This window comes from Ranitomeya imitator, chromosome 1, assembly GCF_032444005.1.
Source record: "Ranitomeya imitator isolate aRanImi1 chromosome 1, aRanImi1.pri, whole genome shotgun sequence".
Taxonomy (NCBI): domain Eukaryota; kingdom Metazoa; phylum Chordata; class Amphibia; order Anura; family Dendrobatidae; genus Ranitomeya; species Ranitomeya imitator.
Genome location: NC_091282.1, coordinates 1,220,759,806 through 1,220,903,984, shown reverse-complemented (window position 1 = coordinate 1,220,903,984; position 144,179 = coordinate 1,220,759,806). Strand labels below are relative to the sequence as shown.

The 144,179-nt window shown below is 48.3% G+C and overlaps 2 protein-coding genes across 6 annotated transcripts; one reads left to right on the top strand and one right to left on the bottom strand.

Annotated features, from left to right (window-relative positions):
• Positions 1–40,053: 40,053 nt before the first annotated feature.
• Positions 40,054–48,069, top strand: AP5S1 (adaptor related protein complex 5 subunit sigma 1). Of its 4 annotated transcripts, none has more exons than XM_069745087.1 (4): positions 40,277–40,367; positions 44,950–44,962; positions 46,948–47,132; positions 47,215–48,069. In XM_069745087.1, exons 3-4 carry the CDS (start codon positions 46,957–46,959, stop codon positions 47,624–47,626), a joined length of 588 nt encoding a protein of 195 aa, XP_069601188.1. In that variant the 5' UTR covers positions 40,277–40,367; positions 44,950–44,962; positions 46,948–46,956; the 3' UTR covers positions 47,627–48,069. The 4 variants fall into 4 exon arrangements, with proteins under 4 accessions (XP_069601185.1, XP_069601186.1, XP_069601188.1 ...); XM_069745086.1 differs by lacking the exon at positions 44,950–44,962 and adding an exon at positions 44,495–44,507 and having other exon boundaries at positions 40,288–40,367; XM_069745084.1 differs by lacking the exons at positions 40,277–40,367; positions 44,950–44,962 and adding an exon at positions 40,054–40,234.
• A 281-nt stretch (positions 48,070–48,350) lies between these two features.
• On the bottom strand, positions 48,351–108,889 carry ALMS1 (ALMS1 centrosome and basal body associated protein). 2 transcript variants are annotated; one of them, XM_069745082.1, is made up of 18 exons: positions 108,784–108,889; positions 75,280–75,463; positions 75,083–75,206; positions 72,997–74,884; positions 67,673–67,832; positions 62,760–63,908; positions 62,507–62,625; positions 59,865–61,197; positions 59,252–59,368; positions 57,513–57,668; positions 50,872–52,307; positions 50,662–50,767; positions 50,287–50,457; positions 49,928–50,172; positions 49,692–49,854; positions 49,036–49,099; positions 48,758–48,857; positions 48,351–48,553 (listed from the first exon to the last, which is right to left on the bottom strand). In XM_069745082.1, the coding sequence occupies exons 1-18, from the start codon at positions 108,811–108,813 to the stop codon at positions 48,509–48,511; spliced, it is 7,590 nt and encodes a 2,529-aa protein (XP_069601183.1). In that variant the 5' UTR covers positions 108,814–108,889; the 3' UTR covers positions 48,351–48,508. The 2 variants fall into 2 exon arrangements, with proteins under 2 accessions (XP_069601183.1, XP_069601184.1); XM_069745083.1 differs by having other exon boundaries at positions 62,781–63,908.
• Between the last annotated feature and the right edge of the window lie 35,290 nt (positions 108,890–144,179).

Here is a 144,179-nt window from a genome sequence, read left to right as displayed (position 1 = left end):
TCTCCTGATGCCTGGAGCAAGCCCAGGGAGGGGCCACCCTGGGCGGGGAAGCTCCCCAGGCAAGGCCCAGGCTTCTCGGCCTACACTGGGACAAGGCTCCCAGACCTCTCTGAATGGGAATATTAATCCCAAAGCCACTGTGAGACCGGTGAATGCAGCGGCCAAAGCTGCAGCAGTTCTGTGAAGGAAGAAAAACTTGCTAAGTAAAGTTTTGGGAGGAAAATCTACTCCAAGTCCAGCAAAGAAGCCAGAAGGTAAAGTGTTGGTGAGTGATGTTCCACAGCACAGTGTGAAGCCCTGTAACTCCCCGGTCAGTCAGCAGCCCCTGCCTGAGGCTCAGGTGAGATCGGTCTCAGGTGTGCAGATCACCTCTCCTGCTTCCAGGCAGAGACGGACGTCTTTGGAAAGACAGACCATCCAGGAGAACTTGCAGCAACATGGCAGTGTGGCGCTGTCAGGACGCACCCGGTCACAGTCAGGTGGCAGCGATAAATCTGCTGCGGAGCCGGCATCCAGCCGAGGAGCCACAAAGCCATCTGTGGTGGAACCGCACAAGTCTGTGTTCAAAACTCCTGTACCCGTGGTGAAGACAAAACCTGTGCAGCCGGCGCGTGCACCCGAGCTGCAGCTAGCGGACGAGATACCGGGACTTGTCAGAAAGCTGGGTGAGTTACAGCAGCAAAAAAAAGCCCTGCAAATGGAGGTAGACTTTATCTATAGTCTAAAGACCACTAATCCTGCCAGTAATGATGTGTATGACCTGAGGCTGAACACACTGGGGGTGCAGCTGGCAAGTGTGGTGCAGGACATTGAGTCTGTGCTGGAGGGCATGGGGCCCCTGGCGGAGACCTACAGGAACTGGGAGCGGTTCGCCTCCTATAAGCAGGACTGTGCTGTAGAGACCGGGACCCCCCAGCAGCGGACACGGCCTGTGTTACAGGCTGCCCGCTTCTGCTTCCAAGAAGGAAAAAAACTGCAGCAGCAAGCAGCTGAGTGTGAACAGGAGCATACACTTCAGACTCCAACAGAGGCACCACAGGTCCCAGAATGCCCCATGCAGGAGCCGGACTGTATTTGTGAGACTGTTTGTGCTGCTGAGGCAGCTGAGTGTGAACAGGAGCTTGCACTTCAGACTCCAGCAGAGGCACCACAGGTCCCAGAAGGCCCCATGCAGGAGCTGGACAGTGTTTGTGAGACTATTTGTGCTGCTGAGGCCGAGGCTGAGGCACAGACTGGGGCTGGTGATGTTGTGCCCATGGGAGGGGTTTCACATTCTGTCATGGACGTGGCACTGTCTGATAATGATGCTGCTAATAATAATGTGCATGATATGTGTGACTATCCCCCATTACCATCTAGTCCACAAGGTGTGACAGCCCCCCCTGCTGCAGACCCTCTCCCTGTCAGTCGGCCCAGTGTGACCCGGCAGGTGCCCCCCAGGAATGCCTGGAGCCGCGGCGCCCCATCCTTCACTTCCAGCGCCAGGTATACCGGCCAGACATTTAAGCGTATTAATGTGGTGCGGTTTAAGTACATAGGTGCCAAGGAGGATCTGCCACAGCGCAGGTATGTGGTGAGAGAGCTGCTATGCGGCCAGATGGGGTTTGTGGCAAACGAGATACTGGCGGTGTCCAATCTTCTGGACAGACAGGGCTACGAGGTCAGCTTCAAGCTGCAGTGTGACCTGGACAGGTTCTGGTCCAATTACCCCAGGTTCAGAGACGCTGAAGGCTGGAATAAGTTTATATTGGTTCCTATCTCCAGGCCGGACACTGTCACGGTAAACATCACCTTCTGGAATGAGGCCGTTCCCCCACAGGACATCGAGGTTTGGCTCCGGAGACACTGTGACCTCGCCTCTGGACTCTCCAAGGTCAGAGATGAGGATGGTATCTGGACAATGGGGTGGAAAGCTGTGGTTAAACTGCGGCAATTTAATAACATTACTGCCCATTTACCCAACTCCTTCTTCATTGGGAGGGAGAAGGGAAGATGTTATTACCCTGGGCAGCCCAGGAAATGCTTCAAATGTGGTGAGAAAGGTCATCTGGCCAACGCCTGTACTGTGGTGAAGTGCAGCCTGTGCGGGGATATCGGCCATGTTGCTGTGGATTGCCGGGATGTTAGATGTAACCTCTGCGGTAAGATGGGCCACCCTCACAGGGACTGTCCAGACGCCTGGCATAATATCTGCAGGGTCTTCCCTGATGAGGCTGTACTGGCAGGGGCAGAGGCTCAGGAGGATGAGGATGTGGTGGCAGGGGCGCATGAGGGGGAGGATTTAATGTCAGGAGAGATGGTGACCAGCCCAGATGCCCAGCAGGAGTCCACTCATAAGCAGGGTATAGAGGGTGCAGAGGGGAACATGGAGGTCGCTCCTCAGGTCCAGCGGCCTCAGGTAGCCCCCCCTTCAGCATCACTGTCTGAATCTGATGACTGGAGCGTTAATCACAATAAAAGGAAGAAAAAGAGCACGTCCTCCCGTAAACCTGAGGCAGAATATGACACCGGTCAGAGCGCTACTAAGAAGGTTCAGAATTGTGCAGGAGTGATGGTTGTGTCCAACAAGTATGGAGTTTTATCGGAGTCTAATGATGATGATTATGAGACAGAGTTGAGGAAAGTTGATGCAGAGTGTGACAGGGACATAGAGGACCACCCTCCGTCAAAGCGGAAGCCTTTATCTGTGGACCCTCAGGTAGAGTCTGACATGGACACCGGTGGTGGACAGAACATCCCTGACTCATGATGATGGCAGTTACTGTGCTCCTTCTCTATTGTGTTGTGATGGCGGGGTTCTCATTAACACTAACCTCAAGTAATGTCAACAGTATTAAGGCAAGGAGGACGAGACATGTGGTGTATGAACATCTCACACATCTGGACACCGATGTCATTTTCCTGCAGGAGACACGACTGACATCTCAGGGGCTTATGAGAGAGGCTGAGAGGGAATGGCGGTGCGGTCCTTCTTTCTGGTCACTGGCTGTGGAGCCTTACGCCGGAGTCGCTGTCCTGTTTAACACCAATGATGTGACTGTGCATAGGATGACGGAGGTGGTCATGGGAAGATGTTTGGTCCTGGAAGTCACTATTCATGGTAGGCGACTCCGGCTTATTAACATCTATGGGCCACAGACAGTGACTGACAGGATTCAGCTATTTAATAACGTTAAGCCATACCTCTTCACTTCTCTTCCGGTGGTGATGGCAGGGGATTTTAATGCCATACTGACATCGGGTGACAGTTCCTCGGGCAGGACAGTGACCAGGGACGGTAAGGTCCTACATAACATTATAATGCAGGCTGGACTGACTGACTGATGTTTTCGCACGGGGAGGTCGACAGCCAAAATTCACATATTCATGTTCCAACAGGAGCAGTAGGATAGATTTTGCTTTTGTGAGTCCTACTGAGGCTGTTGACACCCTGAGTGAGAAGGTCGTCCCTTACTCTGATCACCTCGCCTTGTGTTTCTGTCTGGGGACCTCTAACCGTCCCGACATCGGTAGAGGGTTGTGGAAGCTCAATTCCAGTCTCCTGGATGATGCTTATGTTCAGAGTCGTGTCTACTCCCTTATCCAGCTTCATCTAGATAGGGTTGACTTCTATGATAACATGACCGACTGGTGGGAGGACGTCAAGGAGGATATCAGATCCCTCTTAAAGAGACTGTCAGTTAATAAAGGGAGGAATAAGTACAGCCAGTACCTAAAGCTGCGTAAAGAATTGGAGTCACTATATTCGGCGGGCGGGGATGACAAAGTGAAGATCGACCAACTGAAATCTGAGATAAGGCAGTATCAGTATAGTAGGTATACCTCCCTGGTTCTTGAACGGGATTATGGGTCCTTGGGGGCCCCTGATCCCTTTGAGAATTGCAGGGAGAGGGTAGTCAAAAAAATGGTCACGGGTCTCACTGACTTCCAGGGTGTATTGCAGGATTCACGGGAGGGTATCCTGGAGGTGGTGAGATCTTACTATGCTGACTTGTTTCAGAGGAAAGTTTTGGATAAAGATAAGATGGCTCAATTCTTGGAGGCAACTCCTGCGCCTGATACTAATGATCTAGACTTTTCTCCTTTGACAGCGGAGTTAACGGTGGAGGAAGTTAAGGAGGCTATTGATAAATTACATCTGAAGAAGGTACCAGGTCCAGATGGCATAACAGCAGAATTTTATAGGAAATTCAGAGACCTCCTGGCTCCAATCCTCGTGGATGTGTATAGAAGTTGTCTAGAAAATCACCTGATGCCTCCATCCATGAGAGTGTCCTCGTTGATTCTGCTGTCTAAAGGTAAAGAGCCGAGCGACATCAAGAACTGGAGGCCGATTGCCCTCTTGAATGTGGACAGGAAGATTCTAGCAAAGATCCTGTTTTCTAGATTAGTCTGTTTGTCCCCAGCACTGTTGGCAGGCTCTCAGTTTGTCACAGTAAAAGGGCGGAACATCTCTGGAGCAGTCATCTCGATACGGGAGATGTTTGAGAGATGTAAAGCTCTGCGGTGTGGGAAATATATTGTTAGTCTGGACCAAGCTAAAGCCTTTGACAGGGTTGATCATGACTATCTGTGGGCCACTTTGTCAAAGTACGGTATTCCGGGACAATTTGTGGATTGGCTGAAGACATTGTACAGAGAGGCAGTGAGCTTTCCTCTGATTAATGGTTGGCAGGGTGACAGTTTTGGAGTTGGGGCAGGGGTGAGACAGGGTTGCCCACTGAGTCCCCTCCTGTACGTTTTTGCCCTAGACCCGTTTCTGAGGTCACTGCAGGAGTGTGATTTTCAGGGGGTGCCGGTCCCCCATTGCCTGCCTCTGAATGTTGTTGCCTATGCGGATGATGTGACGTTGGTGATCTCTAATCCTCGAGAGGTGCAGATGTTATCTGCGTCTATCAGAAGTTACTCAGAGGCCTCCGGGTCTCTGGTCAACCTTGAGAAGAGTCAAGCTCTGTGGACATTAGATACTGATCCCAGCTATGATCTGCGGCAGTTTGCCAAAGCCTCCACCCATATTAAGATCCTCGGGGTTAAATTTGGGAGGGATGATAATGCCACGCTAAATTGGGAGGAGAAATTGGAAGCCGGAAATGCAAAGGTTCAGCGATGGAAGAACTGGAGGCTGACCTACAGAGAAAGGGTCGCAATGTTGAAGACTTACCTGGTCCCTGTTTTCTTGTATGTCTCTGTCATTTTCCCTTTGCCAGAATCTTTCTCAGCGAGGCTCTTCAGCCTGTTCTTCCAGCTCTTGTGGGGGAATAGGTTGAACCTAATAAAGAGGGGAATAACCTACCTACGGCGGAGAGAGGGTGGGCTGGATATGTTGAATCCAAGGGTTTTCTTTGACTCCTTGTTTCTAAAGGTAAATTTTGGGAACATGGACTCAAACAGTAGCTCTCTGTGGGTAAATAGTATCAGGTACTGGATATTGCCTTTTGCAGAATCTTGGGTGCGAGGCGGCAGTCTCAAGAGGAGGAGATGGACAGGTGACCACCTCCCCCAGTATCTGGACTATGGTCTGAAGTGTGTTAGGAGGTGGGGACTGGAGAAGTCTTACATTGAGAGCAGTACGAGAAGAGACCTGTATGCTCATGTATGTAGGACTTTCTTTTACTCTCCACTGGCCCTGAGAGATTGTGTCACCACCACCCTGCAGGAAAGCCTTAGGTTCCTAAACGGGAAAAGACTTCCTCCTAAACTGTTTGACATCACTTGGCTTTCGCTGCATAGTCGACTCTTTGTCAGGGGGAACCTGAAACACTTGAGTGTCTCCGATCGGAATTGTCCCCTTGGTTGTCAGCAGGAGGAGACTATGGAGCACTTTATATGTGATTGCTGGGGAGGGAGGAAGATCTGGGAGGAAGTGTCTGATAATCTAAAAATCCCCAGACTGCGGACTCTAAAGTATCCTGACATTATCTATGGTGTCCCCTCCACTGTTAGTAACATCGACAGAGAGACGATGTACATTATAATAAGCGTCATTAAATACTATCATTGGCACATGAGAACCCGGGTGTCACTGCACAATGAGCTGTTCGATCACACCGCTGCGGCTGGTCAGGTTATGTCAGAACTACGGTGGATAAAATCACTAGAAGTTGGAAGGAGTCCGAGAAATATTAAGTTATGGAGCAATGTAAAATTCAGTTAAAAAATATGATATGACTTTTTTTTTTTTTTAATTTTCTTCTACCTCCAGGTATGGACACTTTAATTTATGTATCAATATGATCTGATTATTTAGTACTTGTGTATATATGACCAAAGTGAATTGTGTTTTGTAATTCTTGTAATTCTGGGTGATTTTTTGTTTTTATTATAATTGTATTTATGTTTGGTTTTTATAATAAAAATTGCCCCTATGTACAAGAATATAACTACTATAATACTGCTCCTATGTACAAGAATATAACTACTATAATACTGCTCCTATGTACAAGAATATAACTACTATAATACTGCTCCTATGTACAAGAATATAACTACTATAATACTGCCCCTATGTACAAGAATATAACTACTATAATACTGCTCCTATGTACAAGAATATAACTACTATAATACTGCTCCTATGTACAAGAATATAACTACTATAATACTGCCCCTATGTACAAGAATATAACTACTATAATACTGCCCCCTATGTACAAGAATATAACTACTATAATACTGCTCCTATGTACAAGAATATAACTACTATAATACTGCTCCCTATGTACAAGAATATAACTACTATAATACTGCCCCTATGTACAACAATATAACTACTATAATACTGCTCCTATGTACAAGAATATAACTACTATAATACTGCCCCTATGTACAAGAATATAACTACTATAATACTGCTCCTATGTACAAGAATATAACTACTATAATACTGCTCCTATGTACAAGAATATAACTACTATAATACTGCCCCTATGTACAAGAATATAACTACTATAATACTGCTCCTATGTACAAGAATATAACTACTATAATACTGCCCCTATGTACAAGAATATAACTACTATAATACTGCCCCCTATGTACAAGAATATAACTACTATAATACTGCTCCTATGTACAAGAATATAACTACTATAATACTGCCCCTATGTACAAGAATATAACTACTATTATACTGCTCCTATGTACAAGAATATAACTACTATAATACTGCTCCTATGTACAAGAATATAACTACTATAATACTGCCCCTATGTACAAGAATATAACTACTATAATACTGCTCCTATGTACAAGAATATAACTACTATAATACTGCCCCTATGTACAAGAATATAACTACTATAATACTGCCCCCTATGTACAAGAATATAACTACTATAATACTGCTCCTATGTACAAGAATATAACTACTATAATACTGCTCCTATGTACAAGAATATAACTACTATAATACTGTCCCTATGTACAAGAATATAACTACTATAATACTGCCCCCTATGTACAAGAATATAACTACTATAATACTGCTCCTATGTACAAGAATATAACTACTATAATACTGCTCCTATTTACAAGAATATAACTACTATAATACTGCCCCTATGTACAAGAATATAACTACTATAATACTGCTCCTATGTACAAGAATATAACTACTATAATACTGCTCCTATGTACAAGAATATAACTACTATAATACTGCCCCTATGTACAAGAATATAACTACTATAATACTGCCCCCTATGTACAAGAATATAACTACTATAATACTGCTCCCTATGTACAAGAATATAACTACTATAATACTGCCCCTATGTTCAAGAATATAACTACTATAATACTGCTCCTATGTACAAGAATATAACTACTATAATACTGCTCCTATGTACAAGAATATAACTACTATAATACTGCTCCTATGTACAAGAATATAACTACTATAATACTGCTCCTATGTACAAGAATATAACTACTATAATACTGCCCCTATGTACAAGAATATAACTACTATAATACTGCCCCCTATGTACAAGAATATAACTACTATAATACTGCCCCTATGTACAAGAATATAACTACTATAATACTGCTCCTATGTACAAGAATATAACTACTATAATACTGCTCCTATGTACAAGAATATAACTACTATAATACTGCCCCTATGTACAAGAATATAACTACTATAATACTGCTCCTATGTACAAGAATATAACTACTATAATACTGCTCCTATGTACAAGAATATAACTACTATAATACTGCCCCTATGTACCAGAATATAACTACTATAATACTGCCCCCTATGTACAAGAATATAACTACTATAATACTGCTCCTATGTACAAGAATATAACTACTATAATACTGCTCCCTATGTACAAGAATATAACTACTATAATACTGCCCCTATGTACAAGAATATAACTACTATAATACTGCTCCTATGTACAAGAATATAACTACTATAATACTGCTCCTATGTACAAGAATATAACTACTATAATACTGCCCCTATGTACAAGAATATAACTACTATAATACTGCCCCCTATGTACAAGAATATAACTACTATAATACTGCTCCCTATGTACAAGAATATAACTACTATAATACTGCCCCTATGTACAAGAATATAACTACTATAATACTGCCCCTATGTACAAGAATATAACTACTATAATACTGCCCCTATGTACAAGAATATAACTACTATAATACTGCCCCCTATGTACAAGAATATAACTACTATAATACTGCTCCTATGTACAAGAATATAACTACTATAATACTGCTCCTATGTACAAGAATATAACTACTATAATACTGCTCCCTATGTACAAGAATATAACTACTATAATACTGCCCCTATGTACAAGAATATAACTACTATAATACTGCTCCTATGTACAAGAATATAACTACTATAATACTGCCCCTATGTACAAGAATATAACTACTATAATACAGCCCCTATATACAAGAATATAACTAATATAATACTGCTCCTATGTACAAGAATATAACTACTATAATACTGTCCCTATGTACAAGAATATAACTACTATAATACTGCTCCTATGTACAAGAATATAACTACTATAATACTGCCCCTATGTACAAGAATATAACTACTATAATACTGCTCCTATGTACAAGAATATAACTACTATAATACTGCCTCCTAGCTGTGAGGTTGTGTGTCTGTAGTTCTCCTGATGTCTGGAGCAAGCCCAGGGAGGGGCCACCCTGGGCGGGGAAGCTCTCCAGGCAAGGCCCAGGCTTCTCGGCCTACACTGGGACAAGGCTCCCAGACCTCTCTGAATGGGAATGTTAATCCCAAAGCCACTGTGAGACCGGTGAATGCAGCGGCCAAAGCTGCAGCATTTCTGTGAAGGAAGAAAAACCAGCAAGTAAAGTTTTGGGAGGAAAATCTACTCCAAGTCCAGCAAAGAAGCCAGAAGGTAAAGTGTTGGTGAGTGATGTTCCACAGCACAGTATGAAGCCCTGTAACTCCCCGGTCAGTCAGCAGCCCCTGCCTGAGGCACAGGTGAAATCACTCTCATGTGTGCAGATCACCTCTCCTGCATCCAGGCAGAGACGGACGTCTTTGGAAAGACAGACCATCCAGGAGAACTTGCAGCAACATGGCAGTGTGGCGCTGTCAGGACGCACCCGGTCACAGTCAGGTGGCAGCGATAAATCTGCTGCGGAGCCGGCATCCAGCCGAGGAGCCACAAAGCCATCTGTGGTGGAACCGCACAAGTCTGTGTTCAAAACTCCTGTACCCGTGGTGAAGGCAAAACCTGTGCAGCCGGCGCGTGCACCCGAGCTGCAGCTAGCGGACGAGATACCGGGACTTGTCAGAAAACTGGGTGAGTTACAGCAGCAAAAAAAAGCGCTGCAAATGGAGGTAGACTTCATCTATAGTCTAAAGACCACTAATCCTGCCAGTAATGATGTGTATAACCTGAGGCTGAACACACTGGGGGTGCAGCTGGCAAGTGTGGTGCAGGACATTGAATCTGTGCTGGAGGGCATGGGGCCCCTGGCGGAGACCTACAGGAACCGGGAGCGGTTCGCCTCCTATAAGCAGGACTGTGCTGTAGAGACCGGGACCCCCCAGCAGCGGACACGGCCTGTGTTACAGGCTGCCCGCTTCTGCTTCCAAGAAGGAAAAAAACTGCAGCAGCAAGCAGCTGAGTGTGAACAGGAGCATGCACTTCAGACTCCAACAGAGGCACCACAGGTCCCAGAATGCCCCATGCAGGAGCCGGACTGTATTTGTGAGACTGTTTGTGCTGCTGAGGCAGCTGAGTGTGAACAGGAGCTTGCACTTCAGACTCCAGCAGAGGCACCACAGGTCCCAGAAGGCCCCATGCAGGAGCTGGACAGTGTTTGTGAGACTGTTTGTGCTGCTGAGGCAGCTGAGTGTGAACAGGAGCTTGCACTTCAGACTCCAACAGAGGCACCACAGGTCCCAGAATGTCCTACGCAGGAGCCGGACTGTATTTGTGAGACTGTGCTGCTGAGGCAGCTGAGTGTGAACAGGAGCTTGCACTTCAGACTCCAGCAGAGGCACCACAGGTCCCAGAAGGCCCCATGCAGGAGCTGGACAGTGTTTGTGAGACTGTTTGTGCTGATGAGGCCGAGGCTGAGGCACAGACTGGGGCTGGTGATGTTGTGCCCATGGGGTCGGGGGTTGGGGAGGTTTCACATTCTGTCATGAACGTGGCACTGTCTGATAATGATGCTGCTAATAATAATGTGCATGATATGTGTGACTATCCCCCATTACCATCTAGTCCACAAGGTGTGGCAGCCCCCCCTGCTGCAGACCCTCTCCCTGTCAGTCGGCCCAGTGTGACCCGGCAGGTGCCCCCCAGGAATGCCTGGAGCCGCGGCGCCCCATCCTTCACTTCCAGCGCCAGGTATACCGGCCAGACATTTAAGCGCATTAATGTGGTGCGGTTTAAGTACATAGGTGCCAAGGAGGATCTGCCACAGCGCAGGTATGTGGTGAGAGAGCTGCTATGCGGCCAGATGGGGTTTGTGGCAAATGAGATACTGGCGGTGTCCAATCTTCTGGACAGACAGGGCTATGAGGTCAGCTTCAAGCTGCAGTGTGACCTGGACAGGTTCTGGTCCAATTACCCCAGGTTCAGAGACTCTGAAGGCTGGAATAAGTTTATATTGGTTCCTATCTCCAGGCCGGACACTGTCACAGTGAATATCACCTTCTGGAATGAGGCCGTTCCCTGTTCTGGCTGGCAATCAGGCAACACAGCGTGCAGTAATCAGCGCACATACAGAGATCTGGCAATAACCAAAAACAATAGGACGAGCTCTGAGACGTGGAATCTCTGTAGACTGCAGTACCTGATCTATCCTCACACAACTATAAGCAGCAGTGGATTGCGCCTATAACTACCTATGCAACTCGGCACTGCCTGAGGAGCTGACTAGCCTGAAGATAGAAATACAAGCCTGACTTACCTCAGAGAAATACCCCAAAGGAATAGGCAGCCCCCCACATATAATGACTGTTAGCAAGATGAAAAGACAAACGTAGGAATGAAATAGATTCAGCAAAGTGAGGCCCGATATTCTAGACAGAGCGAGGATAGCAAAGAGAACTATGCAGTCTACAAAAACCCTAAAACGAAAACCACGCAAAGGGGCAAAAAGACCCACCGTGCCGAACTAACAGCACGGCGGTGCACCCCTTTGCTTCTCAGAGCTTCCAGCAAAAGTTAATAGCAAGCTGGACAGAAAAAACAGAAAACAAACTAGAAGCACTTATCTAGCAGAGCAGCAGGCCCAAGGAAAGATGCAGTAGCTCAGATCCAACACTGGAACATTGACAAGGAGCAAGGAAGACAGACTCAGGTGGAGCTAAATAGCAAGGCAGCCAACGAGCTCACCAAAACACCTGAGGGAGGAAGCCCAGAGACTGCAATACCACTTGTGACCACAGAAGTGAACTCAGCCACAGAATTCACAACAGTACCCCCCCCTTGAGGAGGGGTCACCGAACCCTCACCAGAACCCCCAGGCCGACCAGGATGAGCCACATGAAAGGCACGAACAAGATCTGGGGCATGGACATCAGAGGCAAAAACCCAGGAATTATCTTCCTGAGCATAACCCTTCCATTTGACCAGATACTGGAGTTTCCGTCTAGAGACACGAGAATCCAAAATCTTCTCCACAATATACTCCAATTCCCCCTCCACCAAAACAGGGGCAGGAGGCTCCACAGATGGAACCATAGGTGCCACGTATCTCCTCAACAACGACCTATGGAATACATTATGTATGGAAAAGGAGTCTGGGAGGGTCAGACGAAAAGACACCGGATTGAGAATCTCAGAAATCCTATACGGACCAATAAAACGAGGTTTAAATTTAGGAGAGGAAACCTTCATAGGAATATGACGAGAAGATAACCAAACCAGATCCCCAACACGAAGTCGGGGTCCCACACGGCGTCTGCGATTAGCGAAAAGCTGAGCCTTCTCCTGGGACAAGGTCAAATTGTCCACCACCTGAGTCCAGATCTGCTGCAACCTGTCCACCACAGAATCCACACCAGGACAGTCCGAAGACTCAACCTGTCCTGAAGAGAAACGAGGATGGAACCCAGAATTGCAGAAAAATGGAGAGACCAAGGTAGCCGAGCTGGCCCGATTATTAAGGGCGAACTCAGCCAACGGCAAGAATGACACCCAATCATCCTGGTCAGCGGAAACAAAACATCTCAGATATGTTTCCAAGGTCTGATTGGCTCGTTCGGTCTGGCCATTAGTCTGAGGATGGAAGGCCGAGGAGAAAGATAGGTCAATGCCCATCCTACCACAAAAGGCTCGCCAGAACCTCGAGACAAACTGGGAACCTCTGTCAGAAACAATATTCTCAGGAATGCCATGTAAACGAACCACATGCTGGAAGAACAAAGGCACCAAATCAGAGGAGGAAGGCAATTTAACCAAGGGCACCAGATGGACCATTTTAGAAAAGCGATCACAGACCACCCAAATGACCGACATTTTTTGAGAAACGGGAAGGTCAGAAATGAAATCCATCGAAATATGTGTCCAAGGCCTCTTCGGGACCGGCAAGGGCAAAAGCAACCCACTGGCACGTGAACAGCAGGGCTTAGCCCTAGCACAAATTCCACAGGACTGCACAAAAGCACGCACATCCCGTGACAGAGATGGCCACCAGAAGGATCTAGCAACCAACTCCCTGGTACCAAAGATTCCTGGATGACCGGCCAGCACCGAACAATGAAGTTCAGAGATAACTTTACTAGTCCACCTATCAGGGACGAACAGTTTCTCGGCCGGACAACGATCAGGTTTATTAGCCTGAAATTTCTGCAACACTCTCCGCAAATCAGGGGAGATGGCAGACACAATGACTCCTTCCTTGAGGATACTCGCCGGCTCAGATAACCCCGGAGAGTCGGGCACAAAACTCCTAGACAGAGCATCCGCCTTCACATTTTTAGAGCCCGGAAGGTATGAAATCACAAAATCAAAACGAGCAAAAAATAACGACCAACGGGCCTGTCTAGGATTCAAGCGCTTGGCAGACTCAAGATAAGTAAGGTTCTTATGATCAGTCAAAACCACCACGCGATGCTTAGCACCCTCAAGCCAATGACGCCACTCCTCGAATGCCCACTTCATGGCCAGCAACTCTCGGTTGCCCACATCATAATTACGCTCAGCAGCAGAAAATTTCCTGGAAAAGAAAGCACATGGTTTGAACACTGAGCAACCAGAACCTCTCTGTGACAAAACCGCCCCTGCACCAATCTCAGAAGCATCAACCTCGACCTGGAACGGAAGAGAAACATCAGGTTGACACAACACAGGGGCACAGCAAAAACGACGCTTCAACTCCTGAAAAGCTTCCACGGCAGCAGAAGACCAATTAACCAAATCAGCACCCTTCTTGGTCAAATCGGTCAATGGTCTGGCAATGCTAGAAAAATTACAGATGAAGCGACGATAAAAATTAGCAAAGCCCAGGAATTTCTGCAGACTTTTTAGAGATGTCGGCTGAGTCCAATCCTGGATGGCCTGAACCTTAACCGGATCCATCTCGATAGTAGAAGGGGAAAAGATGAACCCCAAAAATGAAACTTTCTGCACACCGAAGAGACACTTTGATCCCTTCACGAACAAGGAATTAGCACGCAGTACCTGGAAAACCATTCTGACTTGCTTCACATGAGACTCCCAATCATCTGAGAAGATCAAAATGTCATCCAAGTAAACAATCAAGAATTTATCCAGATACTCACGGAAAATGTCATGCATAAAAGACTGAAAAACAGATGGAGCATTGGCAAGTCCGAACGGCATCACCAGATACTCAAAATGACCCTCGGGCGTATTAAATGCCGTTTTCCATTCATCTCCCTGCCTGATTCTCACCAGATTATACGCACCACGAAGATCTATCTTGGTGAACCAACTAGCCCCCTTAATCCGAGCAAACAAGTCAGAAATCAATGGCAAGGGATACTGAAACTTAACAGTGATCTTATTAAGAAGGCGGTAATCAATACACGGTCTTAGCGAACCATCCTTCTTGGCTACAAAAAAGAACCCTGCTCCCAATGGTGACGACGATGGGCGAATATGTCCCTTCTCCAGGGACTCCTTCACATAACTGCGCATAGCGGTGTGTTCAGGTACGGACAAATTAAATAAACGACCCTTAGGGAATTTACTACCAGGAATCAAATCGATAGCACAATCACAATTCCTATGCGGAGGTAGGGCATCAGACTTGGACTCTTCAAATACATCCTGAAAGTCCGACAAGAACTCTGGGATGTCAGAAGGAATGGATGACGAAATAGACAAAAATGGAACATCACCATGTACTCCCTGACAACCCCAGCTGGTTACCGACATAGAGTTCCAATCCAATACTGGATTATGGGTTTGTAGCCATGGCAACCCCAACACGACCACATCATGCAAATTATGCAGTACCAGAAAGCGAATAACTTCCTGATGTGCAGGAGCCATGCACATGGTCAGCTGGGCCCAGTACTGAGGCTTATTCTTGGCCAAAGGTGTAGCATCAATACCTCTCAACGGAATAGGACACCGCAAAGGCTCCAAGAAAAATCCACAACGTTTAGCATAATCCAAATCCATCAGATTCAGGGCAGCGCCTGAATCCACAAACGCCATGACAGAATACGATGACAAAGAGCACATTAAGGTAATGGACAAAAGGAATTTGGACTGTACAGTACCAATAACGGCAGAGCTATCGAACCGCCTAGTGCGTTTAGGACAATTAGAAATAGCATGAGTAGAATCACCACAATAGAAACACAGTCTGTTCAGACGTCTGTGTTCTTGCCGTTCTACTTTAGTCATAGTCCTGTCGCACTGCATAGGCTCAGGTTTACTCTCAGACAATACCGCCAGATGGTGCACAGATTTACGCTCGCGCAAGCGACGACCGATCTGAATGGCCAAGGACATAGACTCATTCAAACCAGCAGGCATAGGAAATCCCACCATTACATCCTTAAGAGCTTCAGAGAGACCCTTTCTGAACAAAGCCGCTAGTGCAGATTCATTCCACAGAGTGAGTACTGACCACTTTCTAAATTTCTGACAACATACCTCTACATCATCCTGACCCTGGCATAAAGCCAGCAGATTTTTCTCAGCCTGATCCACTGAATTAGGCTCATCGTAAAGCAATCCCAGCGCCTGGAAAAATGCATCAACATTACTCAATGCAGAATCTCCTGGTGCAAGAGAAAACGCCCAGTCCTGTGGGTCGCCGCGCAAAAAAGAAATAATAATCAAAACCTGTTGAATAGGATTACCAGAAGAATGAGGTTTCAAGGCCAAAAATAGCTTACAATTATTTCTGAAGCTCAGGAACTTAGTTCTGTCACCAAAAAACAAATCAGGAATCGGAATTCTTGGTTCAAGCATCGATTTCTGATCAATAGTATCTTGAATCTTTTGTACATTTACAACGAGATTATCCATTGAGGAGCACAGAGCCTGAATATCCATGTCCACAGCTGTGTCCTGAAGCACTCTAATGTCTAGGGGAAAAAAAATACTGAAGACAGAGCTAAGAAAAAAAAATGATGTCAGGATTTCTTTTTTCCCTCTATTGGGAATCATTGGTGTGGCTCCTTGTACTGTTCTGGCTGGCAATCAGGCAACACAGCGTGCAGTAATCAGCGCACATACAGAGATCTGGCAATAACCAAAAACAATAGGACGAGCTCTGAGACGTGGAATCTCTGTAGACTGCAGTACTTGATCTATCCTCACACAACTATAAGCAGCAGTGGATTGCGCCTATAACTACCTATGCAACTCGGCACTGCCTGAGGAGCTGACTAGCCTGAAGATAGAAATACAAGCCTGACTTACCTCAGAGAAATACCCCAAAGGAATAGGCAGCCCCCCACATATAATGACTGTTAGCAAGATGAAAAGACAAACGTAGGAATGAAATAGATTCAGCAAAGTGAGGCCCGATATTCTAGACAGAGCGAGGATAGCAAAGAGAACTATGCAGTCTACAAAAACCCTAAAACGAAAACCACGCAAAGGGGCAAAAAGACCCACCGTGCCGAACTAACAGCACGGCGGTGCACCCCTTTGCTTCTCAGAGCTTCCAGCAAAAGTTAATAGCAAGCTGGACAGAAAAAAACAGAAAACAAACTAGAAGCACTTATCTAGCAGAGCAGCAGGCCCAAGGAAAGATGCAGTAGCTCAGATCCAACACTGGAACATTGACAAGGAGCAAGGAAGACAGACTCAGGTGGAGCTAAATAGCAAGGCAGCCAACGAGCTCACCAAAACACCTGAGGGAGGAAGCCCAGAGACTGCAATACCACTTGTGACCACAGAAGTGAACTCAGCCACAGAATTCACAACAGGGGACAGGACATCGAGGTTTGGCTCCGGAGACACTGTGACCTCGCCTCTGGACTCTCCAAGGTCAGAGATGAGGATGGTATCTGGACAATGGGGTGGAAAGCTGTGGTGAAACTGCGCCAACTCAATAACATTACTGCCCATTTACCCAACTCCTTCTTCATTGGGAGGGAGAAGGGAAGATGTTATTACCCCGGGCAGCCCAGAAAGTGCTTCAAATATGGTGGGAAAGGTCATCTGGCCAACGCCTGTACTGTGGTGAAGTGCAGCCTGTGCGGGGATATCGGCCATGTCGCTGTGGATTGCCGGAATGTTAGATGTAACCTCTGCGGTAAGATGGGCCACCCTCACAGGGACTGTCCAGACGCCTGGCATAATATCTGCAGAGTCTTCCCTGATGAGGCTGTACTGGCAGGGGCAGAGGCTCAGGAGGATGAGGATGTGGTGGCATGGGCGCATGAGGGGGAGGATTTAATTTCAGGAGAGATGGTGACCAGCCCAGATGCCCAGCAGGAGTCCACTCATAAGCAGGGTATAGAGGGTGCAGAGGGGAACTTGGAGGTCTCTCCTCAGGTCCAGCGGCCTCAGGTAGCCCCCCCTTCAGCATCACTGTCTGAATCTGATGACTGGAGCGTTAATCACAATAAAAGGAAGAAAAAGAGCACGTCCTCCCGTAAACCTGAGGCAGAATATGACACCGGTCAGAGCGCTACTAAGAAGGTTCAGAATTGTGCAGGAGTGATGGTTGTGTCCAACAAGTATGGAGTTTTATCGGAGTCTAATGATGACGATTATGAGACAGAGTTGAGGAAAGTTGATGCAGAGTGTGACAGGGACATAGAGGACCACCCTCCGTCAAAGCGGAAGCCTTTATCTGTGGACCCTCAGGTAGAGTCTGACATGGACACCGGTGGTGGACAGAACATCCCTGACTCATGATGATGGCAGTTACTGTGCTCCTTCTCTATTGTGTTGTGATGGCGGGGTTCTCATTAACACTAACATCAAGTAATGTTAACAGTATTAAGGCAAGGAGGACGAGACATGTGGTGTATGAACATCTCACACATCTGGACACCGATGTCATTTTCCTGCAGGAGACACGACTGACATCTCTGGGGCTTATGAGAGAGGCTGAGAGGGAATGGCGGTGCGGTCCTTCTTTCTGGTCACTGGCTGTGGAGCCTTACGCCGGAGTCGCTGTCCTGTTTAACACCAATGATGTGACTGTGCATAGGATGACGGAGGTGGTCATGGGAAGATGTTTGGTCCTGGAAGTCACTATTCATGGGAGGCGACTCCGGCTTATTAACATCTATGGGTCACAGACAGTGACTGACAGGATTCAGCTATTTAATAACGTTAAGCCATACCTCTTCACTTCTCTTCCGGTGGTGATGGCAGGGGATTTTAATGCCATACTGACATCGGGTGACAGTTCCTCGGGCAGGACAGTGACCAGGGACGGTAAGGTCCTACATAACATTATAATGCAGGCTGGACTGACTGACTGATGTTTTCGCACGGGGAGGTCGACAGCCAAAATTCACATATTCATGTTCCAACAGGAGCAGTAGGATAGATTTTGCTTTTGTGAGTCCTACTGAGGCTGTTGACACCCTGAGTGAGAAGGTCGTCCCTTACTCTGATCACCTCGCCTTGTGTTTCTGTCTGGGGACCTCTAACCGTCCCGACATCGGTAGAGGGTTGTGGAAGCTCAATTCCAGTCTCCTGGATGATGCTTATGTTCAGAGTCGTGTCTACTCCCTTATCCAGCTTCATCTAGATAGGGTTGACTTCTATGATAAAATGACCGACTGGTGGGAGGACGTCAAGGAGGATATCAGATCCCTCTTAAAGAGACTGTCAGTTAATAAAGGGAGGAATAAGTACAGCCAGTACCTAAAGCTGCGTAAAGAATTGGAGTCACTATATTCGGCGGGCGGGGATGACAAAGTGAAGATCGACCAACTGAAATCTGAGATAAGGCAGTATCAGTATAGTAGGTATACCTCCCTGGTTCTTGAACGGGATTATGGGTCCTTGGGGGCCCCTGATCCCTTTGAGAATTGCAGGGAGAGGGTAGTCAAAAAAATGGTCACGGGTCTCACTGACTTCCAGGGTGTATTGCAGGATTCACGGGAGGGTATCCTGGAGGTGGTGAGATCTTACTATGCTGACTTGTTTCAGAGGAAAGTTTTGGATAAAGATAAGATGGCTCAATTCTTGGAGGCAACTCCTGCGCCTGATACTAATGATCTGGACTTTTCTCCTTTGACAGCGGAGTTAACGGTGGAGGAAGTTAAGGAGGCTATTGATAAATTACATCTGAAGAAGGCACCAGGTCCAGATGGCATAACAGCAGAATTTTATAGGAAATTCAGAGACCTCCTGGCTCCAATCCTCGTGGATGTGTATAGAAGTTGTCTAGAAAATCACCTGATGCCTCCATCCATGAGAGTGTCCTCGTTGATTCTGCTGTCTAAAGGTAAAGAGCCGAGCGACATCAAGAACTGGAGGCCGATTGCCCTCTTGAATGTGGACAGGAAGATTCTAGCAAAGATCCTGTTTTCTAGATTAGTCTGTTTGTCCCCAGCACTGTTGGCAGGCTCTCAGTTTGGCACAGTAAAAGGGCGGAACATCTCTGGAGCAGTCATCTCGATACGGGAGATGTTTGAGAGATGTAAAGCTCTGCGGTGTGGGAAATATATTGTTAGTCTGGACCAAGCTAAAGCCTTTGACAGGGTTGATCATGACTATCTGTGGGCCACTTTGTCAAAGTACGGTATTCCGGGACAATTTGTGGATTGGCTGAAGACATTGTACAGAGAGGCGGTGAGCTTTCCTCTGATTAATGGTTGGCAGGGTGACACTTTTGGAGTTGAGGCAGGGGTGAGACAGGGTTGCCCACTGAGTCCCCCCCTGTACGTTTTTGCCCTAGACCCGTTTCTGAGGTCACTGCAGGAGTGTGATTTTCAGGGGGTGCCGGTCCCCCATTGCCTGCCTCTGAATGTTGTTGCCTATGCGGATGATGTGACGTTGGTGATCTCTAATCCTCGAGAGGTGCAGATGTTATCTGCGTCTATCAGAAGTTACTCAGAGGCCTCCGGGTCTCTGGTCAACCTTGAGAAGAGTCAAGCTCTGTGGACATTAGATACTGATCCCAGCTATGATCTGCGGCAGTTTGCCAAAGCCTCCACCCATATTAAGATCCTCGGGGTTAAATTTGGGAGGGATGATAATGCCACGCTAAATTGGGAGGAGAAATTGGAAGCCGGAAATGCAAAGGTTCAGCGATGGAAGAACTGGAGGCTGACCTACAGAGAAAGGGTCGCAATGTTGAAGACTTACCTGGTCCCTGTTTTCTTGTATGTCTCTGTCATTTTCCCTTTGCCAGAATCTTTCTCAGCGAGGCTCTTCAGCCTGTTCTTCCAGCTCTTGTGGGGGAATAGGTTGAACCTAATAAAGAGGGGAATAACCTACCTACGGCGGAGAGAGGGTGGGCTGGATATGTTGAATCCAAGGGATTTCTTTGACTCCTTGTTTCTAAAGGTAAATTTTGGGAACATGGACTCAAACAGTAGCTCTCTGTGGGTAAATAGTATAAGGTACTGGATATTGCCTTTTGCAGAATCTTGGGTGCGAGGCGGCAGTCTCAAGAGGAGGAGATGGACAGGTGACCACCTCCCCCAGTATCTGGACTATGGTCTGAAGTGTGTTAGGAGGTGGGGACTGGAGAAGTCTTACATTGAGAGCAGTACGAGAAGAGACCTGTATGCTCATGTATGTAGGACTTTCTTTTACTCTCCACTGGCCCTGAGAGATTGTGTCACCACCACCCTGCAGGAAAGCCTTAGGTTCCTAAACGGGAAAAGACTTCCTCCTAAACTGTTTGACATCACTTGGCTTTCGCTGCATAGTCGGCTCTTTGTCAGGGGGAACCTGAAACACTTGAGTGTCTCCGATCGGAATTGTCCCCTTGGTTGTCAGCAGGAGGAGACTATGGAGCACTTTATATGTGATTGCTGGGGAGGGAGGAAGATCTGGGAGGAAGTGTCTGATAATCTAAAAATCCCCAGACTGCGGACTCTAAAGTATCCTGACATTATCTATGGTGTCCCCTCCACTGTTAGTAACATCGACAGAGAGACGATGTACATTATAATAAGCGTCATTAAATACTATCATTGGCACATGAGAACCCGGGTGTCACTGCACAATGAGCTGTTCGATCACACCGCTGCGGCTGGTCAGGTTATGTCAGAACTACGGTGGATAAAATCACTAGAAGTTGGAAGGAGTCCGAGAAATATTAAGTTATGGAGCAATGTAAAATTCAGTTAAAAAATATGATATGACTTTTTTTTTTTTTTAATTTTCTTCTACCTCCAGGTATGGACACTTTAATTTATGTATCAATATGATCTGATTATTTAGTACTTGTGTATATATGACCAAAGTGAATTGTGTTTTGTAATTCTTGTAATTCTGGGTGATTTTTTGTTTTTATTATAATTGTATTTATGTTTGGTTTTTATAATAAAAATTGCCCCCTATGTACAAGAATATAACTACTATAATACTGCTCCTATGTACAAGAATATAACTACTATAATACTGCTCCTATGTACAAGAATATAACTACTATAATACTGCCCCTATGTACAAGAATATAACTACTATAATACTGCCCCCTATGTACAAGAATATAACTACTATAATACTGCTCCCTATGTACAAGAATATAACTACTATAATACTGCTCCCTATGTACAAGAATATAACTACTATAATACTGCCCCTATGTTCAAGAATATAACTACTATAATACTGCTCCTATGTACAAGAATATAACTACTATAATACTGCCCCTATGTACAAGAATATAACTACTATAATACTGCCCCCTATGTACAAGAATATAACTACTATAATACTGCCCCTATGTACAAGAATATAACTACTATAATACTGCTCCTATGTACAAGAATATAACTACTATAATACTGCTCCTATGTACAAGAATATAACTACTATAATACTGCCCCTATGTACAAGAATATAACTACTATAATACTGCTCCTATGTACAAGAATATAACTACTATAATACTGCTCCTATGTACAAGAATATAACTACTATAATACTGCCCCTATGTACCAGAATATAACTACTATAATACTGCCCCCTATGTACAAGAATATAACTACTATAATACTGCTCCTATGTACAAGAATATAACTACTATAATACTGCTCCCTATGTACAAGAATATAACTACTATAATACTGCCCCTATGTACAAGAATATAACTACTATAATACTGCTCCTATGTACAAGAATATAACTACTATAATACTGCCCCTATGTACAAGAATATAACTACTATAATACTGCTCCTATGTACAAGAATATAACTACTATAATACTGCTCCTATGTACAAGAATATAACTACTATAATACTGCCCCTATGTACAAGAATATAACTACTATAATACTGCTCCTATGTACAAGAATATAACTACTATAATACTGCTCCTATGTACAAGAATATAACTACTATAATACTGCTCCTATGTACAAGAATATAACTACTATAATACTGCCCCTATGTACAAGAATATAGCTACTATAATACTGCTCCTATGTACAAGAATATAACTACTATAATACTGCCCCTATGTACAAGAATATAACTACTATAATACTGCCCCCTATGTACAAGAATATAACTACTATAATACTGCTCCTATGTACAAGAATACAACTACTATAATACTGCTCCTATGTACAAGAATATAACTACTATAATACTGCTCCTATGTACAAGAATATAACTACTATAATACTGCCCCTATGTACAAGAATATAACTACTATAATACTGCCCCCTATGTACAAGAATATAACTACTATAATACTGCTCCTATGTACAAGAATATAACTACTATAATACTGCTCCTATGTACAAGAATATAACTACTATAATACTGCTCCTATGTACAAGAATATAACTACTATAATACTGCCCCTATGTACAAGAATATAACTACTATAATACTGCCCCCTATGTACAAGAATATAACTACTATAATACTGCTCCTATGTACAAGAATATAACTACTATAATACTGACCCTATGTACAAGAATATAACTACTATAATACTGCTCCTATGTACAAGAATATAACTACTATAATACTGCTCCTATGTACAAGAATATAACTACTATAATACTGCCCCTATGTACAAGAATATAACTACTATAATACTGCTCCTATGTACAAGAATATAACTACTATAATACTGCCCCTATGTACAAGAATATAACTACTATAATACTGCCCCTATGTACAAGAATATAACTACTATAGTACTGCTCCTATATACAAGAATATAACTACTATAATACTGCCCCTATGTACAAGAATATAACTACTATAATACTGCTCCTATGTACAAGAATATAACTACTATAATACTGCTCCTATGTCCAAGAATATAACTACTATAATACTGCTCCTATGTTCTGGAATATAACTACTATAATACTGCTCCCTATGTAAAAGAATATAACGACTATAATACTGCTCCTATGTACAAAAATATAAGTACTATAATACTGCCCCATGTACAAGAATATAACTACTATAATACTGCTCCTATGTACAAGAATATAACTACTATAATACTGCCCCTATGTACAAGAATATAACTACTATAATACTGCTCCTATGTACAAGAATATAACTACTATAATACTGCCCCTATGTACAAGAATATAACTACTATAATACTGCTCCTATGTAAAAGAATATAACTACTATAATACTGCTCCTATGTACAAGAATATAACTACTATAATACTGCCCCTATGTACAAGAATATAACTACTATAATACTGCTCCTATGTACAAGAATATAACTACTATAATACTGCTCCTATGTACAAGAATATAACTACTATAATACTGCCCCCTATGTACAAGAATATAACTACTATAATACTGCTCCTATGTACAAGAATATAACTACTATAATACTGCTCCCTATGTACAAGAATATAACTACTATAATACTGCCCCTATGTAGAAGAATATAACTACTATAATACTGCTCCTATGTACAAGAATATAACTACTATAATACTGCTCCTATGTCCAAGAATATAACTACTATAATACTGCTCCTATGTTCTGGAATATAACTACTATAATACTGCTCCCTATGTAAAAGAATATAACGACTATAATACTGCTCCTATATACAAAAATATAAGTACTATAATACTGCCCCATGTACAAGAATATAACTACTATAATACTGCTCCTATGTACAAGAATATAACTACTATAATACTGCCCCTATGTACAAGAATATAACTACTATAATACTGCTCCTATGTACAAGAATATAACTACTATAATACTGCTCCTATGTACAAGAATATAACTACTATAATACTCCTATGTACAAGAATATAACTACTATAATACTGCCCCTATGTACAATAATATAACTACTATAATACTGCTCCTATGTACAAGAATATAACTACTATAATACTGCTCCCTATGTACAAGAATATAACTACTATAATAATGCTCCTATGTGCAAGAATATAACTACTATAATACTGCTCCTATGTACAAGAATATAACTACTAGAATACCGCCCCCTATGTACAAGAATATAACTACTATAATACTGCTCCTATGTACAAGAATATAACTACTATAATACTGCTCCCTATGTACAAGAATATAACTACTATAATAATGCTCCTATGTGCAAGAATATAACTACTATAATACTGCCCCTATGTACAAGAATATAACTACTATAATACTGCCCCTATGTACAAGAATATAACTACTATAATACTGCTCCCTACTTACAAGAATATAACTACTATAATACTGCCCCTATGTACAAGAATATAACTACTATAATACTGCTCCCTACTTACAAGAATATAACTACTATAATAATGCTCCTATGTACAAGAATATAACTACTATAATACTGTCCCTATGTACAAGAATATAACTACTATAATACTGTCCCTATGTACAAGAATATAACTACTATAATACTGCTCCTATGTACAAGAATATAACTACTATAATAATGCTCCTATGTGCAAGAATATAACTACTATAATACTGCTCCTATGTGCAAGAATATAACTACTATAATACTGCTCCTATGTACAAGAATATAACTACTATAATACTGTCCCTATGTACAAGAATATAACTACTATAATACTGTCCCTATGTACAAGAATATAACTACTATAATACTGCCCCTATGTACAATGATATAACTACTATAATACTGCTCCTATGTACAAGAATATAACTACTATAATACTGCCCCTATGTACAATGATATAACTACTATAATAATGCTCCTATGTGCAAGAATATAACTACTATAATACTGCTCCTATGTACAAGAATATAACTACTAGAATACCGCCCCCTATGTACAAGAATATAACTACTATAATACTGCTCCTATGTACAAGAATATAACTACTATAATACTGCTCCCTATGTACAAGAATATAACTACTATAATAATGCTCCTATGTGCAAGAATATAACTACTATAATACTGCTCCTATGTGCAAGAATATAACTACTATAATAATGCTCCTATGTACAAGAATATAACTACTATAATACTGTCCCTATGTACAAGAATATAACTACTATAATACTGTCCCTATGTACAAGAATATAACTACTATAATACTGCTCCTATGTACAAGAATATAACTACTATAATACTGTCCCTATATACAAGAATATAACTACTATAATACTGCTCCTATGTACAAGAATATAACTACTATAATACTGCTCCTATGTGCAAGACTATAACTACTATAATATTGCCCCTATGTACAAGACTATAACTACTATAATACTGCTCCTATGTACAAGAATATAACTACTATAATACTGCTCCTATGTACAAGAATATAACTACTATAATACTGCTCCTACGTACAAGAATATAACTACAATAATACTGCTCCTATGTACAAGAATATAACTACTATAATACTGCTCCTACGTACAAGAATATAACTACTATAATACTGCTCCTATGTACAAGAATTACAAGAATATAACTACTATAATACTGCTCCTACGTACAAGAATATAACTACAATAATACTGCTCCTATGTACAATAATATAACTACTATAATACTGCTCCTATGTACAAGAATATAACTACTATAATACTGCTCCTATGTACAAGAATATAACTACTATAATACCGCCCCTATGTACAAGAATATAACTACTATAATACTGCCCCCTATGTACAAGAATATAACTACTATAATACTGCTCCTATGTGCAAGAATATAACTGCTATAATACTGCTCGTATGTACAAGAATATAACTACTATAATACTGCTCCTATGTACAAGAATATAACTGCTATAATACTGCCCCTATGTACAAGAATATAACTACTATAATACTGCCCCTATGTACAAGAATATAACTACTATAATACTGCCCCCTATGTACAAGAATATAAATACTATAATACTGCCCCTATGTACAATGATATAACTACTATAATACTGCTCCTATGTACAAGAATATAACTACTATAATACTGCCCCTATGTACAATAATGTAACTACTATAATACTGCCCCTATGTACAAGAATTACTATAATATAACTACTATAATACTGCCCCTATGTACAATAATATAACTACTATAATACTGCTCCTATGAACAAGAATATAACTACTATAATACTGCCCCTATGTACAATAATATAACTACTATAATACTGCCCCTATGTACAAGAATTACAATAATATAACTACTATAATACTGCCCCTATGTACAATAATATAACTACTATAATACTGCTCCTATGTACAAGAATATAACTACTATAATACTGCTCCTATGTACAAGAATATAACTACTATAATACTGCCCCTATATACAAGAATATAACTGCTATAATAATGCTCCTATGTACAAGAATATCACTACTATAATAATGCTCCTATGTGCAAGAATATAACTACTATAATACTGCTCCTATGTACAAGAATATAACTACTATAATACTGCTCCTATGTACAAGAGTATAACTACTATAATACTGCTCCCTATGTACAAGAATATAACTACTATAATAATGCTCCTATGTGCAAGAATATAACTACTATAATAATGCTCCTATGTACAAGAATATAACTACTATAATACTGCTCCTATGTACAAGAATATAACTACTATAATACTGCCCCTATGTACAGAATATAACTACTATAATACTGCCCCTATATACAAGAATATAACTGCTATAATAATGCTCCTATGTACAAGAATATCACTACTATAATAATGCTCCTATGTGCAAGAATATAACTACTATAATACTGCTCCTATGTACAAGAATATAACTACTATAATACTGCTCCTATGTACAAGAATATAACTACTATAATACTGCTCCTATGTACAAGAGTATAACTACTATAATACTGCTCCTATGTACAAGAATATAACTACTATAATACTGCTCCTATGTACAAGAATATAACTACTATAATACTGCTCCCTATGTACAAAAATATAACTACTATAATAATGCTCCTATGTGCAAGAATATAACTACTATAATACTGCTCTTGTATACAAGAATATAACTACTATAATACTACCCCTATGTACAGGACTATAACTACTATAATACTGCTCCTATGTACAAGACTATAACTACTATAATACTGCTCCTATGTACAAGAATATAACTACCATAATACTGCTCCTACGTACAAGAATATAACTACAATAATACTGCTCCTATGTACAAGAATATAACTACTATAATACTGCTCCTATGTACAAGAATATAACTACTATAATACTGCTCCTATGTACAAGAATTACAAGAATATAACTACTATAATACTGCCCCTATGTACAATAATATAACTACTATAATACTGCTCCTATGTACAAGAATATAACTACTATAATACTGCTCCTATGTACAAGAATATAACTACTATAATACCGCCCCTATGTACAAGAATATAACTACTATAATACTGCCCCCTATGTACAAGAATATAACTACTATAATACTGCCCCTATGTACAATAATATAACTACTATAATACTGCTCCTATGTACAAGAATATAACTACTATAAAACTGCTCCTATGTACAAGAATATAACTGCTATAATACTGCTCGTATGTACAAGAATATAACTACTATAATACTGCCCCTATGTACAAGAATATAACTACTATAATACTGCTCCTATGTACAAGAATATAACTACTATAATACTGCTCATATGTACAAGAATATAACTACTATAATACTGCTCCTATGTACAAGAATATAACTACTATAATACTGCTCCTATGTACAAGAATTACAAGAATATAACTACTATAATACTGCCCCTATGTACAATAATATAACTACTATAATACTGCTCCTATGTACAAGAATATAACTACTATAATACCGCCCCTATGTACAAGAATATAACTACTATAATACTGCCCCCTATGTACAAGAATATAACTACTATAATACTGCCCCTATGTACAATAATATAACTACTATAATACTGCTCATATGTACAAAAATATAACTGCTATAATACTGCTCGTATGTACAAGAATATAACTACTATAATACTGCCCCTATGTACAAGAATATAACTACTATAATACTGCTCCTATGTACAAGAATTACAAGAATATAACTACTATAATACCACCCCTATGTACAAGAATATAACTACTATAATACTGCCCCTATGTAAAAGAATATAACTACTATAATACTGCTCCTATGTAAAAGAATATAACTACTATAATACTGCCCCTATGTAAAAGAATATAACTACTATAATACTGCCCCTATGTAGAAGAATATAAATACTATAATACTGCCCATATGTACAAGAATATAACTACTATAATACTGTTCCTATGTATAAGAATATAACTACTATAATACTGCCCCTATGTACAAGACTTTAACTACTATAATACTGCCCCTATGTACAAGAATATAACTACTATAATACTGCTCCTATGTACAAGACTATAACTACTATAATACTGCTCCTATGTACAAGAATATAACTACTATAATACTGCCCCTATGTACAAGAATATAACTACTATAATACTGCCCCCTATGTACAAGAATATAACTACTATAATACTGCCCCCTATGTACAAGAATATAACTACTATAATACTGCCCCTATGTACAAGAATATAACTACTATAATACTGCTCCTATGTACAAGAATATAAATACTATAATACTGCCCCTATGTACAAGAATATAACTACTATAATACTGTCCCCTATGTACAAGAATATAACTACTATAATACTGCCCCTATGTATAAGAATATAACTACTATAATACTGCCCCTATGTACAAGAATATAACTACTATAATACTGTCCCCTATGTACAAGAATATAACTACTATAATACTGCCTCCTATGTACAAGAATATAACTACTATAATACTGCTCCCTATGTAAAAGAATATAACTACTATAATACTGCTCCTATGTGCAAGAATATAACTACTATAATACTGCCCCTATGTACAAGACTATAACTACTATAATACTGCTCCTATGTACAAGACTATAACTACTATAATACTGCTCCTATGTACAAGAATATAACTACTATAATACTGCCCCTATGTACAAGAATATAACTACTATAGTACTGCCCCCTATGTACAAGAATATAACTACTATAATACTGCCCCCTATGTACAAGAATATAACTACTATAATACTGCCCCTATGTACAAGAATATAACTACTATAATACTGCTCCTATGTACAAGAATATAAATACTATAATACTGCCCCTATGTACAAGAATATAACTACTATAATACTGTCCCCTATGTACAAGAATATAACTACTATAATACTGCCCCTATGTATAAGAATATAACTACTATAATACTGCCCCTATGTACAAGAATATAACTACTATAATACTGCCCCTATGTACAAGAAAATAACTACTATAATACTGCCGCTATGTACAAGACTATAACTACTATAATACTGCCCCTATGTACAAGAACATAACTACTATAATACTGTCCCCTATGTACAAGAATATAAATACTATAATACTGCCCCTATGTACAAGAATATAAATAATATAATACTGTCCCTTATGTACAAGAATATAACTACTATAATACTGCCCCTATGTACAAGAATATAACTACTATAATACTGCTCCTATATACAAAAACATAACTACTATAATACTGCCCCTATGTACAATAATATAACTACTATAATACTGTCCCTATGTACAAGAATATAACAACTATAATACTGCTCCCTATGTACAAGAATATAGCTACTATAATACTGCCTCCTATGTACAAGAATATAACTACTATAATACTGCTCCCTATGTAAAAGAATATAACGACTATAATACTGCTCTTATGTACAAGAATATAACTACTATAATACTGCTCCTCTGTACAAGAATATAACTACTATAATACTGCTCCTATGTACAAGAATATAACTACTATAATACTGCTCCTACGTACAAGAATATAACTACAATAATACTGCTCCTATGTACAAGAATATAACTACTATAATACTGCTCCTATGTACAAGAATATAACTACTATAATACTGCTCCTATGTACAAGAATTACAAGAATATAACTACTATAATACTGCCCCTATGTACAATAATATAACTACTATAATACTGCTCCTATGTACAAGAATATAACTACTATAATACCGCCCCTATGTACAAGAATATAACTACTATAATACTGCCCCCTATGTACAAGAATATAACTACTATAATACTGCCCCTATGTACAATAATATAACTACTATAATACTGCTCATATGTACAAAAATATAACTGCTATAATACTGCTCGTATGTACAAGAATATAACTACTATAATACTGCCCCTATGTACAAGAATATAACTACTATAATACTGCTCCTATGTACAAGAATTACAAGAATATAACTACTATAATACCACCCCTATGTACAAGAATATAACTACTATAATACTGCCCCTATGTAAAAGAATATAACTACTATAATACTGCTCCTATGTAAAAGAATATAACTACTATAATACTGCCCCTATGTACAAGAATATAACTACTATAATACTGCCCCTATGTAGAAGAATATAAATACTATAATACTGCCCATATGTACAAGAATATAACTACTATAATACTGTTCCTATGTATAAGAATATAACTACTATAATACTGCCCCTATGTACAAGACTTTAACTACTATAATACTGCCCCTATGTACAAGACTATAACTACTATAATACTGCTCCTATGTACAAGACTATAACTACTATAATACTGCTCCTATGTACAAGAATATAACTACTATAATACTGCCCCTATGTACAAGAATATAACTACTATAATACTGCCCCCTATGTACAAGAATATAACTACTATAATACTGCCCCCTATGTACAAGAATATAACTACTATAATACTGCCCCTATGTACAAGAATATAACTACTATAATACTGCTCCTATGTACAAGAATATAAATACTATAATACTGCCCCTATGTACAAGAATATAACTACTATAATACTGTCCCCTATGTACAAGAATATAACTACTATAATACTGCCCCTATGTATAAGAATATAACTACTATAATACTGCCCCTATGTACAAGAATATAGCTACTATAATACTGCCTCCTATGTACAAGAATATAACTACTATAATACTGCTCCCTATGTAAAAGAATATAACTACTATAATACTGCTCCTATGTGCAAGAATATAACTACTATAATACTGCCCCTATGTCCAAGACTATAACTACTATAATACTGCTCCTATGTACAAGACTATAACTACTATAATACTGCTCCTATGTACAAGAATATAACTACTATAATACTGCCCCTATGTACAAGAATATAACTACTATAGTACTGCCCCCTATGTACAAGAATATAACTACTATAATACTGCCCCCTATGTACAAGAATATAACTACTATAATACTGCCCCTATGTACAAGAATATAACTACTATAATACTGCTCCTATGTACAAGAATATAAATACTATAATACTGCCCCTATGTACAAGAATATAACTACTATAATACTGTCCCCTATGTACAAGAATATAACTACTATAATACTGCCCCTATGTATAAGAATATAACTACTATAATACTGCCCCTATGTACAAGAATATAACTACTATAATACTGCCCCTATGTACAAGAAAATAACTACTATAATACTGCCGCTATGTACAAGACTATAACTACTATAATACTGCCCCTATGTACAAGAACATAACTACTATAATACTGTCCCCTATGTACAAGAATATAAATACTATAATACTGCCCCTATGTACAAGAATATAAATAATATAATACTGTCCCTTATGTACAAGAATATAACTACTATAATACTGCCCCTATGTACAAGAATATAACTACTATAATACTGCTCCTATATACAAAAACATAACTACTATAATACTGCCCCTATGTACAATAATATAACTACTATAATACTGTCCCTATGTACAAGAATATAACAACTATAATACTGCTCCCTATGTACAAGAATATAGCTACTATAATACTGCCTCCTATGTACAAGAATATAACTACTATAATACTGCCCCCTATGTAAAAGAATATAACGACTATAATACTGCTCTTATGTACAAGAATATAACTACTATAATACTGCTCCTCTGTACAAGAATATAACTACTATAATACTGCTCCTATGTACAAGAATATAACTACTATAATAGTGCCCCTATGTACAAGAATATAAGTACTATAATACTGTCCCATGTACAAGAATATAACTACTATAATACTGCCCCTATGTATAAGAATATAACTACTATAATACTGCCCCTATGTACAAGAATATAACTACTATAATACTGCCCCTATGTAAAAAAATATAACTACTATAATACTGCTCCTATGTAAAAGAATATAACTACTATAATACTGCCCCTATGTACAACAATATAACTGCTATAATACTGCTCCTATGTACAAGAATATAACTAATATAATACTGCCCCTATGTACAAGAATATAACTACTATAATACTGCTCCTATGTACAAGAACATAACTACTATAATACTGTCCCCTATGTACAAGAATATAAATACTATAATACTGCCCTTATGTACAAGAATATAACTACTATAATACTGTCCCCTATGTACAAGAATATAAATAATATAATTCTGTCCTTTATGTACAAGAATATAACTACTATAATACTGCCCCTATGTACAAGAATATAACTACTATAATACTGCTCTTATATACAAAAATATAACTACTATAATACTGCCCCTATGTACAATAATATAACTACTATAATACTGTCCGTATGTACAAGAATATAGCTACTATAATACTGCCTCCTATGTACAAGAATATAACTACTATAATACTGCTCCCTATGTAAAAGAGTATAACGACTATAATACTGCTCCTATGTACAAGAATATAGCTACTATAATACTGCCCCTATGTAAAAGAATATAACGACTATAATACTGCTCCTATGTACAAGAATATAACTAATATAATACTGCCCCTATGTACAAGAATATAACTACTATAATACTGCTCCTATGTACAAGAATATAACTACTATAATACTGCCCCTATGTAAAAGAATATAACTACTATAATACTGCCCCTATGTACAAGAATATAACTACTATAATATTGCTCCCTATGTACAAGAATATAACTACTATAATACTGCCCCTATGTAAAAGAATACAACTACTATAATACTGCCCCTATGTAAAAGAATATAACTACTATAATAGTGCCCCTATGTAAGAGAACATAACTACTATAATACTGCTCCTATGTAAAAGAATATAACTACTATAATACTGCCCCTATGTACAAGAATATAACTACTATAATACTGCTCCTATGTACAAGAATATAACTAGTATAATACTGCCCCTTATGAACAAGAATATAACTACTATAATACTGCCCCTATGTACAAGAATATAACTACTATAATACTGCCCTTATGTACAATAATATAACTACTATAATACTGCCCCTATGTACAAGACTATAACTACTATAATACTGCCCCTATATACGAGAATATAACTACTATAATACTGCTCCTATGTACAAGAATATAACTACTATAATACTGCCCCTATATACAAGAATATAACTACTATAATACTGCTCCTATGTACAAGAATATAACTACTATAATACTGCCCCTATGTACCAGAATATAACTACTATAATACTGCCCCTATATACAAGAATATAACTACTATAATACTGCTCCTATGTACAAGAATATAACTACTATAATACTGCTCCTATGTACAAGAATATAACTACTATAATACTGCCTCCTATGTGCAAGAATATAACTACTATAATACTGCCCCTATGTACCAGAATATAACTACTATAATACTGCCCCCTATGAACAAGAATATAACTACTATAATACTGCTCCTATGTACAAGAATATAACTACTATAATACTGCTCCTATGTGCAAGAATATAACTACTATAATACTGCCCCTATGTACAAGAATATAACTACTATAATATTGCCGCTATGTACAAGAATATAACTACTATAATACTGCCCCTATGTACAAGAATATAACTACTATAATACTGCTCCTATGTACAAGAATATAACTACTATAATACTGCTCCTATGTACAAGAATATAACTACTATAATACTGCCCCTATGTACAAGAATATAAGTACTATAATACTGCTCCTATGTACAAGAATATAACTACTATAATACTGCCCCTATGTACAAGAATATAACTACTATAATACTGCTCCTATGTACAAGAATATAACTACTATAATACTGCCCCTATGTACAAGAATATAACTACTATAATACTGCCCCTATGTACAAGAATATAACTACTATAATACTGCCCCTATGTACAAGAATATAACTACTATAATACTGCTCCTATGTACAAGAATATAACTACTATAATACTGCCCCTATGTACAAGAATATAAGTACTATAATACTGCTCCTATGTACAAGAATATAACTACTATAATACTGCCCCTATGTACAAGAATATAAGTACTATAATACTGCTCCTATGTACAAGAATATAACTACTATAATACTGCCCCTATGTACAAGAATATAACTACTATAATACTGCTCCTATGTACAAGAATATAACTACTATAATACTGCCCCTATGTACAAGAATATAACTACTATAATACTGCTCCTATGTACAAGAATATAACTACTATAATACTGCCCCTATGTACAAGAATATAACTACTATAATACTGCCCCTATGTACAAGAATATAAGTAGTATAATACTGCTCCTATGTACAAGAATATAACTACTATAATACTGCCCCTATGTACAAGAATATAAGTACTATAATACTGCTCCTATGTACAAGAATATAACTACTATAATACTGCCCCTATGTACAAGAATATAACTACTATAATACTGCTCCTATGTACAAGAATATAACTACTATAATACTGCCCCTATGTACAAGAATATAACTACTATAATACTGCCCCTATGTACAAGAATATAACTACTATAATACTGCCCCTATGTACAAGAATATAACTACTATAATACTGCTCCTATGTACAAGAATATAACTACTATAATACTGCCCCTATGTACAAGAATATAAGTACTATAATACTGCTCCTATGTACAAGAATATAACTACTATAATACTGCCCCTATGTACAAGAATATAACTACTATAATACTGCCCCTATGTACAAGAATATAACTACTATAATACTGCCCCTATGTACAAGAATATAACTACTATAATACTGCCCCTATGTACAAGAATATAACTACTATAATACTGCCCCTATGTGCAAGAATATAACTACTATAATACTGCCCCTATGTGCAAGAATATAACTACTATAATACTGCCCCTATGTACAAGAATATAACTACTATAATACTGCCCCTATGTACAAGAATATAAGTACTATAATACTGCTCCTATGTACAAGAATATAACTACTATAATACTGCCCCTATGTACAAGAATATAACTACTATAATACTGCTCCTATGTACAAGAATATAACTACTATAATACTGCCCCTATGTACAAGAATATAACTACTATAATACTGCTCCTATGTACAAGAATATAACTACTATAATACTGCCCCTATGTACAAGAATATAACTACTATAATACTGCCCCTATGTACAAGAATATAACTACTATAATACTGCCCCTATGTACAAGAATATAACTACTATAATACTGCTCCTATGTACAAGAATATAACTACTATAATACTGCCCCTATGTACAAGAATATAAGTACTATAATACTGCTCCTATGTACAAGAATATAACTACTATAATACTGCCCCTATGTACAAGAATATAACTACTATAATACTGCTCCTATGTACAAGAATATAACTACTATAATACTGCCCCTATGTACAAGAATATAACTACTATAATACTGCTCCTATGTACAAGAATATAACTACTATAATACTGCCCCTATGTACAAGAATATAACTACTATAATACTGCCCCTATGTACAAGAATATAACTACTATAATACTGCCCCTATGTACAAGAATATAACTACTATAATACTGCTCCTATGTACAAGAATATAACTACTATAATACTGCCCCTATGTACAAGAATATAACTACTATAATACTGCCCCTATGTACAAGAATATAACTACTATAATACTGCTCCTATGTACAAGAATATAACTACTATAATACTGCCCCTATGTACAAGAATATAACTACTATAATACTGCCCCTATGTACAAGAATATAACTACTATAATACTGCCCCTATGTACAAGAATATAACTACTATAATACTGCCCCTATGTACAAGAATATAACTACTATAATACTGCCCCTATGTACAAGAATATAACTACTATAATACTGTCCTCTATGTACAAGAATATAACTACTATAATACTGCCTCTATGTACAAGAATATAACTACTATAATACTGCTCCTATGTACAAGAATATAACTACTATAATACTGCCCCTATGTACAAGAATATAACTACTATAATACTGCCCCTATATACAAGAATATAACTACTATAATACTGCCCCCTATGTACAAGAATATAACTACTATAATACTGCCCCTATGTACAAGAATATAACTACTATAATATTGCCGCTATGTACAAGAATATATATATATAATTGTCTAAGAGGTACTTCCGTCTTTATGTCCTCAACTTCCATAACGGAAATCCCGCGTTGCTGATTGGTCTCGGCAGCTGCCTGTCATGGCTACCGCGACCAATCAGCGACGGGCACAGTCCGATTAGTCCCTCCCCTACAGTCACAGCGCCCGCCACCCGCTCCATACTCTCCGCAGTCAGCACGCACACAGGGTTCATGCCAGCGGTAACGGACCGCGTTATGCCGCGGGTAACTCACTCCGTATCCGCTGCTATTAACCCTGTGTGACCAAGTTTTTACTATTGATGCTGCCTATGCGGCATCAATAGTAAAAAGATGTAATGTTAAAATAATTTAAAAAAACAAAAAACCTGCTATACTCACCTTCCGTCGTCGGACGATGCGCTCGCACCGGCTTCCATCTTCTGTTCCCAGAGATGCATTGCGAACTTACCCAGAAGACTTAGCGGTTTAAAAGGGATATGGTGCACACACTGCTAAATACTGCGTGGGCAGTGTTATATACCTACGTGTCTGAGCAATATACTACATGACTGGGCAATATACTACGTGACTGGGCAATATACTACATGACTGGGCAATATACTACATGACTGGGCAATATACTACGTGACTGGGCAATATACTACGTGACTGGGCAATATACTACGTGACTGGGCAATATACTACGTGGCTGGGCAATATACTACGTGACAGGGCGATATACTACGTGACAGGGCGATATACTACGTGACTGGGCAATATACTACGTGGCTGGGCAATATAATACGTGGCTGGACAATATACCACGTGGCTGGGCAATATACTACGTGACTGCAATATACTACGTGACTGGGCAATATACTACGTGACTGGGCAATATACTACGTGGCTGGGCAATATACTACGTGGCTGGGCAATATAGTACGTGGCTGGGCAATATACTACGTGACTGGGCAATATACTACGTGACTGGGCAATATACTACGTGACTGCAATATACTACGTGGCTGGGCAATATACTACGTGACAGGGCAATATACTACGTGACTGGGCAATATACTACGTAACTGGGCAATATACTACGTGGCTGGACAATATACTACATGGCTGGGCAATATACTATGTGACTGGGCAATATACTACATGGCTGGGCAATATACTATGTGGCTGGGCAATATACTACGTGGCTGGGCACTATACTACGTGGGCTGGGCAATATACTACATGGCTGTGCTATATACTACGTGGCTGGGCAATATACTACGTAACTGGGCAATATACTACGTGGCTGGGCAATATACTACGTGACTGCAATATACTACATGCCTGGGCAATATACTACGTGACTGGGCACTATACTACGTGGCTGGGCACTATACTACGTGGGCTGGGCAATATACTACATGGCTGTGCTATATACTACGTGGCTGGGCAATATACTACGTAACTGGGCAATATACTACGTGGCTGGGCAATATACTACGTGGCTGGGCAATATACTACGTGACTGCAATATACTACGTGACTGGGCAATATACTACGTAGCTGGGCAATATACTACGTGACTGGGCAATATACTACGTAGCTGGGCAATATACTGCGTGGCTGGTCAATATACTACATGGCTGGGCAATATACTACGTGGCTGGGCAATATACTACGTAACTGGGCAATATACTACGTGGCTGGGCAATATACTACGTGGCTGGGCAATATACTACGTGACTGGGCAATATACTACATGGCTGGGCAATATACTACGTGACTGCAATATACTACGTAACTGGGCAATATACTGCGTGGCTGGTCAATATACTACATGGCTGGGCAATATACTACGTAACTGGGCAATATACTACGTGGCTGGGCAATATACTACGTCGCTGGGCAATATACTACGTGACTGCAATATACTACGTAACTGGGCAATATACTACGTAGCTGGGCAATATACTGCGTGGCTGGGCAATATACTACGTGGCTGGGCAATATACTACATGGCTGGGCAATATACTACGTGACTGGGCAATATACTACATGGCTGGGCAATATACTACGTGGCTGGGCAATATACTACGTGACTGGGCAATATACTACGTGGCTGGGCAATATACTACGTGGCTGGGCAATATACTACATGGCTGGGCAATATACTACGTGGCTGGGCAATATACTACGTGACAGGGCAATATACTACGTGACTGGGCAATATACTACGTGGCTGGGCAATATACTACGTGACTGCAATACACTACGTGGCTGGGCAATATACTACATGACTGGGCAATATACTACGTGACTGGGCAATATACTACGTGGGCTGGGCAATATACTACGTGACAGGGCAATATACTACGTGACTGCAATACACTACGTGGCTGGGCAATATACTACATGACTGGGCAATATACTACGTCACTGGGCAATATACTACGTGGGCTGGGCAATATACTACGTCACTGGGCAATATACTACGTGACTGGGCAATATACTACGTGGCTGGGCAATATACTACGTGGCTGGGCAATATACTACGTGACTGGGCAATATACTACGTGGCTGGGCAATATACTACGTGACTGGGCAATATACTACGTGACTGGGCAATATACTACATGGCCATGCATATTGTAGAATCGGGCCACCGTCTAGTAACTGCTATAATACTGCCTGGCAGCCAATCGAAGCACGGAGCTGCACAGCCAATGAGCAGCTGCAGTTCCCAGAGAAGGCCACTCCCCTGACACGCCCACTAGACTCGCCGCCCAGCCCCTCAGTCCACGCAGATCTGCAGCGGCTGTAACCACAACTTCCGGCTCTTGTCCTACCTTATAAGGTGTTAGGACCCTCTCTTTCCGGTGACGCCATTTCCTTGGAGACACGGTCATATGACCAGGACTCCGCTATCATGGCCGCCGCCTGCACCGGGGTCAGTGCGCTGTGAGGACCGGGACAGGTGAGTTCTGCACCTCTGTATACCGCGGTCCTGTGACGTCACTACCTGTAATTACCGCTTTACGTTATATTTACGTCCTGTGTGATGTAGAAATCTCCGCACTCAGAGATCGGACGCTGAGGAAACTGCCGGATCCTGTCTGTCTCAGGTGATGGCTGGTCCTGGGGGCTTCTGGTCCTTGTTGGGGGCAGTGGTCGGACCCTGTCTCTCAGGTGATATCTGGTCCTGGGGGCTTCTGGTCCTTGTTGGGGGCAGTGGTCGGACCCTGTCTGTCTCAGGTGATATCTGGTCCTGGGGGCTTCTGGTCCTTGTTGGGGGCGGTGGTCGGACCCTGTCTCTCAGGTGATATCTGGTCCTGGGGGCTTCTGGGTCTTGTTGGGGGCAATGGTCGGACCCTGTCTGTCTCAGGTGGTATCTGGTCCTGGGGGCTTCTGGGTCTTGTTGGGGGCAGTGGTCGGACCCGGTCTCTCAGGTGATATCTGGTCCTGGGGGCTTCTGGTCCTTGTTGGGGGCAGTGGTCGGACCCTGTCTGTCTCAGGTGATATCTGGTCCTGGGGGCTTCTGGTCCTTGTTGGGGGCAATGGTCGGACCCTGTCTCTCAGGTGATATCTGGTCCTGGGGGCTTCTGGGTCTTGTTGGGGGCAATGGTCGGACCCTGTCTGTCTCAGGTGGTATCTGGTCCTGGGGGCTTCTGGTTCTTGTTGGGGGCAGTGGTCGGACCCTGTCTCTCAGGTGATATCTGGTCCTGGGGGCTTCTGGTCCTTGTTGGGGGCAGTGGTCGGACCCTGTCTGTCTCAGGTGGTATCTGGTCCTGGGGGCTTCTGGTTCTTGTTGGGGGCAGTGGTCGGACCCGGTCTCTCAGGTGATATCTGGTCCTGGGGGCTTCTGGGTCTTGTTGGGGGCAGTGGTCGGACCCGGTCTCTCAGGTGATATCTGGTCCTGGGGGCTTCTGGTCCTTGTTGGGGGCAGTGGTCGGACCCTGTCTGTCTCAGGTGATATCTGGTCCTGGGGGCTTCTGGTTCTTGTTGGGGGCAGTGGTCGGACCCTGTCTCTCAGGTGATATCTGGTCCTGGGGGCTTCTGGTTCTTGTTGGGGGCAGTGTTCGGACCCTGTCTGTCTCAGGTGATATCTGGTCCTGGGGGCTTCTGGTCCTTGTTGGGGGCAGTGGTCGGACCCTGTCTGTCTCAGGTGATATCTGGTCCTGGGGGCTTCTGGTCCTTGTTGGGGGCAGTGGTCGGACCCTGTCTGTCTCAGGTGATATCTGGTCCTGGGGGCTTCTGGTCCTTGTTGGGGGCAGTGGCCGGACCCTGTCTGTCTCAGGTGATATCTGGTCCTGGGGGCTTCTGGTCCTTGTTGGGGGCAGTGGTCGGACCCTGTCTGTCTCAGGTGGTATCTGGTCCTGGGGGCTTCTGGTCCTTGTTGGGGGCAGTGGTCGGACCCTGTCTGTCTCAGGTGATATCTGGTCCTGGGGGCTTCTGGTCCTTGTTGGGGGCAGTGGCCGGACCCTGTCTGTCTCAGGTGATATCTGGTCCTGGGGGCTTCTGGTCCTTGTTGGGGGCAGTGGTCGGACCCTGTCTGTCTCAGGTGATATCTGGTCCTGGGGGCTTCTGGTTCTTGTTGGGGGCAGTGGTCGGACCCTGTGTCTCTCAGGTGATATCTGGTCCTGGGGGCTTCTGGTCCTTGTTGGGGGCAGTGGCCGGACCCTGTCTGTCTCAGGTGATATCTGGTCCTGGGGGCTTCTGGTCCTTGTTGGGGGCAGTGGTCGGACCCTGTCTGTCTCAGGTGGTATCTGGTCCTGGGGGCTTCTGGTCCTTGTTGGGGGCAGTGGTCGGACCCTGTCTGTCTCAGGTGATATCTGGTCCTGGGGGCTTCTGGTCCTTGTTGGGGGCAGTGGCCGGACCCTGTCTGTCTCAGGTGATATCTGGTCCTGGGGGCTTCTGGTCCTTGTTGGGGGCAGTGGTCGGACCCTGTCTGTCTCAGGTGATATCTGGTCCTGGGGGCTTCTGGTTCTTGTTGGGGGCAGTGGTCGGACCCTGTGTCTCTCAGGTGATATCTGGTCCTGGGGGCTTCTGGTCCTTGTTGGGGGCAGTGGCCGGACCCTGTCTCTCAGGTGATATCTGGTCCTGGGGGCTTCTGGTCCTTGTTGGGGGCAGTGGCCGGACCCTGTCTCTCAGGTGATATCTGGTCCTGGGGGCTTCTGGTCCTTGTTGGGGGCAGTGGTCGGGCCCTGTCTGTCTCAGGTGATGGGTGGTCCTGGGGGCTTCTGGTCCTTGTTGGGGGCAGTGGTCGGACCCTGTCTGTCTCAGGTGGTATCTGGTCCTGGGGGCTTCTGGTCCTTGTTGGGGGCAGTGGTCGGACCCTGTCTGTCTCAGGTGATATCTGGTCCTGGGGGCTTCTGGTCCTTGTTGGGGGCAGTGGTCGGACCCTGTCTGTCTCAGGTGATATCTGGTCCTGGGGGCTTCTGGGTCTTGTTGGGGGCAGTGGTCGGACCCTGTCTGTCTCTCAGGTGATATCTGGTCCTGGGGGCTTCTGGTTCTTGTTGGGGGCAGTGGTCGGACCCTGTCTGTCTCAGGTGATATCTGGTCCTGGGGGCTTCTGGTCCTTGTTGGGGGCAGTGGTCGGACCCTGTCTGTCTCAGGTGGTATCTGGTCCTGGGGGCTTCTGGTCCTTGTTGGGGGCAATGGTCGGACCCTGTCTGTCTCAGGTGGTATCTGGTCCTGGGGGCTTCTGGTCCTTGTTGGGGGCGGTGGTCGGACCCTGTCTGTCTCAGGTGGTATCTGGTCCTGGGGCTTCTGGTCCTTGTTGGGGGCAGTGGTCGGACCCTGTCTGTCTCAGGTGGTATCTGGTCCTGGGGGCTTCTGGTCCTTGTTGGGGGCAGTGGTCGGACCCTGTCTCTCAGGTGATATCTGGTCCTGGGGGCTTCTGGTCCTTGTTGGGGGCAGTGGTCGGACCCTGTCTGTCTCTCAGGTGATATCTGGTCCTGGGGGCTTCTGGTCCTTGTTGGGGGCAGTGGTCGGACCCTGTCTCTCAGGTGATATCTGGTCCTGGGGGCTTCTGGTCCTTGTTGGGGGCAATGGTCGGACCCTGTCTGTCTCAGGTGATATCTGGTCCTGGGGGCTTCTGGTTCTTGTTGGGGGCAGTGGTCGGACCCTGTCTGTCTCAGGTGATATCTGGTCCTGGGGGCTTCTGGGTCTTGTTGGGGGCAGTGGTCGGACCCTGTCTGTCTCTCAGGTGATATCTGGTCCTGGGGGCTTCTGGTTCTTGTTGGGGGCAGTGGTCGGACCCTGTCTGTCTCAGGTGATATCTGGTCCTGGGGGCTTCTGGTCCTTGTTGGGGGCAGTGGTCGGACCCTGTCTGTCTCAGGTGGTATCTGGTCCTGGGGGCTTCTGGTCCTTGTTGGGGGCGGTGGTCGGACCCTGTCTCTCAGGTGATATCTGGTCCTGGGGGCTTCTGGGTCTTGTTGGGGGCAATGGTCGGACCCTGTCTGTCTCAGGTGGTATCTGGTCCTGGGGGCTTCTGGGTCTTGTTGGGGGCAGTGGTCGGACCCGGTCTCTCAGGTGGTATCTGGTCCTGGGGGCTTCTGGTCCTTGTTGGGGGCAGTGGTCGGACCCTGTCTGTCTCAGGTGATATCTGGTCCTGGGGGCTTCTGGTCCTTGTTGGGGGCGGTGGTCGGACCCTGTCTCTCAGGTGATATCTGGTCCTGGGGGCTTCTGGGTCTTGTTGGGGGCAGTGGTCGGACCCTGTCTGTCTCAGGTGATATCTGGTCCTGGGGGCTTCTGGTCCTTGTTGGGGGCAGTGGTCGGACCCTGTCTCTCAGGTGGTATCTGGTCCTGGGGGCTTCTGGTCCTTGTTGGGGGCAATGGTCGGACCCTGTCTGTCTCAGGTGATATCTGGTCCTGGGGGCTTCTGGTCCTTGTTGGGGGCAGTGGTCGGACCCTGTCTGTCTCAGGTGATATCTGGTCCTGGGGGCTTCTGGTCCTTGTTGGGGGCAGTGGTCGGACCCTGTCTCTCAGGTGGTATCTGGTCCTGGGGGCTTCTGGTCCTTGTTGGGGGCAATGGTCGGACCCTGTCTGTCTCAGGTGATATCTGGTCCTGGGGGCTTCTGGTCCTTGTTGGGGGCGGTGGTCGGACCCTGTCTGTCTCAGGTGATATCTGGTCCTGGGGGCTTCTGGTCCTTGTTGGGGGCGGTGGTCGGACCCTGTCTCTCAGGTGATATCTGGTCCTGGGGGCTTCTGGTCCTTGTTGGGGGCGGTGGTCGGACCCGGTCTCTCAGGTGATATCTGGTCCTGGGGGCTTCTGGTCCTTGTTGGGGGCAATGGTCGGACCCTGTCTGTCTCAGGTGATATCTGGTCCTGGGGCTTCTGGTCCTTGTTGGGGGCAGTGGTCGGACCCTGTCTGTCTCAGGTGATATCTGGTCCTGGGGGCTTCTGGTCCTTGTTGGGGGCAGTGGTCGGACCCTGTCTGTCTCAGGTGATATCTGGTCCTGGGGGCTTCTGGTCCTTGTTGGGGGCAGTGGTCGGACCCTGTCTCTCAGGTGATATCTGGTCCTGGGGGCTTCTGGTCCTTGTTGGGGGCAGTGGTCGGACCCTGTCTGTCTCAGGTGATATCTGGTCCTGGGGGCTTCTGGTCCTTGTTGGGGGCAGTGGTCGGACCCGGTCTCTCAGGTGATATCTGGTCCTGGGGGCTTCTGGTCCTTGTTGGGGGCGGTGGTCGGACCCGGTCTCTCAGGTGATATCTGGTCCTGGGAGCTTCTGGTCCTTGTTGGGGGCAGTGGTCGGACCCTGTCTGTCTCAGGTGATATCTGGTCCTGGGGGCTTCTGGTCCTTGTTGGGGGCAGTGGTCGGACCCTGTCTGTCTCTCAGGTGGTATCTGGTCCTGGGGGCTTCTGGTCCTTGTTGGGGGCAGTGGTCGGACCCTGTCTGTCTCTCAGGTGATATCTGGTCCTGGGGGCTTCTGGTCCTTGTTGGGGGCAGTGGTCGGACCCTGTCTGTCTCAGGTGATATCTGGTCCTGGGGGCTTCTGGTCCTTGTTGGGGGCAGTGGTCGGACCCTGTCTGTCTCTCAGGTGATATCTGGTCCTGGGGGCTTCTGGTCCTTGTTGGGGGCAGTGGTCGGACCCTGTCTGTCTCAGGTGATATCTGGTCCTGGGGGCTTCTGGTCCTTGTTGGGGGCAATGGCCGGACCCTGTCTGTCTCAGGTGATATCTGGTCCTGGGGGCTTCTGGTCCTTGTTGGGGGCAGTGGTCGGACCCTGTCTGTCTCAGGTGATATCTGGTCCTGGGGGCTTCTGGTCCTTGTTGGGGGCAGTGGTCGGACGCTGTCTGTCTCAGGTGATATCTGGTCCTGGGGGCTTCTGGTCCTTGTTGGGGGCAGTGGTCGGAACCTGTCTGTCTCAGGTGGTTTCTGGTCCTTGTTGGGGGCAATGGTCGGACCCTGTCTGTCTCAGGTGATATCTGGTCCTGGGGGCTTCTGGTCCTTGTTGGGGGCAGTGGTCGGACCCTGTCTGTCTCAGGTGATGGGTGGTCTTGGGGGCTTCTGGTCCTTGTTGGGGGCAGTGGTCGGACCCTGTCTCTCAGGTGATATCTGGTCCTGGGGGCTTCTGGTCCTTGTTGGGGGCAGTGGTCGGACCCTGTCTGTCTCAGGTGATATCTGGTCCTGGGGGCTTCTGGTCCTTGTTGGGGGCAGTGGTCGGACCCTGTCTGTCTCAGGTGATATCTGGTCCTGGGGGCTTCTGGTCCTTGTTGGGGGCAGTGGTCGGACCCTGTCTGTCTCAGGTGATATCTGGTCCTGGGGGCTTCTGGTCCTTGTTGGGGGCAGTGGTCGGACCCTGTCTGTCTCAGGTGGTATCTGGTCCTGGGGGCTTCTGGTCCTTGTTGGGGGCAGTGGTCGGACCCTGTCTGTCTCAGGTGATATCTGGTCCTGGGGGCTTCTGGTCCTTGTTGGGGGCAGTGGTCGGACCCTGTCTGTCTCTCAGGTGATATCTGGTCCTGGGGGCTTCTGGGTCTTGTTGGGGGCAGTGGTCGGACCCTGTCTGTCTCAGGTGATGGGTGGTCCTGGGGGCTTCTGGTCCTTGTTGGGGGCAGTGGTCGGACCCTGTCTGTCTCAGGTGATATCTGGTCCTGGGGGCTTCTGGTCCTTGTTGGGGGCAGTGGTCGGACCCTGTCTGTCTCAGGTGATATCTGGTCTTGGGGGCTTCTGGTCCTTGTTGGGGGCAGTGGTCGGACCCTGTCTGTCTCAGGTGATATCTGGTCCTGGGGGTTTCTGGTCCTTGTTGGGGGCAGTGTTCGGACCTTGTCTGTCTCAGGTGATATCTGGTCCTGGGGGCTTCTGGTCCTTGTTGGGGGCAGTGGCCGGACCCTGTCTGTCTCAGGTGGTATCTGGTCCTGGGGGCTTCTGGTCCTTGTTGGGGGCAGTGGTCGGACCCTGTCTGTCTCAGGTGATATCTGGTCCTGGGGGCTTCTGGGTCTTGTTGGGGGCAGTGGTCGGACCCTGTCTGTCTCAGGTGATGGGTGGTCCTGGGGGCTTCTGGTCCTTGTTGGGGGCAGTGTTCGGACCCTGTCTGTCTGAGGTGATATCTGGTCCTGGGGGCTTCTGGTCCTTGTTGGGGGCAGTGGTCGGACCCTGTCTCTCAGGTGATATCTGGTCCCGGGGGCTTCTGGGTCTTGTTGGGGGCAGCGGAGGTGTTAATTTCAGACTGTTGCATTATATGTTGCAGAGCTGCGCCATGGTCTATGGTTTCGTTATCCACACGGTGGGCCCTGCTCCTGGGGGTCCGCCCTGCAGGGTCCTGTATCAGCGAGTTTTCACCTGCGGAGTCTTAGACGATCAGCAGCGGACGGATGATGAATTTCTAGAGAAGGAGAATGTGAGGAGGAAGCAGCAGATGGCGGCTGTGGCTCGGTAATGTCCCCCCGCTGCACGGACAGATCCCCCACAAGATGCTCACATCTCCCATGATGCATTGCTCCACTCTCTTCCTCAGGCAGGTGGAGTCGCGGTGTCTGCTGAGACGTCAGGTCTCCGCTCGTCCGGCTGCTGATTCGGAGGAGCCGGTTGTTCTCCATGAGGAGGATGTTGGGGTCCTGGGGTTATCGGCGGGGGCGCTCTTTCCCCAGGAGATGGTCGTGCTCTGGGTCGGAGTTCACCTCTTCGGCTTCACTATGATCTGTGACCCCCAGGAGAACCTGACGCTGGCGGAGATGACGCTGCGGATGATGGTGAAGTATCTGCTGGAGACGCTGCGCCTCCTCACCCACAGCAGTCACGCCGTCCTCCGCGCCGACAAGATGGAGCTGATCCTGGACGCCTTCATACCGCAGGGGACGCTGCTGTTCCTCAGTCACGCGGCCGTGCAGGCCCTAGAGAAGGAGCTGAGCGGGTGCTTGACCGCCTGAGGAACGACGGTTCCATGTGACGGGGTGACGGCGGTCTGAGGAATGGCGGCCCTGGCTTACGGGGCGACTGCGGCCTGAGGAATGACTGTTCCATGTTATGGGGCAGCGGTGGTCTCAGGAATGGTGTTCCATCTTATGGGGCAGCAGTCTGAGGAACGGCGGTTCCATGTGACGGGGGCCTGAGGAATGGCGGTTGTGGCTTATGGGGTGACGGCAGCCTGAGCAACGACTGTTCCGTGTTACGGGGTCGCGGTCTGAGGAATGGCAGCCCTGGCTTATGGGGAACGGGGATTCCATGTTACTGGGCAGCGGTCTGAAGAACGGTAGCCCTGGCTTAAGGGGCGACAGCCGCCTGGGGAACAGCTGCCCCACCACATCATATGGGATGACGACCGCCATGTTGACCATCAATCCTGCATAAATAAATATTTTTTTTTTCAAGATCTCTGCTTGTTGTCAATGACTGGAAATCCTCTATTACGAGGCTGCACTTACTTTTGCAGCTGGTCTAATTATTGTGGGCTTGAATTACTGACTGTTTTTGGAGTAACATGACCGTTTATGGGGTCCGACCATATCCTCCTAACACAACCGGAGCTGCAGTTACAGTATCACAACACCTCCACGTTACGCTGCCCTCTGCTGGAGGGAGATGCCTGAGAAGGAAAGCTGAAGTACAGCTGCAGCTCTGGCTGTGACTGGAGACGGATGACAAACACTAAAGTCAAATATATTATTTTTATTTAAATTATAAAACCACGAAAATATAAAATTTCTGTCTGCTAAAAAAATAATAATACCAAACTCTAGAAAAAAATGCAGGGAGGGGTCGGCGCTGCCACATGTGCGGGGAAGAAGGCATTTCCTGGTGCTGGGAAGGGGTCAGTTCCAGGGGGTCTTCCTGCCCAGAAGGCGATTGGTCACTTTCTGCAAGAGAGGAAAATCAACCGATGAAGACCGAGTCCTCCCAGCAGCACAGAGGAATCAGCCGCGCACACAGAACTGAGCGGTGTATGTATGCGCCAGGAGGTGCTGCCATCTTGTGGCGCTGCTGTAGTATTACATTGCTCGTCTGCCGCGGGAAGCTGCTGCTGCCATTGTGTGGTGACGTTGTAGTACTGGGACACTAACCTTCCGGAAGAGCTGGGCCTTCAGACGATAGGTCTCGTACTCCGATCTTCGCTTTTCTTCTTCCTTTCTCTTCCTGATTTCTGGGAGCTGCTCATAAATCCTGGAATAAACACGATGAATACAATAAATACCGGAGCTTCCACCCAGCGCTGTGTCCTCAGCTTGTAGATACCTATGGAAACCCCGCAGTCTCCTCCCTACACTCCTCGCCTGTCCGGTATTATTATTATAACACCAGGGCACAGATGTCATCACCCCCGAGCAGCGCTCCGTCTCACCTCTTGGACCTTTGTATCATCTCTTTTTTCGGGATGGTTCGGTTCTGCTGCAATAATCTGGAATCTATGAGGGGAAACGTATGAGATGAACTGGTGACGGGTTATAACCAGCGCCCATCATTACACAGATCCAGAGCCGACAGGAACCAGAAGAGGCCCAGCAAAGATGGAGAGAATGTCAGGGGGGCTGGAGGAAGAAGAGGGACAGAGGAGGGCCTGGAGAAACAAGAGAAGGAGGAAAAGGGGGCCTGGAGAAAAGGAGGAGGGACAGAATAATCTGCAGGAGGAAAAGAGACAGAGTGGGACTCGGAAGGAAGAAGAGGAAGAGTGACAGGGTGGGACATGGAAGGAAGTGGAAGAGTGACGGTGGGACATGGAAGGAAGTGGAAGAGTGAGAGGGTGGGACATGGAAGGAAGAAGAGGAAGAGTGACAGGGTGGGACGTGGAAGAGTGACAGGGTGTGACATGGAAGGAAGTGGAAGAGTGACAGACTGAGGACGAGGGACAGGTTGGTGCCTGCAGGAAGATGAGGGACAGAAGAGTCTGCAGGAGGAAAAGTTACAGAGTGGCCTATTAGACTGGAGGAATGGGAAAGCGGAGGATAAAAGTGAAGAGAGCTGGATCCGGTCATCATTCTGGTTTGCCCTAGAACCCACCTTTGTATTTGGGGGCCGCGATCCTAGACGGCTGGTTGAAGAGCTGGTCTCTCTCATCCTGGAACATGCTCTGTAATTTGCGCTCCTCCGCGAGGATCTGCAGCCTTTTCACCCTCTCTCCGGAGTGGAAGATAAAGTCTGGCCGGTGAGACCTCAGAGCCTCCTGAGACACAACACGGAGAATTACCCAGGACCCCGAGGACCGCGCTCAGGACTCCACACCCGCCCGCCCTCACCTGCAGGGACACTTTGATGAAGGGCTTGTCCAGTGTGGTGGGGACGACCCTGGTGCTGGGGATCGGGCCGTCTGCTCTCCACGTGACCTGGTCCTGTTCATTCTTCTCCCGCAGGGGTTCTCTCCAGGGTTTGGTGCTGGTCACTGGCTCGTACCAAGCCAGCACCGGACTTCTCCTCATCCGCGGCTCATTCTCCTTCCGAGACTCGGATTTCAGGTTTTCAGCCGGCACAAACCAGCTCAGCCCTGCAATTACAGCGAGAAGAGCCCGATTATGACAGACATCAGATGGTTAATAGGCACCATAGCACCAACACAGCAGCAGTCTGCCAGTATGGCACAGCTGGAGAGGTCGCCCACCTGGCGGGATGTACGGAGCTGCTATGGTCACTTTGCGTTTTGATGCTCTTGTGTTCGCCTCCATGTTCACAGCAGTCGCTGTCATCAGCCGCTCACCTCCTGGAGATGGGAAGGTGGTCCCCACATCTCTTGTGTTCTTCTTGGTGCCGCTCATCACAATCTCCAGCTCTCCTAGAGGAACCAGAGACCCTCGGTATAAGAACTGGACTGGGGGGCTACATCCAAAAAGGCCACTCCGAGAGACCAAAGGCGGCCCAACAGTCAGACACCAGAGGCGGCCTGACAGCCGGAAGCCAGAGGCGGCCTGACAGCCGGAAGCCAGAGGCAGCCCACCCGAACGCAAAGGCAGCCCACCCAGATGCAGAGGCAACCTACCAGCTTGGACACCCTTGTTCTGCCTGCAGCTGCTCTTCTTCTGTCGTAGCGCTGGACTTGGTTCCCATAAACAGTTGGACAAGGCAACAGATTCAGCATCTGCCATCTTAAGGAGAGAAGGAGACACAATGAGCGACATGAGTGGCACCATGAGCCATGGATCTGTATAATGCGGCCACATTCCCCCGGCCATAATCTTGCGTTCTCTACCTTGGACCGACTCTTTAGCAGCTCCTGCATCTCTGTCCTGGAGGTCCCCCGGCCCGCTGACGCTCGCTTCGATCCCCTCACCGTCTCCTCGGTGTGTTTCTTCTGCAGGCTGATGGTGCTATATAGACGGCCGAGTCTTGATGATGGGAGAACCCTCCCGGGTCCAAAAGCGTTAATCAGTCTGATGGTGTCTATGGTGGACACAGAGGTGCTGCCAACAGTCATGGATGAGGCATCGCTGCCCACCTGTGACTCTGTGCTGGTGGTGGTCACCGTACTTCTCACCTCAGACATGGGGTCTGACTGCAGCGAGCCGTGGTCAGGACTGTCCTCGTAGGATTTATCCATTGAGCCATCATCCGGCTCAGGGTCCTCGCCCAGTTTCCTCCTGTACCACTGCTCCCGGGCGGCTTTCTTTGTTTCTCTCTTCTGACGGCTCTCCTCGTCTTTATATGACCTCCGTGAGCGAAGCGGGGGGTTCTGCAGCAGCCTGGCCAGCCGCTCGAGACTCTCCACAAGGGACACCTCCACATCTCTGCTGGACTCGGTCGGCTGCCTTCTGCTTCCCGTGTATCGCGCCCACAGATCGTCCAGGCTCTGATGGGAAACGTCGCTCCGAGTTCTGGAGAAGTTCTGGTCCAGGCTGCTGCTGGGATAACTGCTCCGTCCTTCGGGGGTCTGCACGCTCTTGTGACTCAGTCCTCCGGGGGTCTGCGCGCTCTTGTGACTCAGTCCTTCGGGGGTCTGTGCGCTCTTGTGACTCAGTCCTCCGGTGGTCTGGGCGCTCTCGTGACTCAGTCCTCCGGGGGTCTGCGCGCTCTTGTGACTCAGTCCTTCAGAAGTCTGGGCGCTCTCGTGACTCAGTCCTCCGGGGGTCTGTGCGCTCTTATGACTCAGTCCTCCAGGGGTCTCCGCGCTCTTGTGACTCAGTCCTCCAGGGATCTGTGCGCTCTTATGACTCAGTCCATCAGAGGTCTGGGCGCTCTTGTGACTCAGTCCTCCGGAGGTCTGTGCCCTCTTGTGACTCAGTCCTTCAGGGGTCAGCGCGCTCTTGTGTTTCAGTCCTCCAGAAGTCTGTGTGCTCTCGTGACTCAGTCCTCTGGGGGTCTGTGCGGGGGTCCGTGCAGCAGTGTCTGTGATAGTCTCCTTCCGCATTCTCACCATGGAGACCCCAGACCCTGATCGTATGTCACTATCAGACTGTTCTTGGGGATAATCAATTTCTGGTTGTAAAGGGAGGAACTGGTTATCCTCCGTGGAGGAGGCTGGATACAGCTGCCACCCCCTGGGGTCCGACATCTCTCTGGACTCAGATCTCCTAGGATGGCGGGGACTGTAGGACATTTTATTTAAGTTCCCAGAATCGTGTTCTGCCAGGGATGACAGTGGAGCGGGAGCTGATGGATGCCAGGATGACTGTACGTCGTCAGCTGGACCTAAAAAAGAAGAAAATACTTAATGTGTCTCCTTCAAAGACGACATGAGACATCACATCCCGAGTCCTGGGATCCATGCACCTACTCCAGTCACATCCAGAGCTGCAGCCTCTCTGGGTCATTATGCCAGATTCCTGCCTGTCAGGAAATAGGAAGAAGTTCTGATTACTTCAATTTACACATACAAAGCTCTCAGCTGCAGTTTCCTCTGCCTGCCAGCACAGGCTGGAAGTCTAAGCCACTCTTCCTCCCTCCCCCCTGCTATATAGCTGCAATGTGAGACCAGCATGCCAGCAACATTCACTGAGGAATTTTTATGGCTTTGAGCTGGGAAAGCCAGTGTTCTGTCTAAACCCCTCATCCCCCCTCCCGCCTGATACCAGCTAAAACTGGTACAGCAACTTTCAAACCGCATGGGACTCTTTTGTTCTTGGAAAGTTATGCATAATGGCACCGATCAGGGATAGCGATATAAAAGTTACATATTCCGGATGTCCACTGAGAAATCTATAACTCACTGAAATCGCTAGGATCTAAACCCAATGAAATGCAAGGAACGGATTTCTCTATAAACGGGTCATGAATCTATGCCGTGTATATACTTAAAAGAACCCCCATGATGTGGTGAGCATCATGATCATTGTGTCGTTCTTCTACAAGGTTCATACAGCGCGTTACAGTACCGTTCAAAAGTTTAGGGTCACCCAGACAATTTTGTGTTTTCCACGATAAATCATACTTTTATTAATCCAATGAGTTGCCAAATGAATTGTAAATCTAGTCCAGACATTGACAAGGTTTGAAAAAAAGATTTTTATTTGAAATAATAATTTTCTCCTTAAATCTTTGCTCCTTTGCAGCAATTCCAGCATTGCAGACCTTTGGCATTGTAGCAGTTGATTTTCAGAGGTAATCTGAAGACATTTCCCCCCATGCTTCCAGAAGCCCCTCCACAAGTTGGTTTTGCTTGATGGGCACTTTTTGTACCATACGGTCAAGCTGCTCCCACAACAGCTCAATGGTGCTGAGATCTGGTGACTGCGCTGGCCACTCCATTACAGATAGAATACCAGCTGCTTCTTCTTCCCTAAATAGTTCTTGCATAATTTGGAGGTGGCTTTGGGTCATTGTCCTGTTGTAGGATGAAATTGGCTCCAATCAAGCGCTGTCCACAGGGTATGGCATGGCGATGCAAAATGGAGTGATAGCCTTCCTTATTCAAAATCCCTTTTACCTTGTACAAATCTCCCACTTTACCAGCACCAAAGCAACCCCAGACCATCACATTACCTCCACCATGCTTGACAGGTGGCGTCACACTCTTCGAGCATCTTTTCAGTTGTTCTGATTCTCACAAATGTTCTTCTGTGTGATCCAAACACCTCAAACTTGGATTCGTCTGTCAATAACACTTTTTTCCAATCTTCCTCTGTCCAATGTCTGCTCTTTTGCCCATATTAATGTTTTCCTTTTATTAGCCAGTCTCAGATATGGCTCTTTCTTTGCCACTCTGCATCCTGGAGTCGCCTCTTCACTATAGACGTTGACACTGGCGTTTTGCGTGTACTATTTAATGAAGCTGCCGGTTGAGGACCTGTGAGGCGTTGATTTCTCAAACTGCAGACTCTAATGTACTTGTCTTGTTGCTCAGTTGTGCAGCGCGGCCTCCCACTTCTCTTTCTACTCTGGTTAGAGCCTGTTTGTGCTCTCCTCTGAAGGGAGTAGTACACACCGTTGTAGGAAATCTTCAGTTTCTTGGCCTTCATTTCTAAGAACAAGTATAGACTGTCGAGTTTCACATTAAAGTTCTTTTTTTCTGGCCATTTGAGAGTTTAACGGAACCAACTAATGTAATGCTCCAGATTCTCAACTAGCTCAAAGGAAGGTCAGGTTTATACATTCTCTAATCAGCCAAACTGTTTTCAGCTGTGCTAACATACTTGCACAAGGGTTTTCAAGGGTATTCTAACCATCCATTAGCTTTCTTACACAGTTAGCAAACACAAAGTACCATAATAACACTGGAGTGATGGATGTTGGAAATGGGCCTCTATACACCTATGAAGATATTGCATTACAAACCAGACGTTTGCAGCTAGAATAGTCATTTACCACATTAACAATGTATAGAGTGTATTTCTGAATCATTTGTTAACTTCATTGGAAAAAAATGTACTTTTCTTTCAAAAATAAGGAAATTTCTAAGTGACCCTAAATTTTTGAACGGTAGTGTATGTATAGAAATGGCTTGTCATGACTCTAAGAAAGTGGAGTATTCAACCTCTGAGTGAGGTCACCACAGGGGGAGTGCCTTGATTTTGGGCACGGAGATAAGTGAGACATCATTCTTCATTAGTCTTTTGTCTAGGGTCTAGCTGCGAGACCCAACTGTAATGCATCTTGATGTGTCACCCTTCCCCCGAGCCACCTGGTCTGCCCTGAGATGAAATGACATACACTGTGTGCAGAATTATTAGGCAAGTTGTATTTTGACCACATGATACTTTTTATACATGTTGTCCTACTCCAAGCTGTTCAGGCTGAGAGCAAACTACCACTTCAGTAAATCAGGTGATGTGCATCTCTGTAATGAGGAGGGGTGTTGTGTAATGACCTAAACCCTATATAAGGTGTGCTTAATTATTAGGCAACTTCCTTTCCTTTGGCAAAATGGGTCAGAAGAGAGATTTGACGGGCTCTGAAAAGTCCACAATTGTGAGATGTCTTGCAGAGGGATGCAGCAGTCTTGAAATTGCCAAACTTTTGAAACGTGATCACCGAACAATCAAGCGTTTCATGGCAAATAGCCAACAGGGTCGCAAGGAGCGTGTTGGGCAAAAAAGGCGCAGAGTAACTGTCCATGAATTGAGGAAAATCAAGAGTGAAGCTGCCAAGATGCCATTTGCCACCAGTTTTGCCATATTTCAGAGCTGCAACGTTACTGGAGTAACAAAAAGCACAAGGTGTGCGATATTCAGGGACATGGCCAAGGTAAGGAAGGCTGAAAAACGACCACCTCTGAATAAGAAACATAAAACGTCAAGACTGGGCCAAGAAATATCTGAAGAATTTTCAAAGGTTTTATGGACTGATGAAATGAGAGTGACTCTTGATGGGCCGGATGGACGGGCCGGAGGCCGGATGGACGGGCTGGAGGCTGGATCAGTAAAGGGCAGAGAGCTCCACTCCGACTCAGACCCAGCAAGGTGGAGGTGGGACTGGTATGGGCTGGGATCATCAAAGATGGACTTGTGGGACCTTTTCGGATTGAGGATGGAGTGAAGCTCAACTCCCAGACCTACTGCCAGTTTCTGGAAGACTTCATCAAGCAGTGGTACAGGAAGAAGTCGGTATCGTTCAAGAAAAACATGATTTTCCTGCAGGACAATGCTCCATCACATGCCCCCAAATACTCCACAGCGTGGCTGGCCAGGAAAGGTCTCAGAGAAGAAAAAATAATGACATGGCCCCTTGTTCACCTGATCTGAATCCCATAGAGAACCTGTGGTCCCTCATAAAATGTGAGATCTACAGGGAGGGAGAACAGTCCACCTCTCGGAACAGTGTCTGGAGGCTGTGGTGGCCGCTGCACCAATGTTGGCCGTAAACAGATCAAGCAACTGACAGAATCTATGGATGGAGGCTGCTGGGTGTCATCATAAAGAAAGGGGCTATATTGGGCACTCATTTATGAGGTTTGGTTTTGCATGTCAGAAATGTTTATTTCTCCATTTTGTGCAGTGATATTGGTTTACCTGGTGAAAATAAACAAGTGAGATGGGAATAGATTTGGTTTTTATTAAGTTGCCTAATAATTCTGCACAGTAATAGTTACCTGCACAAACAGATATCCTCCTAAGATAGCCAAATCTAAAAAAAAACACTGCAACGTCCAAAAATATTAAGCTTTGATATTTATGAGTCTTTTGGGTTGATTGAGAACATAGTTGTTGATCAATAATAAAAATAATCCTCTAAAATACAACTTGCCTAATAATTCTGCACACAGTGTAAGGAACTGTAAAGCTGTGCGCACACGTTCGGATGTTTTCCGTTTTTTCGCTATAAAAACGCATACATTATGCATCCCATCATTTAGAATGCATTTCGCAATTTTTATGCACATGATGCGTTTTGTTTCCACAAAAAAACGCATTGCGGTAAAAAACGCAGCATGTTCATTAATTTTGCGGATTTTTTGCATTTTTCCCGCTATTTAATGCATTGGGAGGCTCCGGAAAAAAACGCACAAAAAACACGCAAAAAAGTGTACAAAAACGCATGCTGATTTCTTGCAGAAAATGTCCGGTTTTGTTCAGGAAATTTCTGCAAGAAATCCTGAACGTGTGCACATAGCCTAAGTGTTCTTTTTCAACGTTAACCCCATTTTATTTGTAATTGTACTGTAGATACGATAGTTGTCTTTTTATACTTTTGTAAACACTGCCTACCTTTTAGGAGTAACATATATAAAATTACTAGCTTGTGTCTCATGACTCTATAACGTACTCTCACGTCCTCTGAAGCGAATTACGCTACTAATCTGGGTTGGCTCTGGACCCGTTAATAATTAAGAAATCGGAGCTGGTGGCAGCGGATTTGTCCTGTGCGTTTGGGAGGCTTTGTAGCGATTAGCGGCGTTGATAATTATTGTTCCCACCTGAGTGGGAGTAGTTATATCGCCATCGCTGCAGTGTGCCCATTAGCCAGTACATAGCAGGCAGCCTTTCTGGCGACTAATTATCCTAGGTGCAGTACCTGGTCTGACCTAACGGTAAGAGGGGCGCCAGAGAGATGCAAGTTCTAAACCGAAACTGGGAAGTGGGATATAGCTCAATCCCCATCAGAAAAGAACCAGGGGCAACCAAACAACCCTGGTTCATGGCATATTAGAGTGAGCGGCAGGGATGAGAACGATATCCTCCCTGGGATCCCTGACACTGCCGTCACGCGGCCAACTGTCGTCATTCCATGCGGCTGACTCTTGGCTTTTCCGGGCAGATTCTGCAGGTCAGCGCTGTCGCTTTTCTCTGTAGGAAATTTTCTGTTACATGTGAACACAGTGGTGAAGACGCCACGCACATGCGCAGGATGAGACTTGTCGATGTGACAGTGCAGCTGACAGAACTATGACTGCTGCTCTGGATGTGAGTGGTACGGAACCATACTGGTCGATCTGGCGGCCATGTTATTGCTGCGGCTCACCTCGTGCCGACTTCTGCTTCCAGTCTGCCATCTTCAGGCTCGGTTCTTTACTGTAGATACCCTCTCGGTGTTTGGGTATATAGGGGTCTGGTAACTTTTCTGTAGCGGACCCCAAAATGTCGGGGGGAAACTTTGGGGAAATGGCGTCATTGGAGCCTGTAAGAAATAAGGAAGAGGAGCAACTGTTATTATTGAGTTCAAACAACCACTGCAAGGAGGGCACAGGGATGTCGCTGCGGGGAGGGCTTGAGTGCAAGGACAGCGCTGGGACATCACTGTGAGGAGGGAGTGGGTGCAAGGAGGGCACGGGGACGTTGATGTGGGGAGACTAAACAGCTGCGATAGGAGGGTTTGTGTGCAAGGACGAGCGGCGAGAGGAGGGCACGGGGACGAGCGGCAAGCGCGGGGACGAGCGTCGAGAGGAGGGCGTGGGGACGAGAGTCGAGAGGAGGGCTCGGGAACGAGCGTCGAGAGGAGGGCGCGGGGACGAGCGGCGAGAGGAGGGCCAGGGGACGAGGATCGAGAGGAGGGCGCGGGGACGAGCGTCGAAAGGAGGGCAGGGCGCGGGGACGAGCGTCGAAAGGAGGGCGCGGGGACGAGCGTCGAGAGGAGGGCGCGGGGACGAGCGTCGAGAGGAGGGCGCGGGGAAGAGAGTTGAGAGGAGGGCTCGGGAACGAACGGCGAGAGGGCGTGGGAACGAGTGGCAAGAGGAGGGCGCGGGTACAAGCGGCGAGAGGAGGGCCAGGGACAAGCTGCGAGAGGAGGGCCCAGGGACGAGGATCGAGAGGAGGGCGCGGGGACGAGCGGCAAGCGCGGTGACGAGCGTCAAGAGGAGGGCGCGGGGAAGAGCGTCGAGAGGAGGGCGCGAGGACGAGAGCCGAGAGGAGGGCTCGGGAACGAGCGGCGAGAGGAGGGCGCGGGGTGAGCGGCGAGAGGAGGGCCCGGGGACGAGCGGCGAGAGGAGGGCGCGGGGAGGAGGATCGAGAGGAGGGCGCGGGGACGAGAGGAGGGCGCGGGGACGAGCGTCGAGGAGACGTCAGCGAGAGGAGGGCTCATGTGGGAGAACGTCGACAAGAGCAGGGATGGCGGCGACAGGAAGGCTTGGGTTCCAGACGGGTGCGAAGAGTGTGTGGAGACGTTGATGTGAGGGCAGCACTGCCGGGAGGGAGAGGATGTTGCTGCGGGGAGGGCGTGCGTGCAAGGACAGCACGGGGATGTCATTGTGGGATAATAAGAATAGACTTAATATATTGGCAGTATTATAAAATGCTGCAGAAGTAACATTGTGTGCACATCACAGGACAGCGGCCCCTATAGTGCGGAGCAGACTGCTGACCAGTGAGAGAAGTGTTAACGCTGCGCACCTCCATATACAGCAGAGGAAAGGGGCCCAGATCCAGGACCCATTATAGAGACTTTACAGAAACACACTGAGGGCCGTTATATGTCAGCGCCATAAAGCAATGAACCAGCGACAATACTGCAGCATCAGCAACACCTGCACTGAATACTAATTAACTGAAATGACTGCACGCAGAGGTGTAAAGCATGGTGGACTAGGAAGGATGTAGGTGTAACTGCACAGTACATGACACCCCCTGACACCGGGGAGTTTCAGGTTCTTCTCAGAATTACAACAATGAAACACCAGAACGGAGGAAAGTTCTGTACGTATCCGTGAAGGGAAGTCATTGTAATGGTGAACAGCGAGGTTATGGAGTGACAGAGGCCTCCATTACCTGGGTGGGAGCTCTCGACGGTGCTGACGGGGGACATCCTGGATCCTCCCTCCATGAAGTGCACATAGAAGAGTTCTGGGCTCCCCGGGGGTCGGTACGGCAGCAGCAGAGGTTGATCTGTAACACGGGAAACAGAGATGATCACAATGTTACCCTGTGTGATCTACGGGGGAGCTAGATCTAGGGGGCAGCCAGATCTAGGGGGTCAAACAGATCTGGGGGGCAGATAGATATAGGAGGCAGCCAGATCTAAGGAGCCGCCAGATCTATAGGGTTAAACAGATCTAGGGGGCAGCCAGATCTAGGGGTCAGCCAGATCCTGCTGTGGGGAACAATGGCCTCTACCACCAGTATTAAACACAGATTATAGAGGCCGGACCCTCACTATAGAGTCTACATTGAGGCCACAAGTCATCTCTCTGTTAGTGCAGTCATTCTGCCCACCCTACTGTAATAGGGCAAACCCCCTCCCACCTACATGTGATGGCGCCCCGGTAGTGTGGGGTAAGACGTGGCCGTCCGCCATGAGGATGAGAAGGTTACAATAAGCTGCTGAATAGGAGAGAATGATTAGATCTGGATCTGACGACAACATAGAAGATTCAGCGCTCACCAGTAGCTCGGGACAGGCATGACAGCGGAGTACGAGATGTCAGCTGTCGTTCTGGGGTCTGGCTGACTTTTCGGATTGATGACCTTGAGGCCTCTCTTACTGACCCCTCCACGAAGATCTCGGCAGAGAAGGTTGTCTTCTCTGGACTTTCGGTGGTTATCTGGGTAGTGGCGTCAAATAATGGTGAGCGTTTTCTGTCGGATGGCATAGATCTTTCGGGAATGTTTTCTTTCTCCATAAATTGGACACCACCTTCATGAATGGCTTTGTTGTCCCCCGTAGGGGTTATGATCGGACGGCTGAGTGGCGCTGGTCCAGCAGAGCGGTCCCTATGGCTCAGGTCATTCCAGGACAGGTCTGCAGATGACGACCGGGATGTATCGTCATTTGTTTTTGGGTCATAAGGCAAAGACCCAATATCTGATGTCACCAGGACCCGGGACACGTCAAGAACTTTCATGTCGTCCTTCGGAGAGATCGTCAAGTGGATACAAGAAAGGGCTTTCAGAGTCGGAGACGATATTGTTGGTTTGGGTTGGAATTCCTGAGAAAATGATGAATGTGACCCATCTCCTCCAGCTTCCAGCCCACTGGTCATTATTCGATGGTTGCCGCCAACATTACTCGTTGGAAGATCATGATAAATGACTGAAGAACCTTCCGGATTTGCAGGAACAATATTTTCCTTTTGAGGACATGGGAATGGACTGAACCTCTCAGCAGATGGAACAGACGTCCGTTGTGTGGACGCAGCAGTGGGATATTCTGTGGTCCAGGAACGTGTCGAGGATTCACTGGGCCGACATAGTTTGGGATCCACAGCAGCCGGGAGAGACAGTGACGGGTCTTTATAATGTGATGGCGCAGGATGCGGATGGATCTCTGAGCTTTGGGGGGCTGGCGACTTATCAAGGACAGAGAGATGAAGCGGCGGAGACCCTCCATCCGGAGAAGTGGAGAGAGGTGAGGAGCGTTTTCGGGAGGAGAATGTGATAGAAGATATTGGTTTCGTGGCCTCTTCGGTGGATTTCATTGGCAGTACGTCATGTTTCTCGGGCTTGCCAACATTTCTTCTTGACGCTTCTTCACTATGATGCTCGGATATTGGATCTTGGTATGATGTTGGCGGAGGCTGATCGGCCTCCATAGAGGACATGTCCTTAGTCATTGCCCCATGTGTTACATTGGGCTGAGCCTCGGAAGTTGTGATTTCCATGTTGTCCACGGGGTCACCAGCGCTAGTGTTGGGTATCAGGGAAGGGGACGGCGTCAGTCGTAAGCTGAACGCTCCCGCGTCTCCTGAAGACATCGGCTTGTTGGGATGGGAATAACCCTAGAATGACAGAACAATGAGAGGAGTGTAGGTGCGAGGAATAAGCTGGCGAGACCCCCACCCCATAACACGTCCCTGCACGGCTCTGGGATCGCAGGGACTGGCAATGACATGTGAAGGGTTAACATCAGCTATTCACGGCGCGGAGTGCAGAGCTCACTGAATATGGCCGCCTACGCTTCCTTTCTTTGTGCGAGGACAGAATCTCACGTTCTGAGCTTTTACCGTGGTTATAAATATCTCTCGAGGGATAAAAAAAAAAAAAAAAAACATTTTCTATAAGGACAAAATAATCTGAGAAAATGGAGATAAAAGAGCGAACAAAGCTAGAAATGAAGCTTCCGGTGCCGGGGTCACGGCTGGCGGCATCACGGCAGGACGAGCGGCTTTGTAATCTCCGCGGGCAGCCTTCACTAACTGCGGCTCCTAGAAATCCCCCCGACGTATGACGAGACCCTCAGGGTACACGTCAGACGATGGAGAACCTCCGGGCAACTCACAGAACATGAGGCCAAACAATGGCGGCATCACATGGAGAGGACACTGCGGGAGCCGAGGGAAGAGCTGCTGCCCGCTGTTATCAGCCAGGAGTCTGCTGAACGCACGGCCCGGATCATTAATCTTGGGTTTGCAGCACACAGGTTGTCAGGGCATGCTGAGACTTGTAGTTTCACACCAGATCACACACTACAGACACAGCACGCAGGAATCACACCCCGAGCAGACGGCGGCATCACACCACATATAATGAATGTTTCATCCTCTCAGCAGCGTAAGATCTCCGCTTGTAGTCATAAACTGCAGCTTGCTCCATCCTGTCACATGAAGGCGTTTTACCTGCACCGGTACATTGTAGCGAATCTTCAGATCAGTGCCGGCCGGAGGACTGCCCTGCATGATACATGTGAACGTCCCTGTTCACTGACAGCAAGCACGGTGATGAATGGAAACACCGAGGCTGAGAAACGGCCGCAGGAGTGGCCCCTATAAAAGGCAGGTGGACTTGCAAAGACCCCTGAACTAGAAGGTGTCCCCTGGTGGCCAGATGAGGTAATTTGCAGCTGGTCGCCCCCCTCGGCACGGTGTGGTACGAGCAATGGTGGCATCATGCAGAAACGCACGGCACGCATGCACTTACCTGCGATCCTCCGCGGCCGCTGCGTCACAAGCAGAGAAGCGTTACTGGAGGAGCTGATTACCGCGATCTCCCCCCAGCCCACGATGCTATATCACACTGTCCCCCCTTATCCCGCTCACTGTCGCCCTCTTATACACTGGCTGGTTATTGTCCTACATCGGTGGTAGTCACCTTCTCCGCGGCTCTGCCCAGCAGTTCTCTCTTGATTTCCTCGATTCGTCTTCTGTCCTCCTCGCTCAGCTCGGTGTCGGGCGTCATTGACTGACTCGTCAGCTTCAGCTTCACCGACCCTACAAGAAACAGTGGCGGGACGTTCAGTGTGAGAGGCCGGGAGTCTGGACCCGCCACCCTGTAATACCCGCCACCCTGTAATACCCGCCGCCGTAGGACAATCCCGCTCCGCTGATGGCCGAGCCGTACTTACGTGGTCCAGGACCAGCCTCACCTCGAGCCTTCCTTTCCTCCTCCTCGGCACTCTGCATGGCTCGCGACGTAGGAGTGAAAGGTGCATTGCTCTTCAGGAGGCTCGTAACCCGCGCGGCCAGGGAGTCTCCACTACTTTCATCGCTTTCCGCTTCCCTCCCGGTAAGGTAACCCGTCCCGGTTAGAGCCAAGGTGTTCCTCAGGGCTCCCACGGAGCTCGAAACGTTGCTCAGAAGCTGTTCACTGCGCTGCACCCTTTCAGTTATGTCCACCCTTACATTAGATGGCATTGCCTTATTTGCGGGGGCTTTACTGCAGCCTTCTGGCTCTGACCTTCCCCACTGTCGCTGTTGGCTGAAGGGCGCAGGGTGGGCGCTTCTGCTGCCTACGAGTTCCCCTAAATACGAGTTGTCCCTAGCAGAACTATGGAGAGAGTCGCTCCTCCAAGTCACCGATGAATCCTTGAACTGGTCTCCTGTAGAGCCACTCTTAAAGGAAGAATCCCAGGACATGTCCTTCACTTGGAGATCCTGAGAGCTTGCTGATCGGCTATTGAGAGACTCCTCTAGATTGAGGCTTCTTGGATCCTTGGTGTACGGATCCCCGACTGGAGACGCTCGGTGTGAAGTAGACATCGTTCTATCAACACCAACATCTGCTTCAGCCAACAGTTTCTGGATCTCCTTCAAGGTGTTGGATCCCACAAATGAATCGTTGACAGGATTCATGGTGGGAAGATTCATGGGGTAACCAGGAAAGGATGTGGCCTGTTCATTATCCCGTGTGGAGGTCTCATCGATGCCATCAGACTTAAACTGCTGGGTCAGCTGCTTCACCTGTGTGGACCCCACACTGTCATCGATGAGGACATGTTGGGCGGTCATACTGCTGCAGGTAAGATCATCCATGGGTTGGACCATCTCTACATACGGAGAGAGCACCTCTAAATCGCGGCCAACACCCCGCACCATCATATCATCCTGGCTGATTGGTCTGTCGTTACCGGATCCAGAGCCGAACGGTGGAGACGTGTCAGTGGGTAATGGTGACTCCTGGCCAACTTCTGATCCCATCGGTATAGACACACTGGTGGTGGAGGTCGAGGAATACAGGCTGGACTGGGAGACATTCACTGCGCTCTGAGAGCCCCCTGACCAAGAAGAAAGAAGGAAATCATTGTAGGCAGTGACTGGATGTGAAGAAAAGCACTATTACTAGTGATACATGGGGAGGCTGTACGGGGCACTACTACTACTACTAGTGATACAAGAGGAGGCTGTACGGGGCACTACTACTACTACTAGTGATACAAGAAGAGGCTGTACGGGGCACTACTACTACTAGTGATGCAAGAGGAGGATGAACAGGGCACTATTATTACTACTAGTGATACAAGAGGAGGCTGTACGGGGCACTACTACTACTAGTGATACAAGAGGAGGTTGAGCGGGGCACTACTACTACTAGTGATACATGGGGAGGCTGTACGGGGAACTACTACTACTAGTGATACAAGAGGAGGCTGTACGGGGAACTACTACTACTAGTGATACATGGGGAGGCTATACGGGGAACTACTACTACTAGTGATACAAGAGGAGGCTGTACGGGGAACTACTACTACTAGTGATACATGGGGAGGCTATACGGGGAACTACTACTACTAGTGATACAAGAGGAGGCTGTACGGGGAACTACTACTACTAGTGATACAAGAGGAGCCTGTACGGGACACTACTACTACTAGTGATAAAAGAGGAGGCTGTACGGGACACTACTACTACTAGTGATACAAGAAGAGGCTGTACGGGGCACTACTACTACTAGTGATACAAGAAGAGGATGAACGGGGCACTACTACTACTAGTGATACAAGAGGAGGATGAACAGGGCACTACTACTACTAGTGATACAAGAGGAGGCTGTACGGGACACTACTACTACTAGTGATACAAGAAGAGGATGAACAGGGCACTACTACTACTAGTGATACAAGAGGAGGCTGTACGGGGCACTACTACTACTAGTGATACAAGAAGAGGCTGTACGGGGCACTACTACTACTAGTGATACAAGAAGAGGATGAACGGGGCACTACTACTACTAGTGATACAAGAGGAGGATGAACAGGGCACTACTACTACTAGTGATACAAGAGGAGGCTGTACGGGACACTACTACTACTAGTGATACAAGAAGAGGATGAACAGGGCACTACTACTACTAGTGATACAAGAGGAGGATGAACAGGGCACTACTACTACTACTAGTGATACAAGAGAAGCCTGTACGGGACACTACTACTACTACTAGTGATACAAGAGGAGGCTGTACGGGGCACTATTACTACTACTAGTGATACAAGAAGAGGCTGTACGGGGAACTACTACTACTAGTGATGCAAGAGGAGGCTGTACAGGGCACTACTACTACTAGTGATACAACAGGAGGCTGCACGGGGCACTACTACTACTAGTGATACAACAGGAGGCTGCACGGGGCACTACTACTACTAGTGATGCAAAAGGAGGCTGTATGGGGCACTACTACTACTAGTGATACAAGAGGAGGCTGTACGGGGCACTACTACTAGTGATACAAGAGGAGGCTGTACGGGACACTACTACTACTAGTGATGCAAGAGGAGGATGAACAGGGCACTACTACTACTAGTGATACCAGAGGAGGCTGTACGGGACACTACTACTACTAGTGATACAAGAGGAGGCTGTACGGGGCACTACTACTACTAGTGATACAAGAGGAGGCTGTACGGGGCACTACTACTACTAGTGATACAAGAGGAGGCTGTACGGGACACTACTACTACTAGTGATACAAGAGGAGCCTGTACGGGACACTACTACTACTACTAGTGATACAAGAAGAGGCTGTACGGGGAACTACTACTACTAGTGATGCAAGAGGAGGCTGTACAGGGCACTACTACTACTAGTGATACAACAGGAGGCTGCACGGGGCACTACTACTACTAGTGATACAAGAGGAGGCTGTACGGGGCACTACTACTACTAGTGATACAAGAGGAGGCTGTACGGGACACTACTACTACTAGTGATACAAGAGGAGGCTGTACGGGACACTACTACTACTACTAGTGATACAAGAAGAGGCTGTACGGGGAACTACTACTACTAGTGATGCAAGAGGAGGCTGTACAGGGCACTACTACTATTAGTGATACAACAGGAGGCTGCACGGGGCACTACTACTACTAGTGATACAACAGGAGGCTGCACGGGGCACTACTACTACTAGTGATGCAAAAGGAGGCTGTATGGGGCACTACTACTACTAGTGATACAAGAGGAGGCTGTACGGGGCACTACTACTACTAGTGATGCAAGAGGAGGCTGTATGGGGCACTACTACTACTAGTGATACAAAAGGAGGATGAACAGGGCACTACTACTACTAGTGATACCAGAGGAGGCTGTACGGGACACTACTACTACTAGTGATACAAGAGGAGGCTGTACGGGGCACTACTACTACTAGTGATACAAGAGGAGGCTGTACGGGGCACTACTACTACTAGTGATACAAGAGGAGGCTGTACGGGACACTACTACTACTAGTGATACAAGAGGAGCCTGTACGGGACACTACTACTACTACTAGTGATACCAGAGGAGGCTGTACGGGGCACTACTACTACTAGTGATACAAGAGGAGGATGTACGGGGTATTACTACTACTAGTGATACAAGAGGAGGCTGTACGGGGCACTACTACTAATACTAGTGATACAAGAGGAGGCTGTACGGGGCACCACTACTACTACTAGTGATACCAGAGGAGGCTGTACGGGGCACTACTACTACTAGTGATACCAGAGGAGGCTGTACGGGGCACCACTACTACTACTAGTGATACAAGAGGAGGCTGTACGGGGCACTACTACTAGTGATACAAGAGGAGGCTGTACGGGGCACCACTACTACTACTAGTGATACAAGAGGAGGATGTACGGGGCACTACTACTACTAGTGATACAAGAGGAGGCTGTACGGGGCACTACTACTACTAGTGATACAAGAGGAGGCTGTACGGGGCACTACTACTAGTGATACAAGAGGAGGCTGTACGGGGCACTACTACTAGTGATACAAGAGGAGGCTGTACGGGGCACCACTACTACTACTAGTGATACAAGAGGAGGATGTACGGGGCACTACTACTACTAGTGATACAAGAGGAGGCTGTACGGGACACTACTACTACTAGTGATACAAGAGGAGCCTGTACGGGACACTACTACTACTACTAGTGATACAAGAAGAGGCTGTACGGGGCACTACTACTACTAGTGATACAAGAGGAGGATGTACGGGGCACTACTACTACTAGTGATACAAGAGGAGGCTGTACGGGGCACTACTACTAATACTAGTGATACAAGAGGAGGCTGTACGGGGCACCACTACTACTACTAGTGATACCAGAGGAGGCTGTACGGGGCACTACTACTACTAGTGATACCAGAGGAGGCTGTACGGGGCACCACTACTACTACTAGTGATACAAGAGGAGGCTGTACGGGGCACTACTACTAGTGATACAAGAGGAGGCTGTACGGGGCACCACTACTACTACTAGTGATACAAGAGGAGGATGTACGGGGCACTACTACTACTAGTGATACAAGAGGAGGCTGTACGGGGCACTACTACTACTAGTGATACAAGAGGAGGCTGTACGGGGCACTACTACTAGTGATACAAGAGGAGGCTGTACGGGGCACTACTACTAGTGATACAAGAGGAGGCTGTACGGGGCACCACTACTACTACTAGTGATACCAGAGGAGGCTGTACGGGGCACTACTACTACTAGTGATACCAGAGGAGGCTGTACGGGGCACTATTATTACTCCGGCCCTCAGACATTTACCTTCAGACAGTCTCATACTCCGGCTCGGTGTTGCGGTGGATCCCTTGATTGTTCTCAGATCTGTTGGGGAAAACTCTGGTTCCCGAATGGGGCCCTTTGGAATAAAAGGTGTGAGGATAGTGGTGGGGGACTGATCAATCCCGAGGTTCCTGAGATAAGTCTGGAAAACAAGAGCATCCTGTGTATAAGCAGCATCTCCACAAAGGCCTGAAGTGAAAAACTTACTATCATAGTGACCCCACCAGCAGAATAGTGAGTGCAGCTCTGGAGTATAATACAGGATGTAACTCAGGATCAGTAATGTAATGTATGTACACAGTGACTGCACCAGCAGAATAGTGAGTGCAGCTCTGGGGTATAATACAGGAGGTAACTCACGATCAGTAATGTAATGTATGTACACAGTGACTGCACCAGCAGAATAGTGAGTGCAGCTCTGGGGTATAATACAGGAGGTAACTCAGGATCAGTAATGTAATGTATGTACACAGTGACTGCACCAGCAGAATGGTGAGTGCAGCTCTGGGGTATAATACAGGATGTAACTCAGGATCAGTAATGTAATGTATGTACACAGTGACTGCACCAGCAGAATAGTGAGTGTAGATCTGGGTTATAATACAGGATGTAACTCAGGATCAGTAATGTAATGTATGTACACAGTGACTGCACCAGCAGAATAGTGAGTGTAGCTCTGGGGTATAATACAGGATGTAACTCAGGATCAGTAATGTAATGTATGTACACAGTGACTGCACCAGCAGAATAGTGAGTGCAGCTCTGGGGTATAATACAGGATGTAACTCAGGATCAGTAATGTAATGTATGTACACCGTGACTGCAGCAGCAGAATAGTGAGTGCAGCTCTGGGGTATAATACAGGATGTAACTCAGGATCAGTAATGTAATGTATGTACACAGTGACTGCACCAGCAGAATAGTGCGTGCAGCTCTGGGGTATAATACAGGAGGTAACTCACGATCAGTAATGTAACGTATGTACACAGTGACTGCACCAGCAGAATAGTGAGTGCAGCTCTGGGGTATAATACAGGATGTAACTCAGGATCAGTAATGTAATGTATGTACACAGTGACTGCACCAGCAGAATAGTGAGTGCAGCTCTGGAGTATAATACAGGAGGTAACTCAGGATCAGTAATGTAATGTATGTACACAGGGACTGCACCAGCAGAATAGTGAGTGCAGCTCTGGGGTATAATACAGGAGGTAACTCAGGATCAGTAATGTAATGTATGTACACAGTGACTGCACCAGCAGAATAGTGAGTGTAGCTCTGGGGTATAATACAGGATGTAACTCAGGATCAGTAATGTAATGTATGTACACAGTGACTGCACCAGCAGAATAGTGAGTGTAGCTCTGGGGTATAATACAGGATGTAACTCAGGATCAGTAATGTAATGTATGTACACAGTGACTGCACCAGCAGAATAGTGAGTGCAGCTCTGGGGTATAATACAGGATGTAACTCAGGATCAGTAATGTAATGTATGTACACAGTGACTGCAGCAGCAGAATAGTGAGTGCAGCTCTGGGGTATAATACAGGATGTAACTCAGGATCAGTAATGTAATGTATGTACACAGTGACTGCACCAGCAGAATAGTGCGTGCAGCTCTGGGGTATAATACAGGAGGTAACTCACGATCAGTAATGTAACGTATGTACACAGTGACTGCACCAGCAGAATAGTGAGTGCAGCTCTGGGGTATAATACAGGATGTAACTCAGGATCAGTAATGTAATGTATGTACACAGTGACTGCACCAGCAGAATAGTGAGTGCAGCTCTGGAGTATAATACAGGAGGTAACTCAGGATCAGTAATGTAATGTATGTACACAGGGACTGCACCAGCAGAATAGTGAGTGCAGCTCTGGGGTATAATACAGGAGGTAACTCAGGATCAGTAATGTAATGTATGTACACAGTGACTGCACCAGCAGAATGGTGAGTGCAGCTCTGGGGTATAATACAGGATGTAACTCAGGATCAGTAATGTAATGTATGTACACAGTGACTGCACCAGCAGAATAGTGAGTGCAGCTCTGGGGTATAATACAGGAGGTAACTCAGAATCAGTAATGTAATGTATGTACACAGTGACTGCACCAGCAGAATAGTGAGTGCAGCTCTGGGGTATAATACAGGAGGTAACTCACGATCAGTAATGTAACGTATGTACACAGTGACTGCACCAGCAGAATAGTGAGTGCAGCTCTGGGGTATAATACAGGATGTAACTCAGGATCAGTAATGTATGTACACAGTGACTGCACCAGCAGAATAGTGAGTGCAGCTCTGGAGTATAATACAGGATCTCTACAGGATTAGTAATGTAATGTATGTACAAAGTGACTGCACCAGCAGAATAGTGAGTGCAGCTCTGGAGTATAATACAGGATGTAACTCAGGATCAGTAATGTAATGTATGTACACAGTGACTGCACCAGCAGAATAGTGAGTGCAACTCTGGGGGATAATACAGGATGTAACTCAGGATCAGTAATGTATGTACACAGTGACTGCACCAGCAGAATAGTGAGTGCAGCTCTGGTGTACAATACAGGGTGTAACTCAGGATCAGTAATGTAATGTATGTACACAGTGACTGCACCAGCAGAATAGTGAGTGCAGCTCTGGGGTATAATACAGGATGTAACTCAGGATCAGTAATGTATGTACACAGTGACTGCACCAGCAGAATAGTGAGTGCAGCTCTGGAGTATAATACAGGATCTGTACAGGATTAGTAATGTATGTACAAAGTGACTGCACCAGCAGAATAGTGAGTGCAGCTCTGGAGTATAATACAGGATGTAACTCAGGATCAGTAATGTAATGTATGTACACAGTGACTGCACCAGCAGAATAGTGAGTGCAACTCTGGGGGATAATACAGGATGTAACTCAGGATCAGTAATGTATGTACACAGTGACTGCACCAGCAGAATAGTGAGTGCAGCTCTGGTGTATAATACAGGGTGTAACTCAGGATCAGTAATGTAATGTATGTACACAGTGACTGCACCAGCAGAATAGTGAGTGCAGCTCTGGAGTATAATACAGGATGTAACTCAGGATCAGTAATGTAATGTATGTACACAGTGACTGCACCAGCAGAATAGTGAGTGCAGCTCTGGAGAGTAATACAGGATGTAACTCAGGATCAGTAATGTAATGTATGGACACAGTGACTGCACCAGCAGAATAGTGAGTGCAGCTCTGGAGTATAATACAGGATGTAACTCAGGATCAGTAATGTAATGTATGTACCCAGTGACTGCACCAGCAGAATAGTGAGTGCAGCTCTGGAGTATAATACAGGAGGTAACTCAGGATAAGTAATGTAATGTATGGACACAGTGACTGCACCAGCAGAATAGTGAGTGCAGCTCTGGAGTATAATACAGGAGGTAACTCAGGATAAGTAATGTAATGTATGTACACAGTGACTGCACCAGCAGAATAGTGAGTGCAGATCTGGGTTATAATACAGGAGGTAACTCAGGATCAGTAATGTAACGTATGTACACAGTGACTGCACCAGCAGAATAGTGAGTGCAGCTCTGGAGTATAATACAGGATGTAACTCAGGATCAGTAATGTAATGTATGTACACAGTGACTGCACCAGCAGAATAGTGAGTGCAGCTCTGGAGTATAATACAGGATGTAACTCAGGATCAGTAATGTAATGTATGTACACAGTGACTGCACCAGCAGAATAGTGAGTGCAGATCTGGGTTATAATACAGGATGTAACTCAGGATCAGTAATGTAATGTATGTACACAGTGACTGCACCAGCAGAATAGTGAGTGTAGCTCTGGGGTATAATACAGGATGTAACTCAGGATCAGTAATGTAATGTATGTACACAGTGACTGCACCAGCAGAATAGTGAGTGCAGCTCTGGGGTATAATACAGGATGTAACTCAGGATCAGTAATGTAATGTATGTACACAGTGACTGCACCAGCAGAATAGTGAGTGCAGCTCTGGGGTATAATACAGGATGTAACTCAGGATCAGTAATGTAATGTATGTACACAGTGACTGCAGCAGCAGAATAGTGAGTGCAGCTCTGGGGTATAATACAGGATGTAACTCAGGATCAGTAATGTAATGTATGTACACAGTGACTGCACCAGCAGAATAGTGCGTGCAGCTCTGGGGTATAATACAGGAGGTAACTCACGATCAGTAATGTAACGTATGTACACAGTGACTGCACCAGCAGAATAGTGAGTGCAGCTCTGGGGTATAATACAGGATTTAACTCAGGATCAGTAATGTAATGTATGTACACAGTGACTGCACCAGCAGAATAGTGAGTGCAGCTCTGGAGTATAATACAGGAGGTAACTCAGGATCAGTAATGTAATGTATGTACACAGTGACTGCACCAGCAGAATAGTGAGTGCAGCTCTGGAGTATAATACAGGATGTAACTCAGGATCAGTAATGTAATGTATGTACACAGTGACTGCACCAGCAGAATAGTGAGTGCAGATCTGGGGTATAATACAGGATGTAACTCAGGATCAGTAATGTAATGTATGTACACAGTGACTGCACCAGCAGAATAGTGAGTGTAGCTCTGGGGTATAATACAGGATGTAACTCAGGATCAGTAATGTAATGTATGTACACAGTGACTGCAGCAGCAGAATAGTGAGTGCAGCTCTGGGGTATAAGACAGGATGTAACTCAGGATCAGTAATGTAATGTATGTACAGTGACTGCACCAACAGAATAGTGAGTGCAGCTCTAGGGTATAATACAGGAGGAAACTCAGGATCAGTAATGTAATGTATGTACAGTGACTGCACCAGCAGAATAGTGAGTGCAGCTCTGGAGTATATTACAGGATGTAGTCCCCAGTTTACATTAATAGAAACTTGTCATGTTGTCTGAACCATGAGCAGCATGTATAAGCTCTTGGGTGATTGCAACCAGGTGTTACTCTGACAATCAGGGGTCATATGAATGGACACCTTTCTGGTCTACCGCTTCCCCCGGTAGGCTTCTCCCTGCACCCCCTCCAGCTGACAGGTCTCTCCCTAGTGTGTACATAGTAAGCAAATGGAGGGATGTGGGAAGAATCCGGCCCTGGACCAGTCGTGTCTCTCCCTATTGTCCCCGGCAGGCTTTCAAACGTTACTCTGCAACGCCGCTGCAATACCTGGCTGAAATCGAGGAGCTGTGCTCTGGTTCTGGGTCCTGCTGCCCATGGTTCGGTCAGTATGAATATAGTGACAGATTCCCTTTGACACCTCTAAACATGAACATGTTACTTACAGGTATTCTCTCTTCTATGTCGAGCTCCTCTTTCTCAGACGTTTCTTCAGCAGGAGACCAATCGTTCCCTCCTCTGGCCAGGTCACGCTCTGCAGAAGTCAGAGACCTCAGGAGCTTCTCCTTCTCGTGGTGACTAGAATGAGAGCTATTGGCGTAATCTTGATCCAATGAGACATCACTGAACTGATCCATTGTTACATGTCTCCGAGTCATTGATGTCTCGTCTTCTCTTCCACGTGAATTGTCCTTAAGTACTGATGACATTTGTTCGGCAGGAATATCATGGCCTCCACCACTTGATCCTCTTAAGTTATTTTCCACCCACTTACCGGAGGCTGAAGAGGAACCTCTATGTGGGATGCGTGATTGCGATACTTCAGACATGCCCTTCTCTTGAGCTTCTTCTACGGGTTGTCTACCTGTGTGCTGATGATCTCTACCAGGTAAGACAGAGTTGTAAGACTGAGATCTGGTAATGGTGGAGGACGACTCTTTTTCCGTCGCACTCAGGTTGGTCATAGAGGATGTGGCCTTGAACGAGGCGGAGAGGCCTTTCTTTGGTGCGGTGGTACTCATTTGTTTGGAGAGCATGTGGTTCAAGGTATCGGCCACGGCGTTATAAGCCAACTTTTTCGGTGACACTCCAGTTAAGCCACGGAGAACCAAAGCATCGAATGACTGGTTTGTATTTGTATTCCAGGCTCCAACCTTCTCGATATAATTTAGACTTGGCAGAGACTGAATTCTCCTTCTTTGTGGAGATAATGACCTCTGAGAGTCGCTGCTCTCAGGATATCCTTGGCTGCTCTGTACAGATTGGGGCATAGCCGAAGGAGCTACATTATGGCGAGAAGTCTGAGTGGAAGGCTCCTCATGTAATGACATGTCAGAACCGGTCAGCTTGGCTTTGATTTGCTGTATTCTACCCGAGAGCAGTTTCCGATTCATTGTGAAGATCCCAGGTGTCGACTGGGAGATGGGATGGGATATTCTGCCAAGGAAGGAGGCCTCGTCCACCGGAGTGTGTCCTGCATGTGACATCTCTGTGTCTTTATGCCCCCGTTCTATACTACCACGAGAGGACATGCTTAGCTCATCCCTCAGGTGGGCTTGTACTGCAGTGTCTTCTACCTTGCCGCTCGCTTCAGTTTGGCTTTGCTTGAGGGCTGGAATGCTTTCTAGTCCAACGGCCTCGTTCCCGCTTGTGGTAGCGGCTGACGTCTCTCTCTCCTGGTATCTCTGCTGGATTTCAGAGCAGAGCTGCTGGTGGAGATCTGCCCTCAATGGCCGGAGCGTCACCCCAGACTGGTGTCGCTGGCTAGATTCATAGGGATCTTCTATTTCTCTCTCGGTCTCAAAATCGATTTCACTGGAGTCTCTAAATGACTCTTCTGTTAATTGTTGAGAAGTTGTCCTGAGATCAATGGTGCTAAGGTTCTGGTGTCCTGGTCCAGGCTCCTGTTTCATAACATTGATGTCTTCTGACTCCCCAGCGGAGGATGACTTGGAGGAACGTCTGGAGGATCTCCCACTGCAGCTCGACATTCCCACCTCTTTCTCCAACAGCCCCAACAAAACAGTTGCTGGAACAGTGCAACCCAAAAATGAGCCGTCTTCATCCCCCAAACCTCTGTCTGGTTCAATGATCGCATCGGGTGAGGCAAGTGTCAGGGCTGACGATTCCATCTCCTTGTCCCCACGGGTTACAGGGTGAGAGCCACCATCATCAACACCACCACCCTGGATGGTCCTAAAGTAATTCTGGACCACGGAAATGTCTCCCTCCCCATGGTCCATCGTTATCTCTTTACTGGCCAGCTCCACCGCGTCACTCATCTGCAACGACTTTGATGGCGGTCCAGGGAACTCGGACATGTCTAGTGAAGCTCTGCAGAGATACAAAGCACAGGGAACATGACAGGTCTGAAGTTGTTGTGTTTGGTCGCCCTCCATTACCGGGACGACATAAGACTGTGTGCCCACCCTCTGGGTGTAAGTATAGATTTCTCACGAGGTTAATGCACAAGCAGATGCCGGTTTTTTGAAGCCCAAATAATTTCTTTATTGTCCCACCTCCTCATTTTACCTCAAAGGAGAAAAGTCGTCCATCTGGGTCTTCTGGAACAAGGTGTCTTCAAAGAACCTGTGTTCTGTAGATGCGTCCTCGGTTAGAAGGGGCAGGCAGGGAGACAGGCGGCTGTCCTGGACCTCTGTCAGATAAAAACAAACAGCCATCACTGCCTGCATCTACTGAGGAGAGAGCCGCATGTAACTGCTCCATACCCAGCTGTAGAGAGTGCGTCCGGCCCAGAGAGAAGCTGCTCCGCGGCTCAGTGTCCGACAGCAAAGTTCCCTCCTCCAAGCTTGGGAAGTCAGTGTGCTCCCCGCGGGCGACAATCTCACTAAGTGTCGGGAAGGCAACGCTGGCATCCTCCTCTGCCGGGAGCTGGTACCACGAATCGGCCGCCTGCGTGACATTCAACAAAACAGAGATCAGTTAATATGGCGGTGCGCAGCACAGACTGCGGGGGGATCAGTCAGCATAACCCATGAAGTATAGAGGGTCCGGCACAGACTGCGGGGGGATCAGTCAGCATACAACATGAAGTATAGAGGGTCCGGCACAGATTGCAGGGGGATCAGTCAGCATAACACATGAAGTATAGAGGGTCCGGCACAGACTGCAGGAGGATCAGTGAGCATACATGAAGTATAGAGGGTCCGGCACAGACTACAGGAGGATCAGTGAGCATACAACATGAAGTATAGAGGGTCCGGCAGACTGCAGGGGGATCAGTCAGCATACAACATGAAGTATAGAGGGTCCGACACAGACTGGAGGGGGATCAGTCAGCATGACCCATGAAGTATAGAGGGTCCGGCACAGACTGCGGGGGGATCAGTCAGCATACAACATGAAGTATAGAGGGTCCGGCACAGACTGCAGAGGGATCAGTCAGCATAACACATGAAGTATAGAGGGTCCAAGACAGACTACAGGAGGATCAGTGAGCATACATGAAGTATAGAGGGTCCGGCACAGACTACAGGAGGATCAGTGAGCATACAACATGAAGTATAGAGGGTCCGGCACAGACTGCAGGGGGATCAGTCAGCATACAACATGAAGTATAGAGGGTCTGGCACAGACTGCAGGGGGATCAGTCAGCATACAACATGAAGTATAGAGGATCCGGCACAGACTGCAGGAGGATCAGTCAGCATACAACATGAAGTATAGAGGGTCTGGCACAGACTGCAGGGGGATCAGTCAGCATAACCCATGAAGTATAGAGGGTCCGGCACAGACTGCAGGAGGATCAGTGAGCATACATGAAGTATAGAGGGTCCGGCACAGACTACAGGAGGATCAGTGAGCATACAACATGAAATATAGAGGGTCCGGCACAGACTGCAGGGGGATCAGTCAGCATACAACATGAAGTATAGAGGGTCCGGCACAGACTGCAGGGGGATCAGTCAGCATACAACATGAAGTATAGAGGGTCCGGCACAGACTGCAGGGGGATCAGTCAGCATACAACATGAAGTATAGAGGGTCTGGCACAGACTGCAGGGGGATCAGTCAGCATACAACATGAAGTATAGAGGGTCCGGCACAGACTGCAGGAGGATCAGTCAGCATACAACATGAAGTATAGAGGGTCTGGCACAGATTGCGGGGGGATCAGTCAGCATACAACATGAAGTATAGAGGGTCCGGCACAGACTGCAGGAGGATCAGTCAGCATATAACATGAAGTATAGAGGGTCCGGCACAGACTGCAGGAGGATCAGTCAGCATACAACATGAAGTATAGAGGGTCCGGCACAGACTGCAGGAGGATCAGTCAGCATACAACATGAAGTATAGAGGGTCTGGCACAGACTGCAGGGGGATCAGTCAGCATACAACATGAAGTATAGAGGGTCCGGCACAGACTGCAGGAGGATCAGTCAGCATACAACATGAAGTATAGAGGGTCCGGCACAGATTGCGGGGGGATCAGTCAGCATACAACATGAAGTATAGAGGGTCTGGCACAGACTGCAGGGGGATCAGTCAGCATAACCCATGAAGTATAGAGGGTCCGGCACAGACTGCAGGAGGATCAGTCAGCATACAACATGAAGTATAGAGGGTCCGGCACAGACTGCAGGGGGATCAGTCAGCATACATGAAGTATAGAGGGTCCGGCACAGACTGCAGGGGGATCAGTCAGCATAACCCATGAAGTATAGAGGGTCCGGCACAGATTACAGGGGGATCAGTCAGCATACAACATGAAGTATAAAGGGTCCGGCACAGATTGCGGGGGGATCAGTCAGCATACAACATGAAGTATAGAGGGTCCGGCACAGACTGCAGGGGGATCAGTCAGCATACAACATGAAGTATAGAGGGTCCGGCACAGACTGCAGGGGGATCAGTCAGCATAATACATGAAGTATAGAGGGTCCGGCACAGACTGCGAGGGGATCAATCAGCATACAGCATGAGGTACAGAGGGTCCGGCACAGACTGCAGGGGGATCAGTCAGCATACAACATGAAGTATAGAGGATCCGGCACAGACTGCAGGGGGATCAGTCAGCATACAACATGAAGTATAGAGGGTCCTGCACAGACTGCGGGGGGATCAGTCAGCATACAACATGAAGTATAGAGGGTCCGGCACAGACTACTGGAGGATCAGTCAGCATACAACATGAAGTATAGAGGGTTCGGCACAGACTGCGGGGGGATCAGTCAGCATACAACATGAAGTATAGAGGGTCCGGCACAGACAGCAGGGGGATCAGTCAGCATACAACATGAAGTATAAAGGGTCCTGCACAGACTGCAGAGGGATCAGTCAGCATACAACATGAAGTATAGAGGGTCCGGCACAGACTGCAGGGGGATCAGTCAGCATACAACATGAAGTATAGAGGGTTCGGCACAGACTACAGGGGGATCAGTCAGCATACAACATGAAGTATAGAGGGTCCGGCACAGACTACAGGGGGATCAGTCAGCATACAACATGAAGTATAGAGGGTCCGACACAGACTGGAGGGGGATCAGTCAGCATACAGCATGAAGTGTAGAGGGTTCGGCACAGACTGCGGGGGGATCAGTCACAATACAACATGAAGTATAGAGGGTCCGGCACAGACTGCGGGGGGATCAGTCAGCATACAACATGAAGTATAGAGGGTTCGGCACAGACTACAGGGGGATCAGTCAGCATACAACATGAAGTATAGAGGGTCCGACACAGACTGGAGGGGGATCAGTCAGCATACAGCATGAAGTGTAGAGGGTTCGGCACAGACTGCGGGGGGATCAGTCAGCATACAACATGAAGTATAGAGGGTCCGGCACAGACTGCGGGGGGATCAGTCAGCATACAACATGAAGTATAGAGGGTCCGGCACAGACTGCAGAGTGATCAGTCAGCATACAACATGAAGTATAGAGGGTCCGGCACAGACTGCAGAGTGATCAGTCAGCATACAACATGAAGTATAGAGGGTCTGGCACAGACTGCAGGGGGATCAGTCAGCATACAGCATGAAGTATAGAGGGTCCCGCACAGACTGCAGGGGGATCAGTCACCATACAACATGAAGTATAGAGGGTCCGGCACAGACTACAGGGGCATCAGTCAGCATACAACATGAAGTATAGAGGGTCCGACACAGACTGGAGGGGGATCAGTCAGCATACAGCATGAAGTGTAGAGGGTTCGGCACAGACTGCAGGGGGATCAGTCAGCATATAACATGAAGTATAGAGGGTCCGGCACAGACTGCAGGAGGATCAGTGAGCATACATGAAGTATAGAGGGTCCGGCACAGAATGGAGGGGGATCAGTCAGCATACAACATGAAGTATAGAGGGTCCAGCACAGACTGCAGAGTGATCAGTCAGCATACAACATGAAGTATAGAGGGTCCGGCACAGACTGCAGGAGGATCAGTCAGCATACAACATGAAGTATAGAGGGTCCGACACAGACTGCAGAGTGATCAGTCAGCATACAACATGAAGTATAGAGGGTCCGACACAGACTGCAGAGTGATCAGTCAGCATACAGCATGAAGTGTAGAGGGTTCGGCACAGACTGCGGGGGGATCAGTCAGCATACAACATGAAGTATAGAGGGTCCGGCACAGACTGCGGGGGGATCAGTCAGCATACAACATGAAGTATAGAGGGTCCCGCACAGACTGCAGAGTGATCAGTCAGCATACAACATGAAGTATAGAGGGTCCGGCACAGACTGCAGGGGGATCAGTCAGCATACAGCATGAAGTATAGAGGGTCCCGCACAGACTGCAGGGGGATCAGTCACCATACAACATGAAGTATAGAGGGTCCTCCACAGACTGCAGAGTGATCAGTCAGCATACAACATGAAGTATAGAGGGTCCGGCACAGACTGCAGAGTGATCAGTCAGCATACAGCATGAAGTGTAGAGGGTTCGGCACAGACTGCGGGGGATCAGCCAGCATACAACATGAAGTATAGAGGGTCCGGCACAGACTGCGGGGGGATCAGTCAGCATACAACATGAAGTATAGAGGGTCCCGCACAGACTGCAGAGTGATCAGTCAGCATACAACATGAAGTATAGAGGGTCCGGCACAGACTGCAGGGGGATCAGTCAGCATACAACATGAAGTATAGAGGGTCCGGCACAGACTGCAGGGGGATCAGTCAGCATACAACATGAAGTATAGAGGGTCCGGCACAGACTACAGGGGGATCAGTCAGCATACAACATGAAGTATAGAGGGTCCGACACAGACTGGAGGGGGATCAGTCAGCATACAGCATGAAGTATAGAGGGTCCCGCACAGACTGCAGGGGGATCAGTCACCATACAACATGAAGTATAGAGGGTCCGACACAGACTGGAGGGGGATCAGTCAGCATACAGCATGAAGTGTAGAGGGTTCGGCACAGACTGCAGGGGGATCAGTCAGCATACAACATGAAGTATAGAGGGTCCGGCACAGACTACAGGGGGATCAGTCAGCATACAACATAAAGTATAGAGGGTCCGGCACAGACTGCAGGAGGATCAGTGAGCATACATGAAGTATAGAGGGTCCGGCACAGATTGTGGGGAGGATCAGTCAGCATACAACATGAAGTATAGAGGGTCCGGCACAGACTGCGGGGGGATCAGTCAGCATACAACATGAAGTATAGAGGGTCCGGCACAGACTGCGAGGGGATCAGTCAGCATACAACATGAAGTATAGAGGGTCCTGCACAGACTGCAGGGGGATCAGTCAGCATACAACATGAAGTATAGAGGGTCTGGCACAGACTACAGGAGGATCAGTCACCATACAACATGAAGTATAGAGGGTCCGGCACAGACTGCAGGGGGATCAGTCAGCATACAACATGAAGTGTAGAGGGTCCGGCACAGACTACAGGAGGATCAGTCAGCATACAACATGAAGTATAGAGGGTCCGACACAGACTACAGGGGGATCAGTCAGCATACAACATAAAGTATAGAGGGTCCGGCACAGACTGCAGGAGGATCAGTGAGCATACATGAAGTATAGAGGGTCCGGCACAGATTGTGGGGAGGATCAGTCAGCATACAACATGAAGTATAGAGGGTCCGGCACAGACTGCGGGGGGATCAGTCAGCATACAACATGAAGTATAGAGGGTCCTGCACAGACTGCAGGGGGATCAGTCAGCATACAACATGAAGTATAGAGGGTCTGGCACAGACTACAGGAGGATCAGTCACCATACAACATGAAGTGTAGAGGGTCCGGCACAGATTGCGGGGGGATCAGTCAGCATAACACATGAAGTATAGAGGGTCCGGCACAGACTGCAGGGGGATCAGTCAGCATACAACATGAAGTGTAGAGGGTCCGGCACAGACTACAGGGGGATCAGTCAGCATACAACATGAAGTATAGAGGGTCCTGCACAGACTGCGGGGGGATCAGTCAGCATACAACATGAAGTATAGAGGATCCTGCACAGACTGCAGGGGGATCAGTCAGCATACAACATGAAGTATAGAGGGTCTGGCACAGACTGCAGGGGGATCAGTCAGCATACAACATGAAGTATAGAGGGTCCTGCACAGACTGCAGGGGGATCAGTCAGCATACAACATGAAGTATAGAGGGTCCGGCACAGACTGCGGGGGGATCACTCAGTATACAACATGAAGTATAGAGGGTCCGGCACAGACTGCAGGGGGATCAGTCAGCATTCAACATGAAGTATAGAGGGTCCGGCACAGACTGCAGGGGGATCAGTCAGCATACAACATGAAGTATAGAGGGTTCGGCACAGACTGCAGGGGGATCAGTCAGCATACAACATGAAGTATAGAGGGTCCGGCACAGACTACAGGAGGATCAGTCAGCATTCAACATGAAGTATAGAGGGTCCGGCACAGACTGCAGGGGGATCAGTCAGCATACAACATGAAGTATAGAGGGTCCAGCACAGACTACAGGAGGATCAGTCAGCATTCAACATGAAGTGTAGAGGGTCCGGCACAGATTGCGGGGGGATCAGTCAGCATACAACATGAAGTATAGAGGGTCCGGCACAGACTGCGAGGGGATCAGTCAGCATACAACATGAAGTATAGAGGGTCCTGCACAGACTGCAGGGGGATCAGTCAGCATACAACATGAAGTGTAGAGGGTCCGGCACAGATTGCGGGGGGACCAGTCAGCATACAGCATGAAGTATAGAGGGTCCTGCACAGACTGCAGGGGGATCAGTCAGCATACAACATGAAGTATAGAGGGTCCAGCACAGACTGCAGAGTGATCAGTCAGCATACAACATGAAGTATAGAGGGTCCGGCACAGACTGCAGAGTGATCAGTCAGCATACAGCATGAAGTATAGAGGGTCCGGCACAGACTGCGGGGGGATCAGTCAGCATACAGCATGAAGTATAGAGGGTCCGGCACAGACTGCGGGGGGGATCAGTCAGCATACAACATGAAGTGTAGAGGGTCCGGCAAAGACTGCGGGGGGATCAGTCAGCATACAGCATGAAGTATAGAGGGTCCAGCACAGACTACAGGAGGATCAGTCAGCATACAACATGAAGTATAGAGGGTCCGGCACAGACTGCAGGGGGATCAGTCAGCATACAACATGAAGTATAGAGGGTACGGCACAGATTGCGGGGGGATCAGTCAGCATACAACATGAAGTGTAGAGGGTCCGGCACAGACTGCAGGGGGATCAGTCAGCATACAACATGAAGTATAGAGGGTCCGGCACAGACTGCAGGGGGATCAGTCAGCATACAACATGAAGCATAGAGGGTCCGGCACAGACTGCGGGGGGATCAGTCAGCATACAACATGAAGTATAGAGGGTCCGGCACAGACTGCGGGGGGATCAGTCAGCATACAACATGAAGTATAGAGGGTTCGGCACAGACTACAGGGGGATCAGTCAGCATACAACATGAAGTATAGAGGGTCCGACACAGACTGGAGGGGGATCAGTCAGCATACAACATGAAGTATAGAGGGTTCGGCACAGACTGCAGGGGGATCAGTCACCATACAACATGAAGTATAGAGGGTCCTCCACAGACTGCAGAGTGATCAGTCAGCATACAACATGAAGTATAGAGGGTCCGGCACAGACTGCGGGGGGGGGGATCAGTCAGCATACAACATTAAGTATAGAGGGTCCGGCACAGACTGCAGAGTGATCAGTCAGCATACAGCATGAAGTATAGAGGGTCCGGCACAGACTGCGGGGGGATCAGTCAGCATACAGCATGAAATATAGAGGGTCCGGCACAGACTGCGGGGGGGATCAGTCAGCATACAACATGAAGTGTAGAGGGTCCGGCACAGATTGCGGGGGGATCAGTCAGCATACAACATGAAGTATAGAGGGTCCGGCACAGACTGCAGAGTTATCAGTCACCATACAACATGAAGTATAGAGGGTCCGGCACAGACTGCAGGGGGATCAGTCAGCATACAACATGAAGTGTAGAGGGTCTGGCACAGACTGCAGGGGGATCAGTCAGCATACAACATGAAGTATAGAGGGTCCGACACAGACTGGAGGGGGATCAGTCAGCATACAGCATGAAGTGTAGAGGGTTCGGCACAGACTGCGGGGGGATCAGTCAGCATACAACATGAAGTATAGAGGGTCCGGCACAGACTGCGGGGGGATCAGTCAGCATACAACATGAAGTATAGAGGGTCCCGCACAGACTGCAGAGTGATCAGTCAGCATACAACATGAAGTATAGAGGGTCCGGCACAGACTGCAGGGGGATCAGTCAGCATACAGCATGAAGTATAGAGGGTCCCGCACAGACTGCAGGGGGATCAGTCACCATACAACATGAAGTATAGAGGGTCCGGCACAGACTACAGGGGGATCAGTCAGCATACAACATGAAGTATAGAGGGTCCGACACAGACTGGAGGGGGATCAGTCAGCATACAGCATGAAGTATAGAGGGTCCGGCACAGAATGGAGGGGGATCAGTCAGCACACAACATGAAGTATAGAGGGTCCGGCACAAACTGCAGGGGGATCAGTCAGCATACAACATGAAGTATAGAGGGTCCGGCACAGACTACAGGAGGATCAGTCAGCATACAACATGAAGTGTAGAGGGTCCGGCACAGACTGCAGGGGGATCAGTCAGCATACAACTTGAAGTATAGAGGGTCCAGCACAGACTGCAGGGGGATCAGTCAGCATACAACATGAAGTATAGAGGGTCCTGCACAGACTGCAGGGGGATCAGTCAGCATACAACATGAAGTGTAGAGGGTCCGGCACAGATTGCAGGGGGGATCAGTCAGCATAGAACATGAAGTATAGAGGGTCCGGCACAGACTGCAGGGGGATCAGTCAGCATACAACATGAAGTGTAGAGGGTCCGGCACAGACTGCAGGGGGATCAGTCAGCATACAACATGAAGTATAGAGGGTCCGGCACAGACTTCGGGGGGATCAGTCAGCATACAACATGAAGTATAGAGGGTCCGGCACAGACTGCGAGGGGATCAGTCAGCATACAACATGAAGTATAGAGGGTCCTGCACAGACTGCAGGGGGATCAGTCAGCATACAACATGAAGTATAGAGGGTCCGGCACAGACTACAGGAGGATCACTCACCATACAACATGAAGTATAGAGGGTCCGGCACAGACTGCGGGGGGATCAGTCAGCATACAACATGAAGTATAAAGGGTCCGGCACAGACTGCAAGGGGATCAGTCAGCATACAACATGAAGTGTAGAGGGTCCGGCACAGATTGCGGGGGATCAGTCAGCATACAACATGAAGTATAGAGGGTCCTGCACAGACTGCGGGGGGATCAGTCAGCATAACACATGAAGTATAGAGGGTCCGGCACAGACTGCAGGGGGATCAGTCAGCATACAACATGAAGTGTAGAGGGTCCGGCACAGACTACAGGGGGATCAGTCAGCATACAACATGAAGTATAGAGGGTCCTGCACAGACTGCAGGGGGATCAGTCAGCATACAACATGAAGTATAGAGGGTCCGGCACAGACTGCGGGGGGATCAGTCAGCATACAACATGAAGTATAGAGGATCCTGCAGAGACTGCAGGGGGATCAGTCAGCATACAACATGAAGTATAGAGGGTCCGGCACAGACTGCAGGGGGATCAGTCAGCATACAACATGAAGTATAGAGGGTCCGGCACAGACTGCAGGGGGATCAGTCAGCATACAACATGAAGTATAGAGGATCCTGAACAGACTGCAGGGGGATCAGTCAGCATACAACATGAAGTATAAAGGGTCCGGCACAGACTGGAGGGGGATCAGTCAGCATACAACATGAAGTATAGAGGGTCTGGCACAGACTACAGGAGGATCAGTCAGCATACAACATGAAGTATAGAGGGTCCGGCACAGACTGCAGGGGGATCAGTCAGCATACAACATGAAGTATAGAGGGTCCGGCACAGACTGCAGAGTGATCAGTCAGCATACAACATGAAGTGTAGAGGGTCCGGCACAGATTGCGGGGGGATCAGTCAGCATACAACATGAAGTATAGAGGATCCTGCACAGACTGCAGGGGGATCAGTCAGCATACAACATGGGGATCAGTCAGCATACAACATGAAGTGTAGAGGGTCCGGCACAGACTACAGGAGGATCAGTCAGCATACAACATGAAGTGTAGAGGGTCCGGCAAAGACTGCGGGGGGATCAGTCAGCATACAGCATGAAGTATAGAGGGTCCAGCACAGACTACAGGAGGATCAGTCAGCATACAACATGAAGTGTAGAGGGTCCGGCACAGACTGCAGCGGGATCAGTCAGCATACAACATGAAGTATAGAGGGTCCGGCACAGACTGCAGGGGGATCAGTCAGCATACAACATGAAGTATAGAGGGTACGGCACAGATTGCGGGGGGATCAGTCAGCATACAACATGAAGTATAGAGGGTCCGGCACAGACTGCAGGGGGATCAGTCAGCATACAACATGAAGCATAGAGGGTCCGGCACAGACTGCAGGGGGATCAGTCAGCATACAACATGAAGTGTAGAGGGTCCCGCACAGACTGCAGGGGGATCAGTCAGCATACAACATGAAGCATAGAGGGTCCGGCACAGACTGCAGGGGGATCAGTCAGCATACAACATGAAGTATAGAGGGTCCGGCACAAACTGCAGAGTGATCAGTCAGCATACAACATGAAGTGTAGAGGGTCCGGCACAGATTGCAGGGGGATCAGTCAGCATACAACATGAAGTATAGAGGGTCCTGCACAGACTGCAGGGGGATCAGTCAGCATACAACTTGAAGTATAGAGGGTCCTGCACAGACTGCAGGGGGATCAGTCAGCATACAACATGAAGTATAGAGGGTCCTGCACAGACTGCAGGGGGATCAGTCAGCATACAACATGAAGTATAGAGGGTCCGGCACAGACTGCGGGGGGATCAGTCAGCATACAACATGAAGTATAGAGGATCCTGCAGAGACTGCAGGGGGATCAGTCAGCATACAACATGAAGTATAGAGGGTCCGGCACAGACTGCAGGGGGATCAGTCAGCATACAACATGAAGTATAGAGGGTCCGGCACAGACTGCAGGGGGATCAGTCAGCATACAACATGAAGTATAGAGGGTCCGGCACAGACTGCAGGGGGATCAGTCAGCATACAACATGAAGTATAGAGGATCCTGAACAGACTGCAGGGGGATCAGTCAGCATACAACATGAAGTATAAAGGGTCCGGCACAGACTGGAGGGGGATCAGTCAGCATACAACATGAAGTATAGAGGGTCTGGCACAGACTACAGGAGGATCAGTCAGCATACAACATGAAGTATAGAGGGTCCGGCACAGACTGCAGGGGGATCAGTCAGCATACAACATGAAGTATAGAGGGTCCGGCACAGACTGCAGAGTGATCAGTCAGCATACAACATGAAGTGTAGAGGGTCCGGCACAGATTGCGGGGGGATCAGTCAGCATACAACATGAAGTATAGAGGATCCTGCACAGACTGCAGGGGGATCAGTCAGCATACAACATGGGGATCAGTCAGCATACAACATGAAGTGTAGAGGGTCCGGCACAGACTACAGGAGGATCAGTCAGCATACAACATGAAGTGTAGAGGGTCCGGCAAAGACTGCGGGGGGATCAGTCAGCATACAGCATGAAGTATAGAGGGTCCAGCACAGACTACAGGAGGATCAGTCAGCATACAACATGAAGTGTAGAGGGTCCGGCACAGACTGCAGCGGGATCAGTCAGCATACAACATGAAGTATAGAGGGTCCGGCACAGACTGCAGGGGGATCAGTCAGCATACAACATGAAGTATAGAGGGTACGGCACAGATTGCGGGGGGATCAGTCAGCATACAACATGAAGTATAGAGGGTCCGGCACAGACTGCAGGGGGATCAGTCAGCATACAACATGAAGCATAGAGGGTCCGGCACAGACTGCAGGGGGATCAGTCAGCATACAACATGAAGTGTAGAGGGTCCCGCACAGACTGCAGGGGGATCAGTCAGCATACAACATGAAGCATAGAGGGTCCGGCACAGACTGCAGGGGGATCAGTCAGCATACAACATGAAGTATAGAGGGTCCGGCACAGACTGCAGAGTGATCAGTCAGCATACAACATGAAGTGTAGAGGGTCCGGCACAGATTGCGGGGGGATCAGTCAGCATACAACATGAAGTATAGAGGATCCTGCACAGACTGCAGGGGGATCAGTCAGCATACAACATGAAGTATAGAGGGTCCTGCACAGACTGCAGGGGGATCAGTCAGCATACAACATGGGGATCAGTCAGCATACAACATGAAGTGTAGAGGGTCCGGCACAGACTACAGGAGGATCAGTCAGCATACAACATGAAGTGTAGAGGGTCCGGCAAAGACTGCGGGGGGATCAGTCAGCATACAGCATGAAGTATAGAGGGTCCAGCACAGACTACAGGAGGATCAGTCAGCATACAACATGAAGTGTAGAGGGTCCGGCACAGACTGCAGCGGGATCAGTCAGCATACAACATGAAGTATAGAGGGTCCGGCACAGACTGCAGGGGGATCAGTCAGCATACAACATGAAGTATAGAGGGTACGGCACAGATTGCGGGGGGATCAGTCAGCATACAACATGAAGTATAGAGGGTCCGGCACAGACTGCAGGGGGATCAGTCAGCATACAACATGAAGCATAGAGGGTCCGGCACAGACTGCAGGGGGATCAGTCAGCATACAACATGAAGTGTAGAGGGTCCCGCACAGACTGCAGGGGGATCAGTCAGCATACAACATGAAGCATAGAGGGTCCGGCACAGACTGCAGGGGGATCAGTCAGCATACAACATGAAGTATAGAGGGTCCGGCACAGACTGCAGGAGGATCAGTCAGCATACAACATGAAGTATAAAGGGTCCGGCACAGACTACAGGAGGATCAGTCAGCATACAACATGAAGTATAAAGGGTCCGGCACAGACTGCGAGGGGATCAGTCAGCATACAACATGAAGTATAGAGGGTCCTGCACAGACTGCACGGGGATCAGTCAGCATACAACATGAAGTATAGAGGGTCCGGCACAGACTGCAGAGTGATCAGTCAGCATACAACATGAAGTATAGAGGGTCCGGCACAGACTACAGGAGGATCAGTCTGCATACAACATGAAGTATAGAGGGTCCGGCACAGACTGCGGGGGGATCAGTCAGCATACAACATGAAGTATAGAGGGTCCAGCACAGACTGCAGAGTGATCAGTCAGCATACAACATGAAGTGTAGAGGGTCCGGCACAGATTGCGGGGGGATCAGTCAGCATACAACATGAAGTGTAGAGGGTCCGGCACAGATTGCGGGGGGATCAGTCAGCATACAACATGAAGTATAGAGGGTCCTGCACAGACTGCAGGGGGATCAGTCAGCATACAACATGAAGTGTAGAGGGTCCGGCACAGATTGCGGGGGGATCAGTCAGCATACAGCATGAAGTATAGAGGGTCCTGCACAGACTACAGGAGGATCAGTCAGCATACAACATGAAGTATAGAGGGTCCTGCACAGACTACAGGAGGATCAGTCAGCATACAACATGAAGTGTAGAGGGTCCGGCAAAGACTACAGGAGGATCAGTCAGCATACAACATGAAGTATAGAGGGTCCTCCACAGACTGCAGAGTGATCAGTCAGCATACATGAAGTATAGAGGGTCCTGCACAGACTGCAGGGGGATCAGTCAGCATACAGCATGAAGTATAGAGGGTCCAGCACAGACTACAGGAGGATCAGTCAGCATACAACATGAAGTATAGAGGGTCCTGCACAGACTGCAGGGGGATCAGTCAGCATACAACATGAAGTATAGAGGGTCCGGCACAGACTACAGGAGGATCAGTCACCATACAACATGAAGTGTAGAGGGTCCGGCAAAGACTGAGGGGGGATCAGTCAGCATACAGCATGAAGTATAGAGGGTCCAGCACAGACTACAGGAGGATCAGTCAGCATTCAACATGAAGTATAGAGGGTCCGGCACAGACTGCAGGGGGATCAGTCAGCATACAACATGAAGTATAGAGGGTACGGCACAGATTGCGGGGGGATCAGTCAGCATACAACATGAAGTATAGAGGGTCCGGCACAGACTGCAGGGGGATCAGTCAGCATACAACATGAAGCATAGAGGGTCTAGCACAGACTGCAGGGGGATCAGTCAGCATAGAACATGAAGTATAGAGGGTCCGGCACAGACTGCAGAGTGATCAGTCAGCATACAACATGAAGTATAGAGGGTCCGGCACAGACTGCGAGGGGATCAGTCAGCATACAACATGAAGTGTAGAGGGTCCAGCACAGACTGCAGAGTGATCAGTCAGCATACAGCATGAAGTGTAGAGGGTCCGGCACAGACTACAGGAGGATCAGTCTGCATACAACATGAAGTATAGAGGGTCCGGCACAGACTGCGGGGGGATCAGTCAGCATACAACATCAAGTATAGAGGGTCCTGCACAGACTGCAGGGGGATCAGTCAGCATACAACATGAAGTATAGAGGGTCCTGCACAGACTGCAGGGGGATCAGTCAGCATACAACATGAAGTGTAGAGGGTTCGGCACAGACTGCGAGGGGATCAGTCAGCATACAACATGAAGTATAGAGGGTCCTGCACAGACTGCAGGGGGATCAGTCAGCATACAACTTGAAGTATAGAGGGTCCGGCACAGACTGCGAGGGGATCAGTCAGCATACAACATGAAGTGTAGGGGGTCCAGCACAGACTGCAGAGTGATCAGTCAGCATACAACATGAAGTATAGAGGGTCCGGCACAGACTGCAGGGGGATCAGTCAGCATACAGCATGAAGTGTAGAGGGTCCGGCACAGACTACAGGAGGATCAGTCAGCATACAACATGAAGTATAGAGGGTCCGGCACAGACTGCGGGGGGATCAGTCAGCATACAACATGAAGTATAGAGGGTCCGGCACAGACTGCGGGGGGATCAGTCAGCATACAACATGAAGTATAGAGGATCCGGCACAGACTACAGGAGGATCAGTCAGCATACAACATGAAGTGTAGAGGGTTCGGCACAGACTGCGGGGGGATCAGTCAGCATACAACTTGAAGTATAGAGGGTCCGGCACAGACTGCGGGGGGATCAGTCAGCATACAACATGAAGTATAGAGGGTCCGGCACAGACTGCGGGGGGATCAGTCAGCATACAACATGAAGTATAGAGGATCCGGCACAGACTACAGGAGGATCAGTCAGCATACAACATGAAGTATAAAGGGTCCGGCACAGACTGGAGGGGGATCAGTCAGCATACAACATGAAGTATAGAGGGTCCGGCACAGACTGGAGGGGGATCAGTCAGCATACAACATGAAGTGTAGAGGGTTCGGCACAGACTGCAGGGGGATCAGTCAGCATACAACATGAAGTATAGAGGGTCCGGCACAGACTGCAGAGTGATCAGTCAGCATACAGCATGAAGTGTAGAGGGTCCGGCACAGACTACAGGAGGATCAGTCTGCATACAACATGAAGTATAGAGGGTCCGGCACAGACTGCGGGGGGATCAGTCAGCGTACAGCGTGTAGTGTAGAGGGTCCGGCACAGACTACAGGAGGATCAGTCTGCATACAACATGAAGTATAGAGGGTCCGGCAGAGACTGCAGGGGGATCAGTCAGCATACAACCTGAAGTATAGAGGGTCCAGCACAGACTGCAGGGGGATCAGTCAGCATACAACATGAAGTGTAGAGGATCCGGCACAAACTACAGGAGGATCAGTCAGCATACAACATGAAGTATAGAGGATCCGGCACAGACTACAGGAGGATCAGTCAGCATACAACATGAAGTGTAGAGGGTTCGGCACAGACTGCAGGGGGATCAGTCAGCATACAACATGAAGTGTAGAGGGTTCGGCACAGACTGCAGGGGGATCAGTCAGCATACAACATGAAGTATAGAGGGTCCGGCACAGACTGGAGGGGGATCAGTCAGCATACAACATGAAGTATAGAGGGTCCGGCACAGACTGCAGGAGGATCAGTCAGCATACAACATGAAGTGTAGAGGGTTCGGCACAGACTGCAGGGGGATCAGTCAGCATACAACATGAAGTATAGAGGGTCCGGCACAGACTGGAGGGGGATCAGTCAGCATACAACATGAAGTATAGAGGGTCCGGCACAGACTGCAGGGGGATCAGTCAGCATACAGCATGAAGTATAGAGGGTCTGCCACAGACTGCAGAGTGATCAGTCAGCATACAACATGAAGTATAGAGGGTCCGGCACAGACTGCAGGGGGATCAGTCAGCATACAACATGAAGTATAGAGGGTCCGGCACAGATTGCAGGGGGGATCAGTCAGCATACAACATGAAGTATAGAGGGTCCGGCACAGACTGCAGGGGGATCAGTCAGCATACAACATGAAGTATAGAGGGTCCGGCACAGACTGCGAGGGGATCAGTCAGCATACAACATGAAGTATAGAGGGTCCAGCACAGACTGCAGAGTGATCAGTCAGCATACAACATGAAGTATAGAGGGTCCGGCACAGAATACAGGAGGATCAGTCTGCATACAGCATGAAGTGTAGAGGGTCCGGCACACACTACAGGAGGATCAGTCTGCATACAATATGAAGTATAGAGGGTCCGGCACAGACTGCGGGGGGATCAGTCAGCATACAGCATGAAGTGTAGAGGGTCCGGCACAGACTACAGGAGGATCAGTCTGCATACAACATGAAGTATAGAGGGTCCGGCACAGACTGGAGGGGGATCAGTCAGCATACAACATGAAGTATAGAGGGTCCGGCACAGACTGGAGGGGGATCAGTCAGCATACAACATGAAGTGTAGAGGGTTCGGCACAGACTGCAGGGGGATCAGTCAGCATACAACATGAAGTATAGAGGGTCCGGCACAGACTGCAGAGTGATCAGTCAGCATACAGCATGAAGTGTAGAGGGTCCGGCACAGACTACAGGAGGATCAGTCTGCATACAACATGAAGTATAGAGGGTCCGGCACAGACTGCGGGGGGATCAGTCAGCGTACAGCGTGAAGTGTAGAGGGTCCGGCACAGACTACAGGAGGATCAGTCTGCATACAACATGAAGTATAGAGGGTCCGGCAGAGACTGCAGGGGGATCAGTCAGCATACAACCTGAAGTATAGAGGGTCCAGCACAGACTGCAGGGGGATCAGTCAGCATACAACATGAAGTGTAGAGGATCCGGCACAAACTACAGGAGGATCAGTCAGCATACAACATGAAGTATAGAGGATCCGGCACAGACTACAGGAGGATCAGTCAGCATACAACATGAAGTGTAGAGGGTTCGGCACAGACTGCAGGGGGATCAGTCAGCATACAACATGAAGTATAGAGGGTCCGGCACAGACTGGAGGGGGATCAGTCAGCATACAACATGAAGTATAGAGGGTCCGGCACAGACTGCAGGAGGATCAGTCAGCATACAACATGAAGTGTAGAGGGTTCGGCACAGACTGCAGGGGGATCAGTCAGCATACAACATGAAGTATAGAGGGTCCGGCACAGACTGGAGGGGGATCAGTCAGCATACAACATGAAGTATAGAGGGTCCGGCACAGACTGCAGGGGGATCAGTCAGCATACAGCATGAAGTATAGAGGGTCTGCCACAGACTGCAGAGTGATCAGTCAGCATACAACATGAAGTGTAGAGGGTCCGGCACAGACTACAGGAGGATCAGTCAGCATACAACATGAAGTGTAGAGGGTCCGGCACAGACTGCAGAGTGATCAGTCAGCATACAACATGAAGTGTAGAGGGTCCGGCACAGACTGCAGGGGGATCAGTCAGCATACAACATGAAGTATAGAGGGTCCGGCACAGACTGCGGGGGGATCAGTCAGCATACAACATGAAGTATAGAGGGTCCGGCACAGACTGCGGGGGGATCAGTCAGCATACAACATGAAGTATAGAGGGTCCGGCACAGACTGCGGGGGGATCAGTCAGCATACAACATGAAGTATAGAGGGTCCGGCACAGACTGCGGGGGGATCAGTCAGCATACAACATGAAGTATAGAGGATCCGGCACAGACTACAGGAGGATCAGTCAGCATACAACATGAAGTATAAAGGGTCCGGCACAGACTGGAGGGGGATCAGTCAGCATACAACATGAAGTATAGAGGGTCCGGCACAGACTGCGGGGGGATCAGTCAGCATACAACATGAAGTATAGAGGATCCGGCACAGACTACAGGAGGATCAGTCAGCATACAACATGAAGTGTAGAGGGTTCGGCACAGACTGCGGGGGGATCAGTCAGCATACAACATGAAGTATAGAGGGTCCGGCACAGACTGCGGGGGGATCAGTCAGCATACAACATGAAGTATAGAGGGTCCTGCACAGACTGCAGGGGGATCAGTCAGCATACAACTTGAAGTATAGAGGGTCCGGCACAGACTGCGAGGGGATCAGTCAGCATACAACATGAAGTGTAGGGGGTCCAGCACAGACTGCAGAGTGATCAGTCAGCATACAACATGAAGTATAGAGGGTCCGGCACAGACTGCAGGGGGATCAGTCAGCATACAGCATGAAGTGTAGAGGGTCCGGCACAGACTACAGGAGGATCAGTCAGCATACAACATGAAGTATAGAGGGTCCGGCACAGACTGCGGGGGGATCAGTCAGCATACAACATGAAGTATAGAGGGTCCGGCACAGACTGCGGGGGGATCAGTCAGCATACAACATGAAGTATAGAGGATCCGGCACAGACTACAGGAGGATCAGTCAGCATACAACATGAAGTGTAGAGGGTTCGGCACAGACTGCGGGGGGATCAGTCAGCATACAACATGAAGTATAGAGGGTCCGGCACAGACTGCGGGGGGATCAGTCAGCATACAACATGAAGTATAGAGGGTCCGGCACAGACTGCGGGGGGATCAGTCAGCATACAACATGAAGTATAGAGGATCCGGCACAGACTACAGGAGGATCAGTCAGCATACAACATGAAGTATAAAGGGTCCGGCACAGACTGGAGGGGGATCAGTCAGCATACAACATGAAGTATAGAGGGTCCGGCACAGACTGGAGGGGGATCAGTCAGCATACAACATGAAGTGTAGAGGGTTCGGCACAGACTGCAGGGGGATCAGTCAGCATACAACATGAAGTATAGAGGGTCCGGCACAGACTGCAGAGTGATCAGTCAGCATACAGCATGAAGTGTAGAGGGTCCGGCACAGACTACAGGAGGATCAGTCTGCATACAACATGAAGTATAGAGGGTCCGGCACAGACTGCGGGGGGATCAGTCAGCGTACAGCGTGTAGTGTAGAGGGTCCGGCACAGACTACAGGAGGATCAGTCTGCATACAACATGAAGTATAGAGGGTCCGGCAGAGACTGCAGGGGGATCAGTCAGCATACAACCTGAAGTATAGAGGGTCCAGCACAGACTGCAGGGGGATCAGTCAGCATACAACATGAAGTGTAGAGGATCCGGCACAAACTACAGGAGGATCAGTCAGCATACAACATGAAGTATAGAGGATCCGGCACAGACTACAGGAGGATCAGTCAGCATACAACATGAAGTGTAGAGGGTTCGGCACAGACTGCAGGGGGATCAGTCAGCATACAACATGAAGTATAGAGGGTCCGGCACAGACTGGAGGGGGATCAGTCAGCATACAACATGAAGTATAGAGGGTCCGGCACAGACTGCAGGAGGATCAGTCAGCATACAACATGAAGTGTAGAGGGTTCGGCACAGACTGCAGGGGGATCAGTCAGCATACAACATGAAGTATAGAGGGTCCGGCACAGACTGGAGGGGGATCAGTCAGCATACAACATGAAGTATAGAGGGTCCGGCACAGACTGCAGGGGGATCAGTCAGCATACAGCATGAAGTATAGAGGGTCTGCCACAGACTGCAGAGTGATCAGTCAGCATACAACATGAAGTATAGAGGGTCCGGCACAGACTGCAGGGGGATCAGTCAGCATACAACATGAAGTATAGAGGGTCCGGCACAGATTGCAGGGGGGATCAGTCAGCATACAACATGAAGTATAGAGGGTCCGGCACAGACTGCAGGGGGATCAGTCAGCATACAACATGAAGTATAGAGGGTCCGGCACAGACTGCGAGGGGATCAGTCAGCATACAACATGAAGTATAGAGGGTCCAGCACAGACTGCAGAGTGATCAGTCAGCATACAACATGAAGTATAGAGGGTCCGGCACAGAATACAGGAGGATCAGTCTGCATACAGCATGAAGTGTAGAGGGTCCGGCACACACTACAGGAGGATCAGTCTGCATACAACATGAAGTATAGAGGGTCCGGCACAGACTGCGGGGGGATCAGTCAGCATACAGCATGAAGTGTAGAGGGTCCGGCACAGACTACAGGAGGATCAGTCTGCATACAACATGAAGTATAGAGGGTCCGGCACAGACTGGAGGGGGATCAGTCAGCATACAACATGAAGTATAGAGGGTCCGGCACAGACTGGAGGGGGATCAGTCAGCATACAACATGAAGTGTAGAGGGTTCGGCACAGACTGCAGGGGGATCAGTCAGCATACAACATGAAGTATAGAGGGTCCGGCACAGACTGCAGAGTGATCAGTCAGCATACAGCATGAAGTGTAGAGGGTCCGGCACAGACTACAGGAGGATCAGTCTGCATACAACATGAAGTATAGAGGGTCCGGCACAGACTGCGGGGGGATCAGTCAGCGTACAGCGTGAAGTGTAGAGGGTCCGGCACAGACTACAGGAGGATCAGTCTGCATACAACATGAAGTATAGAGGGTCCGGCAGAGACTGCAGGGGGATCAGTCAGCATACAACCTGAAGTATAGAGGGTCCAGCACAGACTGCAGGGGGATCAGTCAGCATACAACATGAAGTGTAGAGGATCCGGCACAAACTACAGGAGGATCAGTCAGCATACAACATGAAGTATAGAGGATCCGGCACAGACTACAGGAGGATCAGTCAGCATACAACATGAAGTGTAGAGGGTTCGGCACAGACTGCAGGGGGATCAGTCAGCATACAACATGAAGTATAGAGGGTCCGGCACAGACTGGAGGGGGATCAGTCAGCATACAACATGAAGTATAGAGGGTCCGGCACAGACTGCAGGAGGATCAGTCAGCATACAACATGAAGTGTAGAGGGTTCGGCACAGACTGCAGGGGGATCAGTCAGCATACAACATGAAGTATAGAGGGTCCGGCACAGACTGGAGGGGGATCAGTCAGCATACAACATGAAGTATAGAGGGTCCGGCACAGACTGCAGGGGGATCAGTCAGCATACAGCATGAAGTATAGAGGGTCTGCCACAGACTGCAGAGTGATCAGTCAGCATACAACATGAAGTGTAGAGGGTCCGGCACAGACTACAGGAGGATCAGTCAGCATACAACATGAAGTGTAGAGGGTCCGGCACAGACTGCAGAGTGATCAGTCAGCATACAACATGAAGTGTAGAGGGTCCGGCACAGACTGCAGGGGGATCAGTCAGCATACAACATGAAGTATAGAGGGTCCGGCACAGATTGCAGGGGGGATCAGTCAGCATACAACATGAAGTATAGAGGGTCCGGCACAGACTGCAGGGGGATCAGTCAGCATACAACATGAAGTATAGAGGGTCCGGCACAGACTGCGAGGGGATCAGTCAGCATACAACATGAAGTATAGAGGGTCCAGCACAGACTGCAGAGTGATCAGTCAGCATACAACATGAAGTATAGAGGGTCCGGCACAGAATACAGGAGGATCAGTCTGCATACAGCATGAAGTGTAGAGGGTCCGGCACACACTACAGGAGGATCAGTCTGCATACAACATGAAGTATAGAGGGTCCGGCACAGACTGCGGGGGGATCAGTCAGCATACAGCATGAAGTGTAGAGGGTCCGGCACAGACTACAGGAGGATCAGTCTGCATACAACATGAAGTATAGAGGGTCCGGCAGAGACTGCAGGGGGATCAGTCAGCATACAACATGAAGTATAGAGGGTCCGGCACAGACTACAGGAGGATCAGTCTGCATACAACATGAAGTATAGAGGGTCCGGCACAGACTGCAGGGGGATCAGTCAGCATACAACATGAAGTATAGAGGATCCGGCACAGACTACAGGAGGATCAGTCAGCATACAACATGAAGTATAGAGGGTCCAGCACAGACTGCAGGGGGATCAGTCAGCATACAACATGAAGTATAGAGGATCCGGCACAGACTGCAGGGGGATCAGTCAGCATACAACATGAAGTGTAGAGGGTCCGGCACAGACTACAGGAGGATCAGTCAGCATACAACATGAAGTGTAGAGGGTCCGGCACAGACTGCAGAGTGATCAGTCAGCATACAACATGAAGTGTAGAGGGTCCGGCACAGACTGCAGGGGGATCAGTCAGCATACAACATGAAGTATAGAGGGTCCGGCACAGATTGCAGGGGGGATCAGTCAGCATACAACATGAAGTATAGAGGGTCCGGCACAGACTGCAGGGGGATCAGTCAGCATACAACATGAAGTATAGAGGGTCCGGCACAGACTGCGAGGGGATCAGTCAGCATACAACATGAAGTATAGAGGGTCCAGCACAGACTGCAGAGTGATAAGTCAGCATACAACATGAAGTATAGAGGGTCCGGCACAGAATACAGGAGGATCAGTCTGCATACAGCATGAAGTGTAGAGGGTCCGGCACACACTACAGGAGGATCAGTCTGCATACAACATGAAGTATAGAGGGTCCGGCACAGACTGCGGGGGGATCAGTCAGCATACAGCATGAAGTGTAGAGGGTCCGGCACAGACTACAGGAGGATCAGTCTGCATACAACATGAAGTATAGAGGATCCGGCACAAACTACAGGAGGATCAGTCAGCATACAACATGAAGTGTAGAGGGTCCGGCACAGACTACAGGAAGATCAGTCAGCATACAACATGAAGTATAGAGGGTCTGGCACAGACTGCAGAGTGATCAGTCAGCATACAACATGAAGTGTAGAGGGTCCGGCACAGACTGCAGGGGGATCAGTCAGCATACAACATGAAGTATAGAGGGTCCGGCACAGACTACAGGAGGATCAGTCTCCATACAACATGAAGTATAGAGGATCCGGCACAAACTACAGGGGGATCAGTCAGCATACAACATGAAGTATAGAGGGTCCGGCACAGACTGCAGAGTGATCAGTCAGCATACAGCATGAAGTGTAGAGGGTCCGGCACAGACTACAGGAGGATCAGTCTGCATACAACATGAAGTATAGAGGGTCCGGCACAGACTGCGGGGGGATCAGTCAGCGTACAGCGTGAAGTGTAGAGGGTCCGGCACAGACTACAGGAGGATCAGTCTGCATACAACATGAAGTATAGAGGGTCCGGCAGAGACTGCAGGGGGATCAGTCAGCATACAACCTGAAGTATAGAGGGTCCAGCACAGACTGCAGGGGGATCAGTCAGCATACAACATGAAGTGTAGAGGATCCGGCACAAACTACAGGAGGATCAGTCAGCATACAACATGAAGTATAGAGGATCCGGCACAGACTACAGGAGGATCAGTCAGCATACAACATGAAGTGTAGAGGGTTCGGCACAGACTGCAGGGGGATCAGTCAGCATACAACATGAAGTATAGAGGGTCCGGCACAGACTGGAGGGGGATCAGTCAGCATACAACATGAAGTATAGAGGGTCCGGCACAGACTGCAGGAGGATCAGTCAGCATACAACATGAAGTGTAGAGGGTTCGGCACAGACTGCAGGGGGATCAGTCAGCATACAACATGAAGTATAGAGGGTCCGGCACAGACTGGAGGGGGATCAGTCAGCATACAACATGAAGTATAGAGGGTCCGGCACAGACTGCAGGGGGATCAGTCAGCATACAGCATGAAGTATAGAGGGTCTGCCACAGACTGCAGAGTGATCAGTCAGCATACAACATGAAGTGTAGAGGGTCCGGCACAGACTACAGGAGGATCAGTCAGCATACAACATGAAGTGTAGAGGGTCCGGCACAGACTGCAGAGTGATCAGTCAGCATACAACATGAAGTGTAGAGGGTCCGGCACAGACTGCAGGGGGATCAGTCAGCATACAACATGAAGTATAGAGGGTCCGGCACAGATTGCAGGGGGGATCAGTCAGCATACAACATGAAGTATAGAGGGTCCGGCACAGACTGCAGGGGGATCAGTCAGCATACAACATGAAGTATAGAGGGTCCGGCACAGACTGCGAGGGGATCAGTCAGCATACAACATGAAGTATAGAGGGTCCAGCACAGACTGCAGAGTGATCAGTCAGCATACAACATGAAGTATAGAGGGTCCGGCACAGAATACAGGAGGATCAGTCTGCATACAGCATGAAGTGTAGAGGGTCCGGCACACACTACAGGAGGATCAGTCTGCATACAACATGAAGTATAGAGGGTCCGGCACAGACTGCGGGGGGATCAGTCAGCATACAGCATGAAGTGTAGAGGGTCCGGCACAGACTACAGGAGGATCAGTCTGCATACAACATGAAGTATAGAGGGTCCGGCAGAGACTGCAGGGGGATCAGTCAGCATACAACATGAAGTATAGAGGGTCCGGCACAGACTACAGGAGGATCAGTCTGCATACAACATGAAGTATAGAGGGTCCGGCACAGACTGCAGGGGGATCAGTCAGCATACAACATGAAGTATAGAGGATCCGGCACAGACTACAGGAGGATCAGTCAGCATACAACATGAAGTATAGAGGGTCCAGCACAGACTGCAGGGGGATCAGTCAGCATACAACATGAAGTATAGAGGATCCGGCACAGACTGCAGGGGGATCAGTCAGCATACAACATGAAGTGTAGAGGGTCCGGCACAGACTACAGGAGGATCAGTCAGCATACAACATGAAGTGTAGAGGGTCCGGCACAGACTGCAGAGTGATCAGTCAGCATACAACATGAAGTGTAGAGGGTCCGGCACAGACTGCAGGGGGATCAGTCAGCATACAACATGAAGTATAGAGGGTCCGGCACAGATTGCAGGGGGGATCAGTCAGCATACAACATGAAGTATAGAGGGTCCGGCACAGACTGCAGGGGGATCAGTCAGCATACAACATGAAGTATAGAGGGTCCGGCACAGACTGCGAGGGGATCAGTCAGCATACAACATGAAGTATAGAGGGTCCAGCACAGACTGCAGAGTGATAAGTCAGCATACAACATGAAGTATAGAGGGTCCGGCACAGAATACAGGAGGATCAGTCTGCATACAGCATGAAGTGTAGAGGGTCCGGCACACACTACAGGAGGATCAGTCTGCATACAACATGAAGTATAGAGGGTCCGGCACAGACTGCGGGGGGATCAGTCAGCATACAGCATGAAGTGTAGAGGGTCCGGCACAGACTACAGGAGGATCAGTCTGCATACAACATGAAGTATAGAGGATCCGGCACAAACTACAGGAGGATCAGTCAGCATACAACATGAAGTGTAGAGGGTCCGGCACAGACTACAGGAAGATCAGTCAGCATACAACATGAAGTATAGAGGGTCTGGCACAGACTGCAGAGTGATCAGTCAGCATACAACATGAAGTGTAGAGGGTCCGGCACAGACTGCAGGGGGATCAGTCAGCATACAACATGAAGTATAGAGGGTCCGGCACAGACTACAGGAGGATCAGTCTCCATACAACATGAAGTATAGAGGATCCGGCACAAACTACAGGGGGATCAGTCAGCATACAACATGAAGTGTAGAGGGTCCGGCACAGACTACAGGAGGATCAGTCAGCATACAACATGAAGTATAGAGGGTCTGGCACAGACTGCAGAGTGATCAGTCAGCATACAACATGAAGTGTAGAGGGTCCGGCACAGACTGCAGGGGGATCAGTCAGCATACAACATGAAGTATAGAGGGTCCGGCACAGACTACAGGAGGACCAGTCAGCATACAACATGAAGTATAGAGGATCCGGCACAGACTGCAGGGGGATCAGTCAGCATACAACATGAAGTATAGAGGATCCGGCACAGACTACAGGAGGATCAGTCAGCATACAACATGAAGTGTAGAGGGTTCGGCACAGACTGCAGGGGGATCAGTCAGCATACAACATGAAGTATAGAGGGTCCGGCACAGACTGGAGGGGGATCAGTCAGCATACAACATGAAGTATAGAGGGTCCGGCACAGACTGCAGGGGGATCAGTCAGCATACAGCATGAAGTATAGAGGGTCTGGCACAGACTGCAGAGTGATCAGTCAGCATACAACATGAAGTGTAGAGGGTCTGGCACAGATTGCGGGGGGATCAGTCAGCATACAACATGAAGTGTAGAGGGTCTGGCACAGATTGCGGGGGGATCAGTCAGCATACAACATGAAGTATAGAGGGTCTGGCACAGATTGCGGGGGGATCAGTCAGCATACAACATGAAGTATAGAGGGTCTGGCACAGACTACAGGAGGATCAGTCAGCATACAACATGAAGTATAGAGGGTCTGGCACAGATTGCGGGGGGATCAGTCAGCATACAACATGAAGTATAGAGGGTCTGGCACAGACTGCAGAGTGATCAGTCAGCATACAACATGAAGTATAGAGGGTCCGGCACAGACTACAGGAGGATCAGTGAGCATACAACATGAAGTGTAGAGGGTCCGGCACAGACTACAGGAGGATCAGTTAGCATACAACATGAAGTGTAGAGGGTCCGGCACAGACTGCAGAGTGATCAGTCAGCATACAACATAAAGTGTAGAGGGTCCGGCACAGACTGCAGGGGGATCAGTCAGCATACAACATGAAGTATAGAGGGTCCGGCACAGACTGCAGAGTGATCAGTCAGCATACAACATGAAGTGTAGAGGATCCGGCACAGACTACATGGGGATCAGTCAGCATACAACATGAAGTGTAGAGGATCCGGCACAGACTGCATGGGGATCAGTCAGCATACAACATGAAGTATAGAGGGTCCGGCACAGACTGCAGGAGGATCAGTCAGCATACAACATGAAGTATAGAGGGTCCGGCACAGACTGCAGGGGGGATCAGTCAGCATACAACATGAAGTATAGAGGGTCCGGCACAGACTGCAGGGGGATCAGTCAGCATACAACATGAAGTATAGAGGGTCCGGCACAGACTGCAGGGGGGATCAGTCAGGATACAATATGAAGTATAGAGGGTCCGGCACAGACTGCAGGGTGATCAGTCAGCATACAACATGAAGTATAGAGGGTCCGGCACAGACTGCGGGGGGATCAGTCAGCATACAACATGAAGTATAGAGGGTCCGGCACAGACTGCGGGGGGATCAGTCAGCATACAACATGAAGTATAGAGGGTCCGGCACAGACTGCAGGGTGATCAGTCAGCATACAACATGAAGTATAGAGGGTCCGGCACAGACTGCAGGGGGATCAGTCAGCATACAACATGAAGTATAGAGGGTCCGGCACAGACTGCAGGGGGGATCAGTCAGCATACAACATGAAGTATAGAGGGTCCGGCACAGACTGTAGGGGGATCAGTCAGCATACAACATGAAGTATAGAGGGTCCGGCACAGACTGCAGGGGGGATCAGTCAGCATACAACATGAAGTATAGAGGGTCCGGCACAGACTGCAGGGTGATCAGTCAGCATACAACATGAAGTATAGAGGGTCCGGCACAGACTGCGGGGGGATCAGTCAGCATACAACATGAAGTATAGAGGGTCCGGCACAGACTGCGGGGGGATCAGTCAGCATACAACATGAAGTATAGAGGGTCCGGCACAGACTGCAGGGTGATCAGTCAGCATACAACATGAAGTATAGAGGGTCCGGCACAGACTGCAGGGGGATCAGTCAGCATACAACATGAAGTATAGAGGGTCCGGCACAGACTGCAGGAGGATCAGTCAGCATACAACATGAAGTATAGAGGGTCCCGCACAGACTGCAGGGGGATCAGTCACCATACAACATGAAGTATAGAGGGTCCGGCACAGACTGCGGGGGGATCAGTCAGCATACAACATGAAGTATAGAGGGTCCGGCACAGACTGCAGGGGGATCAGTCAGTATACAACATGAAGTATAGAGGGTCCGGCACAGACTGCAGGGGGATCAGTCAGCATACAACATGAAGTATAGAGGGTCCGGCACAGACTGCGGGGGGATCAGTCAGCATACAACATGAAGTATAGAGGGTCCGGCACAGACTGTGGGGGGATCAGTCAGCATACAGAGGGCGCCACATCTGTATCGTTTTTCTTTCCCTACAGGACACCGGTATTAGTAATATATCAGTTCTACGCGGGGTCATAATCACCGATCACTGACCGCAGGACGTCTCCTGAATATCTGTAATCTGAGGTGATTCTATGAGACAGATCACCAGATCTATTGCCCCCATTGCACAGATCCGTGCTGAGGGTCTTCACGTCACCTGTCCCCAGACGAAAACCACATAACTGGCCTCTGTCATACACAGCAACCAATCAGATATCAGCTTTCATTAGTTTTATTTTTCAGTGCAAATCAGAAATTAAAAGCTGCTCTGATTGGTCAAAGACCCAATAGGCCTCAGCTGTGAGAGAATGGCCGAGGCATAGAGGATCAGCTACCCATATGAGCCAATCAGATGCCAGCGTTCATGTTGTGACTTGACAGTTGTGCTCTGATTGGTTGCCAGGGGTCGTGTTCTCCCCTATGATCAGTTGCACATGTGGCCGTGCTTTAGGCCGGATGTTCCCCTGCCGCACACAGAGCAACGACGCAACCTGCCGATAATTAGTGCACAACACGTGACACCGAGGAGAGGAGCCGCCATGTCTGATGTAACCACCGAAAGACAAAAGAGGCCCCGGCGCCCCCCGACCCTCTCAGATCAGGCGGCTCTATAGTGAGGATTCATAATAAACTAATTCATTAGCAAACATTCGCTTGTTTTGTTTCCATCGATGCGGAGCCGCAGGTGTCAGAGCCGCTAATTATAGAAACTCGTTACCGGCGAGCGCCGCGACACCTGACAACCTACGCTCAGAACAATCAACGCATGCAAAGAGGAGGGCCAGAAACACGGAGGGTGAAACGGGGACAGGATCCGGAGAGGATGGAGGCCGCGGCGGAGGGGATCGGAGGACGGAGGCGGGGAACGGAGAGGACGGAGGCCACAGCGGAGGGGAACGGAGAGGACGGAGGCCGCGGCGGAGGGGAACGGAGAGGACGGAGGCCGCGGCGGAGGGGAACAGAGGGGACGGAGGCCGCGGCGGAGGGGAACGGAGTGGACGGAGGGGAACGGAGAGGACGGAGGCCGCAGTGGAGGGGAACGGAGGACGGAGGCCGCGGCGGAGGGGAACAGAGGGGACGGAGGCCGCGGCGGAGGGGAACGGAGTGGACGGAGGGGAACGGAGAGGACGGAGGCCGCAGTGGAGGGGAACGGAGGACGGAGGCCGCGGCGGACGGGAACGGAGAGGACGGAGGCCGCGGCGGAGGGGAACGGAGAGGACGGAGGCTGCGGCGGAGGGAACGGAGTGGACCGGAGAGGACGGAGGGGAACGAAGAGGACGGAGGCCGCGGCAGAGGGGAACTGAGAGGACGGAGGCCGCGGCGGAGGGGAACGGAGGATGGAGGCCGCGGCGAAGGGAAACGGAGAGGAAGGAGGCCGCGGCGGAGGGGAACGGAGAGGACGGAGGCTGCGGCGGAGGGAACGGAGTGGACGGAGGGGAACGGAGAGGACGGAGGCCGCGGCGGAGGGGAACGGAGAGGACGGAGGCCGCGGCGGAGGGGAACAGAGAGGACGGAGGCCGTGGCGGAGGGGAAAGGAGTGGACGGAGGGGAACGGAGAGGACGGAGGCCGTGCTGGAGAGGAACGGAGAGGATGGAGGCCGCTGTGGAGGGAAATGGAGAGGACGGAGGCCGCGGCGGAGGGGAACGGAGATTATGGAGGCCGAGGTGAAGGGGGACGCAGAGGCAAAGGGAGAGGGGAACGGAGAGGACGGAGGCCGCGGCAGAGGGGAACAGAGATTATGGAGGCCGCGGCAGAGGGGGACGCAGAGGCCGAGGGGGAGGGGAACGGAGAGGACGGAGGCCGCGGAGGAAACTAAACAGACCGTGTACTACACTTCAGCTGAAAATTAGCCTGTATATGTGAGGTTATCGGCCCCGCCCCCGGTGATGACATCACTGATATAATAATGAGACCACACCCCTTATACTCCAGTCTTGTCATGGTTTCACCTAAATCAGAGACTCACTATAAAATTCCAGTTCCGCCTCATCCTCTGATTCCAGGACCCTCCCGACGCTGCCTGATGAAGGGATTCTCGACCCGAAGCGTTGCAGGTAATTGCTGTAGAATCTGATAATCCGCCTCTGGTTGCGGTCCGGCCTGCCTCTCGGATGACGGGTGACCACCCCACACTATGGTGCTTCTCTGCTGCCTGGTACAAGCACTCCGATCAATCCTCGCCCCTCACGTGTCACCAGTGTTCCTGGCCGCACGCGCTGCTGAGGTACAGGCCATACAGGTGGCGCCCCCGGTGGGAGCTCCCGCAGGCACAGGGCTCATCATTAGGGAATCTCTGCAGGTTACTTCTCAGGTAAAAGTAGAACACACAAACACCAGCACCGAACCCCGCACACGAGCCCATCCCGGCCCCTATATGTTTTGTCACAGGCCGATGGATCTCAGTATACCGCGAAGGGGCCATGTGTACTGAGGCTGTCGGGAAGGGGAGAGAGGCGCGTTGGGGCTGTCGGGGAGGGGAAAGACGCGCATTGGGGCTGTCGGGGAGGGGAAAGACACGCGCGTTGGGGCTGTCGGGGAGGGGAAAGACGCGCGCGCAGGGGCTGTCGGGGAGGGGAAAGACACGCGCGCTGGGGCTGTCGGGGAGAGGACAAAGGCGCGCCAGGACTGTCAGGGAGGTGACAGAAGTGCGGCGGGGCTGTCCGGGAGGGGAGAGACGCGCCAGGGCTGTTGGGGAGGGGAGAGACGCGCGCGTCGGGGAGGGGACAAAGGCGCGCCAGGACTGTCAGGGAGGTGACAGAAGTGCGGCGGGGCTGTCCGGGAGGGGAGAGACGCGCCAGGGCTGTTGGGGAGGGGAGAGACGCGCGCCGGGGCTGTCGGGGAGGGGAGAGACGTGCGCCGGGGCTGTCGGGGAGGGGAGAGACGTGCGCCAGGGCTGTCGGGGAGGGGAGAGACATGTCCCGGGGCTGTCGGGGAGGGGGGAGACGTGTGTCGGGGAGGAGGGAGACATGTCCCGGGGCTGTCGGGGAGGGGGGAGAAGTGCGCCAGGGCTGTCGGGGAGGGGAGAGACGTGTGCCGGGGCTGTCGGGGAGGGGGGAGACGTGCGCCAGGGCTGTCGGGGAGGGGAGAGACATGTCCCGGGGCTGTCGGGGAGGGGGGAAGATGTGCGCAGGGGCTGTCGGGGAGGGGAGAGACGTGTCTCGGGGCTGTCGGGGAGGGGGGAGACGTGCGTCAGGGCTGTCGGGGAGGGGGGAGACGTGCGCCGGGGCTGTCGGGGAGGGGAGAGACATGTCCCGGGGCTGTCGGGGAGGGGGGAAGATGTGCGCAGGGGCTGTCGGGGAGGGGAGAGACGTGTCTCGGGGCTGTCGGGGAGGGGGGAGACGTGCGCCGGGGCTGTCGGGGAGGGGAGAGACATGTCCCGGGGCTGTCGGGGAGGGGGGAAGATGTGCGCAGGGGCTGTCGGGGAGGGGAGAGACGTGTCTCGGGGCTGTCGGGGAGGGGGAGACGTGTGCCGGGGCTGTCGGGGAGGGGAGAGACGTGTGCCGGGGCTGTCGGGGAGGGGGGAGACGTGCGCCGGGGCTGTCGGCGAGGGGAGAGACATGTCCTGGGGCTGTCGGGGAGGGGGGAAGATGTGCGCAGGGGCTGTCGGGGAGGGGAGAGACGTGTCTCGGGGCTGTCGGGGAGGGGGGAGACGTGCGTCAGGGCTGTCGGGGAGGGGGGAGACGTGTGCCGGGGCTGTCGGGGAGGGGAGAGACTTGTCCCGGGGCTGTCGGGGAGGGGGGAAGATGTGCGCAGGGGCTGTCGGGGAGGGGAGAGACGTGTGCCGGGGCTGTCGGGGAGGGGGGAAGATGTGCGCAGGGGCTGTCGGGGAGGGGGGAGACGTGTGCCGGGGCTGTCGGGGAGGGGGGAGATGTGCGCCGGGGCGGTCGGGGAGGGGAGAGACGTGTGCCGGGGCTGTCGGGGAGGGGGGAGATGTGTCCCGGGGCTGTCGGGGAGGGGAGAGACGTGTCTCGGGGCTGTCGGGGAGGGGGGAGATGTGCGCCGGGGCGGTCGGGGAGGGGAGAGACGTGTGCCGGGGCTGTCGGGGAGGGGGGAGATGTGTCCCGGGGCTGTCGGGGAGGGGAGAGACGTGTCTCGGGGCTGTCGGGGAGGGGGGAGATGTGCGCCGGGGCGGTCGGGGAGGGGAGAGACGTGTGCCGGGGCTGTCGGGGAGGGGGGAGATGTGTCCCGGGGCTGTCGGGGAGGGGGGAGACGTGCGCCGGGGCGGTCGGGGAGGGGGTAGACGTGCGCCGGGGCTGTCGGGGAGGGGGGAGACGTGCGCAGGGGCTGTCGGGGAGGGGAGAGACGTGTGCCGGGGCTGTCGGGGAGGGGGGAAGATGTGCGCAGGGGCTGTCGGGGAGGGGGGAGACGTGTGCCGGGGCTGTCGGGGAGGGGGGAAGATGTGCGCAGGGGCTGTCGGGGAGGGGGGAGACGTGTGCCGGGGCTGTCGGGGAGGGGGGAAGATGTGCGCAGGGGCTGTCGGGGAGGGGAGAGACGTGTGCCGGGGCTGTCGGGGAGGGGGGAAGATGTGCGCAGGGGCTGTCGGGGAGGGGGGAGACGTGTGCCGGGGCTGTCGGGGAGGGGGGAGATGTGCGCCGGGGCGGTCGGGGAGGGGAGAGACGTGTGCCGGGGCTGTCGGGGAGGGGGGAGATGTGTCCCGGGGCTGTCGGGGAGGGGAGAGACGTGTCTCGGGGCTGTCGGGGAGGGGGGAGATGTGCGCCGGGGCGGTCGGGGAGGGGAGAGACGTGTGCCGGGGCTGTCGGGGAGGGGGGAGATGTGTCCCGGGGCTGTCGGGGAGGGGAGAGACGTGTCTCGGGGCTGTCGGGGAGGGGGGAGATGTGCGCCGGGGCGGTCGGGGAGGGGAGAGACGTGTGCCGGGGCTGTCGGGGAGGGGGGAGATGTGTCCCGGGGCTGTCGGGGAGGGGGGAGACGTGCGCCGGGGCGGTCGGGGAGGGGGTAGACGTGCGCCGGGGCTGTCGGGGAGGGGGGAGACGTGCGCCGGGGCTGTCGGGGAGGGGGGAGACGTGTCCCGGGGCGGTCGGGGAGGGGGGAGACGTGTCCCGGGGCTGTCGGGGAGGGGTAACGCTCTCCGGGGCGACAGTTGGGGGCGACATGCACAGGGTCTGCACACAGGGGACACAGCCATAGACGCAGCTGGTGACAGCCGCACTTCACTGTACACAGGACACAATACACACCGTGCTCACTACGTGCGGCTGCGGCTCCGGTACATTGTGTCCGCACTTACTCCGCCCTCTGCACACTGTATACGAGCTCAGTGCAGACATGACACAGACTGTAGGGGGCGCTATAACACACCGGTGATGACGGAACACTGACATTCACGGACATCGCCGCCACTCACCGTCGCAGCCGCCACTTCTTTCCTCTCCATGTCCGCTCCGCTCCCGTCTCCTCCAGCGCCTGCGCACTGCGCTCTGCTCTCCCGCCGCTCACAGCCGCCCGTTACTATGGACGCGGCCCGAGGGCCTGAGCGGGAGGAGAGGAGGGATGAAGTCGCCATCTGCCGGAGAGAAGAAGCATCAGCAGCACCATAACCAGACAGAGGACAGTGACACCTGCCGGGAGCTCACCGCATCCGTGCGCCCTCTAGCAAGATATCTTGGAACTACAGAAGCGAGTCTGTAAAATTATCACCATCCGGCAGCATTCACCAAGACAACAGCGACATCTAACGGAGGCATTCAGTATGACACCAGCCTATAAAAACATCTGTACGTGTCACCACAAGGCAGAGGGAGAATGCAGGAGACATTTACCAGGTACTGATCCTTACATCCTGCATTATACCCCAGAGCCGCACTCACTATTCTGCTGGTGCAGTCACTGTGTACGTACATTACTGATCCTGAATTACCTCCTGTATTATACCCCAGAGCCGCACTCACTATTCTGCTGGTGCAGTCACTGTGTACATACATTACATTACTGATCCTGAGTTACATCCTGTATTATACCCCAGAGCTGCACCCACTATTCTGCTGGTGCAGTCACTGTGTACATACATTACATTACTGATCCTGAGTTACATCCTGTATTATACTCCAGAGCTGCACTCACTATTCTGCTGGTGCAGTCACTGTGTACATACATTACATTACTGATCCTGAGTTATATCCTGTATTATACTCCAGAGCTGCACTCACTATTCTGCTGCTGCAGTCACTGTGTACATACATTACATTACTGATCCTGAGTTACATCCTGTATTATACCCCAGAGCTGCACTCACTATTCTGCTGGTGCAGTCACTGTGTACATACATTACATTACTGATCCTGAGTTACATCCTGTATTATACTCCAGAGCTGCACTCACTATTCTGCTGCTGCAGTCACTGTGTACATACATTACATTACTGATCCTTACATCCTGCATTATACCCCAGAGCCGCACTCACTATTCTGCTGGTGCAGTCACTGTGTACATACATTACATTACTGATCCTGAGTTACCTCCTGTATTATACCCCAGAGCCGCACTCACTATTCTGCTGGTGCAGTCACTGTGTACATACATTACATTACTGATCCTGAGTTACATCCTGTATTATACTCCAGAGCTGCACTCACTATTCTGCTGGTGCAGTCACTGTGTACATACATTACATTACTGATCCTGAGTTATATCCTGGATTATACTCCAGAGCTGCACTCACTATTCTGCTGGTGCAGTCACTGTGTACATACATTACATTACTGATCCTGAGTTACATCCTGTATTATACTCCAGAGCTGCACTCACTATTCTGCTGGTGCAGACACTGTGTACATACATTACATTACTGATCCTGAGTTACATCCTGCATTATACCCCAGAGCCGCACTCACTATTCTGCTGGTGCAGTCACTGTGTACATACATTACATTACTGATCCTGAATTACCTCCTGTATTATACCCCAGAGCCGCACTCACTATTCTGCTGGTGCAGTCACTGTGTACATACATTACATTACTGATCCTGAGTTACATCCTGTATTATACTCCAGAGCTGCACTCACTATTCTGCTGGTGCAGTCACTGTGTACATACATTACATTACTGATCCTGAGTTATATCCTGTATTATACTCCAGAGCTGCACTCACTATTCTGCTGGTGCAGTCACTGTGTACATACATTACATTACTGATCCTGAGTTATATCCTGCATTATACTCCAGAGCTGCACTCACTATTCTGCTGGTGCAGTCACTGTGTACATACATTACATTACTGATCCTGAGTTACATCCTGTATTATACTCCAGAGCTGCACTCACTATTCTGCTGGTGCAGACACTGTGTACATACATTACATTACTGATCCTGAGTTACATCCTGCATTATACCCCAGAGCCGCACTCACTATTCTGCTGGTGCAGTCACTGTGTACATACATTACATTACTGATCCTGAGTTACATCCTGTATTATACCCCAGAGCCGCACTCACTATTCTGCTGGTGCAGTCACTGTGTACATACATTACATTACTGATCCTGAGTTACCTCCTGTATTATACTCCAGAGCTGCACTCACTATTCTGCTGGTGCAGTCACTGTGTACATACATTACATTACTGATCCTGAGTTACCTCCTGTATTATACTTCAGAGCTGCACTCACTATTCTGCTGGTGCAGTCACTGTGTACATACATTACATTACTGATCCTGAGTTACACCCTGTATTATACTCCAGAGCTGCACTCACTATTCTGCTGGTGCAGTCACTGTGTACATACATTACATTACTGATCCTGAGTTCTCTCCTGTATTATACCCCAGAGCCGCACTCACTATTCTGCTGGTGCAGTCACTGTGTACATACATTACATTACTGATCCTGAATTACCTCCTGTATTATACCCCAGAGCTGCACTCACTATTCTGCTGGTGCAGTCACTGTGTACATACATTACTGATCCTGAGTTACCTCCTATATTATACTCCAGAGCTGCACTCACTATTCTGCTGGTGCAGTCACTGTGTACATACATTACATTACTGATCCTGAGTTACATCCTGTATTATACTGCAGAGCTGCACTCACTATTCTGCTCGTGCAGTCACTGTGTACATACATTACTGATCCTGAGTTACATCCTGTATTATACCCCAGAGCAGCACTCACTATTCTGCTGGTGCAGTCACTGTGTACATACATTACTGATCCTGAATTACCTCCTGTATTATACCCCAGAGCTGCACTCACTGTTCTGCTGGTGCAGTCACTGTGTGCATACATTAATTACTGATCCTGAGTTGCATCCTGTATTATACCATACCCCAGAGCTGCACTCACTATTCTGCTGGTGCAGTCACTGTGTACATACATTACATTACTGATCCTGAGTTACATCCTGTATTATACTCCAGAGCTGCACTCACTATTCTGCTGGTGCAGTCACTGTGTACATACATTACATTACTGATCCTGAGTTACACCCTGTATTATACTCCAGAGCTGCACTCACTATTCTGCTGGTGCAGTCACTGTGTACATACATTATATTACTGATCCTGAGTTACATCCTGTATTATACCCCAGAGCTGCACTCACTATTCTGCTGGTGCAGTCACTGTGTACATACATTACATTACTGATCCTGAGTTACATCCTGTATTATACCCCAGAGCTGCACTCACTATTCTGCTGGTGCAGTCACTGTGTACATACATTACATTACTGATCCTGAGTTACATCCTGTATTATACCCCAGAGCTGCACTCACTATTCTGCTGGTGCAGTCACTGTGTACATACATTACATTACTGATCCTGAGTTACATCCTGTATTATACCCCAGAGCTGCACTCACTATTCTGCTGGTGCAGTCACTGTGTACATACATTATATTACTGATCCTTACATCCTGCATTATACTCCAGAGCTGCACTCACTATTCTGCTGGTGCAGTCACTGTGTACATACATTACTGATCCTGAGTTATTATTATTATTATTATTATTTATTATTATAGCGCCATTCATTCCATGGCGCTTTACATGTGAGGAGGGGTATACATAATAAAAACAGGCACAATAATCTTGAACAATACAACTCATAACTGGTACAGGAGGAGAGAGGACCCTGCCCGCGAGGACTCACAATCTACAAGGGATGGGTGAGGATACAGGAGGAGAGAGGACCCTGCCCGCGAGGACTCACAATCTACAAGGGATGGGTGAGGATACAGGAGGAGTGAGGACCCTGCCCGCGAGGGCTCACAATCTACAAGGGATGGGTGAGGATACAGTAGGTGAGGGTAGAGCTGGTCATGCAGCGGTTTGGTCGATCGGTGGTTACTGCAGGTTGTAGGCTTGTCGGAAGAGGTGGGTCTTCAGGTTCTTTTTGAAGGTTTCGATGGTAGGTGAGAGTCTGATGTGTTGTGGTAGAGAGTTCCAGAGTAGGGGTGATACGCGAGAGAAATCTTGTATACGATTGTGGGAAGAGGAGATAAGAGGGGAGCAGAGTAGGAGATCTTGTGAGGATCGGAGATTGCGTGTAGGTAAGTAACGGGAGATGAGGTCACAGATGTATGGAGGAGACAGGTTGTGGATGGCTTTGTACGTCATGGTTAGGCTTTTGTACTGGAGTCTCTGGGTAATGGGGAGCCAGTGAAGGGATTGACAGAGGGGAGAGGCCGGGGAATAGCGGGGGGACAGGTGGATTAGTCGGGCAGCAGAGTTTAGAATAGATTGGAGGGGTGCGAGAGTGTTAGAGGGGAGGCCACAGAGCAGGAGGTTGCAGTAGTCGAGGCGGGAGATGATGAGGGCGTGGACTAGGGTTTTTGCAGATTCTTGGTTGACGAATGAACGGATCCGTGAAATATTTTTAAGTTGAAGGCAGCAGGAAGTGGAAAGGGCTTGGATATGTGGTTTGAAGGAGAGATCAGCGTCAAGGATTACCCCGAGGCAGCGAGCTTGTGGGACTGAGGAGAGTGGGCAGCCGTTTACTGTAATGGATAGGTTCGTTGGGGGGGTCGTGTGAGATGGGGGAAAGACGATGATTTCTGGTTTGTCCATGTTAAGTTTTAGAAATCTAGCGGAGAAGAAGGATGAAATAGTGGACAGACATTGAGGGATTCTGGTTAGTAGGGTGGTGATATCTGGTCCAGAGATGTAGATCTGTGTGTCATCAGCATGGAGATGATACTGAAAACCGTGAGATTCTATGAGCTGTCCCAGGCCAAAGGTGTAAATGGAGAAGAGCAGGGGCCCAAGAACTGAACCTTGCGGGACTCCGACAGATAGAGGGCGAGGTGAGGAGGTGGTGTGTGAGTGGGAGACGCTGAATGTCCGGTCTGTTAGGTATGATGAGATCCAGGATAGGTGTTGTGACTTCTGTGATCGAACTCCCTCCTGTGGTCATGAATGGTACTTCAGCGAGTTCTGTCCATGGACTCCCTCTGGTGGCTGTGAGTGGAGCTGCTGCTTCTGAGGTTCCTTCCACAGGTGACGTAGTTTGTTCTTTGGCTGGCTGCTCTATTTAACTCCACTCAGATCTTACTCCATGCCAGCTGTCAATGTTCTTGTACTGGTTCAGTACGCTCTTGGATCTTTCTGGTGACCTGTCTACTCCAGCAGAAGCTAAGTCCCTGCTAGTTAATTATTTGTTCATTGTTTCCTTGTCCAGCTGGCTATCATGTTTTTTCCTTGCTAGCTGGAAGCTCTGGGATGCAGAGTGGCATCCCAGAGAGTTTTTGCACACTCTGCGTGGTCTTTTGTAGTTTTTTGTGCTGACCGCAAAGATACTTTTCCTATCCTCAGTCTGTTTAGTTAGTCTGGCCTCCCTTTGCTGAAACCTGTTTCATTTCTGTGTTTGTGACTTTCTTCTTAACTCACAGTCAATATTTGTGGGGGGCTGCCTTTTCCTTTGGGGAATTTCTCTGAGGCAAGGTAGGCTTTATTTTCTATCTTTAGGGCTAGTTAGCTCTTAGGCTGTGCAGTGGCGTCTAGGCCATGTTAGGTACGCTCCACGGCTATTTCTAGTTGTGTGATAGGATTAGGGGTTGCGGTCAGCAGAGCTCCCACTTCCCAGAGCTTGTCCTGTGTGAGTTTAACCATCAGGTCGTTCCGGGTGCTCCTAACCACCAGGTCCATAACAGATAGGGCCAAGTCTGTGATGCCAAGGGATGAGAGGGTCTGTAATAATAGGGAATGGTCCACTCTGTCAAAGGCAGAGGACAGGTCCAGGAGAAGGAGGACAGCGTAGTGTCGCTTGCTCTTGGCGGTTAATAGGTCATTGATGACCTTAGTTAGGGCAGTTTCAGTGGAATGGTGTGACCGGAAGCCAGATTGTAAGCGGTCGAAGAGGGAGCAGGAAGAGAGATGGGAGGACAGTTCAAGATGGACGTGTTGTTCCAGTAGTTTGGAGGCATAGGGGAGAAGTGATATAGGGCGATAGCTAGATACAGAGGATGGGTCAAGAGAGGGCTTTTTGAGGATAGGTGTGATGGAGGCATGTTTAAAGCTTGAGGGGAAAACACCAGTTGATAGTAATAGGTTGAAGAGATGGGTTAGGGTTGGGATGAAGAATGTGGTGAGGGTTGGGATGAGGTGGGATGGGATCGGGTCAAGTGCACAGGTGGTGAAATGCGATCTTGAGAGTAGAGTGGAGAGTCGATCTTCTGTAATGGTGGAGAAGTTGGTTTTGGAGGTGGAGGGCTGGGAAGTCGGGAGGAAGGGCTCTGGGGGTTGTTGACCAAAACTGTCTCTGATGCTATCAATCTTCTGCTTGAAAAATGAGGCAAAGTCTTCAGCGGAGATGAGTGGGGAGGGAGGAGGTGCTGGGGGGCGGAGGAGAGAGTTGAAGATGTTGAATAACTGTTTAGGGTTGTGAGGCGGAGGCAGGGGCTGACTGGCAAATTTTGGCCTGGGGGGCAAGCACACAGCAGTGGCCCATGAGTAGCGGCTCATCCTTAAAGGGGTTGTCGGATCTTATGCTACATGTCTACAGACACTATGTGTGAATCCTCATATCATGCGCTATGAAGATTCTCTGGTGCCGGCAACAGGTGGTCTTGTGACTGCAAGCATGCGATATATATATTCCCAGCCACATTTCGACTAGACTGTCTTGGGCCTTATTCAATACAGTTGCATTAGGCCATGCAAGTCTAGTCGGCATGTGACCGCATGTATGCAAATCACAAACTTACAGTCACACACCCGTCGAATAACCACAGCACTGCCAGCAATGTGAGAAGCACAAGTCTGCAGTCCAAAGAATGACAGAGTGAATGCACCAATGACACACACGCACGCACGCACGCACACACACACACACACACACACACACATAGCCCCACTGTATAATGACACACAGCCCCACTGTATAATGACACACGCACAGCCCCACTATATAATGACAGGCACACGCACAGCCCCACTGTATAATGACACACACACACAGCTACACTGTATAATGACACACACACACAGCCACACTGTATAATGACACACAGCCCCACTGTATAATGACACACACGCACAGCCCCACTGTATAATGACACACAGCCCCACTGTATAATGACAGGCACACGCACAGCCCCACTGTATAATGACACACGCACAGCCCCACTGTATAATGACACACGCACAGCCCCACTGTATAATGACACACGCACAGCCCCACTGTATAATGACAGGCACACGCACGGCCCCACTATATAATGACAGGCACACGCACAGCCCCACTGTATAATGACAGGCACACGCACAGCCCCACTGTATAATGACAGGCACACGCACGGCCCCACTATATAATGACAGGCACACGCACAGCCCCACTGTATAATGACAGGCACACGCACAGCCCCACTGTATAATGACAGGCACACGCACAGCCCCACTGTATAATGACAGGCACACGCACAGCCCCACTGTATAATGACAGGCACACGCACAGCCCCACTGTATAATGACAGGCACACGCACGGCCCCACTGTATAATGACAGGCACACGCACGGCCCCACTGTATAATGACAGGCACACGCACGGCCCCACTGTATAATGACACGCACACACACAGCCCCACTGTATAATGACAGGCACACGCACAGCCCCACTGTATAATGACAGGCACACGCACGGCCCCACTGTATAATGACAGGCACACGCACGGCCCCACTGTATAATGACAGGCACACGCACGGCCCCACTGTATAATGACAGGCACACGCACAGCCCCACTGTATAATGACAGGCACACGCACGGCCCCACTGTATAATGACACACACACGCACAGCCCCACTGTATAATGACAGGCACACGCACGGCCTCACTGTATAATGACAGGCACACGCACGGCCCCACTGTATAATGACAGGCACACGCACGGCCCCACTGTATAATGACACACACACAGTCTCACTGTATAATGACACACACACGCACAGCCCCACTGTATGACACACACACGCACAGCCCCACTGTATAATGACACACACACACAGCCCCACTGTATAATGACAGGCACACGCACAACCCCACTGTATAATGACAGGCACACGCACGGCCCCACTGTATAATGACAGGCACACGCACAGCCCCACTGTATAATGACACACACACGCACAGCCCCACTGTATAATGACACACGCACAGCCCCACTGTATAATGACACACGCACAACCCCACTGTATAATGACAGGCACACGCACAGCCCCACTGTATAATGACACACGCACAGCCCCACTGTATAATGACAGGCACACGCACAGCCCCACTGTATAATGACAGGCACACGCACAGCCCCACTGTATAATGACAGGCACACGCACAACCCCACTGTATAATGACAGGCACACGCACGGCCCCACTGTATAATGACAGGCACACGCACGGCCCCACTGTATAATGACAGGCACACGCACAGCCCCACTGTATAATGACAGGCACACGCACAGCCCCACTGTATAATGACAGGCACACGCACAACCCCACTGTATAATGACAGGCACACGCACAACCCCACTGTATAATGACAGGCACACGCACAGCCCCACTGTATAATGACAGGCACACGTACAGCCCCACTGTATAATGACAGGCACACGCACAACCCCACTGTATAATGACAGGCACACGCACAACCCCACTGTATAATGACAGGCACACGCACAACCCCACTGTATAATGACAGGCAGACGCACAGCCCCACTGTATAATGACAGGCACACGCACAGCCCCACTGTATAATGACAGGCACACGCACAGCCCCACTGTATAATGACAGGCACACGCACAACCCCACTGTATAATGACAGGCACACGCACAGCCCCACTGTATAATGACAGGCACACGCACGGCCCCACTGTATAATGACAGGCACACGCACGGCCCCACTGTATAATGACAGGCACAGGCATGGCCCCACTGTATAATGACACGCACGGCCCCACTGTATAATGACAGGCACACGCACGGCCCCACTGTATAATGACAGGCACACGCACAGCCCCACTGTATAATGACACACACACGCACGCAGCTCACAAACACATGCAGCTCACACACATGCAGCTCACACACGCACGCAGCTCACACACACATGCAGCTCACACACACACGCACAGCCCCACTGTATAATGACATACCCACACAGCCCCACTGTATGACGCACATGTACAGCCCCACTGTATAATGACACACACAGCCCCACTGTATAATGACACACACAGCCCCACTGTATAATGACACACACACAGCCCCACTGTATAATGACACACGCACGGCCTCACTGTATAATGACAGGCACACGCACGGCCCCACTGTATAATGACAGGCACACGCACGGCCCCACTGTATAATGACACACACACAGTCTCACTGTATAATGACACACACACGCACAGCCCCACTGTATAATGACACACACACACAGCCCCACTGTATAATGACAGGCACACGCACAACCCCACTGTATAATGACAGGCACACGCACGGCCCCACTGTATAATGACACACACGCACAGCCCCACTGTATAATGACAGGCACACGCACGGCCCCACTGTATAATGACAGGCACACGCACGGCCCCACTGTATAATGACAGGCACACGCACAGCCCCACTGTATAATGACACACACACGCACAGCCCCACTGTATAATGACACACGCACAGCCCCACTGTATAATGACACACGCACAACCCCACTGTATAATGACAGGCACACGCACAGCCCCACTGTATAATGACACACGCACAGCCCCACTGTATAATGACAGGCACACGCACAGCCCCACTGTATAATGACAGGCACACGCACAGCCCCACTGTATAATGACAGGCACACGCACAACCCCACTGTATAATGACAGGCACACGCACGGCCCCACTGTATAATGACAGGCACACGCACGGCCCCACTGTATAATGACAGGCACACGCACAGCCCCACTGTATAATGACAGGCACACGCACGGCCCCACTGTATAATGACAGGCACACGCACAACCCCACTGTATAATGACAGGCACACGCACAACCCCACTGTATAATGACAGGCACACGCACAGCCCCACTGTATAATGACAGGCACACGTACAGCCCCACTGTATAATGACAGGCACACGCACAACCCCACTGTATAATGACAGGCACACGCACAACCCCACTGTATAATGACAGGCACACGCACAACCCCACTGTATAATGACAGGCAGACGCACAGCCCCACTGTATAATGACAGGCACACGCACAGCCCCACTGTATAATGACAGGCACACGCACAGCCCCACTGTATAATGACAGGCACACGCACAACCCCACTGTATAATGACAGGCACACGCACAGCCCCACTGTATAATGACAGGCACACGCACGGCCCCACTGTATAATGACAGGCACACGCACGGCCCCACTGTATAATGACAGGCACAGGCATGGCCCCACTGTATAATGACACGCACGGCCCCACTGTATAATGACAGGCACACGCACGGCCCCACTGTATAATGACAGGCACACGCACAGCCCCACTGTATAATGACACACACACGCACGCAGCTCACACACGCACGCAGCTCACACACATGCAGCTCACACACGCACGCAGCTCACACACACATGCAGCTCACACACATGCAGCTCACACACGCACGCAGCTCACACACACATGCAGCTCACACACACACGCACAGCCCCACTGTATAATGACATACCCACACAGCCCCACTGTATGACGCACATGTACAGCCCCACTGTATAATGACACACACAGCCCCACTGTATAATGACACACACACAGCCCCACTGTATAATGACACACACACGCACAGCCCCACTGTATAATGACACACACACGCACAGCCCCACTGTATAATGACACACACACACACACAGCCCCACTGTATAATGACACACACACACACACAGCCCCACAGTATAATGACACACATGCACAGCCCCACTGTATAATGACACACACACACACACAGTCCCACTGTATAATGACACACACACGCACAGCCCCACAGTATAATGACACACACATGCACAGCCCCACTGTATAATGACATACCCACACAGCCCCACTGTATGACGCACATGTACAGCCCCACTGTATAATGACACACACGCACAGCCCCACTGTATAATGATACACACACGCACAGCCCCACTGTAAAATGACAGGCACACAGCCCCACTGTATAATGACAGGCACACAGCCCCACTGTATAATGACACACACACGCACAGCCCCACTGTATAATGACACACACACGCACAGCCCCACTGTATAATGACACACACACGCACAGCCCCACTGTAAAATGACAGACGCACAGCCCCACTGTAAAATGACAGACACACAGCCCCACTGTATAATGACAGGCACACAGCCCCACTGTATAATGACACACACACGCACACGCACAACCCCACTGTATAATGACACGCTGTCAGGAATCCCCTGACCACTGCCACCAATTCGTCACGATTCACACCGTGACCGTCACCCCTACGTCACAGGTTGGGGTGACTTTAGGCCAACAGACGGCTATCACATGTGCAGGGGGGCTTATCTTAGTTATCCCTCCACTGCTAACAATGTGATGAGAAAACACACACAAGGCTATTGACCTCTTAGTTTACAGCAGGGGCTTATTTTAGGTATCCCACTGCTTTCAATATACCACAAACTGCAGGGATTTATGTATATCCCGCTTACAGTTCCACTTAACACTTGCAGCTCTCTGGCGCCCCCCTTACTCTCAGGTCAGATTAGGTACTGCACCCTGGGTAATTAGTCGCCAGAAAGGCTGCCTGCTATGTACTGGCTATTGGGCACGCTGCAACTACTCCCACTCAGGCAGGAACAATAATTATCAATGCCGCAGCCGCTACAACATAACCCAAAAGTCTGCACACTATCGGTATCACTGCCACCAGCTTCGATTAAACGGGTCCGAAGCTAACCCAACACAGTAGCATAATTCTCTTAAGGAGACTTAGGGTACGTTTAGAGCATGGAGAATGAACGAACATATAATATTATATCCCATAAAAAATTAGGCAGTGCTTTATCAAAAATATTTTATAAAGATGTTACAAATGAGACAATTGCAAATATGTACAAGGGTAATTATGAAATAAACAGGGATTAAATGAGAAGGTAACACTCACATGTTCAAAGCATGGCAGGCAATCAGGCTAGGGGAGTTTTTTCCATAGTCCCAGCTCATTGGACGTGCTGCTGGCTTCAGGAGAAGACAAGAAGTCAGGAAGAAATCTCAGCTGGGGAAGCCTGCCAGACACTTAAAACCTTAAGGCTGTGACATCACAGAAAGGCTGGCTTATCCAGACCCTCCTCTCTCTACATTCTGACTAAACTTTAAACTATTTTCTCTGATTTCTATAACTTCACTACAAAACATGTCAGAGTCATACCAAACCCAGCATTCATCTCAGATTAACGTGAGCATTCTAATGAGCTCAAATATGTCCTATCTGGGATACATATTTACAGAGAAATCCCTACTTCTTTACCAGATGGAGTTAGAAGCCTGTGTTTCGCGGGATGGGTAGATACACCGAGTGAGAATACGAATATATATTTTCGTGTTCTTAACGTAAACATGGTGCATAATATCGTACAAAAACCAAACAAAGAATCTTTCATGAATTTTGGAGCCATTTTTCCAGTTCCAGCTGGTGCAGGTGGGAGGGGGCGAGGGACTTTCGTCGAGCCTGGAATTTATGACCCCAGGGCAATAAAACCCCCTTCTAGCATACAGTCCGTAGCCCAGAGAGAAACAAGGAGAGTCAGCTAGTGAAGGGGGGGGTTTAGCCCACATCATGAGCTGAAGAGCAACTAAACTTATATGATATTTCATACCATATCGTGACACCTCCCCCTTTTGGTGTGCGCTAGGGAGGCAGTACCCCACGGTATGCCTCCATGGGCACCTCAGTAGGTTCACCCTGGCGGGAGAGTCATACATAGTAACATAGTAACATAGTTAGTAAGGCCGAAAAAAGACATTTGTCCATCCAGTTCAGCCTATCTGCATTCCCATGCTCTTTGTCCGTTTTGTGTTCAATGGTGAAGTCAAACTGCTGAAGGACAAGGCTCCAGCGTAGCAACCTGCCGTTGGTTCCACACATGGCGTTTAGCCAGCGCAGAGGGTTGTGGTCGGTCACCACAGTGAAGGGGCGACCGTACAAGTAGGGCTGCAAGCGCTGCAGGGCCCAGACTATGGCCAGGCACTCCTTCTCGATGGTGGAGTAGGCCACTTCCCTCGGCAAAAGTTTCCGGCTCAGGTATAACACGGGGTGCTCTTGGTCCTCCGAGTCAACCTGGCTGAGTACAGCACCAAGGCCAAACTCGCTGGCGTCGGTCTGCACCAAGAACGGTCGACTACTGTCGACTGCTTTCAACACAGGGGCATTGCACAGTGCGGTTTTCAACACCTGGAAGGCCCCCTCACAGCCATCTGTCCAGTTGACGATGTGGGGTAGCTTCTTCCTGGTGAGGTCCGTCAAAGGTTTTGCCAGGCTACTATAGTGCTGTACAAAGCGCCTATAGTACCCTGCAGTGCCCAAGAAGGACATCACCTGTTTCTTGGTCACGGGAGTGGGCCAGTTCACGATCACTCCCACTTTGTCAGGCTCTGGCTTCAGGGTGTTCCCGCCTACCCGGTGCCCCAGGTAGTGAACCTCCCTCATGCCCATCTGGCACTTTCCGGGCTTGATAGTCAGTCCTGCTTGGTGAATTCGCCTGAGCACCTCCTCGAGATGCTGCAGGTGTTCCTCCCAGGAGAAACTGAAGATGGCAATGTCATCCAAGTACGCCACTGCGTACTTCTCCAGTCCCTGAAGCAGGAGGTTGACCATCCGCTGGAAAGTGGCAGGGGCATTCTTCATGCCGAAGGGCATGACCGTGGACTCGTACAGTCCGAAGGGCGTGATAAAGGCGGACTTCTCCTGCGCCTCGGGGCTCAGGGGAATCTGCCAGTATCCTCTACTCAGATCCATTATTGTTAGGTAATCTGCGCCAGCTAACTTATCCAGCAGCTCCTCGATGCATGGCATTGGGTGCGCGTCGGAGGCTGTGATGGCGTTGAGCCCCCTGTAGTCCACGCAGAACTGGGTGGTCCGGTCCTTCTTTGGCACGAGAACTACAGGTGATGCCCACGCGTTCTTTGACCGTCGAATCACCCCCAGTTGTAACATCTCATCGATCTCTTGGCTCATAATCTGCTGCACCTGGTCAGAGATTCGATAGGGTGTTCGCCGTAGTGGGGCGTGATTCCCGGTGTCCACCTCGTGGACGGCTAACTCAGTTCTCCCAGGTCGGTTGGAGAACACGATCCGGAAGGGTTCCAGTGTGGTTTGCAACTGCAACCGCTGGGGTTCAGTTAACGAGGCGCTTACCTCCACGTCCTCGATGGACCCATTGGCCTTGGCTTGGGCCAGCATGTCGAGGAGGGTGTCTTCCTCACCGTCTTCGGGCAAGCTGCAGACCGGTAGGACGAAAGGGGGAGTTGGAGTATGTGGTGGAGAAGATTTTGGATTCTCGTTTTTCGAGACGGAAACTCCAGTACCTGGTCAAGTGGAAGGGTTATGGTCAGGAAGATAATTCCTGGGTTTTTGCCTCTGATGTTCATGCTGCCGATCTGGTTCATGCCTTTCATTTGGCTCATCCTGGTCGGCCTGGGGGCTCTGGTGAGGGTTCGGTGACCCCTCCTCAAGGGGGGGTGTACTGTTGGGAATTCTGTTGTCGGGCTCCCTCCTGTGGTCATGAATGGTACTTCGGCTGGTTCTGTCCATGGACTTCCTCTGGTGGGTGTTTCTGAGTTTCCTTCCACAGGTGACGAGGTTAATTCGTTAGCTGGCTGCTCTATTTAACTCCACTTAGATCTTTGCTCCATGGCACCTGTCAATGTTCCAGTATTGGTGTAGTTCTCTCCTGGATCGTTCTTGTGACCTGTCTTCCCAGCAGAAGCTAAGTTCCTGCTTGTTTTTCTTTGGTTTGCTATTTTTCTGTAAAGCTTGCTATTTTTATTGTTGTCTTGCTTGCTGGAGGCTCTGGAACGCAGAGGGAGCGCCTCCGCACCGTGAGTCGGTGCGGAGGGTCTTTTTGCTCCCTCTGCGTGGTCTTTTTGTAGGTTTTTGTGCTGACCGCAAAGCTACCTTTCCTATCCTCAGTCTGTTCAGTAAGTCGGGCCTCACTTTGCTAAATCTATTTCATCTCTGTGTTTGTATTTTCATCTTTACTCACAGTCATTATATGTGGGGGGCTGCCTTTTCCTTTGGGGAATTTCTCTGAGGCAAGGTAGGCTTTATTTTTCTATCTTCAGGGCTAGCTAGTTCCTTAGGCTGTGCCGAGTTGCATAGGGAGCGTTAGGAGCAATCCACGGCTATTTCTAGTGTGTGTGATAGGATTAGGGATTGCGGTCAGCAGAGTTCCCACGTCCCAGAGCTCGTCCTTTATTATCAGTAACTATCAGGTCATTCCGTGTGCTCTTAACCACCAGGTCCATTGTTGTCCTGACCACCAGGTCATAACAGTACAGGTGGCCCAAAGTACTAATGCATCTCAATAGAGGAATAAGAGAAGTTCTGAGACCATTTTTTTTTCTTTGCAGTGTGTTTTGTCTCTCTTTTCCCCTTTACCTCTGGGTGGTTCAGGACACAGGTGTAAACATGGACATTCAAGGTCTGTCCTCTTGGATGGATAATATCACTACAAGGGTACAAAACATTCAAGATTTTGTGGTTCAGAATCCGATGTCAGAGCCTAGGATTCCAATTCCTGATTTGTTTTTTGGTGATAGATCTAAGTTCTTGAATTTCAAAAATAATTGTAAATTGTTTCTTGCCTTGAAACCTCGCTCCTCAGGTGACCCTGTTCAACAAGTAAAGATCATTATTTCTTTGTTATGTGGTGACCCTCAAGACTGGGCATTTTCCCTTGCGCCAGGAGATCCGGCATTGCGTGATGTTGATGCGTTTTTTCTGGCGCTTGGATTGCTTTATGACGAACCTAATTCAGTGGATCAGGCAGAGAAAATCTTGCTGGCTCTGTGTCAGGGTCAGGATGAAGCGGAGATATATTGTCAGAAGTTTAGAAAGTGGTCTGTGCTCACTCAGTGGAATGAATGTGCCCTGGCAGCAATCTTCAGAAAGGGTCTCTCTGAAGCCCTTAAGGATGTCATGGTGGGATTTCCCATGCCTGCTGGTCTGAATGAGTCTATGTCTTTGGCCATTCAGATCGATCGACGCTTGCGTGAGCGTAAAGCTGTGCACCATTTGGCGGTACCATCTGAGCATGGGCCTGAGCCTATGCAATGTGATAGGACTTTGACCAGAGCTGAACGGCAAGAACACAGACGTCGGAATGGGCTGTGTTTTTACTGTGGTGATTCCACTCATGCTATCTCCGATTGTCCTAAGCGCACTAAGCGGTTCGCTAGGTCTGCCACCATTGGTACGGTACAGTCTAAATTTCTATTGTCTGTTACTCTGATTTGCTCTTTGTCATCCTATTCTGTTATGGCATTTGTGGATTCAGGCGCTGCCCTGAATTTGATGGACTTGGAGTATGCTAGGCGCTGTGGTTTTTTCTTGGAGCCCTTACAGTATCCTATTCCATTGAGAGGAATTGATGCTACGCCTTTGGCCAAGAATAAGCCTCAGTACTGGACCCAATTGACCACGTGCATGGCTCCTGCACATCAGGAGGATATCCGCTTTCTGGTGTTGCATAATCTGCATGATGTGGTCATTTTGGGGTTGCCATGGCTACAGGTTCATAATCCAGTATTGGACTGGAAATCTATGTCTGTGTCCAGCTGGGGTTGCCAGGGGGTACATGGTGATGTTCCATTTTTGTCTATTTCGTCTTCCACTCCTTCTGAAGTTCCAGAGTTTTTGTCGGATTACCGGGATGTATTTGATGAGCCCAAAGCCAGTGCCCTACCTCCTCATAGGGTTTGCGATTGTGCAATTAATTTGATTCCTGGTAGTAAGTTTTCTAAGGGCCGATTGTTCAATTTATCTGTGCCAGAACACGCCGCTATGCGGAGTTATATAAAGGAATCCTTGGAGAAAGGCCATATTCGCCCGTCATCATCACCGTTAGGAGCAGGGTTCTTTTTTGTGGCCAAGAAGGATGGCTCTTTGAGACCTTGTTTTGATTACCGCCTTCTTAATAAAATTACTGTCAAATTTCAGTATCCTTTGCCGTTGCTGTCTGATTTGTTTGCTCGTATTAAAGGGGCTAGTTGGTTCACCAAGATAGATCTTCGAGGGGCGTATAATCTTGTGCGTATTAAACAAGGCGATGAATGGAAAACAGCATTTAATACGCCCGAGGGCCATTTTGAGTACCTGGTTATGCCATTCGGGCTTTCCAATGCTCCATCAGTATTTCAGTCCTTTATGCATGACATCTTCCGAGAGTACCTGGATAAATTCCTGATTGTGTATTTGGATGATATTTTGGTCTTTTCGGATGATTGGGAGTCTCATGTGAAGCAGGTCAGAATGGTGTTCCAGGTCCTTTGTGCGAATTCCTTGTTTGTGAAGGGGTCAAAGTGTCTCTTTGGAGTTCAGAAGGTTTCATTTTTGGGGTTCATTTTTTCCCCTTCTACTATCGAGATGGACCCTGTTAAAGTCCAGGCCATTTACGATTGGACTCAGCCGACATCTGTGAAGAGCCTGCAAAAGTTCCTGGGCTTTGCTAATTTTTATCGGCGCTTCATCGCTAATTTTTCTAGTGTTGCTAAACCGTTGACTGATTTGACCAAGAAGGGTGCTGATGTGGTCAATTGGTCTTCTGCAGCTGTAGAGGCTTTTCAGGAGTTGAAGCGTCGTTTTTCTTCTGCCCCTGTGTTGTGCCAGCCAGATGTTTCGCTCCCGTTTCAGGTTGAGGTTGATGCTTCTGAGATTGGAGCAGGGGCTGTTTTGTCGCAAAGAAGTTCTGATGGCTCGGTGATGAAGCCATGTGCTTTCTTTTCTAGAAAGTTTTCGCCTGCTGAGCGTAATTATGATGTTGGTAATCGAGAGTTGTTGGCCATGAAGTGGGCATTCGAGGAGTGGCGTCATTGGCTTGAAGGAGCCAAGCATCGCGTGGTGGTCTTGACAGATCACAAGAATTTGACTTATCTTGAGTCTGCCAAACGGTTGAATCCGAGACAGGCTCGATGGTCATTATTTTTCTCCCGTTTTGATTTTGTGGTTTCGTACCTTCCAGGCTCTAAGAATGTGAAGGCTGATGCCCTGACAAGGAGTTTTGTGCCTGACTCTCCGGGTGTTCCTGAGCCGGTGGGCATTCTCAAAGAGGGGGTAATTTTGTCTGCCATCTCCCCTGATTTGTGGCGGGTGCTGCAAAAATTTCAGGCTGATAGACCTGACCGTTGCCCAGCGGAGAAACTGTTTGTCCCTGATAGATGGACTAGTAGAGTTATCTCTGAGATTCATTGTTCAGTGTTGGCTTGGCATCCTGGAATCTTTGGTACCAGAGATTTGGTGGCTAGATCCTTTTGGTGGCCGTCTTTGTCACGGGATGTGCGTTCTTTTGTGCAGTCCTGTGGGACTTGTGCTCGGGCTAAGCCCTGCTGTTCTTGTGCCAGTGGGTTGCTTTTGCCCTTGCCGGTCCCGAAGAGGCCCTGGACGCATATTTCTATGCATTTTATTTCGGATCTCCCCGTCTCTCAAAAGATGTCGGTCATTTGGGTGGTTTGTGATCGCTTTTCTAAGATGGTCCATTTGGTACCTTTGTCTAAATTGCCTTCCTCCTCTGATTTGGTGCCATTATTTTTCCAGCATGTGGTTCGTTTACATGGTATCCCGGAGAACATCGTTTCTGACAGAGGTTCCCAGTTTGTTTCGAGGTTTTGGCGATCCTTTTGTGCTAGGATGGGCATTGATATGTCTTTTTCCTCGGCTTTCCATCCTCAGACAAATGGCCAAACCGAACGAACTAATCAAACTTTGGAAACATATCTGAGATGCTTTGTTTCTGCTGATCAGGATGATTGGGTGTCCTTTTTGCCGTTGGCTGAGTTCGCCCTTAATAATCGGGCCAGCTCGGCTACTTTGGTTTCGCCGTTTTTCTGCAATTCTGGTTTCCATCCTCGTTTCTCTTCAGGGCAGGTTGAGTCTTCGGACTGTCCTGGTGTAGATACTGTGGTGGATAGGTTGCAGCAGATTTGGACTCATGTGGTGGACAATTTGACATTGTCCCAGGAGAAGGCTCAACGTTTCGCTAACCGCTGGCCCTGTGTGGGTCCCCGACTTCGTGTTGGGGATTTGGTTTGGTTGTCGTCTCGTTATGTTCCTATGAAGGTTTCCTCTCCTAAGTTTAAGCCTCGTTTCATTGGTCCGTATAAGATTTCTGAAGTTCTCAATCCTGTGTCATTTTGTTTGGCCCTTCCAGCTTCTTTTGCCATCCATAATGTGTTCCATAGGTCGTTATTGCGGAGATACGTGGCGCCTGTGGTTCCATCCGTTGATCCTCCTGCCCCAGTGTTGGTTGAGGGGGAGTTGGAGTATGTGGTGGAGAAGATTTTGGATTCTCGTATTTCGAGACGGAAACTCCAGTACCTGGTCAAGTGGAAGGGTTATGGTCAGGAAGATAATTCCTGGGTTTTTGCCTCTGATGTTCATGCTGCCGATCTGGTTCATGCCTTTCATTTGGCTCATCCTGGTCGGCCTGGGGGCTCTGGTGAGAGTTCGGTGACCCCTCCTCAAGGGGGGGTGGGGGGGGGGGTACTGTTGTGAATTCTGTTGTCGGGCTCCCTCCTGTGGTCATGAATGGTACTTCGGCTGGTTCTGTCCATGGACTTCCTCTGGTGGGTGTTTCTGAGTTTCCTTCCACAGGTGACGAGGTTAATTCGTTAGCTGGCTGCTCTATTTAACTCCACTTAGATCTTTGCTCCATGCCACCTGTCAATGTTCCAGTATTGGTGTAGTTCTCTCCTGGATCGTTCTTGTGACCTGTCTTCCCAGCAGAAGCTAAGTTCCTGCTTGTTTTTCTTTGGTTTGCTATTTTTCTGTAAAGCTTGCTATTTTTATTGTTGTCTTGCTTGCTGGAGGCTCTGGAACGCAGAGGGAGCGCCTCCGCACCGTGAGTCGGTGCGGAGGGTCTTTTTGCTCCCTCTGCGTGGTCTTTTTGTAGGTTTTTGTGCTGACCGCAAAGCTACCTTTCCTATCCTCAGTCTGTTCAGTAAGTCGGGCCTCACTTTGCTAAATCTATTTCATCTCTGTGTTTGTATTTTCATCTTTACTCACAGTCATTATATGTGGGGGGCTGCCTTTTCCTTTGGGGAATTTCTCTGAGGCAAGGTAGGCTTTATTTTTCTATCTTCAGGGCTAGCTAGTTCCTTAGGCTGTGCCGAGTTGCATAGGGAGCGTTAGGAGCAATCCACGGCTATTTCTAGTGTGTGTGATAGGATTAGGGATTGCGGTCAGCAGAGTTCCCACGTCCCAGAGCTCGTCCTTTATTATCAGTAACTATCAGGTCATTCCGTGTGCTCTTAACCACCAGGTCCATTGTTGTCCTGACCACCAGGTCATAACAGTACAGGTGGCCCAAAGTACTAATGCATCTCAATAGAGGAATAAGAGAAGTTCTGAGACCATTTTTTTTTCTTTGCAGTGTGTTTTGTCTCTCTTTTCCCCTTTACCTCTGGGTGGTTCAGGACACAGGTGTAAACATGGACATTCAAGGTCTGTCCTCTTGGATGGATAATATCACTACAAGGGTACAAAACATTCAAGATTTTGTGGTTCAGAATCCGATGTCAGAGCCTAGGATTCCAATTCCTGATTTGTTTTTTGGTGATAGATCTAAGTTCTTGAATTTCAAAAATAATTGTAAATTGTTTCTTGCCTTGAAACCTCGCTCCTCAGGTGACCCTGTTCAACAAGTAAAGATCATTATTTCTTTGTTATGTGGTGACCCTCAAGACTGGGCATTTTCCCTTGCGCCAGGAGATCCGGCATTGCGTGATGTTGATGCGTTTTTTCTGGCGCTTGGATTGCTTTATGACGAACCTAATTCAGTGGATCAGGCAGAGAAAATCTTGCTGGCTCTGTGTCAGGGTCAGGATGAAGCGGAGATATATTGTCAGAAGTTTAGAAAGTGGTCTGTGCTCACTCAGTGGAATGAATGTGCCCTGGCAGCAATCTTCAGAAAGGGTCTCTCTGAAGCCCTTAAGGATGTCATGGTGGGATTTCCCATGCCTGCTGGTCTGAATGAGTCTATGTCTTTGGCCATTCAGATCGATCGACGCTTGCGTGAGTGTAAAGCTGTGCACCATTTGGCGGTACCATCTGAGCATGGGCCTGAGCCTATGCAATGTGATAGGACTTTGACCAGAGCTGAACGGCAAGAACACAGACGTCGGAATGGGCTGTGTTTTTAGTGTGGTGATTCCACTCATGCTATCTCCGATTGTCCTAAGCGCACTAAGCGGTTCGCTAGGTCTGCCACCATTGGTACGGTACAGTCTAAATTTCTATTGTCTGTTACTCTGATTTGCTCTTTGTCATCCTATTCTGTTATGGCATTTGTGGATTCAGGCGCTGCCCTGAATTTGATGGACTTGGAGTATGCTAGGCGCTGTGGTTTTTTCTTGGAGCCCTTACAGTATCCTATTCCATTGAGAGGAATTGATGCTACGCCTTTGGCCAAGAATAAGCCTCAGTACTGGACCCAATTGACCACGTGCATGGCTCCTGCACATCAGGAGGATATCCGCTTTCTGGTGTTGCATAATCTGCATGATGTGGTCATTTTGGGGTTGCCATGGCTACAGGTTCATAATCCAGTATTGGACTGGAAATCTATGTCTGTGTCCAGCTGGGGTTGCCAGGGGGTACATGGTGATGTTCCATTTTTGTCTATTTCGTCTTCCACTCCTTCTGAAGTTCCAGAGTTTTTGTCGGATTACCGGGATGTATTTGATGAGCCCAAAGCCAGTGCCCTACCTCCTCATAGGGTTTGCGATTGTGCAATTAATTTGATTCCTGGTAGTAAGTTTCCTAAGGGCCGATTGTTCAATTTATCTGTGCCAGAACACGCCGCTATGCGGAGTTATATAAAGGAATCCTTGGAGAAAGGCCATATTCGCCCGTCGTCATCACCGTTAGGAGCAGGGTTCTTTTTTGTGGCCAAGAAGGATGGCTCTTTGAGACCTTGTATTGATTACCGCCTTCTTAATAAAATTACTGTCAAATTTCAGTATCCTTTGCCGTTGCTGTCTGATTTGTTTGCTCGTATTAAAGGGGCTAGTTGGTTCACCAAGATAGATCTTCGAGGGGCGTATAATCTTGTGCGTATTAAACAAGGCGATGAATGGAAAACAGCATTTAATACGCCCGAGGGCCATTTTGAGTACCTGGTTATGCCATTCGGGCTTTCCAATGCTCCATCAGTATTTCAGTCCTTTATGCATGACATCTTCCGAGAGTACCTGGATAAATTCCTGATTGTGTATTTGGATGATATTTTGGTCTTTTCGGATGATTGGGAGTCTCATGTGAAGCAGGTCAGAATGGTGTTCCAGGTCCTTTGTGCGAATTCCTTGTTTGTGAAGGGGTCAAAGTGTCTCTTTGGAGTTCAGAAGGTTTCATTTTTGGGGTTCATTTTTTCCCCTTCTACTATCGAGATGGACCCTGTTAAAGTCCAGGCCATTTACGATTGGACTCAGCCGACATCTGTGAAGAGCCTGCAAAAGTTCCTGGGCTTTGCTAATTTTTATCGGCGCTTCATCGCTAATTTTTCTAGTGTTGCTAAACCGTTGACTGATTTGACCAAGAAGGGTGCTGATGTGGTCAATTGGTCTTCTGCAGCTGTAGAGGCTTTTCAGGAGTTGAAGCGTCGTTTTTCTTCTGCCCCTGTGTTGTGCCAGCCAGATGTTTCGCTCCCGTTTCAGGTTGAGGTTGATGCTTCTGAGATTGGAGCAGGGGCTGTTTTGTCGCAAAGAAGTTCTGATGGCTCGGTGATGAAGCCATGTGCTTTCTTTTCTAGAAAGTTTTCGCCTGCTGAGCGTAATTATGATGTTGGTAATCGAGAGTTGTTGGCCATGAAGTGGGCATTCGAGGAGTGGCGTCATTGGCTTGAAGGAGCCAAGCATCGCGTGGTGGTCTTGACAGATCACAAGAATTTGACTTATCTTGAGTCTGCCAAACGGTTGAATCCGAGACAGGCTCGATGGTCATTATTTTTCTCCCGTTTTGATTTTGTGGTTTCGTACCTTCCAGGCTCTAAGAATGTGAAGGCTGATGCCCTGACAAGGAGTTTTGTGCCTGACTCTCCGGGTGTTCCTGAGCCGGCGGGTATTCTCAAAGAGGGGGTAATTTTGTCTGCCATCTCCCCTGATTTGTGGCGGGTGCTGCAAAAATTTCAGGCTGATAGACCTGACCGTTGCCCAGCGGAGAAACTGTTTGTCCCTGATAGATGGACTAGTAGAGTTATCTCTGAGATTCTTTGTTCAGTGTTGGCTGGGCATCCTGGAATCTTTGGTACCAGAGATTTGGTGGCTAGATCCTTTTGGTGGCCGTCTTTGTCACGGGATGTGCGTTCTTTTGTGCAGTCCTGTGGGACTTGTGCTCGGGCTAAGCCCTGCTGTTCTCGTGCCAGTGGGTTGCTTTTGCCCTTGCCGGTCCCGAAGAGGCCCTGGACGCATATTTCTATGGATTTTATTTCGGATCTCCCCGTCTCTCAAAAGATGTCGGTCATTTGGGTGGTTTGTGATCGCTTTTCTAAGATGGTCCATTTGGTACCTTTGTCTAAATTGCCTTCCTCCTCTGATTTGGTGCCATTATTTTTCCAGCATGTGGTTCGTTTACATGGTATCCCGGAGAACATCGTTTCTGACAGAGGTTCCCAGTTTGTTTCGAGGTTTTGGCGATCCTTTTGTGCTAGGATGGGCATTGATTTGTCTTTTTCCTCGGCTTTCCATCCTCAGACAAATGGCCAAACCGAACGAACTAATCAAACTTTGGAAACATATCTGAGATGCTTTGTTTCTGCTGATCAGGATGATTGGGTGTCCTTTTTGCCGTTGGCTGAGTTCGCCCTTAATAATCGGGCCAGCTCGGCTACTTTGGTTTCGCCGTTTTTCTGCAATTCTGGTTTCCATCCTCGTTTCTCTTCAGGGCAGGTTGAGTCTTCGGACTGTCCTGGTGTAGATACTGTGGTGGATAGGTTGCAGCAGATTTGGACTCATGTGGTGGACAATTTGACATTGTCCCAGGAGAAGGCTCAACGTTTCGCTAACCGCTGGCGCTGTGTGGGTCCCCGACTTCGTGTTGGGGATTTGGTTTGGTTGTCGTCTCGTTATGTTCCTATGAAGGTTTCCTCTCCTAAGTTTAAGCCTCGTTTCATTGGTCCGTATAAGATTTCTGAAGTTCTCAATCCTGTGTCATTTTGTTTGGCCCTTCCAGATTCTTTTGCCATCCATAATGTGTTCCATAGGTCGTTATTGCGGAGATACGTGGCGCCTGTGGTTCCATCCGTTGATCCTCCTGCCCCAGTGTTGGTTGAGGGGGAGTTGGAGTATGTGGTGGAGAAGATTTTGGATTCTCGTATTTCGAGACGGAAACTCCAGTACCTGGTCAAGTGGAAGGGTTATGGTCAGGAAGATAATTCCTGGGTTTTTGCCTCTGATGTTCATGCTGCCGATCTGGTTCTTGCCTTTCATTTGGCTCATCCTGGTCGGCCTGGGGGCTCTGGTGAGAGTTCGGTGACCCCTCCTCCAGGGGGGGTGGGGGGGTACTGTTGTGAATTCTGTTGTCGGGCTCCCTCCTGTGGTCATGAATGGTACTTCGGCTGGTTCTGTCCATGGACTTCCTCTGGTGGGTGTTTCTGAGTTTCCTTCCACAGGTGACGAGGTTAATTCGTTAGCTGGCTGCTCTATTTAACTCCACTTAGATCTTTGCTCCATGCCACCTGTCAATGTTCCAGTATTGGTGTAGTTCTCTCCTGGATCGTTCTTGTGACCTGTCTTCCCAGCAGAAGCTAAGTTCCTGCTTGTTTTTCTTTGGTTTGCTATTTTTCTGTCCAGCTTTCTATTTTTATTGTTGTCTTGCTTGCTGGAGGCTGGAGTCGGTGCGGAGGGTCTTTTTGCGCCCTCTGCGTGGTCTTTTTGTAGGTTTTTGTGCTGACCGCAAAGCTACCTTTCCTATCCTCAGTCTGTTCAGTAAGTCGGGCCTCACTTTGCTAAATCTATTTCATCTCTGTGTTTGTATTTTCATCTTTACTCACAGTCATTATATGTGGGGGCTGCCTTTTCCTTTGGGGAATTTCTCTGAGGCAAGGTAGGCTTTATTTTTCTATCTTCAGGGCTAGCTAGTTCCTTAGGCTGTGCCGAGTTGCATAGGGAGCGTTAGGAGCAATCCACGGCTATTTCTAGTGTGTGTGATAGGATTAAGGATTGCGGTCAGCTGTTGTGAATTCTGTGGCTGAGTTCACTTCTGTGGTCACAAGTGGTATTGCAGTCTCTGGGCTTCCTCCCTCAGGTGTTTTGGTGAGCTCGTTGGCTGCCTTGCTATTTAGCTCCACCTGAGTCTGTCTTCCTTGCTCCTTGTCAATGTTCCAGTGTTGGATCTGAGCTACTGCATCTTTCCTTGGGCCTGCTGCTCTGCTAGATAAGTGCTTCTAGTTTGTTTTCTGTTTTTTCTGTCCAGCTTGCTATTAACTTTTGCTGGAAGCTCTGAGAAGCAAAGGGGTGCACCGCCGTGCTGTTAGTTCGGCACGGTGGGTCTTTTTGCCCCTTTGCGTGGTTTTCGTTTTAGGGTTTTTTGTAGACTGCATAGTTCTCTTTGCTATCCTCGCTCTGTCTAGAATATCGGGCCTCACTTTGCTGAATCTATTTCATTCCTACGTTTGTCTTTTCATCTTGCTAACAGTCATTATATGTGGGGGGCTGCCTATTCCTTTGGGGTATTTCTCTGAGGTAAGTCAGGCTTGTATTTCTATCTTCAGGCTAGTCAGCTCCTCAGGCAGTGCCGAGTTGCATAGGTAGTGATAGGCGCAATCCACTGCTGCTTATAGTTGTGTGAGGATAGATCAGGTACTGCAGTCTACAGAGATTCCACGTCTCAGAGCTCGTCCTATTGTTTTTGGTTATTGCCAGATCTCTGTATGTGCGCTGATTACTGCACGCTGTGTTGCCTGATTGCCGGCCATAACAGTACAAGGAGCCACACCAATGATTCCCAATAGAGGGAAAAAAGAAATCCTGACATCATTTTTTTTTCTTAGCTCTGTCTTCAGTCTTTTTTTTCCCCTAGACATTAGAGTGCTTCAGGACACAGCTGTGGACATGGATATTCAGGCTCTGTGCTCCTCAATGGATAATCTCGTTGTAAATGTACAAAAGATTCAAGATACTATTGATCAGAAATCGATGCTAGAACCAAGAATTCCGATTCCTGATTTGTTTTTTGGTGACAGAACTAAGTTCCTGAGCTTCAGAAATAATTGTAAGCTATTTTTGGCCTTGAAACCTCATTCTTCTGGTAATCCTATTCAACAGGTTTTGATTATTATTTCTTTTTTGCGCGGCGACCCACAGGACTGGGCGTTTTCTCTTGCACCAGGAGATTCTGCATTGAGTAATGTTGATGCATTTTTCCAGGCGCTGGGATTGCTTTACGATGAGCCTAATTCAGTGGATCAGGCTGAGAAAAATCTGCTGGCTTTATGCCAGGGTCAGGATGATGTAGAAGTATATTGTCAGAAATTTAGGAAGTGGTCAGTACTCACTCTGTGGAATGAATCTGCACTAGCGGCTTTGTTCAGAAAGGGTCTCTCTGAAGCTCTTAAGGATGTAATGGTGGGATTTCCTATGCCTGCTGGTTTGAATGAGTCTATGTCCTTGGCCATTCAGATCGGTCGTCGCTTGCGCGAGCGTAAATCTGTGCACCATCTGGCGGTATTGTCTGAGAGTAAACCTGAGCCTATGCAGTGCGACAGGACTATGACTAAAGTAGAACGGCAAGAACACAGACGTCTGAACAGACTGTGTTTCTATTGTGGTGATTCTACTCATGCTATTTCTAATTGTCCTAAACGCACTAGGCGGTTCGATAGCTCTGCCGTTATTGGTACTGTACAGTCCAAATTCCTTTTGTCCATTACCTTAATGTGCTCTTTGTCATCGTATTCTGTCATGGCGTTTGTGGATTCAGGCGCTGCCCTGAATCTGATGGATTTGGATTATGCTAAACGTTGTGGATTTTTCTTGGAGCCTTTGCGGTGTCCTATTCCGTTGAGAGGAATTGATGCTACACCTTTGGCCAAGAATAAGCCTCAGTACTGGGCCCAGCTGACCATGTGCATGGCTCCTGCACATCAGGAAGTTATTCGCTTTCTGGTACTGCATAATTTGCATGATGTGGTCGTGTTGGGGTTGCCATGGCTACAAACCCATAATCCAGTATTGGATTGGAACTCTATGTCGGTAACCAGCTGGGGTTGTCAGGGAGTACATGGTGATGTTCCATTTTTGTCTATTTCGTCATCCATTCCTTCTGACATCCCAGAGTTCTTGTCGGACTTTCAGGATGTATTTGAAGAGTCCAAGTCTGATGCCCTACCTCCGCATAGGAATTGTGATTGTGCTATCGATTTGATTCCTGGTAGTAAATTCCCTAAGGGTCGTTTATTTAATTTGTCCGTACCTGAACACACCGCTATGCGCAGTTATGTGAAGGAGTCCCTGGAGAAGGGACATATTCGCCCATCGTCGTCACCATTGGGAGCAGGGTTCTTTTTTGTAGCCAAGAAGGATGGTTCGCTAAGACCGTGTATTGATTACCGCCTTCTTAATAAGATCACTGTTAAGTTTCAGTATCCCTTGCCATTGATTTCTGACTTGTTTGCTCGGATTAAGGGGGCTAGTTGGTTTACTAAGATTGATCTTCGTGGTGCGTATAATCTGGTGAGAATCAGGCAGGGAGATGAATGGAAAACGGCATTTAATACGCCCGAGGGTCATTTTGAGTATCTGGTGATGCCGTTCGGACTTGCCAATGCTCCATCTGTTTTTCAGTCTTTTATGCATGACATTTTCCGTGAGTATCTGGATAAATTCTTGATTGTTTACTTGGATGACATTTTGATCTTCTCAGATGATTGGGAGTCTCATGTGAAGCAAGTCAGAATGGTTTTCCAGGTACTGCGTGCTAATTCCTTGTTCGTGAAGGGATCAAAGTGTCTCTTCGGTGTGCAGAAAGTTTCATTTTTGGGGTTCATCTTTTCCCCTTCTACTATCGAGATGGATCCGGTTAAGGTTCAGGCCATCCAGGATTGGACTCAGCCGACATCTCTAAAAAGTCTGCAGAAATTCCTGGGCTTTGCTAATTTTTATCGTCGCTTCATCTGTAATTTTTCTAGCATTGCCAGACCATTGACCGATTTGACCAAGAAGGGTGCTGATTTGGTTAATTGGTCTTCTGCTGCCGTGGAAGCTTTTCAGGAGTTGAAGCGTCGTTTTTGCTGTGCCCCTGTGTTGTGTCAACCTGATGTCTCTCTTCCGTTCCAGGTCGAGGTTGATGCTTCTGAGATTGGTGCAGGGGCGGTTTTGTCACAGAGAGGTTCTGGTTGCTCAGTGTTCAAACCATGTGCTTTCTTTTCCAGGAAATTTTCTGCTGCTGAGCGTAATTATGATGTGGGCAACCGAGAGTTGCTGGCCATGAAGTGGGCATTCGAGGAGTGGCGTCATTGGCTTGAGGGTGCTAAGCATCGCGTGGTGGTATTGACTGATCATAAGAACCTTACTTATCTTGAGTCTGCCAAGCGCTTGAATCCTAGACAGGCCCGTTGGTCGTTATTTTTTGCTCGTTTTGATTTTGTGATTTCATACCTTCCGGGCTCTAAAAATGTGAAGGCGGATGCTCTGTCTAGGAGTTTTGTGCCCGACTCTCCGGGGTTATCTGAGCCGGCGAGTATCCTCAAGGAAGGAGTCATTGTGTCTGCCATCTCCCCTGATTTGCGGAAAGTGTTGCAGAAATTTCAGGCTAATAAACCTGATCGTTGTCCGGCCGAGAAACTGTTCGTCCCTGATAGGTGGACTAGTAAAGTTATCTCTGAACTTCATTGTTCGGTGCTGGCCGGTCATCCAGGAATCTTTGGTACCAGGGAGTTGGTTGCTAGATCCTTCTGGTGGCCATCTCTGTCACGGGATGTGCGTGCTTTTGTGCAGTCCTGTGGAATTTGTGCTAGGGCTAAGCCCTGCTGTTCACGTGCCAGTGGGTTGCTTTTGCCCTTGCCGGTCCCGAAGAGGCCTTGGACACATATTTCGATGGATTTCATTTCTGACCTTCCCGTTTCTCAAAAAATGTCGGTCATTTGGGTGGTCTGTGATCGCTTTTCTAAAATGGTCCATCTGGTGCCCTTGGTTAAATTGCCTTCCTCCTCTGATTTGGTGCCTTTGTTCTTCCAGCATGTGGTTCGTTTACATGGCATTCCTGAGAATATTGTTTCTGACAGAGGTTCCCAGTTTGTCTCGAGGTTCTGGCGAGCCTTTTGTGGTAGGATGGGCATTGACCTATCTTTCTCCTCGGCCTTCCATCCTCAGACTAATGGCCAGACCGAACGAACCAATCAGACCTTGGAAACATATCTGAGATGTTTTGTTTCTGCAGACCAGGATGATTGGGTGTCATTTTTGCCGTTGGCTGAGTTCGCCCTTAATAATCGGGCCAGCTCGGCTACCTTGGTCTCTCCATTTTTCTGCAATTCTGGGTTCCATCCTCGTTTCTCTTCAGGACAGGTTGAGTCTTCGGACTGTCCTGGTGTGGATTCTGTGGTGGACAGGTTGCAGCAGATCTGGACTCAGGTAGTGGACAATTTGACCTTGTCCCAGGAGAAGGCTCAGCTTTTCGCTAATCGCAGACGCCGTGTGGGACCCCGACTTCGTGTTGGGGATCTGGTTTGGTTATCTTCTCGTCATATTCCTATGAAGGTTTCCTCTCCTAAATTTAAACCTCGTTTTATTGGTCCGTATAGGATTTCTGAGATTCTCAATCCGGTGTCTTTTCGTCTGACCTTCCCAGACTCCTTTTCCATACATAATGTATTCCATAGGTCGTTGTTGAGGAGATACGTGGCACCTATGGTTCCATCTGTGGAGCCTCCTGCCCCTGTTTTGGTGGAGGGGGAATTGGAGTATATTGTGGAGAAGATTTTGGATTCTCGTGTCTCTAGACGGAAACTCCAGTATCTGGTCAAATGGAAGGGTTATGCTCAGGAAGATAATTCCTGGGTTTTTGCCTCTGATGTCCATGCCCCAGATCTTGTTCGTGCCTTTCATGTGGCTCATCCTGGTCGGCCTGGGGGTTCTGGTGAGGGTTCGGTGACCCCTCCTCAAGGGGGGGGGTACTGTTGTGAATTCTGTGGCTGAGTTCACTTCTGTGGTCACAAGTGGTATTGCAGTCTCTGGGCTTCCTCCCTCAGGTGTTTTGGTGAGCTCGTTGGCTGCCTTGCTATTTAGCTCCACCTGAGTCTGTCTTCCTTGCTCCTTGTCAATGTTCCAGTGTTGGATCTGAGCTACTGCATCTTTCCTTGGGCCTGCTGCTCTGCTAGATAAGTGCTTCTAGTTTGTTTTCTGTTTTTTCTGTCCAGCTTGCTATTAACTTTTGCTGGAAGCTCTGAGAAGCAAAGGGGTGCACCGCCATGCTGTTAGTTCGGCACGGTGGGTCTTTTTGCCCCTTTGCGTGGTTTTCGTTTTAGGGTTTTTTGTAGACTGCATAGTTCTCTTTGCTATCCTCGCTCTGTCTAGAATATCGGGCCTCACTTTGCTGAATCTATTTCATTCCTACGTTTGTCTTTTCATCTTGCTAACAGTCATTATATGTGGGGGGCTGCCTATTCCTTTGGGGTATTTCTCTGAGGTAAGTCAGGCTTGTATTTCTATCTTCAGGCTAGTCAGCTCCTCAGGCAGTGCCGAGTTGCATAGGTAGTGATAGGCGCAATCCACTGCTGCTTATAGTTGTGTGAGGATAGATCAGGTACTGCAGTCTACAGAGATTCCACGTCTCAGAGCTCGTCCTATTGTTTTTGGTTATTGCCAGATCTCTGTATGTGCGCTGATTACTGCACGCTGTGTTGCCTGATTGCCGGCCATAAGTCAGCAGAGTTCCCATGTCCCAGAGCTCGTCCTTTATTATCAGTAACTATCAGGTCATTCCGTGTGCTCTTAACGACCAGGTCCATTGTTGTCCTGACCACCAGGTTATAACAATCCGCCACCTTATCTGCCCTAGTTGACGACAGAGCTACTGCCTCTGGGTACCGGGTAGCGTAGTCTACCACAGTAAGGATGTATTGCTTTCCAGAGCTGCTGGGGACAGCCAGCGGGCCCACAATGTCCACCGCGATCCTCTGGAAAGGCTCCTCTATCACTGGCAAAGGGATCAGGGGAGCCTTAATAGCAGGCCCCGCTTTCCCCACCCTTTGACAGGTGACACAGGAGCGGCAGTAGTTTGACTCATCTGTCCCCATCTTAGGCCAATAGAAGTGTTGAGACAGCCGGGCCTTAGTTTTGCTGATCCCCAAGTGTCCAGCTAGCGGGATCTCATGGGCAATCCGCAACAACTCACCCCGGAATTGCTGCGGGACGACCAGCTGTCTTTCCCTCAACCACTCCTTTTGTGATTCTCCGGGTACTGTCTCCCGGTATAACCTTCCTCGTTCCCAGAACACCTTCTCCTTATCAGTCTCGGAGAAGCGCGTCCCGGCGAGTTGTCTCAAACTCTCTAGGCTCGCATCTGTGTGCAGAGCGGCCTGAAACTCCTGGCTAGGGGAAGCCAGAAGCGATGTCAGGGTCCCTTCCCCACAGGAACTCTCTTGGACCTGCTCTGGGTCCACCTCTGGTTCAGTCACAGTGATGACTGAGGAGGGTCCGGAAGGCAGTTATCTGCGTTCCGGGCACTCTGACTGCGGGTGACAGCAGCTACGTAGGCTGTCTCCCCGGGGGTTTCTACAGGCCCATCAGCCGGCGCTGCTATGGGCTCTACCTCCCCATCCACCCCCAACACTCCAGGGGCAGTGCTACTTATGGGCCAGTTACCTTCCTCGGTGGCACTGGTCACTTTCATGGCATCACCTTCCTCATGGTTCCCATGCATCTCCCCATTTCCTGTAGCACCGACACTTGCCCCTGTTAGGGGTTCCTCAGCCGTCTCACTCCGCAGAGCGACGTGGCTGGGCATGCCTGTACCTATGGACACATTAACCTTCACAGAAAAATCATTATCAAGTTCAGCTGGCACTGGTACAACATTTTCACCATCAATCCTAGGAAAAAAATGGTTATTAGATGCATCATTACAAGGTAAAGCATGGTCAGGTAACACATGCGATTTCCCATCATCATCATCATCAGGGTTAACATTACCCTCATTAGTAGATTGGGGAGGGGTGTCAGGGACGTAGTATGCAACCATCCTCCCCAAATCAGTCCCCAACAAAACATCAGTGGGCAAATTATCAGACAGCCCCAATTCCTTCACCCCGCTCCCGGCACCCCAATCAATAAAAACCCGGGCCATCGGTAAGGGACAGCTGATGCCCCCAATCCCAGTGACAGTTAGGGTTTTCCCCGGAATGATTTCTTCAGGGGCCACCAGTTCGGGTCGGATGAGGGTTCGTTCAGCCCCGGTGTCCTTGAGGTCTGTAGCAACATTGCCTCCCACAGTGACGTGCTGTACGTTGTCACACACCCTCCCAACCACACCACCCACCAAAAGAACTGCTGCATTAGGCCCTGGGGCCTTGGCTGGGGTGTTCTTCTGCTTGGTTGGGCAGGGGGGACTGATATGACCAGTCTGATGGCAGGTGAAACACTTGCGAGGTTCGGTGGTAGGTCTGGTGCTTTTGGCCACGGGGCCAGGACCTCTGGTGTGTTGGCTGGCAGGGATACTGGCGTTGGTTGCAGGCTTACCCCCTCTCCAGCTGGTGGTGACTGGCTTCCGCACTTCCGATCTGCAGTTGGCTTCATAGGCATCGGCAATCTGCACTGCTTTCGTCACGTCTTTGGGTTCTCTGTCCATCAAGAACTGTCGCACCTCAGCTGGTGTTCTGTCCTCACTAGCTAAGGCAGGCTCATACGTAGCTATACAGTCAGCTAAACCGGGTCCAATAAGGAGACTGTGGTTGAGTCTGTGCTTTATTAAACGTAGTGGTATATTGATGCGGTGAAACTGTGAACAATGATATACATAGAATCAGTGCATGGCATAGAACAGATACATAATACACATGATATACATTATGCATAACATTTAGAAGCTAGTGACTAAACTGGGAGTACAACTGGTTAAACTAAGCTAATATAGAGCAGGAATATCTATATGAAGCATAAAGACATACCGGCAATGCAGTCGCAAGGGGGATGAAGTGAAGCGTCTTTCCTTGAAGGCAGACTGAGGAAAGTGAAAGGAAAAATGGAGGGAAATGGAGGCTGAGCTACCATAATGCATTGCAAAGGAGGAGGAGAATCAGACATGGATAATACAAAAACAAGATTGAACTGCCAACATAACTCTGGCCGCTAGAGGGAGCCAAAGCATCACAGATGAATAAAGGCATGAATATATCAATACTGTATACTGAGGAAACTGCAATTATGCAAACAGATAATCAGGGTAACAATATTAGATGGCGAAGACAGAACACTCCCCGTCTGGCATCAACGGATGTCACTACTCCTTTCTTCCGAAGGCAACAATAGGACCAGTTCAGATACCGGTCTGGAAAATGTCTTAGGTTCATTCCCTTTGGTCATCCTTAGCTCAACTTTGCGGACGTTGCCGTCCTTGCTCGGGAACGTTGCGGTAACTAGACCAAGTGGCCACTGGTTCCAGTGAATCTGACAGTCTTTCACAAGAACAAGGTCACCTATGTTCAGATTAGGTTTAGTAGATTGCCACTTCGTCCGTGGCTGCAGGGTAGACAAATATTGTTTGCGCCACCTGTCCCAGAAAGTATTTGCAAGACTTTGTACCTGTCTCCATTGGCGCTTGTAGAGGTCCTTCGCGTCGAATCCTCCTGGAGGGGCACTGGACAGTCCTGTTTTCTGGGTAAGTAAAGTAGCTGGAGTCAATAACAAAGGCTCCTCAGGGTCGTTTGGAACTGGAACCAGGGTTCTTGCGTTGATTATAGCTGCAGCTTCAGCCATGAAGGTGATGAGACTTTCGTGGGTGAGCCTCGCTGCTCCTTTAGATTTTTCCATGTCACGAGTTCTGGTGGTCCTGAATGAGCGAACTATATGAGTCAGGCAGGTAATGGCTCGAGTAAGTGACTTCCAACTTGAGAATCTGTTGAACTTGCAAGATCCAAGCTGGATAACAGAGGTCATTGTATATAGTGTAGACACCTGAGGGCGGATTTCAGCATCTGAGTCCTCTCCTACAAGTTCGAAGGTGTCTGGAAAACATTCCTCAATGTACAATAGTTTTGGTCCAGAGAGCCACGTTGTGCTTCCTAGTCGACTTGCGTCAACTGCTCTAGTTGCATGATCTGCGGGATTCTGGTCTGTGGGTATGTAATGCCACTGCTGTGGGTGAACTGATCTCCTGATTCGTAGCACTCTGTTATTGACATAAACGTAGAATCGCCTGGTTTCGTTGTGGATATATCCCAGGACTACTTTGTTGTCTGAGTAGAACTTGGCCTGTGTCAGGTCGATATCCATTTCGGATGCGATGAACTCCGCTAACTCAACGGCTAAGACTGCGGCACAAAGCTCTAACCTGGGTATAGTGTGCTCTGGTTGTGGTGCGAGTTTGGCCTTTCCCATGACGAAACCAATGTGGCACTGACATTTGGAGTCTACAGTTTTGAGGTAGGCAACAGCGGCAATTGCTTTGACAGAAGCATCTGCAAATACGTACAGTCTTTGGCTCTGTATCTCAGTAGATGGCACAGGGGTGTATGGTCTTGGCATATGCAAGTTGGAGAGTGCCGCTAACGAGTTCTTCCACTCTTCCCACTGGATCCTCTTATCAGGTGGCAGAGGTGCATCCCAGTCAGATGTTTCCCTAGTTAAGTCTCTTAGTAGGGCCTTGCCTTGTATAGTAACAGGAGCTGCGAAACCCAAGGGATCGTACAGACTGTTGATGGTAGACAGGATGCCTCTACGTGTGAAAGGCCTTTCTTCCTGGCTGTTCTGAAAGGTGAAAGTGTCTGATTGTAGATTCCAGAGAAGCCCGAGGCTGCGTTGCATTGGTGCATGGTCTGACCCCAGGTCCAGGTCTCTGAGACCATTACATAGGTCTTGAGAAGGGAA

Coding starts and splice junctions, on each gene's coding strand:
- AP5S1 (XM_069745084.1), top strand. CDS start 46,957: ATGGTCTATGGTTTCGTTATCCACACGGTGGGCCCTGCTCCTGGGGGT. Junction 47,133..47,214: donor CAGATGGCGGCTGTGGCTCG/GTAATGTCCCCC, acceptor TCTCTTCCTCAG/GCAGGTGGAGTCGCGGTGTC.
- ALMS1 (XM_069745082.1), bottom strand. CDS start 108,813: ATGGAGAGGAAAGAAGTGGCGGCTGCGACG. Junction 62,626..62,759: donor TGAGGCTGGTCCTGGACCAC/GTAAGTACGGCT, acceptor TGTTTCTTGTAG/GGTCGGTGAAGCTGAAGCTG. Junction 50,458..50,661: donor GAACAAGGGTGTCCAAGCTG/GTAGGTTGCCTC, acceptor TGGTTCCTCTAG/GAGAGCTGGAGATTGTGATG.